The following is a 144,179-nucleotide window of genomic DNA, read 5'->3' as shown; positions in this document are numbered from 1 at the left end:
ACACAAGTGAAAGAAGAAGGGGCTGGGGGGTGAAATGGGGGACAGCTGAGAACACCAGAGTTTGGTGAAACATATCTGCTCACTCGGGGTGCGGATTCTCAATCGTCCAGCTCCCTCCACGCTTCCACCCATCCGACTTCCCCACCTGCAAGAGCAGCTGCTCCAAGGAGCAATTTATAAAGTTGCAGTTCATATTGTGGTTGCAGTTCTAGGACTGACATGAAATTAAATCAGGATTGAGTGCTGTAGGATACAAAGTTACCTTCCAGGTTGCAGAGCCCTCTACGACTCCTAATAAATCTTAGAAAGGTAGCATTCCACCAGTAACTGCCCAGTTTCCTCCTCAGGAGAGGACACTGAAATGGAAGCAATGAGTTTTCTTTGCTGCCGGATTTCATACTATGGAGATGTACATTGGAGCCACATTCCTAAGCACCCCTTTCCAACTATGGGGTACATGCTTTCTGAGACTGTTAATGAGCCCTTAACTTACTCCTCTGTGTTCTAAATTGCTGGGGCCACATGGTAGGAAATCATCCATGAGAAGATGACTGTATCCACAAAGTTTCTCTGTTTTTTAAGTCTAGAAGGTAAGTCTTTAAAAAAAAAAAAAAAAAAAAGTCTAGGAGCCTAAAACATGCCTTTGCTCAGGTGTCATCCTTTAGCTTCCAAGGACAGCAACTGAAGCTGACCGCCAAGGACTCCTCCGTGCAGCTGAAGCAGGTACCATCAGAGGGTAATGCTGAATTATATCTAGTGCTAACTCAGGTTTTCTACTGTTTTAAAATTTAACCTTCAATTATTAGTCAATCTGCCTTAAATCTTGGGACACAAATGGTCAGTTGAGGCCCACACCAAGCATTTGTCGGCATTGGCACTCAATTTTCCTCAAACCTACCTGAGTGAAGCATTACCGTGGTGCCCTGTGATGATGGTTAATTTTATGTGTCAACTTGGCTAGGTCATGGGACCCAAGGTTCCCAGTTTTTGGTCCAACACCAATTTAGATGTAGCTGTGAAGGTAAGTTTCAGATGAAATTAACATTTAAATCAGTAGCCTTTGGGATGCCTGGGTGGTGCAGTTGCTTAAGCGTCTGCATTCAGCTCAGGTCATGATCCTGGGGTCCTGGCAATGGAGTCCCCTGTCAGTTCCCTGCTCAGCAGGGAGTTTGCTTCTCCTTCTCCCTCTGCCCCTTCCCCTGCTCATGCACTTGCTTGCTCTCAAAAATAAATAAATAAAATCTTTAAAAATAAATCAGGAGCCTTTGAGTAAAGCATATTATCATCTGTAACGGGTATGTACCATCTATAATCCAGTCCGTTGAAGGCCATAAGAACAAAGGTTGGATTCCCCCCCGCCCGAGGAGGGAAGTCTGCCTCAAGAATGCTTGTGGACCCAAGCCACATGGGCTCTTGCCTGGGCATCTGCTGCAGATTTTCCTTGTCTGCGCTCACAATCCTATGTCCCAATTCCTTAAAATACAGCTCTGTCTTTCTCATTGTGTGTGTGTGTGTTTTAACTCTGGAGAACCCTAATGCATCTCTTTTGCAAATGATGAAACAAGAGTTAGAAATTAATTGACCATAGGCCATGCAGGTGGTTAGCGGCAGGGTAGAGGGTGGGCTGCCCTTTCCTGCAAGGCCATCCTCCTTCTAGTCAACCTAGAGAGCCTGTGCCCTCCCTGCCTGCGGCCCGCAGCCACATGAGGGGTACATGAGGAGCTGCTTGTCTTGAGTCCTGTCAGCAGTTTACTGGAAAGCTTTTTGCTGCAGCTTGCTTGAGGGAAAACGATTTGCTTGGGATGAATGTGGCCACCGATGTGCTTATTTCCCTTAATCTAAACAGGGCCTCAGGCACACTTCATTGATCATGGCTCTTAGCTGAGAGGTGGCCTTAAAGCTGGCCGGCAAATATTATGTTTCTCAGGCAGCCCTACGCTGTCAGCCACATTTCCTGATCTACTCTGATTAGATATATAAACAGCTTCAGTAAAACAGAGCCCAAGCTTTGCTGTTAAAAATATAGATAAGACTTCCATAAAGATTCATCAACAGCAGAGACACTGTCAAAGTCAGGCCTGAGCCCTCAGAGCTCACAGCTTTTTTTTTTTTTTTTTTTTTTTGGTGGTGGTGTAAGTAAGGTCAGTGGGCAAATAACCATGATTTATAATCCTGTTTTAATAGTGGTTAGTGCTTTGGTTAAGGGACTCCTTGGGGAGAAGAAAGGGTTAAAATAATTGAGCAGGGTCACAGAGTGTTCTCATATTAAGAACCCAGCAAGGGACTGACATTACCAAAAGTTACTTAGTCATTTTTGTACCTGCTAAGAAGTATCACCCAGCCCCAGCAAAGAACGGGCAAGAAGTGGGCTGCTGTCAGCAAGGGGCAGAAAGCTTATGAAGAAGATCAAGAAGTCCCCCGAAACTCATCTGGGGAAATGCAGCACCTAAAACCAAACATTTTTTTAAATTTTATTTTTATTTATTTATTTGTCAGAGATAGGAGTGAGAGTGAGCACAAGCAGACAGAGTGGCAGGCAGAGGCAGAGGGAGAAGCAGGCTCCCTGCTGAGCAAGGAGCCCGATGTGGGACTCCATCCCAGGACGCTGGGATCATGACCTGAGCCGAAGGCAGCCGCTTAACCCCCTGAGCCACCCAGGCGTCCCTAAAACCAAACATTTTATACCTTCAAACCATCACAACTGTTTCAGATACATTTTGTATGATAATAAAGTACAAGGTAGGAGAAGTTTGTGGAATTTTCTCATAAATGTGTGTTTAATTAGTGTGTGTTACAGTATACCCTTTGAGTGTTGGTCCCAAGGATCAATGAGAGGACCTAAAGGGCGTGTCCAGCTCCAATTTCTTGAAAGGAGAACATATCCCTTTTCTATGTAAATTTTAGTATTTGTTTTTCAGAAAGAAAGGGATTGATATCAGTTGTAAAGAGGAAGAAGTAAGGCAAGAGTAAGAAGAGGTCTCTCCAATATTGCTTGGTGGGAAAATGTAAGAAGTTAACACGTCCATGGTTTTAATGTGTTTTGGTATTTATATATAATTTCTAAAAGGCATTTTGCTCACATAAAGAGCTGATCATTCCCTGCTTTAATGATCACTTACAGTTTTCCTAGGTGAACCAACACAGTTTCTATGCAATACTAAAAATAATTGTTAACATTTATTGAGCATTTACCATATACCCAGTACTGGTTAAGCCCTTTACACAGATTAGCTGAGGAAATCCTGCCAGCAATCAATGGCTTCCTGCTTTTTTTCCCTCTTAATCTCTGCCTATAAAATTACACATGCTAAATTTAAGCCTTTCTTGATATAGGATACTATCCTCCCGGATTCATACCTGGTTTGGGTGAACATGAAATGTCAATATGCCTTTTGTTTTTCCCAAAATGATAGTTTTATTGTCTTGGAATTATTGTAATCAGTCAAAGGTTCCTGTGTCTGGCTATACATCAGAATGGCAGGAGGACCTTCCCAAAAATGATGGTTCCTGGGCCCCACAATTGCCGAATCTTTAAGAGCGGAACTCAGGAATCTGCATTTCCAGCAAGGGAGGTGATATCTTTCTCCCTTTCACCGAAGAGTTAACAGAGTCTCATAACACTTAACAGCCAGAAATTTACATTGGTAGCAAGTAGGTAGATAGTGAAATTGAAATGCAGGTAGTTTTAGGACTGTTTGTGTTTCTATAAGAAACAATGTATTTTCTTTCTACAAAGTACTCCACTGCTTAAAGCTAAAGTGATAATTGGGCTGCCCTGAAGGGTACATTTGAGGCACTTGGGCCACTTCTCTGAAGTTTCTAGAAAACTGAGTACATACAGACTTTCTTTTTTGTTTTGTTTTTAAGATTTTATTTATCTGAGAGAGAAAGTGAGCAGAGTATGAGAGGGTCAGAGGGAGAAGCAGATTCCCAGCCGAGTGGGGAGCTTGGCATGGGACTCGATCCCTGGACTCCGGGATCATGACCTGAGCTGAAGGCAGTTACTTAATGAACTGAGCCACCCAGGAACCCCTGGACTTTCATTCTTTAGATCAAATATCCTTAGGTTTGGTTTATACATGCAAATGGATTTTGATTATTAGATTGCCTGGAAAGAAACTTTCAGGCTGGTGTGGGTCTATGCATGGATGTAAGGATGTCTGGGGCCATCAGCATTTCGGGAGCAGACCTAACCCTGCACCCAGGATCGGAAGCCCAGGCTGTCCCAGTCACTTCCTATCTGCTCAGCTCCGAGCAAACCTTCCGATGTCTTTGGGAGCTCTTCTAGCTCGCTCTTGTCTCTGGCATTTCAGTGAAGGACCATGAAGGACCATACCCAAGCATTCTGTCCTGAGGAGGGCTACTGCTTCCCCGAACAAAGATTCAGAACAGAGGTGCAGGCAGTCATTTGATGCGGTAAATCCTTCATGAGAGATAAAAAAACGAATCTCTGATAAAATCCAGGCATGGAGAGCCTGACTGAGAGAAGGGTCTCATCTTCGGTTCGTACCAATTTGCTTGACATTGGTGTTGGGGAAGGACAGGGTGTGCTTAGCTTTTCATCAGCAAAATGAGCATTCTGTTCTGTATGTTGTTTTAAAAAGTTCCTGCAACAGAGTTTCCGTCATTTTTTAAGGGAGGGAATTTTGTGTCCTAAATATTGCACTCAGGGCTTTTAACAGTAACAGTAAATTATTTCCTTAATTTTTTCTTAATCCCCAAGTATACAGTGCGGACACAAACAGATCTAGCCTTTTACTATTTCAAGCTCTGAAATATTTCTATATCAATCCAGGAGCACTGCAAAGCTTAGTGTGCAGGGTGATTCAGAGCAGGTTACTCCGATTACAGGGCAGTCTCTAGTTGTCATTTCCTGTTTACCCGAGGTAACAGAGCATCTTGCTACCACAGAGTGGAATCAGATGGACCCTGTTTGCACCCGTGAGAGCTGAAGTTACAAGGACCATTTCTGTTTTTTAAACAAGCCGTGTTTACTCTCCAAGGAGCTTAGCCCTGCCCATTTCCTCCTCATGTTTATGTCCCATTGCTCTATTTACATATTTCTTCCAAAACCCTATCATGGCAGTTGCACAATTGTGATTTCCTTCCCCTATAATGGAAACACATATCGCAAAGAATTGTATATAATAATTACACGAATAGGAGCGCCTGGGTGGCTCAGTGGGTTAAAGAAGCCTCTGCCTTCAGCTCAGGTCATGATCTCAGGGTCCTGGGATCGAGCCCCACATCAGGCTCTCTGCTCAGCAGGGAGTTGGCTTCCTCCTCTCTCTCCGCCTGCCTCTCTGCCTACTTGTGATCTCTGTCTGTCATAAATAAATAAAATCTTTTAAAAAATTACATGAATAATATTGAAATATGCTATAAATATACAATATATAATTATATATAATATATACTTATCACTCTAATATAAATTTCCCTCCTGTATTACATGCTTCAGCTGCTACCTGACAACCCTGCCAAACCCATTCTCTTCTGCCGCTCACTTGTCCATTACCGAATAACCTTGGGGGAAAAAATGTGAAGTTGACAACGATTCAAGAAAAAGGACAGTTCTCTGAAGCCCCAACCTTATGAAATGCTATTCATTCCACCATACCTGTTTAGTTAAACTGAAAGAAGTGTCAGTCTTGCCAGCCGAAGTGTGAGCTACCTGACCAGTGAGGCCGAGCCTTGCACGCCCTTGGCGCGGTCACCATCACCAGCGTGGTGAGGGCCACTACCTGCGAGTGCATTCGTGCCCTACTTTGTGCTACAATGTCTTTCGGCATGCAGCTGTGATTGGTGGTTGAGGCCTTTGCCTTTGAAGCAAACACCAAGAAAATGTACTTCTTGGGGGGTTTTGACTAATCTTCCTATTTTCAGATGCAGTGGTGACTAATCTGACCATTTTCAGATATGATGCAGAGTGGAGTTGCAGAAATGCAAAGTAAGGAGCTGGTTTAAGAATTAGCAAAAGTCTCTTAATGAGAAATTGAGCTAGCATCAAGGGACATCCATGTGGGGAGCAAGAACCCATTTTGAGAGTATCTTAAAATTTTATAACTCCATCTGTGAATGAATCCAGGCACAGTGACAGGGGGTAAATAGAGCAAGTCTTCCAGAAACTCTAGAGAACAACCGGTTAAGTGATGGCCCTTCTCAGTTTCTGTTCTGATTGTTTGAACTCTCGTAGGGTATTACAGACTTCATGTTACAGCATCCCGAATATTGCTCCTCTAATCCTGTATTTGGCAACCTCAGGCTATGGACATTAGGGGAATAAGTGTTTGCTCTGGGAACTGGCCTGTATGTTGTAGAACATTTAGCACCATACTCATTAGACACAAACAGCATTTCCTGCACCCCAATTGTGACAACCAAAATGACCCTGTGCCACAATCTTCAAACTGGATGAAAACAACACCCATTTGGCATTTCCATTTCCATTAGGAAATGGACCAGATGTTCAAGAGGAAAATAAAATGCACTAAAGAAGAAAAATACTGGCTTCTGTTCACAGGTGGCCTGAAGGTCATCCCAACTCCACCCTGTTTTGGCTTCCCCTCTTGTAAATGGTCGACTTTCCTGGGTATTATGTTCTTGCTTCTTAGTTTCTTTTAATATCTGTATTCTGTATCTCATAGAGATGAAATACTTTGCTGCCCACTCTCCTCTAGATGTGGTGGGGGACTTGCCTCAAAGATCTGGCTGCACCCAAGCCTTTTTTAAAAGGCACATTAGTAAATGGGACTGTAATCATAGGAAGACAGCAAAGGGGTGGAGAGATCTAGATTGAATATTTAATTAAAAATACTGGGAGAAATGAGCTTGTATAGAGAGAGAAGGGAAAGAATGAAATAATAGAATATACACTAACAGTCTTTCAATTTATTAAATTATAAAGGAAAACTTCTGTGCTAATCGGCCAGACTAGCTAGGGCTAGCAGGTCTGAAGTTAAAATATGGACTATCAGGGCACCTGGGTGGCTCCGTGGGTTGGGCCTCTGCCTTCGGCTTGGGTCATGGTCTCAGGGTCCTGGGATCAAGCCCCGCATAGGGCTCTCTGCTTGGCAGGGAGCCTGCTTCCCCTTCTCTCTCTGCCTGCCTCTCTGCCTACTTGTGATCTCTCCCTCTGTCAAATAAATAAATAAAATCTTAAAAAAATATATGGATTATCTTTCTAAGGCTTAAGTGTATTTAAGTTTAGGGTGTTGATTTGATACTATTATAAATTGCAAAAATGGTTACTGCTATATACTCTTAGCTATATTAGCTACCTTCTCCTATCTCTTCACATAGTTATGATTTCTTTTTTTGTGGTGAGAACATTTAAGTTCTACCCTGTTAGCAGTAGCCAAGTATATGATACATTAGTATTAACTATAATCACCATGCTGCACTTTTGTTTTTTAATTTATTTCCCTTTTGGAAGTCTCCTCTCTCAATCACGCACTTCAGCCCCTGGCTCTCCTCTGCTCTTAAGTAAACTCTTTCCAATAACTGATGACATCAACATGATCATTCTTGTGTCCACATCCTGGGAGAGACGGTGACTTCTGGGACTCTGGCTGTACCATCAGCCAGGGAAGCTAATCTTCTTTGTCCCCCTGCCGTTCCTTGTAAGAGGAACTCAATAACTATCTGTTGAATGAAACACTCAGTCAATCAAGAAAGCTTAATTTGGGGCACCTGGGTGGCTCAGTTGGTTAAGCAACTGCCTTTGGCTCAGGTCATGATCCTGGAGTCCTGGGATCGAGTCCCGCATTGGGCTTCCAGTTCCAGGGGGAGTCTGCTTCACCCTCTGACCTTCTCCCCTCTCATGCTCACTCTCTCTCTTTCAAATAAAATCATTTTTTTAAAAAAAAGCTTAATTTTATTTTTCATTCTAGGAAATTAATTTTTTCTGCACTTATAACCATGGCAACATGAAAGCCTTTTTTAAAGTAATGTCCACCAGTTAATTAGAAGGATTAATGTTGTGCTCATTAAATGATAACTATCACAGTAGTGAATTGTGTTTGCCTTTAGGTACTGGAGAAATAGAATCAGCAGAAGCACTACAGGTAGAAAAAGACCAAAGCAGAATCACGACAGAACTGGCAGAGACTGAATAAAGGAGGGTTCCATTAATATCCAACCCCCATAGAAGAGTGGAGTCACTTCCAAGGGCGCCTGGCGCACATCAGGCACTCAGTAAATGTCAGTATGATATGACATCATCATCATCATCATCCTTGTGGTAACAAGGTAATTTTAAGTAATGTTCAGGTAAGACGTGATAATGTCAAATCATGCATTGATGAAGTTATTTCATTTTTTATTTCTCTGATGACCCGCAGAAGAAGGTGGCCAGGTGGCACCACTGTGTCTCATACACAGATTGCTGTTTAATCTCTGAGCCGACCTCAAGCTCAGAGCTGGAACTGACTAACATTGTTCTGTTATCATTGCACTTTATTTAATGATTACTTTATTACAAACTATCTATTTATGAATGGTGGTGACTATGGTGTCCTTTAAGATATGTGTTTTGGGGGATAAAGCAAGCCAATTTAAAGAAAATGTGAAGTTATTGATAGGAGAGGAGGAATACAGCTCAGTCAAAACCTTTTTTCTTTTTTAAAGATTTTATTTACTTGAGAGAGAGAGCAAACAGAGGGAGAGGGAGTGGAAGAAACAGGCTCCCTGTTGAGCAGAAAACCTGACATGGGACTGACACAGGGCTGTGACCTCCAGGGCGGGGCTTGATCCAGGACCCTGAGATCATGACCTGAGTCAAAGGCAGATGCTTAACCCACTGAGCCACCCAGGTATCCCCAGATCAGGCAAAATCTTGATGGGGGAAGGCTTGTGTCTAAACTCTGGGAGAGGGTTTGGCGGGGGGCATTTACTTGACTTCATCAAACCTCCATAATCCAAATGTTTCTGCCCACGAAGGAGGCTATCTTTAGGTGCCCCGTCTACACTACTTGGCCACTTGATTGGCACAGGTGGCCTAGAAAGTAATCCTTCCTCCTCAGTCTACTAATGGAGAGAAGGAAACAATACTACCCTCAAGTCAGATGCCTTGGGCCCCTGCCCAGTTACCCTCATAGGGGCCAGTAGTTGGAAATACTCACTGGATCCTGGTTAGTAGCAAGGAGGAGCCCTCACAAGAGACATGAACATCCTCCAATGCTGGGCAGGTCAGTGGCTAACAGCAGGGGCTCTGGGGGAAGGACCAGTTTGTGACATTTCCTGATTTCAGTGGTCTCAGTTTTCCCACCTCAGCTCATCCCATTCACGGCCGTGTTTAACAACTGGCTGACAACATCCCTGAATATTGAACAGTTGCCTCTGGGGAGCCAGTACCAGTGGGGTTGAACACACAGGTGTCAGTGATCCCCAGTGTAAGCGTGTGAGCATATAACTACTTATTTCCTCCATGCCAGTCTTTTCCTCTAAACTTCACGCTCCAGGAGAGAAGAAATGACATCTGTCTTATTCGCCATGGGAACTCCCATGCCTAGCACAGTCTTGACACTTAGCAGATGTCCCACAAGTACTTATTGGCTAATACTTACTGGCAGACGATCTGAGGTTATAAGGAGTTTCCGCATGGGTCCAGTCTCTTCAATTGTGCAGTTTTCTTAAGCTCAGTCAAGTTTGAGGGCTTTTTGTTTTGTTTTATTTTGTTTGTATTCTTTTTCTTTGAGCAGCAGACCAGCATGGCTCCACCATTTCAAAGAGCAAGTGTATATTTATGTAAGCCCCAGAGGAACTGGAGCTGGAAGGAAGGAGAGCTGGGCTGCTTCAAGTGCTCCTGCCTCCCGCCACCTGCCCCACCGCCCCAGAGAGCAACCCCAAGCCTGCCACCCCTTCTGCCAGTGGCCTGTGGACCCTGCAGCCTTACAAGTTAACCTCTGGGAATCACAAGAGTCAAGAGAGCCAGTACTGGCCGCCCTGCCCCACCAACCCCTGGGGAGCATTCATGCCTGCCCCACCCAACCTGCGGTGGGAGGTGAGGCCGGCATCTGGCTTGGAAAGGACTGCTGTGTGGGCGTCATGCAGGGACCAGGAGGTGGTGAGAGTGGAGGCGCTGTGGCCAGTGAGGCACTGGCCAAGGTTCCCTGCACGGTGTTCCGGGTCAGCTGCATGGCCACTGGTTGTCCCAGACTACACAGCTTCCCAGACAGAGCCGTGGCTGCCATCCTCCTTTAAATGTAGGATTGGTGACACTCCTTTCCTCCTGAAGGGAGTGGGATTGCTTCAGTGTCTTAAAGGGAGCCTGTGCTTCGTATCCCACCTGTTTGACTGTCCTGCCCCTAACTGATGTTACAGAGCATGCATGGGACTTCTGGCCTGCCTGGCTGGGTTTCAAGGTCATAGAAGCTAGCTGAAAGGAAATGACTGCAGGTGGGACATCACCCCAACCTGGTACCTCAGCTTGGAGAGAACCTACTTCTTCCATTCACAGCCTTTGGCCTGGGAGCTTCAAAAGTAATGAAAAAACTATGCAGGCCAAGATACCTTGGTTCTATTTTTAACTTCATCACTGATGGGCTGTGTGACCTCAGGCAAGCTACGAAACTTCTCTGAACCTTAGTTATTTCATTTGAAAACTTGGACCACCATGATTGTTAAGGTCCCTTTTAGCTCTGATGGTCCAAGATGCAAAAATTCTACATAACTTCTTCCTTTAAGAATGAAGTATGCTTACTGTCTCTAAAGAGTATATGTTAAAAAAAAGAAAAAAAACAACTATGAGGCGCCTTGGTGGCTCCGTCAGTTAAGCGTCTGCCTTGGGCTCAGGTCATGATCTCAGGGTCCTGGGATGGAGCTCCGCTTCACGCTCAGTGGGGAGTCCGTTTTTCCCTCTCTCTACCCCTCCCCACCCCACTCGTGCTCGCTCACTGTCTGTCTCAAATAAATAAAACTTAAAAAAAAAAAAGAAATTTACATTAAGGCACATAAATGTGAAAGATCACCACACTGAAACAAAGAATAGAGAAACTGAATGTAACACAGAACATTGAGACAAAACTATAGCTACCTTTAGGGAAGGGAAAAACTAATGCATTTAATATTTCACTTGGATTATAGCAAATCAGTGAACCAAGGCAGGAGTGATCAGGTGATTTTTATTGTGGTGTTGTTCTATGTCAAGACCCAAGATAGTCTAAATATGCCCATGATGTCATTATTAATGACAACCAATTCCTATTTCCTAATACTATCATTCACTGCCATCTAGTGTTAACCAGATAAATGAAATTTTTTCATGTTGTCTCCCTAAATTCTTTTCCCAGCCAGCCCTCTGTGTTCAGAGTAAAGTAGAGCTTGCAGACCATCTCTTCCGAACATCTAGTCTTGTGCTGTGCTATCTGTGTCCTGAAAAACTGTGTTTCCTGTCTCCCCAGGTGTACCCTGGGACTCGGTCTCCGCTTACTGTTTCTCCTCCCCAGACCTCCGTCACTGTTACCAGCCCTCCTTGCGCGGACTTTTCCTTCAGGTTTCATAACCTCATAGGACTAGATGCATTCGTTGCTGGGAGAGAAAGTTTGTAACAGAAAGAGAAAGTCTGTAACTCATCAGTGAATCAGGGAGATAATCAAGAAAAGGATTTCTCCACTTTTCTAAGTGAGCTTCAACGTTCACTTGAATAAAACTCCAAGAGAAGCCTCTGGACTTTATATTAAACACTTGAGTTCCAAAGGCTCTGAAATAGTTTCTAAAAAGCAACTAAGTTATTCAGGTAAACATTAAGTTGTATAGTAATTACATCCGTGGGCATGTACGGACATGGCCTTTGTTTCAAATGTCTCTAATTCGCGCAAGTGTCTTCAGTTTGTCTCACACGTCTCCAATTGCTGATATAAAATTCCTGTCCTATTTTTGTGAACTTGTTAAAAAACAAAATACTAAACTTAAACTATTTAGAATGGGAATAAAAAGAATATAACTTATTCATATATTCAAATTTAAATCATCTAAATTTTGGAAACACTATCTTTAAGAATTAGAACTCTATCAAGATTCGTTTTAAGCCATTTGCACAATCCTTGACAGCAGTGAAGCCAAAATATAGAAAATTAAAAATCACAATTTATGAGAGAGAAAAATTATTGCTGTTCTTCCTAGATCTTCAGAAGTAAGCTTATCTGAAGCTTGAATTCGCCTCTGCTCTCAGGATATAGGGATATGGGAACAAGTTCAGTGTTTATGGCAGAGTCCTTTCACTATGCCAACAGGTGTGTCGGAGAGGAAAATGTCTGTTCACTCAGTTATTTCACTCTTTTCCTATCGCAGTTTCCTGATAAAGCAGGTTTGTGCTTTCCTGAAGATGGAGGTTTTTCATCCAAACCCTCTTTTATGGCTGCCTCCACACCTGAATGCCTGACGCTAGTCTTCATTCTTCGGATGGATCTGTAAGGCTGCTCTGGCTCCACCTGCCTCTGTCTGGATTTTGAGGCAATCCTCCATTCTGAGGTAAATCCTTCTTGTTACGTCCTAGCCAATTAAAGTCCAGCTATATTAAAATCTGGATTAAACTTAGCTTAATCCAGAGCAGTATTCTTACCATTCAGTTAACAGGAACTATACGCATACCGCGTGCCTACCCGAACTTCTGTCAAAATTTCTCACGCCAATCCCTGACCAGCTGTTTGGGCCATATCTTGGTTCATCTGGAAAGCCCAAGCAAGGAAATCTTCTGGCTGTCCTGTGATAGTGTGTTTCTATCACACAAGAGTATACCAGCCACATCTAAATGTTGACTTATTTTTGTCCCCACTAGAAGATTTTCACTCCAGTGAAGCAGCTGCATCTCAGCCATAGTGTATCCCCATCACTGGCTACTCCTGGAGTGTTACTGAGTAAATGAATGAATGAGGGGGATTTGGCTGACACTAACCTAAGGAATTACATCAGAGCTTTCCACAAAGTACTGGGCTAGAGTGTCTAGAGGTAGGGCCTCTGCAATCATGTGTCTCTACATTCAAATCCCAACTTACCATTTACTACTTGCATGATCTTGGAAATTCTGTAATCTTTTCTATGCCTCCATTTCCTCATCTGTAAAATGGGGAATATAATAGTTACTTTCTTATGAGGTAGTTATGATTTATTTTATGCGTGATCTGCATTATGATGGGCTGAAGCTGGTTTGTGGTGGCTCACGAGGACTGATCGTGTGTATAACTTTTCTGATTCTCCAAATCCTCCCATCCCCCAATCCAGTAACCTCTTATCAGTAGCTTGAAATGAATTGGTCTTGTGAGAGGATATATACCAGGAAATTATCAAACATTACACATCAAGGTCTGACTTGGCTTGGCTATATGCCATAAATTCCCTATAAATGTTAAATCATTACAATTATCCCTCAGTAGGTACTCCAACTCCTTTGTGGTTTTTGAGAAACCATTCTGCTAGTTAAATAAATTCTGAGTTGAAATAACACTGATGGGATTGTCTATAGATCTTAATCCTTAATTCACTTGAACTGATTTTTGGCTCCATGAAAATAGGAAACATTTCTGCTTTTCTCATTGCTCTAACCCCCATACCCAGCACAGACCTAGGACAGAGTAGAAACTCATAAATATTTGCTCGGTGGACAAATAAATGAATGAAATTTTTCTCACCACTCGTATTTTCAGAGGGCTTTGAGATGTATTTCATCTTTTTCTCCAAACTACCCTTGGACATTAGTAGGTCTGTTTTATCCCTATTGAGTAGTTGAGGAAACTGAAACCCAGAGATGTGCCTAATTAGTGATTTATTTTCATTCATCGTATTATGTCCATTAGTCCAGCATTTCTCAAAATGTGTTCCATAGATTGTGAATTCTGGAGGATGATAATAGTTATCATGGGACAGGGGGATCCATGGAAGAGTAAGTTGCTACAAAAATACTAAAGTTAAAAAAAATTGGTTTATTCAATACAGTTCTAGCAGAGACTTTATTAAGTCAATGGACATTGAGAACCTGGGGTGAGGATGGTTCAACACATTATTGGATGTATCTGGCAGTATTTGCGGGAAAGAATCACTAAAACAGTGCTTTTTAGACTGTCGCATGCACGTGAATCACCAGGTAATCTTGTTAAAATGCAGGTTCTGATCATGTGGGTTTAAGGTAGGGTCTGAGAGTCTGTGTTTCTAATGAGCTCCCAGGAGATGCTCCTGCTGCTGGCCCACAGGCCACACTTGGAGGAGGAAGGTGCTAGAACATATGAAGAGTCAAGAAAAAATATTTGGTATTGCAGAGAAAGAGCTAATAACACCACTAAAGCATACCCTACTCACTATAGCGACCAACTGTTTAAACAAGAATGCCGTTGAGCAGGGATGAGGGAAGAGGGGATAAACCCATATGGAGAGCAATTCTGAAGGAAGCAGCAAGCAAGACTAAATTTAGGTAGCTTAAGTGGGCAGGTTTCATTCAGCTAATGTCTGGGGGGTGAATGAATTGGGGGAAGGGGCATAAGGATGGTTAAATAGCCCCTTAAAGGGCATATGGACTAATACAGGTTCATTTTGTCATTAAAACCCAGGTAAGGAGGGAAGAAAGTCAGACCCAGTATTGGTTCATTATCATTTTCTTTATCTATAACCTCAAGTTCTGTGGGTTGTGCATTTTTAAAAACTAATTCATTATTCAAAATGGAGTATTAATGGCAGAAATTGGAGGGGAGAAAATGGACTGAGATGAAAAGTGAGGAGGTAACACTACAAAATGAATCAGATGGCTAAGGGGTTCAGAGACCCTCTTATCTCCAAAGACCCACCTTTCCGCTGAGGCCCTGGTCTTGTCTGGGAACCTGGTTTTGGCACCTGTGTTACTCTAGCAACTGCTAGTCTCTGCTGGCGGCCTTGGCCGGCAGCCTCTTCTCTCCTGGTCCCTTGACAACTGTGTTTTAATAACCTTTGGGGGTCACACAGTTCTTAAATGTAGAGCTAGGGATTAGTCTAATGGAGGTGTGATAAGGTTCTCCCATAATATTTCTACCAGTGATTCATTTCTACCAGTTACGGCTTGACATATTTTGGTAACTTATTTGAAACAAAAAAGGCTAATAACTCATGACTTCCTGATGGATCAAAACCTTTATCAGTGTAAAGCACTATTTTTGCTTAATTTCATAATTCCTCCCTTCAGCTCTTTGTGTTCAATTCATTTGATCACTAATGTTGTTTACATTTTAAGATTTCTCTATCTTTCTGTAACGCCAGTTACATCATTCTCTAGTAATTACATTTCTGGGCTCAAATGGAGACTATTTGCTTTTTGCTGATGTTTGTATTTATTTGTCAGAGTTGATGGGTGTTATTTTATTTGGGTAGTCTTTTTTATGTTTTAGGATTTTTGTGTGTTTTGATTTTTCTGTCTTTTAAAGAAAGCTTTTCGGGTACTGCTTCTTTCATTTTCTTCTACCTTTAGTGCATTCGTAGGTGTTTATTCTGTTTAAAGTATGTTTGTAGTTCCTTAATTTTTAAAAGAAATTGTCAAACCTCTCTTTCTTAAGTTGCAAGGATCAGGTATGAAGCAGTACCTTTACTTGATTTGAATAGAACTCCTTGCTAAGAAAAATGATTAAGCACATTTACCATCCCTCGTTCACCACCCATAATTGTGAAATGCAGTATGATTTTTTTTTATAGTTGTCAGAACCATCATTGATCAATACTGAAGGCATAATCTACAGTTACATGGCATTGGCGGTCTTTGAAATGTATACAGTGGAAACTTACAAATGGGTTAGCCACTTCCCCACAAACATCTGTGCCCTGTGCCATAGGCATCCATGCTCTGGTGTGTCTGATCTCCTGGAACATTTGTTGATTAGTGAGAATTCCTAGGTATTTCTGTTCCAAAGTTTGGACTCAGGCAAGGTCAGTTAAAACTAAGCTTCAAATTATCATAAAACAATGATCCAGTGCCCAAGAGGACCTTAGGAAACATTCTTTTTTTTCACGTTTTAGCCCTGTGTTTTATTGCTCTTCTCTTATCTAGTGAATTGGAGCACATGTCAAATGGTGTCCCTCATTATGGTGAAAAATGAAACAAAAGGTGCTTTTCCCCCATTACCTTATATCCTGAAATAGCCAAAATATATACACATGGCACCAGAAGAACAGAGAGTTTGCCTTTTTCTAACTTGTTTTACAAGTGCAGTGCAGACAGGCTAAATCCATCTGGGATTGCTGTGGGTCACAAGTGTCATTAGCAGTGCAGAGTTGAAGCCCCTGTCTAGAGCGGACTCTAGAATATTCACATGGCAAGGTTGTTTGTGCTGCCTCACATCTTCTCCCTTGAAGGTTATGAAGCCACTTAACGATGGAGTGGTTATGTTTTATCAGTGATGCATTCTTTTGTATAATTCAAAAGCATCTGATCCTTCTTACCTTAATACAAATTCTTAAGTCCTACACACAATACTCTGTATTAATACAATAGCCCAGATGTATAGTCCTAATTTTTTATTTACCCCTGTGATTTGTGTCATTTGAAATATATTGTGGAAATCAAAGTTTACGTCTTAAAAGTTATCTTCAGTGGTAACTCTCAATATATTCACTTGTAAATCGTTTTTAGGATGTCATTTTTCAGAACATGAAGATAGATGTGTATATCCTTGGGAACCTAAAGTTTCAGCTAATTACAGTTTTCTGAGATTTTATATATATATATATATATATATGTGTGTGTGTGTGTGTGTGTGTGTGTGTATGTTTGTGTGTAATAGTTTTCTATGATAATGATTTCTTAGAACATTTCTTTAAAAGCAAACATTAACAATAAATGGAAACATTTAAAATATTTACTTTTGGGACGCCTGGGTGGCTCAGTTGGTTGGACGACTGCCTTCGGCTCGGGTCATGATCCCGGAGTCTCGGGCTCCCAGCTCCATGGGGAGTCAGCTTCTCCCTCTGACCTTCTCCTCGCTCATGCTCTCTCTCACTGCCTCTCTCTCAAATAAATAAATAAAATCTTTAAAAAATAAATAAATAAATAAAAATAAAATATTTACTTTTGCAACTGCCACTCTTTTTTTTTTTAAGATTTTATTTATTTATTTGACAGAGAGAGATCACAAGTAGGCAGAGAGGCAGGCAGAGAGAGAGGGAGAAGCAGACTCCCCTTGAGCAGAGATCCCAATGCGGGGCTTGACCCCAGGACCCTGAGACCATGACCTGAGCCAAAGGCAGAGGCAAAACCCACTGAGCCACCCAGGCACCCCTGCAATTGCCATTCTAAATAGTTTAATCAAAACACTCATCCTGACTTTTTCTTTTTCATCCTTTCCAAGCAGGTGAGGACCTAATTCTTAAGAAACATTTTACCCAACGAGCAAAATTGTGCCCGGATTGAAAGACGTACCCCACGTTTCTGCTCCAGTACCTTCTCAAGGTAAACAACCTTAAAAACTAAAAATAGAACAGAGTGACTACTTTAAGCAGCTCAGCACTTTTTTGGCTCTATTTTATTATGTTTTCAAAGTGGGTTATGGTAATTGCATACCAATCTTGGGGAAAACTAAAAGCAGCAGTTTGCTGAATCTCCACGTGCAAAGAACATCAGTAAAGCTAACGTGGTATTGTGTTTTGTTTTGTTTTTAAGATTTTATTTTTCTTAAGTAATCCCTACACCCAGGGTGGGGGCTTGAACTCACAACCCCAAGATCAAGAGGCCCACATTCTACCAACTGAGCCGGGCAGGCGCTCTCAACATGGTATTATCTTAATAACAAGGAAATCGCTGTATTTTGTTGATTCTTATTATAAATTCTAGGACTTAAAATGGCAGTATCAAACACCTCATTTGGAGGTATTCCATAGCATTTAGCTTTTTCTCTCACTGGCTTTTTTTCATAGCTAAAACACACACACACACACACACACACACGCACACCTACTTTAAAAACTTAACATTTTGAAAAATTTGATCTGCCACACAGGTGGCACACTTCACATTATGAAATTAATATAATCCACATTTCAAAGGTTATATCAATTCTGTGGACTGTCATTCACCAATTTATAGAAACTTGGAAAATCCCTGATCTTCGGGCTGGTCGTTGGCTGGCCGTGTCTCTGTGACCAGCTTGGGTGGAATCCATTTCAAGTCAGGCAGTGGCCGCTTGGCTCTCGGAGAGTGGTAGGTCTGTGGAGATTCCGGTGAGGAAAAGCCGCTTGCTTGTCTTGCAAGTGGAGAGGGAATGGCGGAGCTGACCACTAGATGGCAGTGCTCCGACGGCCCCAAAGCTGCAGGGCTCTGCTTGACTGAGGGACAGTTGGGCTTCACATTGCCCAGGCCATTTAAATTTGGGTGAACGCATTTTTTAGTAAGTTTATAATGGGGAAAGGTTTCAAAGTGATACTGAATGGTGGTAATTGCATACATTCTTAAGGGAGTCCAATGTTGAAGTTCTCTGGTACTTTTCTGGTTCCTGTAGAACACCCTGGAGTTGAAAGGCAAAACTGAGTCACCATGGTGTTGGGAAGATGGCTCCTCAGTCCCCTTTTGAAGACTACAATGTGGCTTACTGGTTCCATTCCTTCACGGGACCTATCCCGTGTCTCCAGGGCTGGGGACATCTCCCAGCATCACTGTAAACTTGGGAGGTGTATCTGGTTGTGAAAGATTTTGTGTCTGCCTGAGGTATCTGGAAAGTAGAGATGTCTGTCCTCTCCATCCCCAGATCCTTTGGCTTCTTCAGAATCAGTGCTCTTTACAGTATGTGGTTCTCAATCAACCTGTAGTGTTTTGGCCTTTATTGAGTCACTTTGGAGACAGGAAAACAATTACGTTTGTTAAGCCACTTGATATCCAGCTCCCCCCCCGCCAACCATCCACCACGCACACATCCCTCTTTTTGTGGAAGTCCTTAAGCAGGGACTTAAACCGAGGGTCCTGCTTTGCCTAAAACCATACCTGCAGCAGGTGTTAATGAGAAATTCATGTTGGCTTTCTTTTTAAAGATTTTATTTATTTATTTATTTACTTACTTACTTACTTATTTTTTTATTTGGCAGCGAGAGATCACAAGCAGGCAGAAAGCCAGGCAGAGAGAGAGGGAGAAGCAGGCTCCCTACTGAGCAGGGAGTCCGATGCGGGGCTTGATCCCAGGACCCTGGGACCATGACCTGAGCTGAAAACAGAAGCTTAACCCTCTGAGCCACCCAGGTGCCCCTGAGAAATTCACGTTTTGAGAGCAACTGTCTCTGCGGCTGGCTATGGAAGAGTTGGTTGTTACTCTAACAGGTTCCCAAGCTTCGGTATTGCTTCAAAATTAGATTCTTGGAAGCTGGTTTGGAAGGTGCAAGTGAAACTGTCTTTCAGGTTTTGCTGGTACTACTGAGACCCTTTCTGTCCGTTCACCATAATAACCCTCCTTCTCCCCCCTTTCCTTCTTTTTTCTCCATCAATTTTTAAAAACAACCAAATGGTTGAGGTTACCCCTGATAACTTTCTCGTCTGAGACTGGTCCTCCCTTTTTTCAGATTTGGTTCTAGACAGGGACTAGATCTCCTTTAAGCCGCTAAATACTTCTGATTCACAAGGAAGTAGCGTTTTCTACACCTGCTTATTCTGTGTACTGCTTCTTGGCGGCCTTAGTAACGCAGGCTTCAACAGCTGAAGCCTCTGTGAATCAGCACCACCATCCACCTCTGCCCTTGCAGGTGCCCAGTACATTTTAGCAGAAGAATGGGCAAAACCATATGTAATTGTCACTGTAGAGGTTCCTGAGATCAAAACCCTTCTGCACAAAACTGAGGTCTCTGTCAATGAGATCTTCCATTTGGGCTCAGTATCAATCACACCTCAAGGGGGCGCTAGTTTTACTGTTGACATTACTGGAATGGCAGCTGGGTTGTCTTAAGTCTGAGAAGCTGTAGAAATTTCTGAATGCCTTTCGAGGGTTTGGGGGTGGTTTCTAGTTGGAAATTGCAAGGGGTGGCCTGCAGCTTCCTGTCTTGTCTCCCACTGAAACTGCTCTTCCTTGAAAGCATGTTAGTGGCAAAGATGTTGGTGCTGGAGACGCTACAGTAGAAGGCTCAGTTGTAACAGTGAACTTTAACCCAGCATGAAGCTACACAGTGAACAGAACTGTTACCATCCCTAGAATCAGAGACAGGTCCTCTGTCATTGGGCTTTGACTGCTTTCTTGACACCATTTCCATAATGCTGTCAGGAGATGTTCTAGCTCCTGGTTCCTGCAATTTCCCAGCAACTGTACTTGGGATTGTGCAAGTGTCGTGGCCAACGCGACAAATTAACCAAGCAGGTGTCGTGGCCGGTGCAACAAATTAACCAGGAACATGAGGGTAAGAGGATGGTGAAAAGAACTTAAGAGACAAAGAGATGGGGGCAGGAGGAGCACTGAGGAGGATGTCCAACAGTGCTAAGTTTATTCAAAGCACTAAGGCCATATATATATAGTGATAATAGGAGAAGCAATACACCTGTGTCTAGTTAAACAACCACGAGTTCCTCGTGACACCAAATGGCTGATGCCAGTACAAATACAGCAAACCTGAAAGTAATTTATGGGCTGTACTAGGGCAGCAAGGACCAGCCATGAACTTATGACCCCAACTGAGTTGTTCTCATTTGTTTAGCAAGCCTGTGGGAAGTCACGTAGGCGAGTGCACAACACATAGCACAGACCCTTTCTCAGTGCTATTCAACGTTTCCAGTCCTAAACCTTTTGCTAGGTTATTCGGGCTTTTAAGGAGGCACAAGTCAGGGTCTGGTTTGGTCCTCGTCTCAAGCCTTATTGCGGCCTCCCACAAGCAGGTGCTGCTCTGGAAGTTTCTGTGGCGGTCTTGGCACCTGGGATCCCTGGATTACAGGGTTACTGGCCCCTCTGTCAGACCCTAGGTCTACAGATGCTGCACACACTAAGGAATGTCTAAAGTTAAACATTTCTTAGATGTACTTGATAGGTTTGTAAAAAAACACTCTCTACTGATTATTTCTTTTGGAAGGATTCAGGCCATTTCCAGACTGCCTTTTTAAATCACACTGCCCTTAAAAAACAGCCTTTAAAATTACTCTGTGGACTAAACACATTTGGCAGACAGAGAACCTGGACAGTTCCTATATGTGCTCACATTCATATCTACTCTTCAAATTATGTGTTTTATTTTCACCATCTTTTTATAAATCACCATTATTTGAAGCAGATATTAGACCCACAAAAGGGCTGTCTAGGTGCCTTGTGCCCCTCTATGTTAGTCATAGTAAAAAAACAAACAAACAAACAAACAAACAAAAAAAAACACACACCCAAATATGCCCATTTGAATTTTTACAACTTACAAAATGACACTCATAATCTGGGAAGATAGTGAGGTCTTACATATCAAGCACATGGATGAAATTAGATTTGAAAGATTTGGGGATCCAACTGGGGGGAAAAGTCTGTACAAGGATATGACAGCTGAATTTGTAACATCGTCCTTGTACAGGTCTTATGTTTTTCAGCTTGGATGAAAAGGAAAAAAAAATGCTTTAAATAAATAGTTGTTCTTCCGGAGCTTTACAAATGATTCACTCTTCTGTAGTGGCTAGTATTTTTTGAGTGCCAATACTTAGAATAGTGCCAGTTCACTACTCCAGGCATTTTACTTGCATGAACTCACTGAATCGTCAGCTCAACTCTGTGAGGTATGTACTCTTATTAGCCCCCCTAACTGAGAGGTTAAGTATGTTGTTCAAAGTCACACAGCTAGAAAGTTACTTGACTTGGAGAGACTCAGGCAGCCTGACTTTAGAGGCTGCACACCCAATTTCACTCAGTCTGCCATGCCCCACGTCTCCTAACCTTCAAATCCCCGTACCTGTGAATGTGACATTGCCAATATCCACTCAGTGACCTTTCAGGTATAGTGTCCCCAGGGGGAAAAAAAATTACCTTTTTCCTGATTTTTATTCAAGAGATAGGAAGCCTTCAATGTAAGGTCACAGCATGCACAAGTAGACCTCTGATGTCACATCTCAGCACTGTGACTTTGGACAAGCTACTCTGCCTAAAAGTGTCATGATTTCTTTCATAAAGCAAGGATGATGAATAATAGGACCGACCTCATGTGGTTGTTTTGAGAATCAAGTGAGTTAACAGTGCTTGGAGCAGTACCTGAAACATAGTAAATATTTCATAAGCCACCTTCTTGTTACTGTCTTTTATTTATTTTTTTAAGATTTTATTTATTTGACAGAGAGAGACACAGAGAGAGAGGGAACACAAGCAGGGGGGTGGGAGAGGGAGAAGTAGGCTTCCTGCTGACCAGGAAGCCTGACGCGGGGCTTGATCCCAGGACTCTGGGATCATGACCTGAGGCGAAGGCAGAGGCTTAACGACTGAGCCACCCAGGTGACCCTTGTTACTGTCTTTTTTTTTTTTTTTTTAATTTCTTTTCACCGTAACAGTATTCATTGTTTTTGCACCACACCCAGTGCTCCATGCAATCCGTGCCCTAATACCCACCACCTGGTTCCCCCAACCTCCCACCTCCCACCCCTTCAAAACCCTCAGATTGTTTTTCAGAGTCCACAGTCTCTCATGGTTCACCTCCCCTTCCAATTTCCCTCAACTCCCTTCTCCTCTTCATCTCCCCTTGTCCTCCATGCTATTTGTTATGCTCCACAAATAAGTGAAACCATATGATAATTGACTCTCTCTGCTTGACTTATTTCACTCAGCATAATCTCTTCCAGTCCCATCCATGTTGCTACAAAAGTTGGGTATTCATCCTTTCTGATGGAGGCATAATACTCCATAGTCTTATTACTGTCTTTTAATGTGCTCATATCAAAATGTTGAAAATGGTTTAGAAATACACAGTGGCGATGGCTTATCCTGACCAGCAGAGAGTTGGTGCTCTGTTGATGTTTGGTGATTTGAATCTGGGGCAAAAACAAAAATAAGAAAAAGTGCTGTAATACATATTTTAACTAGTTTTCTCTAAATGTGAGGTTTTTTTGGTGATACACACTCCAAGATTTGTTTGGCTAATGAGACCCAGAAGTACCTGGGAGCACCAGCTTGCATCTGAGGAAATTCCCTGTGTAATCACTAGGATATAATCCCCTTTACCTCAGCTAAGTCAGTTCTCCCAAAAACACTGCAATAGCATTTATTGAGGTAGGCACTTTGCATGCATGATATTTTCCAATCCTACCAACACCATAGCAATTTATACTCAGATTACCATTTTAGAAATGTGGAAACATACCTAGAGTCATTCAGTCAATAGGAATTAGGGTCAGTATTAAGGTTCAGTTGTGTTATTGCAAAGTACAGACGTCATCCACACAAACCATAATCAAAAACCATACTCAACAACCACAGAAGACAGAAGCAGTAGAAAAGACAGAAAAGTGGCATTCGAATGTCTCTTCCACCAGTTAGAGGTGTGTTATTCAACTTTTGTAGGGCAAATGGTCAACAGAATTTGGGACGCTAAACTTCTTTTCTGAGGCAGATTGAACTGGTTTTCACGCAGTATCTTTTAGGCCTGTGATATTTGTTGTTTTCACTGATTTTTATTATTTACTTTTTATGTGTGTTTTCATTGACATCTGTTATGTGCAAGGGCCTGGGCCAGGAGCTACAAAAGATGAAAAAAGGAAACATAAAGAAATAAGGTGTAAGTCTTTGGATCACTTGGGACTGATAATGATAATCTCAAAGATGAACTTGAGATGGACTGACTCTCTTTCCCACTAGATGGACCCTAGTGGAACGAGAGTCATTGGTCAACCAAACATGCACAAGTGGCAGAGGAGAAATGCAGTGTCACCCGTTCTGAGGATGCAGGGAGCATCATCAGTTGGGCCATTAGGGAAGACTTCAAGATGCCGGTTCCACTTATACTGAGCTTGAGAAGAGCTGGAGGAAGGACATCTGGGGTGGAAGAGAGCCTAGTAAGAGGCAGGAAGTGGGAGGCCATGGTGTGTTTGGATGAAATAGTGTTCTGGTTTGGATGAACTGCAGATAAGACTAAATTGGACTCAAGAGTCAAGCTCTGAAGATAAGGTTGCTTATGAAAGAAAAGCAAAATCTTTAAAGCCTTACAGCATGGGTGTGAAGGCCAAGAGCTCTACTTCAGAAAGATTAAGCAATGCAGTAGTACATCTGTTTCAAGTCTAGGACCCTGAGAGAATGATACCATTGATAGGAAACCTGGAGGAACTGGTATGCACTCCCCTATTCGTATTCATGGGTATTCAGTTGGAAGAACTATGGAAATGCAGAGCTAGAATTTGTGGGGAGGGGCAGGAGAGATTGTATCAAGTAGTCAGTTACAAATCTAAGCAAAGTTGTGATATGGCAAGATGGCCAGCAGAGAGATGAGTATGAAAGAGAAAAGGGTAAATGACAGACCTCAGGGGTGTAAATATTAGCTAGTAGGCCATAGAGAGAAGTCGATGGGACGTAGAGGAGGAGCAGTAAGAAAAATAGTGGAAAAAACAGAATTCAGTGTTTGGGGGTAAAAGGAAGGGAGAACTTCAGAAATCTAAGTGATTTATTCAACTGTCATCTCCTTGAGAGCAGGTTGGATAGCCTATTTCCATACCCACCCATAACAGGTACACCATACATAGTACAATATGGCACATATTCTTACATTCTTGCTGTTCAATTAATACTAAATGAATGGTGTCAATGCTCCGCAAAGTTTGAGGAGTGGGAAGACTGTGAGAAGACCATTTGTTTTCATGATTAGGACATCCTGGTGATCCTATACTATGAATTTCAGCCTTTATGTTTTAAGGAAAATAAAGGACAAAGATCTTGTCTGAATCAAAGACTAAGGAACATACAATATTGTCTCTAGGGCATGTATTCTGTTGGACCATAAATGAAAACATGTTTGGTTTCCTCATATTATATATTGTCACTTAGCACTCTGCCTGATTGTGTGAGTGTGTGGCTGAGAATGCATATGACAGCAGGAGATGGAGGCCACCAAGATGTCCATCTGTGGAAAAGAGAGGAGTCCATGCAATGGGGTCGACAAAATTACAATAACATCTGTCAGAACCCTTGTGTTAGATGGACAGAGGGTTCCATAGTTCTATCTCATCAATACATTAAATGGAAAGAAGTAAGGAGAACAAGAACCTTGGCATCATAGCACCTATGTAAATAAAAACACACATGAACCAACACTGGTCAGTGTAATACAAGGGTACACATATAGCCAAAGACATTCAATAGAACGGACATGTCCTGAGAAAGTGAGGGAATAAACATGATAATTAGGGTGAAGAGGAAAATAAAAACAAGGACTTTGAAAAGATCAACAATGATGTATGTGACCGATGCATACTTTGTGGTGCACATCAAAAGAAAAAAAGGGCATATGTGATGGAAGCATTTTTTTCATCATAAGTGTATTCTTTATTCCCCACCCCGTATTTCACCCATCCTCCCACCCACCTCCCCACTGGTTTGTTCTCTATAGTTAAGAGTCTGCTTCTTGGTTTGTCTTTTTCCTTTACTCATTTGTTTCTTAAATTCCACACATGAGTGAGATCATATATTTGTCTTTCTGTGGCTTATTTTGCTTAGCATTATACTTAACACTATCCGTGTTGTTGCAAATGGCAAGATTTCTTTCTTTTTTATGGCTGAATAATAGTCCATTGCAGGTATGTATATGTGTGTGAGTGTGTGTGTGTGTGTGTTTGTATACACATCTTCTTTATCCATTCTATTGATGGACAGACACCTGGGCTTCCTCTACAGTTTGGCTATTATAAATAATGCTGCAATAAACATACGGTGCATATATCTTTTTGAATGAGTGTTTTCGTATTCTTTGGGTAAATACCCAGTTGTGAAATTACTGGATCATATGGTATTTCTATTTTTAATCTTCTGAGGAATCTCCATACTGCTTTTCACAGTGTTTGCACTGATTTACATTCCCACCAGTAGTGCTAAGGGTTCTGTTTTCTCCAAATCCTTGCCAACACTTACTGTTTATTTTGTTTTTGATTTTAGTCATTCTGACAGGTGTAAGGTATAATATCTCATTGCGGTTTTGATTTGCATTTCTCTGATGATTTGTGATGTTGAGCATCTTTGCATGTGTCTGTTGACCATTTGTGTGTCTGTTGACCATTTTTATGTCTGAGAAATATCTGTTCATATCTTCAGACTATTTTTAAACTGGATTATTTCCTTGTTGGGTGTTGAGTTGTATCAGTTCTTTATATATTTTGGACACTAACAATTTATTGGATATGTCGTTTGCAAATATCTTCTCCCATACTGTGGGTTGCCTTTTAGTTTTCTTGTTTCCTTCATTGTGCAGAAACTTCTTTATTTTGATGACGTTCCAACAGTTTATTTTTGCTGTATTTTGCTTGCCTCAGGAGATAGAGCTCAGAAAATGTTGCTATGCCCGATGTCAGAGAAATTACTGCCTGTGCTCTCATCTAGGATTTTTATGGCTTCAGGTCGCACATTTAAATTTTTAATCCATTTTGAGTTTATTTTTGTGTATGATGGAAGAAAGGGGTCCAGTTTTCCCAATACCACTTTTCCCAATATATTCATTTCTCCTGTGTTGAAGATTGTCTAGATGGTTGTGGGTTTGTTTCCGGGTTTTCCATTCTAGCCCACTGATCTATGTGTCTATTTTTGTGACCATAACATACTGCTGTAATTACTGCTGCTTTGAAATATAATTTGAAATCTGGAATTATGATACTTCATTTTGTTTTTCAAGATTGCTTTGACTATCTGAGGTCTTTTGCGGTTCCTTACAAATTTTAGAATTGTATGTTCTAGTTCTATGAAAAATGCTCTTGGTATTTTGATAGGGATTGCAATAATTGCAATAATTGTTCTTCCAACCCATGAGCATTGAGATGTCTTCTTTTTGGTTTTTTTTTTTGTTGTTGTTTTTTTTTGCATCATCTTGAATTTCTTTCATCAATGTTTTATAGTCCTCAGAGTATAGGTCTTTCACCTCTTTCATTAAATTTATTCCTAGAAAATTTGTTTTAGGTGCAGTTGTAAATGAGATTGTTTTCTTAATTTCATTTTCTGTTGCTTCATTATTAATGTATAGGAATGCAACAGATTTCTGTACACTGATGTTGTACCATGCGACTTCACTGAACTCATTTATCAGTTCTAGTAATTTTTTTGTAGGTCCTTAGGGTTTTCTATATATAGCATCATATAATCTGCAAATAAAGTTATATTTCTTCCATACCAACTTGGATGCCTTTTATTTCTCTATGTAGTCTAATTGCTGTGGCTAGGACTTCCAGTACCACATTGAATACAAGTGGTAAAAGTGGATATCTTTGTTTTCTTCCTGATCCTTGGGGGAAAAGCTCTCAGTTTTTTACCATGGACTTGGATGTTGGCTGTGGATTTTTCATATAAGGCCTTTATTATGCTGAGGTATATTCCCTCTAGAGCTACGTTGCAGAGGGTTTTTATTATGAATGGATGTTGTACTTGGTGAAGTGCTTTCTTGGCACCTACTGAAATGATCATACGGCTTTTATTCTTTTCTCTTACTGATGTGACTTATCATGCTGATGGTTTGACAAATATTGGACCACCCTTGCATCCTGGCAATGGATTCCACTTGACTGTGGTGTATGATTTTTTAAAATGTATTATTAGATTCAGTTTGCTAATATTTTGCTGAGGACCTAGGTCATTAGAAATATTGGCTTGTAGTTCTCTTTTTTTGTAGTGTCTTTCTGTAGTTCCATGTGTGATGGAAGCATTTTTACAAATCTCAAAAAACTAAGTGTAGTAAAAAGCTGACACAATAATCAGTGGGGTGACTATATAGATTTTACATTTATTATGATTATTAGCAAACCAAAAATATAGAAACAGCACATACTATCTATATCTATAGTAAAATTCATGCATATAATGTCTATTAATTTGGATCTCAACTCAAAGTGACATCAGGTGTGTTAGGAGCAGCAAGAGGGTGTAGTAGTTTATTATAGTTGGAACAGAGTACACAGTGTTCCACCCACAGGTTCTTACAACACACACACAAAAAGCATACCCAATGGTATAACCTAATATAATACTTTATTGTCCAATACATTACATATTACATAATTATCAAGCAGGAATCCAGTATTGACATTTGTATTCTAGCTTAAGAGTTACATTTACTAGTCCTTATCATTAAAATGTGTGTTCTAACAAGTCAGTTTTCTACCCAAATAATGAGAAGTGAAGAACAACTTGAACTCATTAGCAAGGATATTCTCTATACATACTAACTGGCATAAAATATGAATAGTGAGAAGGTTTATTTTACAAAGAATACAGGAACCATCCTTTCATATGTAGTGAAATCAGGGTCCTAGTTCTGCTTTTTCCTCACTTTTGTTAACCTGGAAATTGGGCCCAACAGGATCATGCAAACTTCCCCAGACAGGAAGCCCCACTGCAGCCTATGGCAAAGGGCTGTGGGTCTTTGTCTTTACAGCTTTCAACACAGAATTCCACTTGCTATTCCTTTGTTCTAACCATTCTTTTTTAAACCTATCTTGAAAAGAACTATGGTTATCTTCATCCTCTGTCTCAGAGATGATTTCCATCTTCTGAATGATGAGTTTGATAAGCTCATGCTGTTTTTCCAGAAGAGAAGTGAGATCCTTCAGCCTAAAAGGATATACATGTCTCATGAATTTACTGTCAATGATCCTTTCAGTCCTTGAGTGTAGAGAAGCCTAGGTTACGAGAGGTGTTCTATATCCAATGGGCTGTGTCAGGTCATAGCTTTGTGGTAGTCCTAACCCTTCTAAGCAATACACATTTTTTAAGGTTAGGTGTTCTTCTTAAGGTTGTGCTGTTAGTTCTTGGCCAGTTTATTTTTGTTCCCATTTTAAAGACTAAAATGCTGTTGCACAGAAAGAATAAGAAGCTTACCCAAGGTCATAGTTAGTAAGCAGTTGAATAGGGCTTTAAACTCCGGTGAATAAACGCTAATGCCCTAATGCTTAGCCACTGTACACTATATAGCTTCTCTAGGAATCCTCAAAATCTTTCAAAACTTTGATGTATGAAAATGGGAATGCAGTTTAAGAGACTGACTGGAAAACTGTTGAACTGCAGCAAATAAATTGTTGGGTCTCAAAAATTTCTCATGATTCTCAAAATACTATGACATCAGTCAACTAAAGTATGACTTAATATATGAGATAAACACAAATATACAATATAACCTTACACTATACATCATTATTTAAAAGTTTTAAGTTTCTCAAATACAGATATAAAGAAAAACACGTACCGATACTTTTGCTTCAATATTTCTATTTCTAGAAATGTATCAACATTTGGAATTTCCTGTCTTGTTTCTTTGGTGTGAAAAAGAAAATGAAATATATGCTGTGGGATAAACGATGAATAGTTAGTCAGGTTGAACTCAATCCAGGAACTATTTCTTGAACGTGTGCCATGATTCAGCTACTGCATCAGGTATGCTAGCATGGCAAATAACTAAGACATGGCTATGGTCCTTAAGGAGCGCACAGTTTGTTAAGAGAAACTGGGAGAGATTATGCTGAGTGAAATAAGTCAAGCAGAGAGAGTCAATTATCATATGGTTTCACTTATTTGTGGAGCTTAAGAAATAACATGGAGGACATGGGGAGATGCGGGGGGAGAAGGGAGTTGGGGGAAATTGGAAGGGGAGACAAACCATGAGAGACTATGGACTCTGAAAAACAATCTGAAAGTTTTGGAGGGGCAGGAGTGGGAGGCTGGGTGAGCCTGGTGGTGGGTATTATGGAGGGCACGTATTGCATGGAGCAATGGGTGTGGTGCATAAACAATTCTGGTACACTGAAAAGAAACTTAAAAATAAAATAATGAGAAACAGGCATATAAAAAGCTATAAAACAAATCATGCATATTATAATAAAGTACAAGCTGTATAGATAGAAGGAGAAAATTAGAGTGGAAGACTGCTTATGAAAAAGTATAACCAAGTCATCTTATATTTTCTTATGAAAAATGCTCATCATAAGTGGTGGTATTCCATACAAGATTAATTGTTCTCTAAAACCACACTATTATCCAACACAACTGAATTTCCCATAAGGATGTTTCTGAAATGCTATTTTAATATATATTTTTAACATTTAGTGTCTTTTAAACCATTGATAGACTGGAATAGGTCAAGGGCAGAAATGAAATGACCAGAAATGAAGCCATTCTAGGAGTCCCAGCAAGACAAGAGGACAGTGCACACAGGTCATCTGGGAAGCCTAATAAACCAAACATGGGAGTTACTGGGTGTGAGGGGTCAGCAGGGGGGAAAAGAAACATCAAGGATGACATCTTGCACAAGCAAGTGAATGGTGTTGACATGAATTGAAAGAAACTTTGGAGAGAAAAGAGGTTTTTTCATTCTTTCCCTGCAGGGGGAATAAACATGGGAGAAGTGAAAATGGTGAGTTTCTTTCACATGAGTTTGTTCTGAATATGCAGAATTGAGGTACCTTGAGACATACCAGTAAAAAGTCACGGGAGACAGCTGGACATAGGAGCCTGGAACTCAAGAGAGTTTTGGGCTAGGGAATCAATTGCTGAGAGCCTTCTGTGCTTTAGGAGTAGTCACAACCATGGATATGAATGCAATTAAACAGGGAAATCATGTAGATAGAATAAAGCCTAGGCCAATATTCAAATTGACTTTATCATTTCATGACCACACAACAGAAAAGTAATAAGCAAAGAACTGAGAAAAAAATATTCATAGAGGAGGAAGCCCAGGCATGGCCAGGATTAGCATCTAGTACTTCTGATTCTTAATACAGTCCTTTTCCATTATAATGCAGTGGCTTGCTTAGTCTTGGACACTTAGTATATTGTCTCTAATGTACAATCCCCATGCACGTGCGTGTGTGTATATATCTGAGCATAGGCACCTATGTGCTCTATATTTGCACATAGACCTATTCTTTGTGCGTATTATGTAAGTGGCATGTGACTAAGAAAAACGAAGCGTGCACTGTAGGAAAGATACAGGGCACAGCCAATCACCCACCCAAGCATCTGCCCTCACAGGGATGTGGTACACATTTAACACAGATGTTGTGAACGAGCCAGTAGGACAAATGCCTCCCTCCCACTGCCCTTCACTTTCTCACTGTGGGTTAATCAGGCACTTAATTTTTTTTTTTTAAATCACAATTACTTCTTTTCCTAAGGGTACCCTTAAGGATAACACCATGAATGAATGTCAAACAGTATCATGTTACTTATGCTGACATTTTTCACATGTACTCACCAATAACCCTGAACATCTGGGTCTGTTGGGATACACAACGATGGATTTCTGGTCTACTCTGCGTAGGAACCAGAGGGGCAGCTTCTTCTCTAAGCTGGTATGAAGTTCCACCTAAAGTGCAGTTTGGATTGATTGAGAGGAATCATTAATAAGCATCTGGAATTTTCACACCACAGGAAAGCAACCATTAGCACAGTGAACTGAAAACTGACTCCGGTGCCCTGCTTATCGCACAAGCAGCCGGGCTGGCCAGGTTCGCCGCCTCTCCGCTCATGCACTGACAAGATGGGGGCCGCAGTCTGCAGCTGAGGCAAACTGCTTAAAGAAGGAATTCAATGGAAGTGAGCAGATGTTCACTCTTCAGGGACGGTGACGGACACCACCCACAGAAGAAGACAACTTGGCCCGTCCTCTGGGGCGTCGTCCAAAATGCACGCCTGCGACAGGGGAGGAACTCGTGCTTAGACGGAGGACTGCGACTGGAGCCAGAGGAAGGAATACAGCTGGTGCATCGAAGACTAGTACTCCGCTGACTTTTCACGCTGTGCTATCGGGTGCAAAATGGTTTATCCGTGACCCATCTTGAGTCTAATTTCTATTTTCAGAGATACAATCATTTGTGTCATTTAATGGGTTTACCTTGAGTTGACATTTTACTTTTTGTTTGCCAAATTTATCTTCTACTCATTTTTTGTAGTCCTTTGTGTCTGTTTAGATATGTTTATTGTAATTACCATGTAGGTGAGAGTTTGCTCTCTAAGCTAAGACCACTGGCTTTTTTATATATGGGCATTTCAGTGGCTCACATCCACACATGGTGAGATGCTAAGAACTTCCCTGGCCACCTGTTTAAAACACTGGCCCCTCTCCCACATAACACACTCTATCTTGCTTCCCATTTTTATAGCACTTACCACCACTTAACATGCTCTATATTGGTTCTAGTTTCAAGAACAGCTATGTTTTCTTGTATTTTATTCACAACACCAATTAAAAATTTTCTTTGGGTTTCTATAATAAATAGTTTCCAAGGTTCCTTTTTCCCTTGGGTCTTAAGAGCAATATTCCTTTCCTCTTACAATATACATTTTTTCAGAGGTCACATGTTATCATTCACTTACTTGATTGAAAAAGATTTATTCGAGTCTAGGGCCTGCCAACAGACAAAGCACGTGATGTGTCTTAACCCTGTGCGTTTTCGACATAGGACCTGCCAGATTTCCTTCCTTAAATATGGTCCTAGGGAGGATGGCAAGCAGAGCTTCAAGTCCAACCTTGGTGGGTCTGGTGGCACCCACAGAGGATGGCTCCTGTGGGCTCAGGACTGATCTGCACCTCCTCCACCTGGTGGCTTTCCCACGCTGGAGGTTGAGTGAGTTCCAAGGCTCTCCCTCTGTGATGTGCCTGTCCGTGTGCAGTGTTGACAGCTGCCAGCCTGTACTGGAAACGGGATACTAATGTGGAAAACTACAGAGCTCCAAGCTCCTCACAATACAACTCCTGTCTTTGAGTAACTGTTCCATCTCCCAGCATGCACTGCCCCAGGGGCCTCTCTGTCCCCACTTAGGTCTGAGAGGACTCTGTGAAAAGACCAAATGAAAAGCCCTCCGTGAGAGGGCTGCTGCCGTCCCCTTACACTCTGGTTCTGATGTGGCCTCACACTCAGGTTGTACCTGACAGAGTTGGTACATGGATTATAGAAATTTGTTTAAAAAAACAACTTAGGGGAAATATGAGGTACTGCTGGCATGCCTGCGAGGAGGTTTCTGCATCTCTTTTCCTTTTCTTCCCTACTTCCCTCAAGTCCCACACCCCATCTTTGTTACAGTAGGAACTGGTCAGTTAGCTCTTGCTTTAATCTTTCTCCACTAAATCGAGATAATAACTAATCATCTTAAACACCACTTTCATTTGGTTCTCATTCTTTGGAAGAGCTAATGGCGTCCCATGCACTAACGAAATAACTTGAAGCACTTCCATCATTTACTGCCCTTTCTTTCAAAGCTAAGGTTTTCTGAGGTCCCTGGCTGGCTTGGTCAGTAGAGCAAGACTCTAGATCTCAGGACTGTGAGTTAAAACCCCAGGTTGGTGGTGAGATATTACTCAAAAATAAAATCTTAAAAAAAAAAAAAAGCTGAGGTTTTCTTTTGCTATTTTTAAATAAAGCCCTCTATAATCTTGAACAGCCTTAGTGCCCTCTAAGGAGTCATCCTTCTAGGCCAGGTGGCCCTTCACCCTCCTTAGCCACTTCTCATTCTGCCTTCAGCCCTTTGCTCCTGCTGGATCCTGCCCTTCTGGACCGGCCTCACTGCTCTTCTGAATCCCATCTTTCAAGGTCTGGCTCACATGCCAACTCTTCCATGTAGCATTTCCTTAACTGTGTTTGCATTCATTTTCTGGACCTAACACTTTAATCAGTTAACTTATATATTTTTGTTCTTTAAATGTGCCAAGCCCTCTGTATAACGTACAGCTTAGTCACAGAACAGAGACTCTAAGGACAGTTCTAAGTTGACTTCGACGTTTTACACTCTGAATGTTCTGTTGATGTGCTCTCTAATTAGACTTCTTTTACGTATTAAAGTTAGCAAATAACTGGATGACTTTGTGCTGGGGTTCTGTGTTCACTCATGCTAAATTGTACTGTGCTCCACACGTGTCATGTACTAGAACACTGTTCAGAAATAAACATGTGCTAATGGATAGCTGAGTGAGTGACACAGAAGAAAGCAGTGTGACAAAGAAAAGTAAAGAGAATAAAGTTAAATCTTACCATGAATTTGTCTTTCTCTTGAACTGGCCTAAGTTTCTGAATGTGTATGTTCAACTGGTCATCAGATATTTTTGAAGCATCAAATATTCCCATTCAAATTTGAAATTTAAAGACAAGGCAAATAAGAGCATAAAAATAGTTTTGCATTGTGTAACAGGAGACCACCTCACAGGATTCAGCGCCAAGGACCTACCCAGAGGCCTCTGACTTGAGCAGATTTTACATCGAATTATTTAGAAAGATGTCAGGGATGTGACAAAGGAACAAAATCTCATGGATGCAGTGAACTTCACTTCAATATAACGTGTGATGTGGGAACCTTGCAAGACTGTGGCCAGAATACCAGGATCCTTGGAACAGTGGGGCTGTGACAAGACAGAACACTTGACACCTGTCACATCCTTATTTAGCAGCTAGCTACCTGGTTGGCCACATGCTGACATTAAAAGAGGCCCAGATAATTTCTCAGTTTCTCTGCTGAACTTTTTCTGAAAAATTTTTCCTCATTCCTGAGTCTTTGACTACAGCAGGTACTACAAAGAATGGGCCCAACAAGCACTATATAGTGTGGTATTTCTCAGCACTAACAAAATACCTGTTTTAAATAACTGTTCGCAGAAATCAGCTATGCTCATACATGAATAATTAAGATGGTGTTAATTTCAAGATGTTTTAAATAAATGCAGTACCTACCTGCATAGCAATCCTCTTCAACAACGCGTGCTTCTGGACCTCTGCAATGTCGCCAACAGCCAAACCAATCTACAGTACAACACAGCACTGAGTCATCACCAGTTTAGTGACACCTAAAAATGCACTAAGATCTCTCTGGCTGGGGGAGTGAGCATGTAACTGCCTAGTAGTGGCCCCAACACACAGGGCTAACACCTCTTGTAGCACACTGAAAAGCCTATACAGCTTGGTCACAATGGTAGCCACATGGATTCAGTGATTTTAAGTGTTATCATAAAACACTAGGACACCCATCTGAAATTCATTTTGATTTAAAATAAAAATTTGTTATTTTTGGAGAGGACGGGGTGCTAGAATATCAAATGCCACTGGGGTAACCATGCAACACGGTTGCAAACTCCAGGAGTTGGGCCTCTCTAAGGTAAACAAGTGTGACTTGACAAATGGAAAAGTTAAATAGCAAACCGAGGTGATGCAGAATATATATCTTACATAGGTTTGGCAGGAAGAGGTACACTTCAAGGGTGGGTGTGGCTCTGGTAACAAACCAAAACAACAGGAACTCCATCTAGAAATCCGTGGCTTCATAGAATTAGGTGAGGGGAACGTGTCAGCTTAGTTGTACTCAATCCCAATTAAATCCACTTACTTACATGAGCTGATATGTATCTGTTAGACAATCAGTACCCACCTATGCTGAACCAGCCTCCTGGATGCTGATGTTCTCAGAAAGTCAAGTAAACTGCATAAGGGAAGGGCTCGGTCTGTCCAGGTCACTACTGTATGCCCAGTGCTTAGAACCACAGCGGGGACAGAGCAGGAACACAAGACAGCTACTGAGTGAATGAGCAGCGAGAGTATACTCCAGAGCGCGCAGACTAGCACTGGAACCACGTGTAGTCAGCAAGTGGGCTTTATTTGGCAGGATAATGTTTTTTATTTTTAATTTGGAAGCCTTTCAGTGGGCATTCTCTCTAGTTTATAGCAGCCTCCATCAAAAACCAGCTGTCTCATACCAGCGGCTTCACACACTGAAGATACTTGCCTAGGATCTGAAGACATCTGATCTTGTGAGTCAGAGAGTAGATAAATTACTATTTAATTGTAGCTAACGTTTATTTAATGCTTATCATGTGCCAAGCACCATTTCAAGTGCTTTGTATTAGCTCATTTTCTCTGCATAAGCTAGAAAGTAGGTTTTATGATATTTTTCTGATTTGTGTCCCCAAAACTATGAAAACGCAAGGAAGGGGCATCTGATTCAGACCAGGGTGATGGCAGGGAGGTGTTGCTTAAGAAGATCTATCTAGGAGAGATGATGCTTGAGCTGAGTGTTGAGAGCTTAGAAAGAGTTAACCCAAAGTTGGGGGCCTTCCAGGAAAAGGAGCAGCTTGAACAGAGCCCAGGAAGCCCACAGAAAAGTCTGGTACACTCAGTGAACATTCACGGTACATGTCTTGGTAAATCCTGCCAACAGCGGGGAGCTGGGTGAGATCTGGGTAAGAATCAGATCATGAGGACCCTTGTGTGTCATGCTGATGGATTTAGACTGAATTGAAGAGTCCTAGGGATTAAAAAAGATAAAAAATGATGAAAAAAGCAATTTCAGCTTTTCCTTAAAACATCTCTGTGATGACAACTGGCAGGAAGGATTAGGCAGAGAAGTGAGACAAGAGAGCCTCTTTGGGCTACTGCAACTTTATGGAGGAGGAACCAAAAAGGTGTAAGCCAACTGAAAGTAGGCATTAGAGGCAAGTATTTACTGGGAGAAATGAGGGAAGGGCAGAGCTGAATCTAGAGTATCTTCCAATGATCTGAGTCAGATAACCAGGAAGGTTCTACTGAGAGGAACAGAAGAGCTTAAAGGAAAGAAAGCATTGACAGTCTTGGCTCTGTTGGGTTTGATTTTCTTCTGGGATGTGCAGGTAGAGATGGCACCCATGTGTACTACTGCTAGGCCAAATCCTCTTCTAGATGATTATCTTCTAAAACATAAGTGATTCCAAGGGAAGAACGTGGGCTTTATGTCATTCTTTATTATTCTTAGTGCTATCCTTTATTTTTCTAGGTCATCAACATAAAACACCGGAGTTGCATCAAGTAAGTGAATCAAAATATTAAGTAGTTGATATTTTCTTTTCTTCCCGGAAACACTGTATAGCACAGTCTCTGGTGTATAGTCAGACTCAGTAAGTGTACTGAATGTATGCATAAATGGATAAGGAAAAAAATGCCCTGCAACGTCAGCTTAGGCATTTCATGGACCTGGGATGTACCTCTGCCTGCATTGGCTAAGACACTCATGACTGGAGCAGGTTCTCTGTGAAGGGCACGTTTGTGTCTGCTGAGGACGTTCAGCCTGTAACTGGTTTAGAGAGGACACCTGGATGCCACAGATGCCCTCAGGCCTGAGAGGCTCTTTCCCACAGAATCTCTGGTCAATGAGAAATTTAAAGGCAGAGACGAGGTTTTAATCCTTCATTCCACCAAGACCTCTGCCGATGCTCTGACCTCCCACCCAAACCCAGAGCAGCACAAACAACATTCATCTTTATTTCCTTATTCTGCTTTGTAGTTCCTCATAGCATTTTTTCATCCCCATGACATTATGTCACATATTTATTTATTTACTATTTAACTTCATGACTAGATTATAATGTAAGGCCTGGGTATTGGTCTATTCACCACGGTTTCCCAGCACCTGGATCAGTGTCTAGATTCTTCATAGGTATCTGCCACGTGAATGCATCTTGGCTGGCATCCTCTGGGCGTCATGCTGTGCCTGGTACACCCAGGCACTAAATGAATGTTGAATGAACAGATTTTATAATAGTCCCTTTTTCCTTTCATGAAGGGAGTTGAAGGAGGCAAAGAATAATGATCATTGCTAAATGCCCCCACTTGATCAACAAACAGGAAATATAAGGAAAAATTACTTACAAGTAAATTCATGAGCACAATTGGAACAAACATGGTAAAGGCAATAATCTGTACAAAGGACAGAACTGGATATGCCAATTCGTTTCTCAAAAACGGTTCTAGGAAGGCATCACGGTAATTAATATCTCCTAGCATCATGCTGAAGGTCTGGATTATAGAAAGCAATGGAGAGCTGAAAGCATCCTGAGAAAAGATGGTAAAAGTGAAATGCAAAATGCATATAAGGAAAAAACACTTCCCGAAGAGTAAAATGATAAAAATCATATTTAGAATATGTTTTTAAGTCACAGGACTATAACTACTGAAAGTGACAAGAACTACTAATAAGCTGACAATAAAGTTATCAAAAAGATCTTTTCTGTATCTATAACAAATCATCATGTATTATATATAAACATTTTTTAAATGTTTTAAATAAATTTTTATTTATTTAAATTTAGATCACAAGTAGGCAGAGAGAGAGGGGGAAGCAGGCTCGCCGTCGAGCAGAGAGCCCGATGCAGGGCTCGATCCCAGGACCCTGAGACCATGACCCGAGCCAAAGGCAGAGGCTTTAAACCACTGAGCCACCCAGGCGCCCCTATATAAACATTTTGACAGTGGGGAAAAAGTCATTGAGTTAGATGACATTTTTTCCTCTGATAAAAATCATTTGAAGGCAATTTTATCAGATAAAAAAAAACTGTTACATTACTATTAAATTTCTAGGCTGTTCAGATTTAAGTATAAATATATATTCATAACATTCGCATCAACAAAATCAACTAAGGTAGCTGTCTCACCTGCAAGCTCAGGAGGACGTAAAAGCTGAGACCAAAAGCCAGAAGAAGGAAGACAAACACGACCGTAGACCTTAACAAAGTTTTCACAATTACCTCCAACATAACAATGAAAATTCCACAATTTTCAAATCTAGAAAAATGTAAAAATTAAAGTATGTATTTACTTTTCTGGTCAAATTGTATTTCACTCAGCGTCAATGTTTATCATGCATTAGTAACTGCATTCCACAGATGAGTAACGGAGACCAGTTACTTTCAAAAAGGAGACATGAGAAATCAGGCATAGTTGTCTCATTTTCAAACTGTCAAAGGGTTTTATTTTTCCTTCTTGCTCGTGTTTATCTTTGTTTTACTACTTGACCACTAGGAATCACTTCAAACAAAGCAGGAGGAAAAAAATCTCCTCAGGATCATAGAAAGTGCTAGCAAAGCCTGATAAAGGGATTCTAGAGCTGAGTTAGAAGATGCATCCAGTGGGGACTCTAAATGAGCTCACACACCTGAAGGGTGCACCCACATGATTTACAGGACCTCCTGACCTCCTGTTTCCTTTCTCTCCTACAAACCAAAATTGCGAAATGTTTTGAGAGATAATGGATGTGTCCTCTGGCCACAAATCTGGACATTTCCTTTGTTAAAGGCAACTTGTTAAAGGGGGAGTCATGAGACTTTAAAGATGAAAGGGACTTTAGAGGCCTCAGAAACTAAGTTCCCGAAGCTGTCCAGGAACTCGCTAAGGTCACTGATAATGGCAAAGCCAAGGGAGTGGCAGCACCCAGACTTGCCTTGAAGCCTCTTGACTTTCAGACTACTGTTCTTCCCACCATACCATGTCCTTTCCAAGGCGCTGGGCTCAGCCCCACAGCATTGTGCTTGTGAACAGTGATGCAGTTGACATAGTAGGAAAAGCATGGTCCCTGGGGTTAGAAAGGTGTAGGCAAAATGTCCACTTACTGGCTGAGATCCTGGGAAAGTTACTTAACTCACACCTTCATTTTCTTCTTTTATATACTGTGAGTAATAACATTTATCCTCTGTTATTGTAAAGATTATATGAAGTAACACTATCTGGAGGTAAGGGAGCTTAGTCCTTTTCCCCCTTCTGTAATTAGTTTTTTTTCTTATATTTTCTTGTATATCACTATTATTCCCCATACCTATCACTTCATTTTGATTGTTTTAATCTAAAGCAAATTCTTACCAAATAATATCAAGTAAAGCCAAGAATAGCTAATACTTTTATTTCCATTTACTCCCCACATTTAACCTAGATTTGTCTAGACCAGTGTTTCTCAACCCCAGGTGATTTTGCCACTCAGAAGAACTGGACAATATCTGCATACTTTTTTGTTGTCACATGGTAGGGGTGTTGCTACTGTTTATCTAGCGGGTAGAGGCCAGAGATGCTGCTAAACATTCTTCAATGCACAGGGCAACCCCCCCCCATCAAAAAATTATCTAGCCACAAATTTCAGTAGTGCCAAGGTTAAAAAATCTTGGTCTACACTCTGAGCTCCAAACCTCCCTCACTTTTTCCTTAATAGTATATAAAATGTATCTTCATAGTCTAAAACAATTGGAAAAGGAATAAGACAATTATAAATCTATGGTATTTCAAATAGTTCTTCCTTTAATATTACAAATACTTAAGGGATATAGAAATCATTCAAGCTGGCTTTACCTCTGAAGATACAATAAGAAGTTCATCCAGTAGAAGTATATAGCAATTGCCCCACATTGCCACTGCACAGAAGCTGGTATATCAACGAATAAGGGGGACACAAAAATGATGCTTGTTGTGTAGATAATCCATTCAACTGCATTGGCGTTATCCAAAATATAGTTCCTTTTCTGGGGTTGAAAAGAATTCAGAATTACCACATGTAGAGTCCAAGACCTGGCATCTTACCCACACATACACGTTGACCAGCAGCAACATTTTTGTGACACTGCAGTTGGGAGAGATTTAGGACCAAGGACCCAGCTCCTGCTACCCTTGACTGAACTCAGAGCCCGGGTATGGACCAGTACTGGAGATGGCCCAGCTTCTTCTGTTGACCTGGCACACTTTGGAAATCTGATACCTAAGGAAATTCAACAAGTTTCTGACTTTCTCTGTAGAGTTCATTCCTTCTTAAGGAAATTCCTTGGGAGCTGCAAGTTGGTTTAGATAATTCTTTTCTCCCTGTGTAAGGACATACGTGTGGATTTCTCAGGATACAAATAAACTGAAGCTGCTTCTAAGGGGGTTTGAGACCTGTGCTAAGACTTAATGACCACGACAAATTGAAGTCATTTCCTACTCTTAAAGATTTCGTTTTTTGGACATCGAATTTCCTGTAGAGGCAATGATTTTACTATCAATAAAAAAATGTGGAGACCAACTCTGTTAGAGAAATCATGTAACTTGATAGTTTACTTTAGACTACAATCTGTAAAAAATGAAAATTATGACAAGATTAAATAATATGCCCACAATAATTAGTTACAATGAAACAATATAGTCTAATTCTCCGAATTGTGACAACTTACTACAACTATAGATAGATATACACACGCACCTACATACACACACATATACACACATATATAAGTTTTTGCAATGCATAGTGTATCAAATGTGAAGCACTGTAACTATCATTAACATTCTTTAATGCAGATATCAGTGCTTATATAAAAGGTAAATTTTCACATAAAATGAGGTATTGTATAAAAGAGATATATCTTATAAAAAGATGCACAAAAAACCCCAAAATGAATGAAAGACTTTAAACCTCCACACTGAGAAATAAAAGATTGATACCATTTATTAGCCAAAGTAAGGACCTGTAGATAATTTACATAATTCTTGAGTCTGATCTGAATTTGGTTCACCCATTTAAAAAAAAGGTATGAAGTAAAAATTATGCTATTAAGAGCTCCAAATTTTATTAAAATTGTAATTTTATCCAATAAAGAAAAGCATTCTTTTTTTTTTTATTTTATTTGACAGAGAGCACAAGCCGGCACAGCAACAAGCAGAGGGAGAGGGAGAAGCAGGCTCCTGCTGAGCAAGGAGCCCAACACGGGGCTCCATCCCAGGGCCCTGGGATCATGACCTGAGCAAAAAGCAGTCGCCCAATCAGCTGAGCCACCCAGGCGCCCCTGAAAAGCATTCTTATTAAGAAAGGAATTCAAAGAAAAACCCAGTTGAAATAGAGTCATGGACCAAGTAAGTTCTTTATAAATTGCTACATTCAAAAGTATCAAATTCAAAATCTATAATGTCAGCAAAATATCTAACTGATATGAGAGAAAATACAGAAAAGGCATTCATAAGTTCATTTGTAGCCAAGCAGACCCATATGGACTAATTAGTGCAACTAGAACATTTTTACTTCAATTTTGTCAAATAGGCACCATTCGATGCAGGAGTCTTATCTAAAATCATGTGATTTCTATGGTTTGAAAAGTTTATGCTTGGTATTTCCAATCTACACATTTGTCAAGATATGCAATTTTATTCTGACATATATTGCTCTAACAATAGTTTAAAAAATAATAGTTTAGCAATTTATGTTGTGTGTATTAAAATATTTGCAACTTTAGAGATATAAAATGTATTGTGTACCTGTTGGAAAATTTGGACCACTTCTTTGCAATATCCAAATATACTTGACAAAAAAACTAAAATCATACAAACTTTTATAAAATATGAATTCTGAAAAGAAAAGTACAAAAGTTATGAAGGATATCAAATAAAACAACACTTAAACATCTTCATAATTTCTACTACTGAATATTTGTTTTTCTTCTGCTTTATTCATACACATTGTTCATATTTGCTTTATTTAAACAAAAAATTACTGATACGAATATAAAGATAACTCATCCTCATTTTGTAATGTCCTTTTTAAGAGAGATTCAAAAATCACCAAACAAATTCTAAAAGAATACAAATCTGTAGACCTATGTAAAAAAATTTTTTATTATGGTAAAATACACATAAACATAAAATTTACCATTTTCAAATTTTATATTTTACAGGGACATTTATATTTCAAAATGTATAATTCTGTGACATTAAGGCAACCACTACCATCCATCAGCATTTAGCTCCATAACGTTTCATCACCTTCAGACACAAACCCTGTATCCACTAAGAACCACTCCCTCTCCCCCAAAATCCCTGACAGCCACACATCTATGTTCTTGTAGACCTATTTTAAAGTTTTATACTTCAGCATTAAAGTTAGCATCTCATAAATGTCAATTCTTTTTAATTTACAAACTTACTTATTGATCTATTTATTTATAGTCCCTCTCATTCTACAAAAGATTTTAGGAGAAACTGCTCATATATTAATTCTGCAATCTACTTTTAATAAAGTCCTGATATTTCAGATATACCATGAGATTAGTATTTCTAAGAAAAAACAACACTTTTCATAATATTTTATTTTAAAAAGTTGAAATATGAAGAACAATCGAAAATACCTTAGTGTCTAATATTTCTGAATGATCACGAGGTTCACTGATGATTCCAGTTGAGTTGAAAGCCATACCTGGCTTTATACTGGTAACAAGAAATGTCATAGGTAGGAGACCAATACAGTAAGATCCTAAGTTCATAACATGGGCTCTAAACCCATAAGCCAGCCTACAAAAATAAAAAAATCATAATTTTAACAAAAATATATAAGATAACCTGTGGAAAAAGTAGTTATAATCCCTCTCAGAAATCTATGTGGTAAATTCAATGAACTTTACAAACAAGGTCTTCAAATTCACCTTTTTTCATTTTTAGAAAAGGAATCTCAATCTCAACTTCCCAGAAAATCCTGAGTTATTTAAAATCTCTCACCAATTAATGGAAAAACAGAGGCTTTAGCTCATATTTTCTGACTTCCACACTGATTGCTCTTCCCAGGTACCCCTCTCACTTCACTGTCCATTAAAATGCAAGGCCCAGGAGTGCTTCTTTATGTCTTCTAAAAGGATTTCCACCCGTGAAATACCTCATTTAATGTCAAAGATAAACATTTTTTATAATTTTTAAATTTTGTTTATAAACATATAATGTATTATTAGCCCCAGGGGTACGGGTCTCTGAATCACCAGGTTTACAGACTTCACAGCACTCACCATAACACATACCCTCCCCAATGTCCATAACCCCACCACTCTCTCCCTACCTCCCTCCCCCCAGCAACCCTCAATTTGTTTTGTAAAATTGAGTCTCTTATGGTTTGTCTCCCTCCCGACACCATCTTGTTTCATTTATTCTTTTCCTACCCCCCAAACACCCCACGTTGCATCTCCACGTCCTCATATCAGGGAGATCATATAATTGTCTTTCTCTGATTGACTTATTTCACTCAGCATAATACCCTCTACTTCCATCCACGTCGTCGCAAATGGCAAGATTTCATTTTTTTGATGGCTGCATAGTATTCCATTGTATATATATATATATATATATATATATATATATATATATATCATATCTTCTTTATCCATTCATCTGTTGATGGACATCTAGGTTCTTTCCATAGTTTGGCTATTGTGAACATTGCTGCTATAAACATTCGGGTGCACGTGCCCCTTCGGATCACTACGTTTGTATCTTTAGGGTAAATATCCAGTAGTGCAATTGCTGGGTCATAGGGTAGCTCTATTTTCAACTTTTTGAGGAACCTCCATGCTGTTTTCCAGAGTGGCTGCACCAGCTTGCATTCCCACCAAAAATGTAGGAGGGTTCCCCTTTCTCTGCATCCTCGCCAGGATCTGTCATTTCCTGACTTAATTTTAGCCATTCTGAGTGGTGTGAGGTGGTATCTCATTGTGGTTTTGATTTGTATTTCCCTGATGCTGAGTGATGTGGAGCACTTTTTCATGTGTCTGTTGGCCATCTGGATGTCTTCCTTGCTGAAATGTCTGTTCATGTCCTCTGCCCATTTCTTGATTGGATTCTTTGTTCTTTGGGTGTTGAGTTTGATAAGCTCTTTATAGATTTTGGGTACTAGCCCTTTATCTGATATATCGTTTGCAAATATCTTCTCCCATTCTGACAGTTGTTTTTTGGTTTTGTTAACTGTTTCCTTTGCTGTACAAAAGCTTTTGATCTTGATGAAGTCCCAATAGTTCATTTTTGCCCTTGCTTCCCTTGCCTTTGGTGATGTTCCTAGGAAGAAGTTGCTGCAGCTGAGGTCAAAGAGGTTGCTGCCTGTGTTCTCAAGAATTCTGATGGATTCCTTTCTCACATTGAGGTCCTTTATCCATTTTGAGTCTATTTTTATGTGGTTAAGGAAATGGTCCAATTTCATTTTTCTGCATGTAACTGTCCAATTTTCCCAACACCAATGGTTGAAGAGGCTGTCTTTTTTCCATTGGGCATTCTTTCCTGCTTTGTCGAAGATTAGTTGACCATAGAGTTGAGGGTCTATTTCTGGGCTCTCAATTCTGTTCCATTGATCTATGTGTCTGTTTTTGTGCCAGTACCATACTGTCTTGATGATGACAGCTTTGTAATAGAGCTTGAAGTCTGGAATTTTGATGCCACCAACTTTGGCTTGCTTTTTCAATATTCCTTTGGCTATTCGAGGTCTTTTCAGGTTCCATATAAATTTTAGGATTATTTGTTCCATTTCTTTGAAAAAATGGACGGTGTTTTGATAGGGATTGCATTAAATGTGTAGATTGTTTTAGGTAGCATAGACATTTTCACAATATTTCTTCTTCCAATCCATGAGCATGGAACATTTTTCCATTTGTGTCTTCCTCAATTTCTTTCATGAGCACTTTATAGTTTTTTGAGTATAGATTCTTTGCCTCTTTGGTTAGGTTTATTCCTAGGTATCTTATGGTTTGGGGTGCACTTGTAAATGGGATTGACTCCTTAATTTCTCCTTCTTCTGTCCTGTTGTTGGTGTAGAGAAATGCAACTGATTTCTGTGCATTGATTTTATATCCTTACACCTTACTGAATTCCTGTATGAGTTCTAGCAGATTTGGAGTGGAGTCTTTTGGGTTTTCCACATATAGTATCACATCATCTGCAAAGAGTGATAGTTTGACTTCTTCTTTGCCGATTTGGATGCCTTTACTTTATTTTTGTTGTCTGATTGCTGAGCCTAGGACTTCTAGTACTATGTTGAACAGCAGTGGTGATAATGGACATCCCTGCCATGTTCCTGACCTTAGTGGAAAAGCTGTTTTTCTCCATTGAGAATGATATTTGCGGTGGGTTTTTCATAGATGCTTTTGATAATATTGTGGTATGTGCCCTCTATCCCTACACATTGAAGAGTTTTGATCAGGAAGGGATGCTGTACTTTGTCAAATGCTTTTTCAGCATCTACTGAGAGTATCATATGGTTCTTGTTCTTCCTTTTATTAATGTATTATATCACATTGATTGATTTGTGGATGTTGAACCAACCTTGCAGCCCTGGAATAAATCCCACTTGGTCATGCTGAATAATCCTTTTAATGTACTGTTGGAGCCTATTGGCTAGTATTTTGGTGAGAATTTTTGCATCTGTGTTCATCAAGGATATTGGTCTATAATTCTTTTTTGATGGGATCCTTGTCTGGTTTTGGGATCAAGGTAATGCTGGCCTTATAAAATGAGTTTGGAAGTTTTCCCTCCATTTCTATTTTTTGGAACAGTTTCAGGAGAATAGGAAATAATTCTTCTTTAAATGTTTGGTAGAATTCCCCTAGGAAGCCATCTGGCTCTGGGCTCTTTTTGTTGGGAGATTTTTGATGACTGCTTTAATCTCCTTACTGGTTATTGGACTGTTCAGGTTTTCTATTTCTTCCTGGTTCAGTTGTGGTAGTTTATATGACTCTAGGAATGCATCCATTTCTTCCAGATTGTCAAATTTGTTGGCGTAGAGTTGCTAATAATATGTTCTTATAATTGTATTTCTTTGGTGTTGGTTGTGATCTCTCCTCTTTCATTCATGATTTTATTAATTTGGGTCCTTTCTCTTTTCTTTTTGATAACTCTGGCCAGGGGTTTATTAATCTTATTAATTCTTTCAAAGAACCAGATCCTAGTTTCATTGATTTGTTCTATTGTTTTGTTTTGTTTTTTATTTTTTGATTTCCATTTAATTGATTTCTGCTCTGATCTTTATTATTTCTCTTCTCCTGCAGGGTTCAGGCTTTCTTTGTTGTTCTTTCTCCAGCTCCTTTAGGTGTAGGGTTAGGTTGTGTATTTGAGACCTTTCTTGTTTCTTGAGGACTGCCTTTGCTGTGTCCCAGATTTTGAACCATTGTGTTTTTATTATCGTTTGTTTCCATAAATTTTTTCAATTCTTCTTTAATTTCCTGGTTGACCCATTCATTCTTTAGAAGGATGCTCTTTAGTCTCCATGTATTTGGGTTCTTTCCAAATTTCCTCTCGTGATTGAGTTCTAGCTTTAGAGCATTGTGGTCTGAAAATATGCAGGGAATGATCCCAATCTTTTGATACTGGTTGAGACCTGATTTATGACCCAGGATGTGATCTATTCTGGAGAATGTTCCATGTGCACTAGAGAAGAATGTGTATTCTGTTGTTTTGGGATGGAATGTTCTGAATATATCTGTTATGTCCATGTGGTCCAGTGTGTCATTTAAGGCCTTTATTTCCTTGTTGATCTTTTGCTTGGATGATCTGTCCATTTCAGTGAGGAGAGTGTTAAAGTCCCTTACTATTTTTGTATTATTGTCAATGTGTTTCTTTTTTTGTTATTAATTGGTTTATATAGTTGGCTGCTCCCATGTTAGGGGCATAGATATTTAAATGGTTAGATCTTCTTGTTGGACAGACCCTTTGAGTATGATATAGTGTCCTTACTCAGCTCTTATAGTATTTGTCATAAAATCTGATTGATCTAAGGATAGCCACCCCAGCTTTCTTTTGATGTCAACTAGCATGGTAAATTGTTTTCCACCCCCTCATTTTAAATCTGGAGGTGTCTTTGGGTCTAAAATGAGTTTCTTGTAGACAGCATATTGATGGGTTTTGGTTTTTTATCCATTCTGATACCCTGAGTCTTTTGCTTGGGGCATTTAGCCCATTTACATTCAGGGTAACTATTGAGAGATATGAATTTAGTGCCATTGTATTGCCTGTAAGGTGACTCTTAATAGATATTGTCTCTGTTCCTTTCTGATCTACTAATTTTAGGGTCTCTATTAGCTTAGAGGACCCCTTTCAATATTTCCTGTAGAGCTAGCTTGGTGTTTGCATATTCTTTCAGTTTTTGTTTGTCCTGGAAGCTTTTTATCTCTTCTTCTATTTTCAATGATAGCCTAGCAGGATATAGTATTCTTGGTTGCATGTTTTTCTCATTTAGTGCTCTGAATATATCATGCCAGCTCTTTCTGGCCTGCCAGGTCTCTGTGGATAAGTCCACTGCCAATTTAATATTTTTACTGTTGTATGTTACAGACTTCTTGTCCCAGGCTGCTTTCAGGATTTTCTCTTTGTTGCAAAGACCTGTAAATTTTACTATTAGATGATGGGGTATGGACCTATTCTTATTGATTTTGAGGGGGATTTTCCACACCTCCTGAATTTTGATGCTTGTTCCCTTTGCCATATTAGGGAAATTCTCTACAATAATTCTCTCCAATATACCTTCTGCTCCCCTTTCTCTTTCTTCTTCTTCTGGAATCCCAATTATTCTAATGTTGTTTCATCTTATGGTATCACTTATCTCTTGAATTCTCCTCTCATGGTCTAGTAGTTGTTTGTCTCTCTTTTGCTCAGCTTCTTTATTCTCTGTCATTTGGTCTTATATATCACTAATTCTTTCTTCTGCCTCATTTATCCTAGCAATAAGAGCCTCCATTTTTTAATTGCACCTCATTAATGGCTTTTTTTATTTCACCTTGGTTAGATTTTAGTTCTTTTATTTCTCCAGAAAGGGCTTTTATTTCTCCGGACAGTTTCTCTAATATCTTCCATGCTTTTTCCGAGCCCAGCTAGCACCTTGAGAATCGTCATTCTGAACTGTAGATCTGTCATATTATCCATGTCTGTATTGATTAGATCCCTAGTCTTCAGTACTGCCTCTTGTTCTTTCTTTTGTGGTAAGTTTTCCTGCCTTGTCATTTTATCCAGATAAGAATATATAAAGGAGAGAATAAAATACTAAAATGGTGGCAAAGACCCTAAGAAAATGTGCTTTAACCAAATCAGAAAAGACCCCAAATTGGGGGCGTAGTGAGGGGGTAAAAAGAAGTTCAGAAAAAAAAATACAAAAAGAAACCAAATAAAGAAAAAGAAAATATATATATATATATATATTAGACTGGTGAATAGAACAGGGTCACCCACTTATTTGGGGGAGTATTTTGGTCTCTTAGAAGAAACTACCTCCTAGAATTTTAAAGAATGAAAAACATATATAAGGGTAAACACAATGAAGGGATGGAATATGACTATAAAGATGAAAAAAAAATTTTTTTTAATTTCTAAAAAAGGAGTTAATAAGTTGGTTGGGAGAATAAAGAATAAAAAAGTGGAGAGAATTTGCTCGGGCTGGAGACTAGAACAAGCCCAGTGTTAGATTTAGGATGCATTTTGATCTATTAGAAGTTGTACCCCAAATTTTTTAGAAGAAAAAAACCCTATGTGTATACAAAAAATAAAGTTAGATACAACGAAGGATAACATATGACTATAATAATGAAGCTTCAAAAAAATTTTTTTATGAAAGGTATTAAGATAAACTAGTTAAAAATGTTAAAAGAGGAAAGCATAAAAGTTAAAAAAAAATTTAGCAGCAGAAAAAAATATTTAAAAAAATTAATTGACTTTGCAAGACTAAAGATTCATGGGGAAAAAGCCATGAATTCCATGCTTTGCTTCCTCCTCCTCTGGAATTCTGCTGCTCTCCTTGGTATTGAAACTACACTCCTTGGTAGGTGAACTTGGTCCTGGCTGGATTTCTTCTTGATCTTCTGCAGGAGGGGTCCGTTGTAGTGATTCTCAAGTGCCTTTGCCCCAGGCGGAGTTGCACCGCCATTACCAGGGGATCCGCTCGGGTTTGCTTCGGGAGCTTTTGTTCCCTAAACGCTTTCCGTAGAGTTCTGGAGGACGGGAATGAAGATGGCGGCCTCCCAGTCTCCGGCCTGGAGGAGCCAAGAGCCCGGGGCCCCACTCCTCAGTGTGCCCTCAGAGAAAAGCGCTCAAGCACTCCCATCTCCCTGGCCTCCGGCTGTGCTTCAAGCTCACCCAGCCTGTGACCAAGCGTCTCTGTCTCTGACATACAGCTCCTCCTGGAGTCTCCAAACCTCGCAGATCCCTGAGATCTTCCAGGGGGGTCTCCCCGGATCTTGTGGGGACCCCACTCACAGAGCAGTGGCCTATGCCATGGATTATAGTTCAAGGTAACCCCAAGCTGAGAGCTAACTCCTAGGCTCTGTCTCTGTAGCCAGCTTCCCCGCTCTAATACCTGCGAGCTCTGCGACACTCAGACACTCCTGATCCTTCTATGACCCCACAGGACCAGAGGCCAGTCTGTTCCCGTGTGGCCTTCACTCCGGGATGACCTCTGGAGCGATGTCCCTCAGTGGAGCAGACTTTTAGAAGTCCTGATTTTGTGCTCCATTGCTCTGCCGCTTGCTGGGAGCCGGCCCCCCCTGCCACAGTCTATCTTCCTGTCGCTTTGGATTCACTTCTCCGTTGGTCCTATCTTTCATAAAGTGATTGATTTTCTGTTTCTAGAATTGTTGGTCTTCTTCTCTTCGATCTCCTGTTGGATTTGTAGGTATTAGGAGTGGTTTGATAAGCTATCTAGCTGATCGATCTCCTGCTACCTGATGTCATCTCAGCCTGCTACTTCTCCGCCAATTTGACTCCTCCCCCAAACAACATTTTTAATACCAAAATTTGCCTTCAACACATTTCTTTTTCAAAGTATAAAGCATTAAGATAATAAAACCTAAACAATTAATAAGAAGATTTTAAACAAACAATGGGGCATTATTAAAAAGAAATACTACTTACTACCCACCATTTCATAAGTAAGTATTCTTTACACACAGGATGGTTGAGAAGTTCTATGCGGTTATGTTGTACCATTACCTGAGAAATAAGGAAAGATCAAACAAAATAAATCCTATTAAACTATTAAGCACAAGTTAAGCTTTTTCTTTGCTTGTTTTATAATTTTATTTTAATATTGTAAAAGTAACACTTTTTTATGAATGTCTGAAAAATCAAAAATTATAGCAAGAATGTATAGTTTGAAAAACAAGCTAGAGAGAACCATTTTGTACATGCGGTTATTTGATTCAGTTTGTCTCTTTCAATTTCTCACTAGTTGAGATAGAATAAGCATTTTAATCTCATACAAAATTACAACTGGAAAGGATATTAAAGATAAAGAAGGAAGCTCTACATCCTTTTTCTTTCCTTGAAAAAACTCAGGCTTATCTTTCTAGAAGAATTTTAAATAGTATAGTACACATAGTCATTAAATTAGCTTGTAGATTATTAAGTTTTCATGAATTATTGGGAACTACTAGTATCTACTTCAAATTTTTTTTCTTAGTTGGGGTGGGGAGGAAGAAGAAGGAAAGAAAGAATCTTAAGCGGGCTCCACGTCCAGTGTGGAGCCTGATGCGGGGTCTGATCTCACAACCCTGAGATCATCACCTGGGCCCAAATCAAGAGCAGACAGCTAACTGATAGAACCACCCAGGTGTCTCCAAATTAATTTTTAATTATTCAAGAAATATATAAAAGAAATGATGTCAGCAAGATGGAACAGGAATCCCAGACCCTCCTACACCCATGGAGAGAAGAGACATCAACTTAATAGCAATACCCGGAAAACTATCTTAGTGAGAAATACCAGTTAAGAGGTTCGGGCACCCTGAGTGAGCCTGTAGCCAAGAAGAACCACAATCAAAGACAGCAGGAAATTCATGGCATTTATCACCACAGTCCCTCTCCCAGCATGGAGCAGTGAGATCAAGAGAAAATTCCCAACTCCTAGATTCTCCCTGAGGAGGAAAGAGAGGTGTGGAATGTTCTAACTTTGTGGGGAACTGTCCAAGGGACAGGTTTCTGTCTTGCCTGAATCTAAGCACTGGCAGGTCCATCTAGACTTTCAGACTTCTGTGCACAGTACTTTCCTATGATGGATCAGCTATCCTTCCAGAAGAACCCATATTGGCTCAGGTATAATAAGGAGAGGTTTGTTGTGGTTTTAAGGCACTATTCAATCTTGCCAAAAGTCCACTAAGTGCAGTGTATTTATTCAAGCAAGCTGGGTTCATATAAATTACTCCTAGTCCGTATCTTATTAAGCATATTACTTTTTAGAACCTACAAAGATTTTATTTTCTCCTATTCTCACTCTGGTGGTGAAAACAATACACTCTGATAGAGGTATTGCCTATTCTTTAAATTACAATTTAAAAACCTCCACATACATACACAAAAATTCTCCTAAGTATAGCTGTTAAGTATAGTTACTTTTAGGTCATTTGGCTATTGAGTCTGAACTATAGTAACAACTGCAAAACATAACATACTCCAGCAGAGCTAAAATTCTTTACATAAAGCCAGTATGAGAGTCAGTTTCCACTGCCAGCCTTTTGGGCATAAAGTCCATGTGACTCTGAATCCTTCCTCCTCCAAATACTCACTAAGCCTTCTAGATAACCACTTAGGTGATGGTTGATACCATGGTCTGTACCAAAGTCATGAAGAAACATTAATTCATTTAAAGTGAATGAAAATTCCCAATTGGTCTAGACCAGGGATGTCCCATAGAACTTACTGTAATGATGGAAATGTCCTATATTTGTGCTGTTCAATAGAAAGCCCCAAGACACATAGTCTACTGAGCACTTGAAATGTGGCTACTGCAAATGAAGAAATGAACTTTTAACTTTATTTAATTTTGATTAGTTTTAAGTAGTCACATGTGGTCAGTAGTTACCTATTAGCACAGATCTAGACCCTAGACCACATTTGGAAATCTACCCCTCAAATAGATTTTCTTTTGCTAATACACAGTGTTAATTTGTTGCCAGTGTTTATAAGCTGGGCTGCCCTTCCCACGTGGCACTAATTTGTTGATGCCAATAGCAGATCTCCTTTTAACCCATCTAGTAAACTGTTTCCTCTATAGTTGAGTTTGAGACCCCTGATTTAGATGCAGTGGATCATACTGGCATGGTGTTTATTGTCCCATCTACTGAAAATATAAAAGTCCTCTTTGGAATAAGAGCTGGTTTGGTCTTAGGTCTCTTGGGCAATTTGGGTCTATACTGTGTATGCTGGGCCTGCTTTCAGATTGGGATCACTCTTCCAGAATGATCTAAGTGGTTCTGAAAGGTCAGAGTTTACCGTGGACCCCAGTGGTTAGCTGACTTGGAAGCTACGACTGTAAGTTATCAACCTTGAATTTTCCCATGGTTTTGCATGGAGGAAACTCTTAAATATATATGTTTATATTTAGGTGGACAGAGGCGGGGAGCAAGTACCAACTGTCAGCCTATATTGTCCGTGGCTTATTGGACTGTAGGTTGGGGCAGGTTTATAATATGACCATTAGGATTAAAGTGATCAAGAATGTGGAACTTTAAGGCAGATCAAATTATAGCTACTATAGAAAATGACTACTTTCTTTCCTAAAAAATAAGGGGTTAGGACACATGAAGGACAGAGATCTAAAACTATTAATGTTAAATTCTTTCCAGGCCCCTTCCTGAAACTATTGTACCAAAACATTATAGAACCCATGCAGAAACTACCTGGATAATGAAGACAGCGGACTTACATTGAGGGTTGTAAGAGGCTCATATGTAACATCCTGTGCAGGTGTTACTTTCTTGGTAAATTCTAATGGACACTGAAGATACGTGAAATTATACTCGATCTGTATAAGATAAAGTTTTGAAAAAATTAACAGTCTAGTTTATACCTCCAAAATAGGTCTTGACAAATCAAATATGCAAGGCTATTATTCTGCTAAAAATTAAGTAGTTCAAATAAAACTGAGTCATTTTGTTTGAAGAAATGTAGATTAAGTTATTTCAAAAAATAAGTATCTTAGAGGCACCTGGGTGGCTTAGTTGGTTAAGCCTCTGCCTTGGACTCAGGTCATGGTCTCAGGGTCCGGAGATCAAGCCCTGAGGCGAGGCTCCCTGCTTGCTCAGCAGGAAGTCCACTACTTCCTTACCCTCTGCCTCTCCCTGCCCCACTCATGTTCTCAAGTTCTCTCTCTCTCTCAAATAAATAAATAAAATCTTTTACACATTAAAAAAAAAAAAATCCTAGAAGCCTGTTACTTAACCTTCTGTAACCCATAGTCATGGAAGAAGATGAATTCTCAAAAGATCACTTAGATCTTTGGAACTTCATTCTTCAGATGGTACTACTGAAGAAAATACAAAGACTAGAAACAACCCTAAATAATGCTGTTAGAAACAATTAAGATATTGGGAGAAAATGGAGGAAAAATTCTCTCACAAGTAGATGATATAATAATATGACAAATGAAGATAATAATTACCAACTTCTGAGATTGTGGAACTCTAGTAACATTTTTAATATTCATTAAAGAATTAGAATAAACTTTAAATTATCATGATAAAATAAACTTACATGGTAGTCTTTGCAAGACTTGTCTCCTGTGGAGGGTATTATGCAACAATCTAAAAGGACCTTTAAGAAAGAAAAAATGGCTAAGAGATTAATTAGTCAGAAGACTTACATAAGAGACAGGATTTGATTCCCCTTCTAAAATTATACCAAAGATATTCCTTTCCCTTCCCTTCATTTCTGATGCCTCAACATACTATAATCCATGTCATCAAGGAACAAAGTTTAAAATGTAAAATGTTTCAACTACCATTGTATGCTTCAGAAACACCATATGATTCAGAAAATGTACCACGTGGTTAAGAATGAAATTACATTTACTAAAATTAGGAGTAAAAAATATTTCATTAGTTTCGCCTAAGATTTGATGCCCTGGGCTTCTAGAGAATATATAAAGGATTCCTTTGCTCAGCATCTTACAGTGATAGTTTATTGTTTCTAATTGTGATCTCACAGCTGAGCACTAGGGTCTTTCTTTGGTCTCGGTGTCATCTTCCATATTGCTCAAGCATGGAGTACTGGGTTGGTTTCTGTACCTCACTTGCTGAGCAACACTGACAACGTATTCATCCAGAGCTGCATGATAGCACAGCAAGGAATAAATGTTATACACAGCAATACCGAAGGCCCTCTAGATGCTTAAGAAAAGGAGAGAATGTTTAAGGGATTATTAGAACCATACCTCTAGGGTGTGTAGGAACAAATATTTTTATGGGGTGTCTATTAACATAAACAATTTCAGTCACCCCCCAATCTGTGTGTTGGCACCTTTCTGGTGCCCCAAATTCATCATCCTGAGGAAAAAAAATACTGCCCAGTTTGCCCTCCTGGAATAGAGTCTGGACACAAAGCCCCAGATGACCCCACCAGTGTGTCCCCTAAAACTCATGGGGCGTCTGGTCAACCCCACTTGCAACTGCTGGGGAGAAACAGGGACCCAGGCCCCACTGGGAGGGCACTGCTGTCCTGGCTGGTCTGAAGCACCAGAGGGGCTTAAAAAAGTTCAATCTCTGTTGGTGACCCAGCAGTGATACTAAGGGTCATAAAAGGCATCATAAAAAAAAAAATAATAATGAAGACAAAGCTAGTCAGTAGTGCTGTGTAAAGCAAAACCAAAGAAGCAGATCTGAGACTGAGAATTTTAAAACCATCAGCACAGACAAAATAAAGATAGACTGAGGTGGGGGGTGTGTGTGTGGATAAATGGGGGAGGGATTATGTAAATTATTCAAATGTGTCACCTGAGGCTAAACTGAAAGACCTTCAAGTTTCCCTATTTAAGGAAAAATTCACAATACTAAAATACAAGGAAATTATAGAAAACTAACTAGAAAATATACAGTAGTATAAAAAAGAAAAAATAATCATAATCTACAATTGTGATAATTCTTAACATTTTAGTATAATTTCTTCAGTTCTATCCTATGTTTTCCACATGTGACTATTTCTTTTTTTTTACTATTATTAATAATGTAGCAGAAAACATTACTGTATATAAATCTGTCTGTACGTATGATTATTCATTAGGACAGATTGCAACAACTGGAATTACTAAGTAAGAAATTCCAAGACCATTTTCAATTCTGAATGTTTATGTTCCCTTTGATGAAATTTAAGCACCTGAAATGATAATTTATGGACTGGACTGGCTCCAGTTTCTTATTAGGTACTGTAAAAAAAAAAAAAATGCATCTGAAGCACTTAGCACATACCAAATGCTTACTGAATAAATAAAAACAGTAAGTGTGAGTAGCTGTAGCGCTAACAACAACAGAAGCAGTATAAAAATAGTAGGATGTAGAATATATGTCAAGCACCATTCTGAATATTTCATATGTTTTAACTCTAATTTTTTAAATCATTTTGCAAGATCAGTATCAGCAACACTTTTTTAGAGGTAAAGAAAGCAGAAAACGGGGGTGCCTGGTGGCTCAGTCAGTTAAGCAACTGCCTTCAGCTCAGGTCAGGATCCAGGGCTCCTGGCTCTGCGTCATTGTGTCACCGGGTGTTCTGATCAATGGGGAGTTGGCTTCTCCCTCTACGTATGCCTCTCAGCCTGCTCCTACTCTGTCTCTGTCTCTCAGATAAATAAATAAAATATTTTAAAAATTAAAAAAAGAAAGAAAGCAAGCAAAAATGAAGTTCAGAAAGGTGAAATGACTTGCCTAAAGCAGCACAGCAAGAGGCAGAGCCAGGACTAAATCCCAGGACCATCAGGCTCTGAACCGGGCCCTACGTCCCATGTGTCTCAATGTCTCATTGCCTCCTCCAGTATTTGAATATATTTTTCCCTATGAATGAAACTCGACATCCTTCCTCTTCTTTTGATTGTTCTATATCTATCCCGATCTTCAACCCTCTACCTTCCCAAGGAGGTCTCCCATCTAGTTCCTTAAACACTCACATCCTCAACAGTTCATGAGTGTTTATCTTGTGGTAGGAGTCCAGTCACATGCTGGGTATATGTTTAATCCAGCAGAGAAGCACACATTTGGAGGTCCTTAGAGACCAGGCAGGTAGTGTAAATGAATAAATAAACTGTACCAGCCTTAAGAGCTCTTTCTGACTGTTTCTGAAATGTTGGCTCTCCCTGAGCTGGCTTCTGTCTTCACAGTTTGGGTAGAGGCAAATACAGAGAAATATCTCTCTACTACTAGGAGAGCAGTTGTACCAGAATGACAACACATGGCAACAAATAGGAGGCATTATTAGACAGAGTATACAAAAGGAAAAGTGTTCGCAATGGGAGCAGTGTTTGCCCTATCTAAAGGAAGCAGCTGCTACTAGCCTAGCAGTTCCTTCCTCACGAGGAGGAGGCCCAGTCACCAGACCTTCTGATTTTTACAGGAAGCCAGATATCTGGATCCTTAAGTAGCCTGGTTTTAAATGTTACCAACTACTATAGCTTTGAGACAGTAACATGCATGCCCCCAGAAAAACCAGCTAGAGACTTTACTCAGCCAGCAACTACCATTAGCGGTCTTTGTTCTAGATTTGGATTATTTGAATTAAAAAAATCTCCTAACTATATTTTCCTAGATTCCACACAACAACTAATAGCATCCTTTAATCTAAGTAGGTCCTTATTAAATAATTGTTGGCTAACTTCCCTGATTGATAGCCTATGGGAAACAACAAACTACTCTAAAAATGAAAATTACTATTATTTACATTGCGATTACAACAATAATCACAATAATAAATCCTTATATTATGTTATATTATATTATATTATATTATATTATATTATATGCTAAGCATCTACCCAGAAGCAGTTCTGTCTAGAGGGCTTACTTTCATGCATTCAGGAAGGTATTCTACCATTTCCATAACTGGACATTTATTGCTTGGAGAATAATGACTAAAAACCTTAAGGCATTCTTCCCATCTGTAAAAAATAACAGTGGTGATAATAATAACACAAACACAAGTCTTAATCTTTCTGTTCAATACAGCAAAGCTACCAGCTGAAATTCAAGATTATAACTTCAGAAGAAACCTAAATTTGTTCCAGTGGAACCAATATGTGAATCAAGATCAATCCGTTAATAGGATCTTTGTCCATTAATGGAAATTAGAAATGTGGACAAATTCCAGGATGGCTGTTATAATCACTGTTCTCGTTCTCTAAATGCCTTCTACAGAAGGTAAGCTTTTATCTTCTTCTCATCCTGAAATCATCCTCGTCATGTTGGGTAGAGAAATTCATAGTCATATAAATACAATAACAACACAGTGGACACATGATAGTTAACATTCAATCCATGTACACATCATGCATTGCATTAAACTACAAAACATGTGTCAAGTACATTAATAAGCACAGATTCTGCCAAGAGATTGCATAGCCTGCTCCTTTCTCCAACACCATCCAGTTGGACAGAATAAGAAGATACTTATGATCACAAGGGGGAAATAAATCCCCAACAGGAAGTAAAGAAGAGACATTTTCCTCTGAGATCTGATCTAGGTCATAAGAGACTACTTTTAAAAAGTACCCAAATTTTCTGTTAACCTTATCAGTAAAATCCATCTAGAATATCTACATAATCAGTAGAAAACTTCCAGTTTCACATTTGCAGTGACTAGGGTTTCAAAGAAGTGATCAGCAGGGGGAACTTGAGATCAAAACACAGGCTTGATCTGTCTTGAATAGGACAAGGTTCATCTCTGTGTCCGTGACTGGGTGATACTGGGCCCTTGAGCATACCTGTGATTATACAAAAAGTTTATGTATGAAAAGTAGAACAAACGACCCTCCAACTTCATCATTAAATCTCCATAAAGTATGGTTTAAAAATCCACAATCACAAAAGATCCTGTGTTAAGGGAAATTCCATAGATGGCCTTGTAACAGCATGGGTATGCCCTGGAGATTATTATTTTAATTTTTATTTTTTTAATTTCTTTTCAGTGTTCCAGAATTCATTGTTTATATACCACATCCAGTGTCCCATGCAAAACGTGCCCTCCATAATACCCACCACCAGGCTCACCCAACCTCTCACCCCCATCCCCTCCAAAACTCTCAGGTTGTTTTTCAGAGTCCATAGTCTCTCATGGTTCGTCTCCCCCACCAATTTCCCCCAACTCTCTTCTCTCCATCTCCCCATGTCCTCCATGTTATTTCTTATGCTCCACAAATAAGTGAAACCAAATGATAATTGCCCTGGAGATTATTTTCACCAACATCCAGTTTCGACATTTCTTTTGGTAAAAGAGTGTTGGGCATATTCATTGAGATCAGGGCAGAGTGTGGTAGACAAAGACAAGACTACACATGCCTGAACCCCATGTTTCTTACGTGGGTGTTATGAAGGTGATCTATGCTCCCAGAATTTACAGATGGAAACCAAAAGCCAGAGAGGTTAAGTAACATGTCTGTTGCTACCCAAAGAGTTAATTAAAAATTTTATGTAAACAATTGCTGTTTAAGGAATGTTAACAGCTGAAACTTATTCTTTTCCTATTTTCCTCTCAGGTTGTGTATCATCCCATGTGCCCAGAGGACACTAAATGACAATGGGATAGGAAGACAGCATACCTTTTGTTCTTGATGGTCGTAAGAACTACCTCCTTCCTCTTATTGTGAATTGCAACATGCAAAAAGGAGGCCTGCTGCTTGTTCAGGACGATGTCAGCATCGTAGCTCAGAAGAAGTGCAACGGCTTTGGCATGGCCTTCCCTTGCAGCAAAGTGAAGCGCAGTGTTCTTTTAGAAAAAATAGAACACAGTTGGGGCGTCTAGGTGGCTCAGTTGTTAAGCCTTCAGTTCAGTTCATGATCCCAGGGTCCTGAGATTGAGTCCTGCATCAGGCTTCCTTCTCCCTCTCCCACTCCCCATGCTTATAATCCCTCTCTCACTCTCTCTGTCAAATAAATAAATAAAATCTTAAAAAAAGAAAAAAATAGAACAAAGAAAATCCAGTAACAATGGCTGGTCACCCTCTGGCTATTTTTCTGCTTTCATTGTTGAGCTGCTTAAAATAAATTATTTAAAAACTTAACTATTTAATACCAAAATACATAAAATTTAAAGCCAGTGTTCAGAATCAGGCTTCGCATAATGAGTTTATAGTTTGAACATTGTGTGTGTGTGTGTGTTGTGTGTGTGTCTATGTGTATGTGGTAGGGAAGGGGTGCTATGTGTGTGTATATATGGAATACTCTCTTTTTGCAGTGGGATGATTCCACAAGGATAAATGACAAATTTTCAGGGTAAGGATACTGGAGTGACGTATACTTCCAAGAGATTTATTATCTTAGAGCAATAATTTCCAGATTTGGGGTTTTCACAGGCTTGTGAAATTAAAAAAAAAAAAAAAAAAAAAAAGATATAGCTAGAAGGTTGCCAGTCTTTAATTTTGCCCCAGAGAGACATTTTAAAAAGCAGTGAAAACTATCATTTCATGAAAGAATGTGTACTTATTTAATACACTCCATAAAAAGAGGGAGAACTTCATAGTAGAATAAAGGATAGTTCTTCAAATCCAATACACTTAGTTTTATGAAGACCTATCCCTGACTTCATTTTCCTTGGTTCACCGGGGAGTAGCGAAAATTTTTTCATCGATCTACATGGGCCTGTGGAGTCTCCGTGAGACTTAAGAGGTGTTCTCAACATGCATCCACCCTGTTGGCATTCTTATTCTTTTCCCCCTGCAGAGTAAGAACCCAAAAAAGAGTATGAATGCAGCAAGGAAAGAAAGAGAGTGGCTAAGAAGGCAGCTTTCTTGTAATTTTGGAAGTTTCTCCTACGCCAAGATATTGGGCAGGTATGAGGAGCACAGTACCTACCCCTTCTTCATCTAGCTGATCTGTGCACTTCAAGTTAGTGTCAAGAATGACCTTCATGGTCTGAGTGTACCCGCCTAAGGAAGCATGATGCAAAGCAGTCCAGCCATTGTGGTCACTGTGAAAGAGTTAAGAAAAAGACTGTGCATTCACTTCACAGGTGAATCGTGGGAAAGGAGGCTACCCATTGGAAAGGTGAGTCAGATAACAACAACAACAAAAAAGCCTGTCTGAGTTCTAGCATCTAAATATTACATATTTCTAACAAATGAGCTAATTTCAAGCTTAATGGTCTTAAATAACCTTTCTAGAATGTGATTCATACACACTTTTTAATTTAGCAGATTAACATATAAAAGTACATAAACATCTGGAGGTGGGTAAAACTAGAGTTAGCATGTCTGTGCTGTACATATTTTTTTCAAGGCTGTAATGTACTTATACACACTATTTTGAATCTTGTTTTATTCTTTCATCAAATATCACATCAAAAATTTTCCATGATGGGGGTGGTTGGTACCTGGCTGGCTCAGTCAGTAGAGCACATGTCTCTTGATTTCGGGGTTGTGAATTCAAGTCCCATGGTGGGTATAGAGATTACTTAAAAATAAAATCTTTAAAAAAATTCCATGATGGTAGTATTAGTCTTCATGGCCACTAGGTATTGCTAATAATCATAATAATAATATCACCTTAAGATGCTTAGCTTAATGCTCCTTATTCTTCTAAGTGTTCAGGTCTGAAGAGAGCATTCCTCTTGTGCTCTCAAAGATGCTTTCTTAATCCCTTTAGAAAATGTTTGTTGTTTCTAACAGAAGTTCAAGATATAAATACAACGAAGGCCTGTCATTTTTCCAAATTAGAGATAGAAAAAAAAAAATGAGATCCTGACATAATTTAATTTCAATGCTGGTGAGCAATTATTTTAAGGTACAAAGTCCACATTGCCATTTCAGTTATTATGATGTCATTAAGCAACAAATCTCTGGCCTGGATCCATTTGGTATCCTCTTTGCATGTCCACTGCCTGGTGGCCCCTTGGAGGTAGGAGGGAACTGAGCAGAGCATTCCTTTTGCAGCTGCAACCCTACTTTGCATGACTGGTGCTCTGATTAAAAAAAATAATAATAAATGTGCTTTTGAACTTAGCCTAATAAGCTCTTTGCCTCCCTGCTGGTAAAATTAGAAAATAGCTCACCAAACCTCTATAAAACTTTTCTTTTTACCAAGATGTCACTTAATTATACTACATTTTTTAATGCTTAATTATTTTATCTTTGCTCTTTTTGTTAGACTTCCTATAAGTATAATGAAATTTAGGAATTCTTCATGTCTGGTGTTGCAACACAAAAGAAGCTTTTCACATTCATCATCTGTTGGAGGCCACGATAAGGCTTGAGATGAGGACCAAACCAGGCCCTGACTTGTGTCTCCCTTTAAGTCCAAATACCTTAATAAAGGGTTACGGACAGGAAAGGCTGAGTAGCACTGAGAAATGGTCTGTGCTATGTGTCCTGCGCTCGCCAACTGTGACTTCCCACACGCACTCCCTGGTTGATTGTATTAGTTGGTCCTTGTTGTTCCTGTACCTCCCATAACCCACTCCCTGGTTGATTATATTAGTTGGTTCTTGTTGTTCCTGTACCTCCCATAACCCACTCCCTGGTTGATTGTAACTTCTTGTATCAATAGTAGCTAATGGCATTAGCCGTGACTACCTGGCATCACAGATTTGTTTGTAGTTAATGTAAACTTGTTATGGGAACTTGCGGTTACTCCTTCCATTGTGGTCTGCCTTATAAATGCTTGTAAGATGCGGAATAAAATTGGCACTGTTGGACATCCTCCTCAGTGTCCCTCCTGCCCCCATCTCTTTGTCTCTTAATTTCTTTTCACCATCCTCTTACCCTCACGTTTTCCTGGTCGATTTGTTGTGCCGGCCGCGACAATCATCCATCAGACTGAATGAAAAAGTCTGAATCTGTATAGGGTGTGTGTGCACATGTATCTGCATAAAGGGATGGTAGCATGATGAAGTCAAATATCAAGAACTGTATTTCAAAGGTTCTGAGAACTACTTTCCACAAAGCCACTTATTCTGTGACCTCGAATGAAGTCTTCAACTTTATAAATTATGACATCTTTGTCTGTCAGTCAGAAATAATACTGATGTGCCTTCCTGGGTGGCTCAGTGGGTTAAAGCCTCTGCCTTCGGCTCAGGTCATGATCCCGGGGTCCTGGGATCGAGCCCCACATCGGGCTCTCTGCTCAGTGGGGAGCCTGCTTCCTCCTCTCTCTTTCTCTCTGCCTGCCTCTCTGCCTACCTGTGATCTGTCTGTCAAATAAATAAATAAAAATCTTAAAAAAAAATACTGATGTGCCTTTCAATATTTGAGAAGTCATGTATGTTTTGAGGATTAAGTAAGATGGATAAAAGTACTTAGTGAGAAAGTTAGCTATCATAATTAAAAATAACATAGAAAAACAGCCAGAATAGGGCCAATTAAAAAGAATATATAAATATTTTGATGACATATCCTTACCTGAGAAATAATGCACCTTTTTTCAGAAGAAGTTGAACTACTTTATCATGCCCATTTTTTGCAGCTAGGTGCAGAGGTGTCATTCCATGAAGGTCACCTTCATTCAAAAGCCTCGTGTCACTCATGTCTTGCAGAAGCCTCTGACAGGTGTTGATTCGCCCATAACTTGAAAAAATTAGGTTTCATGTTTTCAAAGCAAATATTAAACAGAGAGAAAACATGCTCATATATTGTATAAACTGACCCTTACCTGGCTGCAAAATGTAAGGGTGATTTCTTATCTTTACTTTTGGAATGAATAGACACATTAAAGTCAAGTAGGTTATTTACAGAGACAGGAATCCCATGTCTACACGCATAATGTAGAGGGGTACACCCGTCATCATCTTCATCCATTACCAGTTGTTTAATATGCTGCATCTATGGAAAAAAACAAATATTCTAAATATAGTTTTGTTTTCATGCTAATATACTATTTTTCAAATTATTCTGTAGGACAGTATTTCCCAATAAGGATCAATATGTGTACCTTGAGGACAAAAATATAATAACTTAAAGGTACTAGAGTAAAATAAATATGGATAATGGTATATGCTCTGCTTCCCTAAAATGTATATTACTGTATTAAGGGCTCTGAAAAATCCTAAGGATAAGAAATGTACTTAACTGGTCAACTGAGTGTTTTCTAAATGTGTTTGCTAAAGGCCACCCCTTTCAGCCCTCCTTTTACATTCTTCCCCCAAATAACACTTAAGAGCTTAATGTTAATGTGTTCTGTTAGGCAAAAGGGATGAGATACTGAAACTAGATTTACTTTATTTTTATATGACTATGAAATAAAAAGTGAATACCAAATGAGCACTTCATCCAATCAATAAATTATTATTTTTGTTTAAAATGTTCAAATAAAAGTATTTTTATTCTTTGTTAAAGACTTTGACAATATGAAAATCTACTTATTACAAAAATATGATGAACTTCAGATATACCTCATAGTCACTCAGTATGTGCTGGTGAATATAAATATGGAAATAACATTTCAATCTGTCAAATCAAATACATATAAATTTTTCTTAACTGATGATGAAATACTGCTAATTGACTCATGCACCTGGCTTTTCCACTGATAAGCAATTCATAATGGTTAAAAGAATGATGGAAAGCTGACTCATTATAGATGGGGATATATGGGAACCGTTTGTAACTTGGAAAATTCAATACCAATGAAATGTATTATCATAATCATCATATGTTCAAATATGGCATCTTTATTTTAAAATAATTTTTAAATTCCAGAGTCAGACTTCATAATAATAAAAATCATAATAAGGAAAATTATTGTATTCTCCATCGAACCCAACTCAGTTATGGAAATTCATTTATACATATATTACCTGCATAAACTCAGGTTGCAGATTTTTTAATCCATGAGGCTGCTGTACCGTCAAATGCAAAAAATTACGTCCAAGATGATCTTTTATGTCTACACGGGCACCTAAAAAAACACAATATAAATATAATATCTACTTATTTATTTAAAGCATGACCTATGGTAGATTTTCAATTTAAGAAAATAAAAGCTTTTTTTACTTAAAACTTTGTCAAACATTAACTTACAGGAAACTTTACTTAGACAACAAAACTGGATTTAAAATTGGTTTACCCTGGTGTTTGTGTGTGTGAGTGTGTGTGTGCAGGGGCAACAGAGACTAGATGATTTGTTATGTCAATTAATATACGATAGCTTAGCTTTTAAAGCATAAAATATAAAGATGGAGAGATTAGATATCAAGAAAAAAGGACAGTAGCTCTCCTCTCTGTAATCTTCACATCGGGTTCGTACCTACAATGAGGACAGTCATAGCACCCACACCACAGGATTAATAATTGAGAGAATATAGTTAAAATGTTCATGAGTGTGCCTGTGATAAAATTCTCACTTTATAAATGTTGTCTATTGTTATTCCGAAATTATCTTTTTAAATATCACACCTTTACTGGACTGAAAATTCTTCCAGACAGGGAAAGTATTCTATTTATCTTCGTATTCACAGCACCTGGCCCAAAGCATGGTGCACAATAAATGACCAATAAATGTTTAATATTAAATTGAGTAGTAGTTCTAAAAGCTTGGCTTGGCCCCTCATGGTACCTTTAGAGAGTAGCAAATTTACAATATTCCAAGATGCAGAGGCAGTTGCTAATATAAGTGGAGAGCGTCCTTCTGAATCGGTGCTATTAATATCTGCTCCCTAAAATAAAACAAGTTATTCAACAAAGAGTTTATGAGCTTACACTGCAATCAGTAAGTGACGTTAATTCATTAAAATAGAGTAACCATTCTAGGGTTAGCACTCAAGTACATGACTAACTACAGAACTACTTAGAATTTCCCTCTAATTCTTATGTTGTAACATCAGAAATCAAGACATTCTTTTACCGTTTTAACAACAAAAATTATCCTCACATGTTAACCTTTTGATTGACATCTGGCAACAGATCAATGTTACTGTATGTAACATCAATGTTAATGTTAGTAAAAATGTTACTAAATCATAAAAATAAAATCCTCTGACCTATAGCAACAGTTTAGTTCTCAATGTTAAGAAAATACTTTTAAATATCCATGATACAAAAATCTTCCAAATTTATTGCATATGTGATTTTTAAAACATTCATAAGAAGTTGTTCACTTTAAAAAAAATCCATTTCATCTGAAATAGATGAACTGAAACAACTGAACTGAACTGAACTAATTCAGATCCTACAGTGAAATTTTAGCCAAATATTTGAGAAAATTTATATTTAAAAGTCACAGATATTTTAAATGACTAAGTCAGTATTTACCATGATGTGTTAATTATAATACTTTACATGACCAGAAACAGGGCTTAAAAAAGTTCATGGAAAGAATTCTATCTTTTGGACAGGATAATAAAAATAACTTAAACTCCAGCTGTGGATAGTTCCCGTTTGGTGGGGGTACCCAGCAAGTACAGACGAATGATAGCACCAGCAGCCCCTTTGAAAATCTCATGTTGGGGGCACCTGGGTGGCCCAGTGGGTTAAAGCCTCTTCCTTCAGCTCAGGTCATGATCCTAGGGTCCTGGGATCGAGGTCCGCATCGGGCTCTCTGCTCAGTGGGGAGCCTGCGTCCTCCTCTCTCTTTGCCTGCCTCTCTGCCTACTTGTGATCTCTCTCTCTGTCAAATAAATAAATAAAATAAAATAAAATAAAAAGAAAATCTCATGTTGGTTAAGTGAGGTTGCCAGGTGACATGGCTGCATTTGTAGGAAACCATGCATGACAAAACTACGGCATATAATTAATCTTTCCAGGATTCCTCTATGTAAATATCACAATTTCAATAGTAGCTATTCACAACAAATCCACAACAAACACTACAAATAGAAGTACACTTTTGCTGATACAGTGGGCCTTAAATAAATACATCATATATTAATTTGTGTAAACAACTTGTTAAAATTTAACTCAAAAGCCAACTGAGTAAGTACCCTTCTCAGAATGAAAAAGACTGTGTGCTTTCACTTTTAACAGACTTTAGACAGTATTTTTAATTTCTCAGTTTTTCCTTGTTTGAAAGATGGCACCGAGGCACCTGGGGTAGAAGCTTACAGTGAATGGTGGAGGCGATTCGTGCTACCTATCCTGCTTCCACCTGGAAGTTAGTTGTGCATGGAAGAGTCATCAGAGTTGCGAAGCCTAACCCTCTTCTAGGACTGGTTCACAGAACTGTCCTTGCCATGTACTCACCAACCCCCAACACTAAAAACATGGATCTAGGTATCAAAAGTACACTTTGGTACTTCTGACCAACTACATGGCAATGACATCTGGCCAGGAATGTATTCATACACAATATAGCCTATTTGTAAATCTGTCAGTCATCTTTTTGTAAACTTTTTTGCTGAGAAGCAACAAATTAAAGTTTGGCTTATGTGAACATTTGTATTATTTAATTATATGACTGTTCAACTGGAAATAGTAATAAAATAAAAAACTGTCCATGGAATAGTTACCACTGAAATTAAGTAGCCTGCCAGTTCATGGTGATCAAATAGTGAGGCTCTGCAAAGAGAGTGACACGCATATTAAGGGACTACTGATATAGAAAATAAAGCTACTATACTGCACTTAAAAGGTCAATTAAAATGATCATTCAACAACATAATGAACTGCTAGGCAATCAATAACCTTCCAAAATGTATAACTGACTGTGATGAGGATAATATTTTCAAAGTCAAAGAACAGAGAAAGTTCAAATACATCACAAGATTTCCCTCCTCATCTTTTAGTAAAATGATTTTCTCCTTGTAAAATCACCATGAAGATGTGAAGTGAATAGTAACAGCTGTCCTAAAGAGCTGAAAACAAAAGACAGAGGAACTGATTGTTATCACCATGATCATGGGGAATAAAAACAGTTGCATGCAAGGTGCACCTAAAATTCACTGGCAGTGTTCAAAATGCCCTCTTTGCCAAAAGTTAAAAGGCAGCATTACTTTCCTAAGGTTTTATGAAGCCAAAAACAAATTGTGGGGAACACTGAAGTCACTTTGGTATTATTATCTCACAACCAGTCATAAGGATAATATTAATAAAGCAAGTAAAAACTTTCAATCTACATTACAGCATCTCTGTAATAAATATTAATACTAATGACTGAAGATTTTGTTTCCTATTGCAAATCTTCTTTCTTTGTTCCTATTTAAGAGGCTCAGCTATTTAGCCTCTGTATATAAATTTTAGAACTGGCTTGTCAATTTTCACCCCAAATTCACAAGAGGTTGTATTATATTTAAATTACATTAAGTATGTTTAGCAACTGTAGGAAATGAATAACAACATTAAGGCCCCATTTGACTTGTTCTTTTATCTCCCCAGTCTAGAATTTTGCTACTCAAAGTGTGGACTGCAGACCAGCACTAGCACCTGTCCATTAAAAATGCAGATTCTCAGTAGATCTTAACATTGAGGCTGGGAGAGGTTAATGACTTGCCAAATATTACACAGCCAGGTAGGGCTGGCACCCTATTCCCCTTCCTCCAAAGTTCACTGTTTCAGTCAAAACAATGAACTGGGGTCTTTGCACTATGGTAACTAAAAGAATTCTAGCCCAAAGAGCAAACTTCACTTTGAAGCTCAACATAAACTCCAAATGTCACTGGCTATTAAAAGCACATTCCAGGGGCGCCTGGGTGGCTCAGTGGGTTAAGCCGCTGCCTTCGGCTCAGGTCATGATCTCAGGGTCCTGGGATCGAGTCCCGCATCAGGCTCTCTGCTCAGCAGGGAGCCTGCTTCCCTCTCTCTCTCTGCCTGCCTCTCTGTCTGCTTGTGATCTCTCTCTGTCAAATCAATAAATAAAAATCTTTAAAAAAAAAAAAAAAAGCACATTCCAGGATTATAGATCAGTATTAGGTTAATCAGAATTGGACTGAATGGATGCAAGAAATCTACAGCCAATCCAAGTTGAGTATGTCCAGCTAGAGTAGTCACCAGGTTGAGGACACTTACAGGTCAGGTGAATGATTTATTTTTCTAAAATAATTCCTTCTTATGCATACTTGTACATTAAAGCTGTGATCCAAATGGACACATTTTGTTTACATCCTGGTCACCGGGTTTCTAAATTGGCTTAAACCTGGAAATAGTTTATAGCATTTTAAAAAGTTCCCGAGACCATCCCAAAGAAGCTGGGAGTTTATAAACTACTGCCCTGATACTGATACACGGGTGTTTGAGAATCTCCAGTCTGAAGGTTAGTCAATTGTTTTTGTTCTGATTTAATAGCCATTTTCATATCACCAACCTTTTATTCACAAATGCCAGTTTGTGTGTGTGTGTGAGAGAGAGAGAGAGGGAAGGCTCATCTCAGCTACTTCTTTCACTCACACAGGAAGTATTTACTCCTTGTTTTCCCTTCTCAGTCCATACTGCCTGCTTTCTGCCTTTGCATCTAGCAAGCCTACAGTTTCAGATGCTTTTTTTCTCTGATGTGTATTTCTGTTAAACTCTCATCTTATTTGGAGCTTGGCCACCATCTCCTAAAAACTGTTTTGAAAATATTTATAATTATGACAGTGAGTGGAAAGGGTTGCGAACAGTGGAACATCCAGCTGTATCTGCTCCATTATCTCCACTAAAAATAAGGAAAAGACACACATAAGGAATTGAAGCAAATAAGAAAAGGCTTAGAAAAGCATATATGTTGATATCCAGAGCATATAAAAGATTAATCTTGAGCCTATATCCACTGGCCCAAGAAACAATCCAGAACATGCCACTGGAGACTTTATTCTTAGAAAATCTATTTAACACTCTAATTCCAGAGGAACATAGAGATTCCATTTGAAACATAGGATCTTTATCTCTGTTCTTTTCTTTTAAACTATAGAATTTCCACTACTATGAGTGCTAACTTTCTCTTGGAGGGTACACTTTAACACATGCAGACTAAAAATGATAGGCAGGAAACTTGCCTGTGAAGGAGTGTCTCATGATTTCCATCCACTGCGTTGACGATATCGCTGCTACCGGAATAAGAGGATAGCATCAGCTTAACAATCTCAGTGGCTCCCTGGGTGGCAGCAAAATGAAGGGGTGTGCACTTCCCGTTCTGCAAAGAGTTTTAATATCAGAACCAATATTTAAGTCCAAATTTAAGGATATAACCTAAATTCAGCTGTGAGTTTTTTCCTTCCTAGATCAACAAAATCAAGCATTAATATAAGATTCAGAGTGAACAATTCTGCTTCCTTGAAATCTGAGGGCTTTTGACAGCTCTGACAGTACCTCTACTATCATTATCAGTATCATTATCCGCCCATATTTGTGTTTGAAAGTGTTGTGGGTAGCTCTCAGAATTCTTTGGCTAGGTTGAAATGTGATATTCTCTTGTTCTGCTTCTACCTGAACAGCAAAAAATGATGCCTGCTGCAACCTAAGTTAACTGTAAAAGAGCAATAAAGCATTTTGGAGACTAATTTATGACAACCCTAAATAAAAGCAGCATGTAGAACATGAACAATTACTTCCATCAGTTCCAACTGTGCACCGTTCTCCAAGCACATTTTAATCATCTCCAAGTCACCACTTTGAACAGCCATGTGCAGGGGGCTAGATTTCCCATTATTCACAAAGTTAATGTGAGACTGTCTACTGTATCCATGTTCTTCACCTTCAGAGGAAAACAGAATTCAAGAGAACAAACATTATAAATACAAGGAATTTCTTTTTTAAAAAGGATATTTAGACTTATATAAAAGCCTCTATGTAAACTCTATTAAATATTTTTTCAAATTAATAGCATCGAGTACAACAGGCTTCTTTATAGTACATAATGTATGAAAACTTCTACTCACCAAACTTTAATATTATTTCCATGCATTTTTTGGCACCTGAGAACGCAGCCTGGTGAATAGGGAAACATCCCCATTTATTTGATTTACATGGCTTAGCTCCTTTATTTAACTGGAAGAAAAGAAAGGAGAAAAAAAAAAGTCAACTGATCCAAGCAAAACCCCAAATCACAAGGATAAACAAGAATTAATTGCCACTCTTAGGTCATTTCATTATTCTTTGCCTAGGTAACACTATATAGAAAGGGTTCATAGGATAGGAAATCTAGGGAAGAAGGTAATTGTGGAAGAAGGCTAGGATTATGAACTAGAGACACTTTGTATTTTCCAAAGATGAAGTAACAATGTAGACACAAAAATATCAATCTTGATACTCCAACTAAAGTCAACACATTTTTCAATGAAATTAATGAAGTGTTTTAAAACATTACCATGACCTCTCCTATATCTATGTTCAATACATAAGTAAAGTGATATTTCCCAAATTCCTTTCCTCTCATTTATATAAAATTAATAAATGGTAAGACCAGCACTCTTGTTAAACTATGAAAATCAGGTATTTTCATTAATGGAAATTCTCTACCAAAAGAATGAAACTCAGGTATTTTCATTAGTAGAAATTCTCTACTAAGAGAATGTTACCTTGATCTCTGAGTCCATTATTTTCAACTATCATTTTTTATATAAGCAGGAAGCTGTGAAGAAGCAAATATTACCTACACTCTCACTTCTGAGGAACAGTGTTGGTTTACATTTTAGGAAACAACTGTTTTTGTCTTATTTCTTTTCAAAAGTAATTTTGTGTACACTGTGTGATCATTTTGTTCAAAAAATTCCACATTCTTTAAAAATATGATTTTTTTAAGTACATATTGCATTTTTGGATACACAAAACTTTATACAATAAATCCCTATTACTGAACTTCTGCTTTTTTTCAAGTTTTCTCCCTCTGATATATGTACCACTAGCATTAATATCAATAATAGGTTTAATTATCTACTTGGAATGTATTCCAAGAATTGAAATTGGTGAATCAAAAAGTATTCACACCCACAGTGAATGAAATTCTTTGATTCATCCAAATTACTCTAACCCTGAATATCAAATCAACAAGTCTGTTTCATCCAATTTAAGAGATTTTAAAAAAATCTCATTATTTCAATAGGTTTTTCTGTATTAGAGAAACTAATTAAACTTCATGTGTTCCTTGCCAATTTTCTGTAGACTTTTCCTTACAGATTTGTAAGAATACCTTAAAGATAAATTTTTATCCATTTAAAGATAAAGAAATGGATATAATCATATGCTTAGTCTGTTCACATCAACTGATGTGCTATAATCAGATACTAAACTATTTGTACATTCCCTGGATAAAGCCGATGTAGTACTGTGTGTTACTCTTTTAATGATTAAAATCAATTTTGCTAGTATTTTTAAGATTTTTACATCTATATGTTTATATGTAAAATTGGTCTAAATTTTTCTTTTGAGGAAAACTGGCAAATTTTAGAATTGTTACATTTGCTTCTTAATATTAATCTGGATATTTTCATTCTTTTCTTGTGCTATAAAATAGTTACCTGAAATGAAAACCTTTTCCTTACAAGTTTGAAAGAACTTATAAAATCTATAAAAGCTTGTAAAATTAGCTGACTACAGAGCTTAATAATGCATTTTTAATATTTTTTATAGTTCTCTATATAAATTAGAATTAACTTTTGGTTAATTACTAAATTTCAATTACTTTCAACTATTTACACATTTAAAAATGAATTTCCAGTTTTTTAGAATAGGATTATTCATATTGATCTTTTGTCATCTTAATATTTCCTATCGTACCCAGATAAAGTCCTTCATGATTTGCAATTCATCTTTTTCTTTTTTATTTAGACTTGCCCCATACCAGCTCTATTGTATCATCTTTTTCAAAGAAACAAATCAACTTGTCAAATAATTCCAAAAATCATTAATATTTGTTTTCAAATGTGCTGTTCCTTTATTACAATTTTGTTTTATTTGAGGCTCTCTTTCTAAATTCTTAGTTTAAGTGTTAATTCATTTACTTTTTGTCCTCTTTTTGGTCCAATCATGACCGTTTATAGGAATATGTATTTTTTCTCCAAAACATGTAATTAAGTTGTTAGAACCTATTTGTAAATTTAAATATTCAGGAAGATGTTCTAAAATTATTTTTATTTTCTTACTCTCTGGGATAGTGAAGAGGAAAAAAATCAAGCGGCAAAAATATATACCCTCATCTGAATAGCATAAAAGTCCTTAAGCGATAGTTGAAAGAAAGCTTTTTCTGGAATTCTAATACCACACTCAGAAGGGACACTATGTAGGGTAGGAGTCAGTCATTTCAGATGGGCATCTCCAGAGTTTCAGTGGACCACCCCAGGAAATCCCACCAGACAGAGGACTGGCCCTACTTTTAGGGCTGTGGCCAAGGACCTCAGTCATTATGTCAGATGGGGCTCCCTTTCTGAGAATCCATGGCAGCAACTTCTAGTCCTAGGAACATGAAAGTCCATGTCTCTTGGCTTTTATTTCATGAGCCCAACAGGAAGTTTGCAGTTGACTATGTTTATCTCTCCTCAGACTATTCAGAAGCTCAGAGTCAAAACTATGGTCCACGTTTACTAACATCCAATCTACTATACTTTGTATTTTGCAGTCTAGCCTGACCAGCAGCTTCATCTTCATTTTTGCTGTCTATACTGTCTTGTCACTTGGTTCTCCTCACATTTTCTCCAATGTTTTCTTGTGAATCTTCTGTAAACAATCTCAGATTGATTTAAGGAGTGTGCACAAATACAGAAACACACAGAACTATTTTTCCTGACATTTTCTGCATTTTATATTTTGCTGAGAAGATCTTCTATAAATAACAACAAATCTGCTATAAATAACAACAATTCGTGTTACCCTAATGAAAGGAAAGAAAATGGGGGAAAATGGTAAAAACACAAACCAAGATTTGCAGTGCTTCACTGTTGTCTTTGGAACATGCAATTATCACAGCTGTGTTTCCATTTTCTCCTTCCAAATTAATATCTGTACTGCTGTGCTCAGTCAAGACCTACACAAGAGGGGGATAGCGGTCAAACAGTTAGCTTTCAAGTTGCCAATGAGAATATTTGCCTTCCATTAGATTATAAACTCCTGGATGTTAGGGACCATGTCTTTACTCATCTTTTTTTCATCCATCTCCCATGGAATCAGGCATAAACATCTACTTAGTAGGTACTATATACATTTCTCAAAAAGATTAAATAATGGTGATTTGGGGGCACCTGGGTGGCTCAGTTGGTTAAGCAATCAACTCTTGATTTTGGTTCAGGTCATGATCTCAGGGTCATGAGATCAAGCGCTGTGTCAAGCTTCACAGTGGGCATAGAGCCTACTTAAGATTCTCTCTCTCCCAGGACACCTGGGTGGCTCAGTGGGTTAAAGCCTCTGCCTTTGGCTCATGGGATGGAGCCCTGCATCGGGCTGTCTGCTCAGCAGGGAGTCTGCTTCCTCCTCTCTCTCTCTGCCTGCCTCTCTGCCTACTTGTGTTCTCTATCAAATAAATAAATAAAATCTTAAAAAAAAAGATTCTCTCTCTCCCTCTGCCCTTCCCCACCCTTCATGTGCCCATGCATGTTCTCTCTCAAGGAAGAAGGGAAGGGAGAGGGGGAGGTTTCTGTATCACATCAATTAAGGCAATATGGAGTTATGAAACAAGAAGAAATACAGATACTAATAAACAGCTCACTTAATACTTCTCACTTGTATTAAATGAACTATGTTAATTAACAAATTAACAGCTTCAAGAAAATAAATTTGTGGAGCCATTCAGAATGTGTGAGTGTGGAGGAAGAAGGGAGGGGGAGAAGGGAGAGACAAAGAAGGAAGGTAGGAAAGGAGAGAGGGAGAAGGGGTGGATGGGGAAGGGCTGCTTTCTCCCCTCCAGTCATTTTTCTTGTACCTCTATTCTAAGTATTCTGGGAAATGTCAGTTAAAAACTCCATTCTCTTCAGCAGAGAAAAGAGAGTTCATGGAACACTGATATGGCTTAACTCAATTAATTCAGACTTAGTCCAGAATAGAAACTTTTTCTGTGATGTAATAACTTCCTGTTCCTGATAAAATGGTTAAGCAGCTTTTCTGATGGAATTTAACTGAAGAACTGTTCCCTTGTAGAGAACACAATGCAGTCTCTCCTGTCAAGCAGTGACACAAGCAGTTAAGGTACTGCAGTTACGAGATCTCGCTGGGACCAGCATCAGCTAGCTGACACCCCAGAACTGATAACAAGCAACCAGCAGAGGTCTGCAGGGACCCAGGACCAATTCAATCCTTTCAGAAAGGAGAGGATTTGGGCAGCAAACTGTCAGACTCTTCAGATGTGACCCCTCTGTGTCTGACCGATTAAAACAAGCAGCTGCCTCAGAAGGCTCTGATTGATCTGAAGCAGTGAGGGCAGAGAGCAGACCCTGACCAGACCTATCTCCACTGGGCACTGTAAGGACCTATTTAGAAACTGTCTCTGTTCCCCTTCCCCCAGGGGATTTACTTGAAGACAAGTCCCGGAAACCAGCTTCAGGTAACAAAGCCCAGATACAAAGGTGGGTCAGGCCAGGTGGAGACATCCAATCAGTGGGGGGATGCATACTGTCTCCCTGGTTACCAAGGAGTATGGGCCCCGCCCTTTGGGCACCAATCCCAATCAAGGTGTAATAGGCTGGTTCAAATGTCTACTAGGGTAAATTGTAACTCAATTGGTCACCTAGCATCACTGTGGAGTTTCCTGTGTGTGTTACAATCTCACTGGCCAGGTGGCCAGGCCTGATAGCATGGCCTTTGCCCTTAAAAGCTAGTCTGTGAAACAGAGAAAGGTCGCCCTTTCTTGTAAGAGGTACGGCCCAGAACGTTCGGTTAGATTCTTGATGCTTGGCGCGAAATAAAGCTTTGCTTGACCTTCGCTTTATATCAGTCTCGTTCCTTTAATCATGGACCCATTATTGGGACATAACAGGCACCCACAGACTGACTTCGCGTTTGGTTCCTTCATGTCCTGCGCCCTCTGTTATCTTGTTTGTTGTGTGGCTTGTCTTCTGTCCTGCTGTGTGTGCCGTGTAAGAAGCCAAGTTTAATCACATGGCGAACTGTCATGGAGTTTGGGATCCTGAACCTGTTTTATAATTGTGATTAACTTGGCTTTATGACTGACTAAAGCTGACATTGTGAAAAGACACAACTCCTGTATGTGCCATCATAGCATGCCCATGACATCCCCTCACCTGGTGGCTTCCTGCTGATTATAGGACAAGAATCTATAGATCTGGGGCACCTGGGTGGCTCAGTCATTACGTGTCTGCCTTTAGCTCAGGTCATGGTCCCAGGGTCCTGAGATCAAGCCCCATATTGGGCTCCCTGTTCAGTGGGAAGCCTGCTTCTCCCTCTCCCACTCCCGCTCTGCTTGTGTTCTTTCTCTTGCTGTCTCTCTCTCTGTCAAATAAATAAATAAAATCTTTAAATTAAAAAAAAGAATCTAACCAGTCTTTATTTTATATCAAATCTAATAATTAGCTCCTATAAATGTGTCCCCCAAGAGAGAATCTTTGAATTGGCCTAGTAGAGGCCTTTTCTCTTAGAGCAAAACTATGATAAAACTATAATATGTACTTAAAATTAAATACCTTAAGAATTTATTAAACAAGCTATTTCCTAAAAACCTTGACTTAAGAAAAGAAAAACTGCACAGAGCCCCTTGTTAATAGAATATGCCCTGATAGGGGAAACAAACTATGAGAGACTGTGGACTCTGAGAAACAAATTGAGGGTTTTGGAGGGGAGGGGGGTGGGGGGGTTGGGTGAGCCTGGTGGTGAGGATTATGGAGGGAACATATTGCATGGAACACTGGGTGTGGTGCATAAACAATGAATGCTGGAACACTGAAAAGAAATAAAATGGAAAAAAAAAAAAGGCCCAGATAGGTAAGCAAATGAATTAGGCTTACTAATTAGCTCTGGTCATAAAACAAAATTAAATGGAGATTTTAGTATGTAAGAACACATAGGAGATTATCGATGGATAAAAGAAAGTGAGAGCACAAGTTCATTCTGAACGTCAGGCACTTTCACATTCTGTTCTCAGCAAACTCTGCATTCCTACTGAGTCTGTAAGATATTTTTCTCTCTTTGCCCTCTTAGAATCAGAGATCACAGAGTTACAGCACTTATGAGGGTGTTTTTGCTTACTACCATAAGCACAATTTTTCCTAAAGCTGTGTAACATTGTATGTGGCAGAGATCCCAGAGAGTAACTGAACTGTGCCCACTTCAGATTCACACATAAGCAGGAAAGCCTGGAAGTTTGTAGGTGTGGCCTCCAGAGGTCCCTTTGATAGAAATCCAGGAAGCCTCACCGGAGGGTCAAAACACTGGATGCTGAAGGGGTAAGCCCTAAGTAGTAAAGCTTAGAGGTTATTGAGAAATGAGCCCACCCACTAACCTCTAGGCCACTGTGTCCCAGGAAACAACTGAGCCCACCCACTAACCTCTAGGCCCCTGTGTCCCAGGAAACACAGCTGATAGCTGCACAAGAACTTGAGGAGACATTGAAGTTTTTTACTTTACAAGCATATAAGCAGGGGTAGAAGGTTTGGGGGAGGCTGGCTGTTAGGGTACGGAGTCGACCACCCCTCACTTAGACAGAGAACACTCTCGATCATGCAAGTCACACAGCGAGATTTATTTCTAGCTAGCTGGGGTCCAAGTATCCGCCTGGCACAGCGGGTTTCAACAAGGACCCCGAGCACTCAAAGCCAAGGGTTTATATAGCATTTTCAAGGCACTTTTTCATAGCTACGTACATATCTTGTGGCCCACTTTGACAGTTTAACTTTGTTTAACCTTTTGCCACGCCGGTGTCACCCTGGAGCCATCCTGGTGGTTAAGTGAGATTTAGGTTTAGAAGAAATTTAATTTTATTTACATTTCCTTCTGCCTCAGCCTCCTTCAGTTTTATGGTGGGGAGGGCGACCTTAGGCCTCGAGGAACTGAGCCACTTGTCTCTGGAAATTGGGCCATTGAAGAGATAGCCTTTTTGTTGTAAATCACCAGGACATTTGCAAACCAAGGGAGACTCCTGTCTTGCAGGATTGTGATCTCTGCAAGTTAACTCTTTGTCTTTCCCTGTAGCGCCACCACCTAACCGCCCTGGTGGTATATGATTATCTCAAGTCTCCTACGAAGTATTGCAGTGTTGGCCTGTTAGGGACACTCAGTAAAATGGCTTCCCGGCCTTCAGGATGGCCATTCTTATGCTAACCCACTCTTACAGTGCAAGGTGCCAGCTTTTGCTTTGCCAAGATGGCTGTACTTATGTCAGGGCTAGACTGGAGGTGGGTACAGCCTTGTTTTTCTTGGCCTCCACACCTGGAGCTGGTTTCCTGGACTTGTTTTTAAGTCCCCTGAGGGAAGAGGATCAGGGACAGTTTAAGGGTTAAACAACAAAGTTATTGTTTAACCTCAATGGAAGCCTCTGGCTAAAATAAAAATATAAAATAGGTCCTTACACTGGCCAAACAGACAGTGGAGAAGCATTCCACATTCAGCAAAGGCTGGTGGGGTACAGGCTGGACCCATGGGTGTAACTGGGAGAGGCAGCCCTAAAGGAGCTTACAAGCACACAGAAAAATACCCCCAAATTCCTCCTCCTCCCACTTACATCATCTCTAGTCAAGTAGAGGGTTTGGAAATATTTTTAGATGAAGTTATGGCTGGTAAGATCAAGCAAAGGAGAGAAAACTAATTTCAGTTCTTTTATAATCCTGCTTTTTTCTTTTTTTTTTTTTTTCTTGTTCTGGTGTCACCAGGAAATTCTTTATTATACCCAATCCCCCCCTCCCCTTTCTAGTTTATAAATCAGCTAAGGGCTTATTTCTAAACTTTCTTTTCTATTTCTATGTGGTATCTCTCTATATTTGCCAGTCTTAAGGTTTCTGATTCCTAACAAAAGATAGCCCTTCCACTGTTACCTGCCTTTGAATTCCTAAATCACACTTTCAGAGTCAGGGTTAATTAAGACAATGGGTGTTTGTTTCCGAAGAGAGCCTTCAGAGGAAACACAAGAGTTCCTTGAGGAAATATGTGGCTTCTTTAGGTAGAGAGAGGTCCCCACAGTCACTAGGGGGTCCAGTGCAGAAGGCATAGAATAAAGCATCTGGCTCACAAACAATGCAGACATTTAAAAACAAATAGCCCCCTGCCAAAGGCCTTTATAGTAACCTCATCAAAGGGCTGTCCTGAACCATCTTCCTAGGGCCTGAAACTTAAACTCATTCCTTCTCCTTCAGGCAAAAAAGCCCATTTACTCATTCATTCATGTACTTATTCAAGAGCCATCCTGATGAGGACTGGAGACATTTAGATTAGCCGCACACAGTCCCTTCTTCAAGGTTAACCAGACAGAGCCAGAGAAACCACATGAACTTTTTTTAAGTTTTTTGATTTTAATATTTTTTCCTTTTTTTAATAATGTTCAGTTATCCAGCATATAGTGCAACATCAGTTTTTGATGTAGTGTTCAACGATTCATTAGTTGCAGATAACACCCAGTGCTCATCACAACACACACCCTCCTTAATTCCCACCAGCTGGCTACCCCATCCCACCCCTCCCCTCTAAAACCCTCAATTTGTTTCCCGGAACACACGAACTTTGATTACAATACCATGTGCCAAGCATTGTGATAGAGCTATATACACGTTACAGCGGGAAAACAGAAAGCAGGCTCCTCTCATACCCTATATGCCCAGCTTCAAGGAACCAAGGACTCAGGGAGTGGAGAGGAAGGTGTCTGGGTTACAGGGAGCATGGAGCTCAAGAACACCCCTGGGATTTTTGGGGTGATTTATACACAAAGTAGGTTTTGGGATGGTGGGATGGACCTGATATTTATGTAGAAACTTAATCCCCAATGTGATAGTATTGGGAGGTGGGGCCTTCAAAAGGTGATTAAGAATGACAGTTGTGCCCTTATAAAAGAAACCCCGTAAGCCCTTCTGCTTTATAAGGATGTAAGGACCTATTTTATATTTTTATTTTAGCCAGAGGCTTCCATTGAGGTTAAACAATAACTTTGTTGTTTAACCCTTAAACTGTCTCTGCTCTCCTTCCCCCAGGAGATTCACTTAAAAACAAGTCTCGGAAACCAGCTCCAGGTAACAAAGCCCAGATACAAGGGTGGGTCAGGCCAGGTGGAGACATCCGATCAGTAGGGGGTTGCATACTGTCTCCCTAGCTACCAAGGAATATGCCCCCCCCCACCCTTTGGGAGCCTTTTTGGTGCCAATCCTAATCAAGGTGTAATAGGCTGGTTCAAATGTCTACTAGGGTAAATTGTAACTCAGTTGGTCACTGTGGAGTTTCCTGTGTGTGTTACAATCTCATTGGCCACCTGTGCGTGGCCAGGCCTGACCGCATGGCCTTTGCCCTTAAGAGCTAGTCTGTGAAACAGAGAAGGGTCGCCCTCTCTTGTAAGAGGTGCGTCCCCGAACGTTCCGTTAGATCCTTGATGCTTGGCGTGAAATAAAGCTTTGCTTGACCTTCGCTTTGTATCAGTCTCGGTTCTTTAATCACGGACCCATTATTGGGGCATGACAAAGGACACAGTGAGACAACAGCCATCTGTGAAAGACAAGCCTTAAGCAGCCCCCACAGACACCAAACTGGCTACTGCCTTGATCTTGGACTTCCCAGCCTCCAGAACTGTGAAAAAGAAATGTTTCTGCTTAGGCCCACAGTCCATGGTATTTTGTTACAGCAACTAGAACTAATTAAGATCGGTGGCTTAGCCTAATATCCAAGTCATTATTTGCAACATAATTACCTCAGAAAAACTTATTATAAGTTCCAAATTGCCTCTCTTAGAAAGGAATATGCAAAACATGATCCCTTTGAAAACTTCATTGCTCTTTAAGTCAGTAACTACATGTGTCTTCTGGTATGTCTGTGAGACTCTGTGATGCAATTTAAAAGTCTTGGGCTAAACCTTACCCTTTGGTATTTCCCAGCATTTCCTTTATTTGACAAAATTCACTCACTCTGAGGTCTTGGAAAAAGTAAGAAATCCCCCAAAAGTGTCATTATGTCTTCTGCCAAGTCATGCCATCCACTAAGGCATGTTGTCTGCTGTAACAAAAATGGTCGCAATTATGTTTTCTGTCTTCCTGAGGCATTCATCACGGTCTTCCTCTTTATCATTTAATCAGTCAGGTAAAAAATAGCAAAGCATTAACTCACAAAGATGAGAACAAATTCCTAATTTTTGCTTTCAATCAGTTATATAACATTAGGCAAATAATTTCATTCTCTCTGTGCCTCAGTTCCCTCAGCTCTGATATAGGGATAATAATAGTCTTGGTACACAGTTGTTTCTTTAAATTCCTAATTTTTGCTTTCAATCAGTTATGTAACATTAGGCAAATTATTTCATTCTCTCTGTGCCTCAGTTCCCTCAGCTCTGATATAGGGATAATAATAGTCTTGGTACACAGTTCTGTTTCTTTGAATGAGGATTAAAAAGTTGAAATATATAAAACTTTTTTTTTTAAATGCTGATACAGAGGCACCTGGGTCGCTCAGTGGGTTTGTAAGGGCCTGCTTAGCCAGAGCTAGCCATTTTGTTGTTTATGCAGTAAACTTAGATTGACCCTGCCCTCCCAGAGGAACTTACTTAGAAACAAGTCTGGGAAACCAGAAAAATATGACTGACCAGCCCCTGATAACAGAGCCCATATACCAGGATATGTCAGGTCAGGCGAAGGTAACAGAGCCCAGAATACAAGGATGAGGCAAGCCACGTGGAGACATCCAATCAGGAAAGCACCTCCCTAACCACCTAAGAATGTGGGCCCTGCCTTTTGGGTCCCAATTCTGACCAGAGTGATAGGCTAGTTCAAATAACTACTATAGGGTGAATTGTAATTCAATTGGCCACCTATGTGTGGCCAGGCTCACCCACATGGCCTTTGCTCTATAAAAGTTAGTCTGTGAGGCTGGGAGGGGTCGCCTCTTTACAAGAGACGGCCCTGGCTGGTCAGTTTGATTCTCGATGCTTGGCGCGAAATAAAGCTTCGCTTGACCTTAGCTTTGTATCAGTCTCGCTCCTTTGACCATGGACCCAACAGGTTAAGCCTCTGCCTTTGGCTCGGGTCATGATCTCGGGGTTCTGGGATCGAGCCCCGCATCAGGCTCTCCACCTAGCAGGGAGCCTGCTTCTGCCCCTCTCTGCCTGCCTCTCTGCCTACTTGTGATCTCTCTCTGTCAAATAAATAAATAAAATCTTTAAAAAAAAATGCTGATACATAAGAACCCTTTGATAAAGACAAGATCATCATCAATTGGTCAAAAGCAACACCAATGTTCTCATCACCGTATTGCCTTCATCCTGGTTGGCTATGTTGACCACTCTGGCTCAGGCAGAGACCGCCAGACTGGGGTCCTGGCTCATGCTATGATGGGGTGTGGGCAGCAGCCTTACCTTCATCACCTCGTTGTGCAAGCTCTGCACAGCTATGTGAAGGGGCGCCATCATGCTGCTGTTCCGGAGGTTTGGGTTAGCTCCTTTGCTAAGAAGAAACTTCACACTTTCAACCTGGTTTTCTTCTGCAGCCCAGTGCAGAGGGGTATTTCCATAATCATCCATGACGTTCAGCACTAGAAAAAAACACCGAAATAACAGATTTTGCTTGGACTATATTCAACACCTATTGCATGCATGTTGACTTCAAAGCCAAGTGTTGCTGACACAGGCTTTACCTTCTTTATAAAAACAATACAATATAGCTTCAGTTCTCAGGAAATATCTGACGGACACCAGCAGGGATATGCTGAAGTACAGCACCAGCACCGTCAAATGAGTTAGATGTCCGTCTATAGCATCCTCAAGAAACAGATTCTCCTGTTGCTATATGTTTTTATCTTAAGTATGAACTTGAGGATAGTTATAAAATATTGAGTTTATATAAAACTAGTAACTATATGTCAGAAACACAACGAAGTTCCATACAACCATTACCACATTCAACCCTCCAACACCCCACAAGGGACCATGGCCATTTTTTTCAGAAAGATAAAGAAAGATGAGGCCAGAGGTTCAAAATCTTGCCAATGTTACACAACCAGTATGGAGTTCTGTAAACTGCCTTACTCTTTGAACCTCAATGTTATTATAGTCAAATTTGGTATGAAGGAGTTGGGGAGAGGGAGGAAAGATGAAGTTTAAAAAATATATATACTTCACAATGTTTCAGAGGGGATAATATCAAATCATGTCTTCAAAGATCTTAGTAGAATGGCCCATAGCAATGATTCAAAAAAATGTTAATGAGAAAAAAGACACACCACTAATAAACCATAAAGCTAGAACTAGAGCTTGTGCCGCTAATGCCACATGTGGTTTCCGCTTATTTCTACAATGCAACATATTATACTACTTACCTTGTAAGTAGTATAAGATAAGAGTATGACCTTTTATACAGCAGTATCTTATATCGATTCTAAAATAGACATGTCTGCTTTATCAGCCTTTTTAATTAGTGGCAGGATATTATTATGTCTGAAGAGATGGGAAAGGATTCAATCATGAAAATGATTTGGGACCATGTGCAACCACACTGCAGCCACAATGCCCATGTTTCTCCTTTTAAAAATTTATCTTTCCCCTCTTCCTTCATTCATCCAATACCTCATTCTCAGCAACACACCCACACACACACACACGCACATACTCCTACTCTCTCATACTCACACACATCTTTGGACCAATCTGTCTGATCAAATCACTCCTTTCACGATTTTCATTCAGCACCAAACTTAAACAGGGGCCTACAATGATAAATTCCCATTCACTAACTAACTAATGAATTTCACTTTTATCTCTATCAGTTTTCAGAAACCATTTTTATAAAGGTCATTGAGACCCTTTTGCACAAGGGTTATTGTGATCTTCTTCCTACTTTAGTTCTTGGGTACAGTTACTCTTTTTTTTTTTTTTTTAAAGATTTTATTTATTTATTTGACAGACAGAGATCACAAGTAGGCAGAGAGGCAGGCAGAGAGAGAGGAAGGGAAGCCGGCTCCCTGCTGAGCAGAGAGCCCGATGTGGGGCTCGATCCCAGGACTCTGAGACCATGACCTGAGCTGAAGGCAGAGGCTTAACCCACTGAGCCACCCAGGCGCCCCTACAGTTACTCTTATTACACATCTATCTGGGAACTCTTCCCTGGGCTTTTGTACCGTCCATCTCTCATCCACCACCCTTTTCACGATTCTCTTGCTAGTTTTTCCTCTGCCATCTGATCCTTATGTTGGTACTCTACCCTTAAGCTACCTTTGCTGTCAATTTCATGGTCTCCTAAAGGATTTCCATGCACTTCCATAGCCTCTGATACTTTCTATGAACAATGGCCCTGTGGGGGCAGCTCCCTTCCTTCTAGACTTCTAGTCTACTGGATATTTCCAATAGTAGATGTCCTCTGGACCTTTCAGACTTAGTATGACCAAACCAAATTCATTATTCTTCACACCTCACTCTCACTTTTCTTCTGTTCTTTTTATATGCCTTCTTTTCTGGATAGCTTTACTATTAGCCTAATCTCCTAAATTAGGAAACTCAAAGTTGGTTCAACTGCTTGCTACTTACTCCTCACACTCAATCTCTTATCAAGCCTTGTCCATTCTACATGCAAAATAGCTCTTGATTCTCTCCCTCTCTCCCTATTGCAATCTCAAAACCCTCATGGACTCTCATCTTCTCTTTGCTACTAAAATAGCTTTTCATTTGGGCTTCCTCCTCCAATCCATCTTCTACAATATTGATGGAATCATCTTAAGTAATAAAGGTCTTATCACAGTATCTCATGGCTTAAATCTGTAGCATCTCCCTTCCTTATGTGATTATAGTTGAGTTTATCAAACAAGGTTGTGTGTGCATGAGGCTGGATAGGAGAGGAGGTTCCGTCTTCTTAGAGCCTTGATTTTATTCAATGATATGCAATTTAAGTGCAGAATGACCTCAATTAAAATAGTAAAGAACACATCAAATGTGTATAAAGAAAATCTCTGCATGTTGTGCAATGTCCCAGATCCCTGCACCACCCTTTGCAGTATTTCAGTGGAAACTAGCTCGAAGGGAAAACCACACTCCCGAGTGAGATATTCAGGCCCTTTATAATCTGGAACTCATCTGCCCTTCAAAATTACTTCATACCACTCTTCCCAATGAATCTAATGGGATGATGGACTTATACAGCACTCATTGTAACTTCCCATGACCTTCAAAAGAGGAGTCATTGATGATCATCTCCATCAGCTCCACATGACCTTCTGCTGCAGCATGGTGCAAAGGGGATGCATTCATATCATCATATTTTCTTAATTTCTTTCGTTTCTTCAGAAGGTTTTTAAGTCTACATGTACTTCCTTCAAAAACCACCTGGAAGTATATAAAAAATTGTTACCTCCAACAAGCATACATAAAACTTATTAATACAAGTTAATTTTTTAAGGGAGGAGGGGCAGAGAGAGAAGGAGGGAGAGAATCTGCTGAAGGTGGAGCCCATGCAGGGCTCAATCTCACAATCCTGAGATCAGGACATGAGCCAAAATCAAGAGTCAGAGGCTTAAACCACTGAGCTGCCCAGGCACCTCACTACAAGCTGTTTGTTAAAAGGTTACTATCACCCAAAATTATTCATCATGCCCATGATAAGGTAAATATTTTTTTGAAGAACACAAAATGAGTACAGATATATAGAAGGTACAAGTAAATGCTTGAACATTAATAAGTGCATTAAATAAATGATCAGCTTTTCTGATCATAAACTTGTATATGCTGTAGAAATAAAGGCCTTGAGAAAACTTTTACTGAAGTAATTATAAGGGATGTTATCTAAAAAATAGCAAGTATAGTGAAAATATAGAGAAAAATTTTTAAGAATTTCTTTGAGAAAGAGAGAATGAACAGGGGGTGAGGGGCAGAGGGAGAGAGAGAAACAGACCCTCCGCTGATCAGGGAGCCTATGTGGGACTTGATCCCAGGACCCTGTGATCATGACCTGAGCCAAAGGCAGGAGTTTAGCCAACTGAGCCACCCAGGTGCCCAGAAACATAAAGAAATTTTTTCAGATGAAAATGTATTTATATCAGAGCATGTGGGATTTTGGTTAAATAAAAAGATTTTCATGATACAAAGATTAAGTCTAGGAATCTAATTATTGTCCCATCTTTGACCTTCTTGCTGACAGTCAATTCCCATCCAATGTTTCCTCAAGTAGCAGAGCTAGATTTATACCAAAACAGTGTTATGTAACTTACTTGGTTAGTAGTCTAGATGGCTATCCACTCACGCCCTAGGATTACATTATTCCTCCTCTTTTGATTAGTGGGATCCTGCACCAGGCCAAGTCAGCCCAACCTCATTGTTCTCTGCACATTGGAAATCCTAGCTATATTGTGGACTTAGGTAGGGCTACACACAAGGACATGGAGAAGTTACACAATTTGCCCAAAGGGACTCAGTAAATGGCAAAGTCACAACTTGAACAGGAGATGCATGGAATATGTATTTCGGCTGATTGGTCAATGATGGAAAAACCAACATACAAGAGAAACTGAAGCTGAGATAAAAACCATCATCATAGAATGAGCTGTATGACAGCCAATATCATTCTCAATGAGGAAAAAGTGAGAGCTTTTCTGCTAAGATCAGGAACACGGCAGGAATGCCCACTTTCACCACTGCTATTCAACATAGTACTAGAAGTCCTAGCCTCAGCAATCAGACAACAAAAAGAAATAAAAGACATCCAAATTGTCAAAGAAGTCTAACTCTCACTCTTTGCAGATGATATGTTACTTCACGTGGAAAACCCAAAAGACTCCACTCCAAATCTGCTAGAACTCATACAGGAAATTCAGTAAGGTGTCAGGATATAAAATCAATGCTCAGAAATCAGTTGCATTTCTATACACCAACAACAAGACAGAATAAAGAGAAATTAAGGAGTCAATCCCATTTACAATTGCACCCAAAACCATAAGATACCTAGGAATAAACCTAACCAAAGACACAAAGAATCTGTACTCAAAAAACTATAAAGTACTCATGAAAGAAATTGAGGAAGACACAAAGAAATGGAAAAATGTTCCATGCTCATGGATTTGAAGAACAAATATTGTGAAAATGTCTATGCTACCTGAAACAATCTACACATTTAATGCAATCCCTGTCAAAATCCCATCCATTTTTTTCAAAGAAATGGAACAAATAACCCTAAAATTTATATGGAACCAGAAAAGACCCCAAATAGCCAGAGGAATGTTAAAAATAAAAAAACCAAAGTTGGCGGCATCTCAATTCCAGACTTCAAGTTCTATTACAAAGCTGTCATCATCAAGACAGTATGGTACTGGCACAAAAACAGACACACAAATCAATGGAACAGTATAGGGAGCCCAGAATATACCCTCAATTCTATGGTCAACTAATCTTTGACAAAGCAGGAAAGAATGTCCAATGGAAAAAAGACAGTCTCTTCAACAAATGGTGTTGGGAAAATTGGACAGCCACATGCAGAAGAATGAAATTGGACCATTTCCTTATACCACACAGGGAAATAGACTCAAAATGGATGAAAGACCTCAGTGTGAGAAAGGAATCCATCAAAATCCTTGAGGAGAACACAGGCAGCAACCTCTTCGACCTCAGCCACAGCAACTTCTTCCTGGAACATCGCCAAAGGCAAGGGAAGCAAGGCCAAAAATGAACTACTAGGATTTCATCAAGATCAAAAGCTTTTGCACAGCAAAGGAAACAGTCAACAAAACCAAAAGACAACTGACAGAATGGGAGAAGATATTTGCAAACAACATAGCAGATAAAGGGCAATATCCAAATCTATAAAGAACTTATCAAACTCAACACCCAAAGAACAAATAATCCAGTCAAGAAATGGGGTGAAGACATGAACAGACATTTCTTCAAAGACAACCAAACGGCCAAAAGACACATGAAAAAGTGCTCCACATCACTCGGCATCAGGGAAATACAAATCAAAACCACAGTGAGATACCACCTCACACCAGTGAGAATGGCTAAAGTTAACTTACAAGTAAGGAAATGACAGATGCGGGGGAGGCTGCGGAGAAAGGGGAACCCTCCTACACCGCTAGTGGGAATGCAAGCTGGTACAACCACTCTGGAAAACAGCATGGAGGTTCCTCAAAAAGTTGAAAATAGAGCTACCCTATGACCCAGCAATCGTACTACTGGGTATTTACCCTGAAGATGCAAGTGTAGTGATCCGAAGGGACACATGCATGCCAACATTTAGAAGCAATGTCCACAATAGCCAAACTATTGAAAGAGCCTAAATGTCCATCAACAGATGAATGCATAAAGAAGATGTGAGATATATATATATATATATATATATATATATATATCTCCATCAAAAAAAAACCCTCAAAATCTTCCCATTTGCCATGTTGATGGAACTTGAGGTTATTATGCTAAGCGAAATAAGTCAATCAGAGAAAGACAACTATCATATGATCTCATTGATATGAGGAATTTGAGAAATAAGACAGAGGATCATAGGGGAAGGGAGGGAAAAATGAAAAAAGATGAAAACAGAGAGGGAAACAAACCATAAGAGACTCTTAATCTCAGGAAACAAACTGAGGGTTGCTGGAGGGGAGGGGGATGGGAGGGATGGGGTGGCTGGGATATGGACATCGGGGAGGGTATGTGCTATGGTGAGCACTGTGAAATGTGTAAGACTGGTGTTTCACAGACCTGTACCCCTGAAACAAATAATACCGTATATGTTAATTTAAAAAAAAGATATTTGGCTAATAGTTTAAAAAAAAGAAAAAAGAACGAGGTGTGTGATAGACTGAAATATTTTGAACCATAAGAACAGATCTTGGAGAGCAAGTTCAGTAAGTTTTTGGCACAGTTGGCTGTTGTCACTGGCCTGTGAAAGTGTAACTCCAAACACATGCTCATTTCCACTGATGTCAGGGGAAAAGTGAGAGCTTTTTTTGAATACCTTATTTTTCTCTAATACTCCTTTTTCTTCTTCTTGCTTTTTATATTCTTTATTATGACTGGACTAAGGATAATTTATCATAAATGACACTGTATCTCTTCCTTGTGAAATTTTGTGGTGACAATGTTGATATTCCGCTTTTGACTCATTCTCACAAGATATGAAAAATGCCCAAGCAGAACTTTTTCTAGAAAATCTCATGGCCTAAACAGAATAAACTTACTAAAAATTAAGTAAATCTTTCAAAATAATTTCATTTGATGTTATTAATGTTACCATAGCAAACAAAATTTTATAAAAACCTTAATGTGATGAACTTGCTTCTATTACCTTGCCTTGCATTATTTAAATTTTCATGAATACTTTAGATCAAAAGTATGTTGTTTTTTCAAAAATTAAGTAACGTATCCTTTTACAATATCTGTATTAACTGACAGTCTAGTTCCATATTCTAGTTCCCTACTTGAAAATTCTTACTATCTGTTTTATACAAAAAATTAAGAATTTTCAAATTTGGGGCACCTGGGTGGCTCAGTCAATTAAGCATCTGCCTTTGGCTCAGGTCATGATTCCAGGTTCCAGGGATCGAGTCCCACATTGGACGCCTTGCTCACCCAACTCTAGTGCTCTCTCGCACCTTCTCAAATGAATAAAATATTTAAAAAGGAAAAAAAAAGGAATTTTCAAAATAATTAAATATAATCATGCTTATTAATTACACTTCAACTGACTGACAAGAGTGTTAGTCTAAGTTGCTTCTAGAATTCCTTATATTTGAAAGTGTTTAGGTATTAACAAATACGAACAACATGCCTTATTCTATTGCTAACATTTTTATAGTGTTTAGATATGATGGTATCACTGATAACACACCAGTCAGAAGACACCAGAAATGGCACTGAATTAGGTATTTTGATATTTGATTGCCAAAGCCAAAGCCAAATTGCAGAGTGTGGGCCAAAACTGAGGCTGCAGCCAAACTCTGACATGTCCCTGAACTGCACACAAGTGCTCTACTCCAGAAGCCAGCCTCTTCTAGCACCATGCTGTGCCGTGTCCATGTTGTGCTTAGCTCAAACTATACTAGTCTGTCCACCTGAATGAAGTGTGCCCTGTTCTCTTTCCTTTCCAATCCACCTTCCAAATGCCCTCCTAAATTCTCCATCTTCCTTGAGGCTTTTGGGAGAGCTACAAGATGCCATTCTCTAGCCTAGCCTTTCTTTCTGTCTCTCATGACTGCACAGTGAGACAGGCCACAGAAGGTATGGTGACATTTTAGCACTGACAGTTACTAGAATGCATGCCATGGATTCCCATGTCTTAAGTGTTTTCTCCACTTTAATTTCTAATATGGTAACTATTTGTAGCTTTAACCCCATAAACAAGCATTCTTTGGAATCATCAATTTTAAGTTTAAAGGTGTTCTAAGACACAAAAAAAAGTTTGAGAAACATTCTCTAGTTCATTCCTCAGACTGTCTATGCTGAATGTGCACTACACATTTGGATACTTATTTTGTATGATAGTTTATATACGTAAATAGGTTTTCCAGAAAGAGAAAGTGAAGGAAGGAGAGAAATAAGGCAGATCCAGAGCTCTGTTTACAGAGCAGCAGGTGGGGTCATATGGACCCGTATACACCTCAGAATTTCCCCAGACTTCCTTTTTAAAAATCAATGGGAAAAATTAATGGAACCTCATTCCAATGCTATACTAATATATAGGCTAAAATTATTTCTCAATGTTCCTCCCAGCTTTGCAAATATGTGACCAAATAATAATCTGACTTTTTTCTGAAGGTATTTCTTATCAAATATTTCATCAAATGAAATGAAAACAAAACATTTTACATGACAGTAGCTTTTCATAGAAACCACCATAAAATAACTACTTCCTGAAAATGCAGCAACATCCTCCAAACAAATAATCCAGATACTTGCTTTAATTCTACCTTTGGCTGTGACTGGTCATGTTTGACACACATTGAGATAAAATTGTTAAACTATTTAATGTTTTTTTAATATAGTTAATAAACATGGAGCATATTAGGATTTACTCAACAACTCAAAGGATTCATTCAACAAATGCAGGTTGAAATAAATAAAACGAAATCCCTTAAAAGTTTCAACTTTGGGTGCCTGGGTGGCTCAGTGGGTTAAGCCGCTGCCTTCGGCTCAGGTCATGATCTCAGGGTCCTGGGATCAAGTCCCAGATCCGGCTCTCTGCTCAGTGGGGAGCCTGTTTCCCTCTCTCTGCCTGCCTCTCTGCCTACTTGTGATCTCTCTCTCTGTCAAATAAATAAATAAAATCTTTAAAAAAAAAAAAGTTTCAACTTTGTTTTTGCTCTGTTATCACAGAATAGTATCGAAGAAATCATTTTTCTCTGACCGTCTTTTAAATACACATGTATCGCTTTTCAACTACAAAACTCTATGTAACAACCCATAATGTTGGTGAATGAATGACAGAACAATGAGCATGCAACAAATTCTAAACTTAAACAGATTCAGTAATAAAATTAAAAATGAGATTCTTTCAGAAATACGCTGTTTCTCAATGTCTCACTCTACCAAAGTGTCTAATTACATTTGGAAGTATTTTAGCACTTGGATTTGATGTTCTCCCAGTAATAAAGGGATTGCACTGCCCACGCTGCAGGGCCAGAGAGAACAGTCTACAGGTCTGATCAGTGATGTGCTGTCAACACAAACCCAATTACATACTCTAGAGGACAAATAACTAGGCTCAGATGCTCATAAGGTACTGCTAAATTCGACATGACAAAAGAGCATCTAAGTACTTTATATAAGCTCATCAGATGTGCTAAACAGTCTGGATTTAATACATCGTATATTAAGTCGGGTTTTGAAGAGACTTCTTAAAGTTCTGAAAGTAATCTGGGAATGTCATTTAGACAGTATTATTTTATATTCACTCAATATAGTTTTACTGTTTTGTTTTGTTTTTTGTCACAGGGTTACTTCAGATTCTTTTGGATTCCAAACTACATGACTAGATACAGAACATAATCACTTTTAAACAAACTAATTCTAAGCACTTTAAAACAGAGGTATCAAATGCATTTGTTCTAGGTTGCTTTAATGAAATACAAGCAGTAATGGGGTAAAAAAGAGGGAAGCAGGTAAAAGATTTTGACAAATGAAGGGTCAAATGCTTAGAGTGTCATAGAAAAAGGTAAAGGCCTCAATCAGATGTCCACATTTCTCTGCCCATATTTCTCATCTTGTAAGGTTTCTTCCATCCTTTGATTTTTTTAGTATTCCTGAGATGGTGTGGAGATGCTGGAGAAAATACTATACACCACATCTTTTTAATCAGAAAATCTTTAGAGTCAGAACTCTCTACAGTATTATAGGTACCGATTTGTAATTAGTCTCACCGCTGACATTCCTACAGAATGATCTGGAATTACTTTAGGTAATAAAATACATAAACCCTTCAAACTACAAGCTCTACTGTAGCTTCTAAAAGCCTTAAATCATATAAATGGCTCTACTTGACTTAGGCAATAAAACTACATGAAGACAAACACAAATATGAAGTTTGAGACGCTGTGCTGCAGAAATCCTTTGGCAAGTATCTCTTGAAAACAAAACCACGTTGGTAAGTGAAGTATTTCTGAGATTTGTGAAATGTACAATTTTCTTCCAGTCTGTAATATTAATTCCAAAAACACTATGCTAGCGTTGGAACTCATGACCTCAATCCTTTGGATTAAGCCAAAAGACCCTAGTTAATATGTTTATATTAAGGAGGGGGGGGGGGAGTCAGTGTTTGATCTGGATGTGCAAATAGGGGAAGGCTGGTTTGTCAGTTTATGTGATTTAGTACACGGCGCTTGACTCAGTAACAATCTGTGCAACCTATTTAGAGGTCAATCTGGTGATTTCTATCAAAATTAAAGCTGCACATACCTCTTGGTTCTGCTAAGACTTTGACATGCATGCATATTCACTAATATACTAACAGAATCAGCTGTATCCACACTCACTACACAAGGACATGTGTGATAGCAAAACACAACAAAAACAAACACAACCTGAGAGTCCACTCATGCTGAACTAGTGAAGTAAATCATGATACATTCATATAAGGGAATACTATAAAGCTGCAAAAACACAGTGACGTACATCTCCAGGTGAATTTTAAAGTACTCTAGAATATAATTTCTAAGTCACTTGTGTGTATTTTTCCAAACTACCCCTCCCCCACACTCTGGAAAATACTGGAGGCACTGATAACACGGTTCCAATTCAGGAAATGGATTTGAGGTAGGGGGTGGGGTCGGAAAGACTTGTAATTTTAATGTTAAAAAAAAAAAAAAAAAAGACCCTTCCTCCTGCTGACAACGTGCGGAAAGCCAGGGGCGGGTTTGTTGAGCCCTCGACAGTCTCAGTCCCCCGACCCGGCCATCTGCAGCTGGTGCTGCCTCTCCGGACGGACACCAGGGTGTACCGGGAACCGTGCAAGCGACACAGCCCATCCTAGCCCTGAGCGCCTCGAGAAGACCACCCATCCCACGTCAAGAGGCTTCTTCTTCCACAGTCCTTCCTGACGCCCCCACTCCCCGGAGGAGCCCGCCAGTCCCGCCATTCCCCGTACTTTGGGGTAAGTCTCCCCAGACTGTAGGTGCCCGCGCCGGGGTAAGGGCAGGTTGAGCAAAGCGGCAGGCAAACTGGACACAGCAGACGCTCCTGGGGCCCCTCGCAAACGCGGCCCCTCGCCCCCCGCCCCCATTCTCAGAAGGTTTCCAGTGCTCGGCGTCCTCCTGTCGCGGGGTTGCCGGCTGGGAAACCCCGAACGCAGGAGCGCAGAGTTAAGCACTGCCGCTCCCGCCCGGCTCCGGACCCGTCCCACCCGCCCATCGCCCGGGGTACCTTAAGCGAGTCCTTGGAGTCGTCCATGTCGTTCTCCACACCCTGGTAGACTGCGCCCTGGGGTTCCTCCTGCTTCCCAGGGCTCAGCATCTTCCTCAGGCTGCGGCTCATCGACCGCACCCCGGCGCCACCTGCGCCAGCTGCTCCCCACGTGCGCGGGCACCGGCGGCGAGAGAGCGCGGAGAGCTGTCGGCGCCTCGCCCTCCCCCAGGCCGAGAGAACTTCTGGAAGGGCTTTCGCGTCCCTGGCTGCTTGCAGCGCAGGAAAAAAGAGGGGCACGGGGAGGAGGCAGGGACACAGACCTCGTGGCCGCGCCGAGACTGTCCTGCGCTCGCCACTTCGCGCTCAGAGCACGCGCCACTTGCCTGTTCCGGCTGCGCACACTTAAGAGTCAAGGTGTCAGGTCTGGGTGGATCCAAGGAACCTGGAATCTTTTATAATAAAAACAGTAAGAACCGCCCACTCGCTGCACCGGGGCGCGGGGGTGGGGGTGGAGGATGGCGGGGGATGGAAGTGGAGAATGAGAGGATAACCGAGTCATTTGGGAAGATTTTTCTCTTTTAGGATTTCCTCACCCCCTCCCCCAACGCATCTGAGTTTGGGTGCCCATTTCGTTTTAGACTCTTTGAGTCGGAAATAAGATTTTTATGAACACTTCTCTTTCCAGAAGAATAGGGAGAGAGATTAAACCCTAGTAACGTTATCGGGTCCCTTTGAAACTCAGCTCCCATTTCCTGTGGATAGCAATACTAATCTCGAGATCTGGTGTTTCAGAATGGCTAAAAAAAAAAAAAAAAGACTGTTAGGGTGAAGGTAAACCACATTGACTGCTCTCGGCTTGTATACCCTCTACTTTGTTTGTGAAAGGCTTATCTTCACGGGCCTGCCTTGCATCTATTAATCGACAGCATGTGTGTAAATTGTGGAGAGGAAGGTGTTTTCCTCTCCGTTGACCAGGCTGCTTTTCTCTGTTCATGCACTGGAGCCTTTGAAACTGTAGCAGTTATGTTTAGGCTACAAGATTAGAAAGGAAAAAAACTTCTTTCAAAAAGTGACTAAACTTCACACAGGCCAAAACTTTATCAGCTTCTTGTTTGGACAATCTGTGAGCTCCTTCAAGGCCCTGGGTTGTCCTAATCACATGGCAATCTCCAGTATGTGTCACAAGACCCTCATGGCTCCAGGACCTGTCGTAGATCCTGTGCTAAATAAACAGAGGTTTGCGGACTTCTTGACCTAGGGGCTACGCTGGGCTGAACGTAAGGGCAGGTAATGTGGCATGATGATATTTGGGGACTATGGAAGCTCCCCCCACCCAAGGCTATCAATAGATTTTGCAGGTTGCCATCTGTTCCACCTATGGAATAGAATTCCTTAGAATTCCCTAGAAGGATAACATTAAGGTTATCCCTGTTTACCAGTTGATGGGCATTTGGATTATTTCTAATTTTAGTTTATCAAAAGTAATGCTGCTATGAAATTTTTCATACAAGTCTTTCCATGGACACCTGTCTTCATTTCTCTTGGTTACATACCTAGTAGCGAACTGTTTGATTATATGATAAGTATGTGCTTGGCTTTGTTGAAACTGCTGAACCATTTTCCAAAGTGTCTGGGTCATTTTACATGCCCACCAGCACTGTATGAGGCTTCCAAGTTTCTCCGTATTCTCACAAAACTTGGTGTCAGCAATCTTTTTGATTATAATCACTCTGTTGTGTATATAGTTGTATCTCATTTTGGTTTTAATTGGCATTTCCCTAATGGCTAATGATATTGTCCACGTTTTTCATTTATTAGCCATTCATATGTCTTAACAAAATGCTTATTAAATTATTTTGCTTTTTTTAAGTCGAGTTGTCTTCTTAATATTAGGTTGTAGGAGTTCTTTATTCTGGATACAGGTCTTGTATCAGATAAATGTTTCACAAATATTTTTGCAGAGTCCAGCATCTCTTTTTATTTTCTTAATGGTGTCTTTTGTTGTTTGTTTGTTTTTAAGATTTTATTTATTCATTTGACACAGAGAGAGAACACAAGCAGGAGGAGTGGAAGAGGGAGAAGCAGGCTTCCTGCTGAGCAAGGAGCCCCACGATCCTAGGACCCTGGGATCATGACCTGAGCTGAAGGCAGATGCTTAATGATTGAGCCGCCCACATGCCCCTTAATGGTATCTTTTGAAAGGTAAAACTTTTAATTTTGAAAAATGTCTAATTTATTATTTTTATGGATTGTGCTTTGAGTGTTGTATATAGCAATTTTTGCTTATGTTCACATTAAAAAGGCTTATTATTCTTTTAGATTCATTTTGAGTTAATTTTTATATAGGGTATCAGGTAGAGGTATAAGTTCATTTTTATTGCATGTGGATATTCAGTTGTTACCATTTGTTAAATAGAGCTGTGCTTTCTTCATAGAATTGCCTTGGGACCATAGTCAAAAATCAAATGACCATAAATATATGGGTTTGTTCCTAGACTTCATACTCTATTCCATTGATTGATAAATCTGTGCCTAAGTAAGTCAATACCACAGTCTTGATTTTATACTTGATGGCAAATTTTGAAAACAGTTAAGTATAAATCCTCCAAACTTGTTCTTCTTTTTCCAAATTGGTTTGGCTCTTCTAAGTTCTTTGCACTATAGATTTTAGAATCAGTTTGTCAATTTCCATGGAAAAGCTTGCTGGGATTTGATGAATTGGCATTTAGTCTATAGATCAATTTGGCAGATGTGCCATCTTAACAATATCAAGTCTCCTAATCCAGAAATGTGGCATTTCCTCCATCATATAGATACTTCTTGATTTCTAAGCAGTGTTTTACAATTTTCCGTGGACAGGCCATACACTTTGTTGTTGTTGTTAAATGTTTTCCTAAGAATTTTATTAGTTTTAAGATATTTTGAACAGAATTATTTTCTTAATTTCACTTTCCGACTATCTGTTTTAAAGTATAAAAATAAAATTTGAATTTTTCTATTTCTTGTATATTCTACAACCTTGTTAATCTTGCTCATTAACTTTAATAGTTTTTTTTTCCCCCTGGATTTCTTATAAACTAATAAGATTGTGTCTTTCGCTATAAGGACAGTTTGCTTCTTTCTTTCCCAACTCTACATCTTTAACTTTTTTTCCCCTCCATAATGCACTGGTTAGAAGCTCCAGGACATTGTTGTTACGTCTGTTGAACAGACATCCAGAGAGCTGACATCTTGCCTCTTTCTCAGTCTTTTGGAGTATGATGTTAATATTAGAATTTTCATAATTGCCTATTATCATGTTGAGGGACATAACTTCCATGATGACTTTATTAAAAGTTTTTAATCATGAGGAGGCATTAATTTTATCTGATGCTTTCTCTACAACTATTGAGGTGATTGTGTGCTTTTTCTCATTTATTCTATTATTTTATATTAATTGATTTTCTAATATTAAGTTAGCCTTTTATATGTTGCTGAATTCAATTTGTTAATATTAAGGATTTTGGTGTTTATATTCATGAAGAATATTGGTCTGTGGCTTTTCTTTTGTGTAATGTCTCTGTATGGCTTTGCTGTCAGTGTAATAGTGGTCTCACTGATAGAGCTGAGAAATGTCCCCTTCTATTTCCTGAAGTAGAACATATAATATTGGTATTATTTCTTTCTAAAATTTCTGATAGAAGTCAGCAGTGCAGCCTGGTGAATTGGGTTGTCTGGGTTTTTTGTTTTCTTTCTGGAAATATTTTTAATTACCAATTTCCTTTTCTTTTATAGGTCTTTTCTGAATTTATAATTTGCTTGAGTAAATTTTGGTAATTTGTATCTTTCAAGAAATATATCTGTTCATCTAAGTCATCTATTTTTGGTATGAGTTTATTCATAAAATTCCCTTATAATCCTTTTAATTCTTATAGGATCTGCAGTATGCCGGCTCTTTCATTCCTGATTTTGATAATTTGTGTCATCTCTCTTTTTTAGCTTATTAGTTATTATAAACTATTGCTTATCAAATTTCTTGATCTTTGCAAAGATCCAGTTTTTAATGTTATTGGTTTTTCTCTAAAATCTACTTTAGGTTTCATTGGTTTTTTTTCTTCTTTGATTTTTCTTTCTTTCTAATTACTTTGGGTTTGATTTGTTCTTCTTTCTCTACTTCCTTGATATGTAACCTTAGGTTATTGATTTTAGATCTTTCATCCTTCTAGTGTAAGCGTTTAAAGCTATAAGATACTTTCTAAACATTGTGTTAGTGACATCCCATAACTCTGATTTGCTGTTGTTTTCATTTATGGCTTCTTTTTTTATTCACAAGTGTTTTTTAGAAGTGTAATGTTTAATTTCTATATATGTGGGGTTTCCCCAAATTTCTTTCAGTTGTTGAATTCTAATCCAGTCTGGTTATGTTCAGGGAACATACTTTGTATGATTTTAGTCTGTCTACATTCAAATGTAGACTTGTTGAAACATGTTTTTATGGCTGGCATGTGGTCTATCCTGAAAATTGTTACTTGAAAGTGTATTATGCTGTGGTTTGGTCAAGTTTCTCGATATGTTATTAGGTCCAGTTGGTTAATAGTGCTGTTCAAGCCTTCTGTATTCTTAGTAACTTTCTGTCTATTCTTCTATCAACTACTGAGCGAGGAGTGTTAACTTTTCAGTTATAACTGTTAAATTGTCTAGTCTCTTCATTCTGTTCAAGATTTACTTCATTTTGGGGATTCTCTGTTCTTAGATGTATGCATATTTGTAATTGTTGGTTTTCTATTGCATTTGTCTTTATCATTATGAGATTTTTTTTGTCTTTAGTAATATTTCCAGTTAAAGTCAATTTTGTCTGAGATAGCTATTCCACATATCCTATATTTATTGTTTCTTTGGTAAATCTTTTCCCATCGTTTTACTTTTAACCTATTTGCATTTTTAAAGTGTGTTTCCTGTAAATAGCATAGAGTTAGATGTTGCTATTTTATCCAGCTTGATAGTCTCTGCTTTTTAATTAATGTTTAGTCATTGACATTTAATGTAATTGTTGCTATGATACTTCTATTTTGATATTTGTTTTCTATGTCTTATATCATTTTCTGCCATCTGTTCTTTCTTTACTGCCTTCTTTTGTGTCCAACAATTTTTTTAGAAAGTAATTCTCGTTTATTTGTAAGTTTTTAAAAATTTATTTTCTTAACATTATGCACTCTAAAATACAGTGTTGTATTTACCATATCCACTACTCATTTCTTCCTGTAGATCTGAGTTACTTTCTGGTGTCCTCTCTTTTCAATCTGGAGGACTTTCTTTGGAATTTTTTGTAAGGCAGTTCTGCTTGAAAAATATGTTAAGGCATACTTCTGCTGGATGGAGAACTTCTGCTTAACAGGGTTTTTTTTGTTTTTTTGTTTTTGTTTTTGTTTTGTTTTGTTTTGTTTTTTGTTTTTTGAGCAACTCAAATGTTATTCTGTCCTCCATTGTTTCTGATGAGAAGTCATCAAAATATATCATATTGTTGTTACTTAAATGACTTAAGATTTTTGCTGACCTCAAAAGTTAATGATTGTTGGGGCTCCTGGGTGGCTCAGTGGGTTAAGCCTTTGCCTTCAGCTCAGGTCATGATCCCAGGGTCCTGGGACTGAGCCCCACATTGTGCTTCCTGCTCAGCAGGGAGCCTGCTTCTCCCTCTCCCTCTGTTTGCTGCTCCCCCTACTTGCACTCTCTCTCTGTCCAAAAAAATAAATAAATAAAATCCTAAAAAAAAAAAAAAAAAGAAAGAAATTTCTCCACTTCTTTGAAGTTTCACCTACAGCAGCACCTGACTGAAATCATTCAAGTTTACATCTATGGGTGTGACCACTGAATTTTCTACCAGCTCTACAAAATTTCATGATGTACTGCTGGCTCTAATTGGCTTATAAATTCAATATCTTAATTGCCACAGCCAGAATAAGAGTGATCTGATTGTTCAGGTCTGAGTTACATGCTCTTTGTCAATGTCATACTTGATGTCAACTTTTTCTGAATTGCATGGACTGAGAATGGAGGAACTAGCATTCTTCACTGGCAGAAGAAGGAGGAATTGACGCTAAGCGCCTGTTTCCAGCTGGTTGTGTAGATGTTTATATACCTTCTCTCTGTTTGATTTTTCTGGTTACATATTAACATTTCCTGATCCATCTTTCCTTGCATCTTAAGCTTCCTGTCACTCGTTTATACATAAGAATGCATACCCATACGTATACATGAGTGTGTGTGTGTGTGTGTGTGTGTGTATGCATATATGTGTAACTTATTTTTCTTTTTACACTGTGTCATGGGAAAATTCTTCAACTTGATCTTCCAATTCACTGTTTTGCTCTCCAGTTATTGTCATTCAAGTATTTTTTTTAATTTCATGAAGAAATTTTTATTTCAAAATTTCTGCTTGAGTGTCCTTAAATGTAGTATATTCTCACATGGTTATTTTAAAGTCCTGATCTCCTTTCCTCTTTACAGTAGTGGTCATTTCCTTCAAATGCTCAGTAATTGCTGTTAGTTCATTTCTGTGTTTGGTATCTGTGTTTGGTATGCACTTGCCTTTACTGTTCAAGCTCAGTCTCTGGGGATCGTGTGGGAGAGGCCAGATAGGCTGTTGGGAGACCATGCAGTGTGCATCAGCTTCCCTTCTGAGTTCAGCAGTTCCTGTCTTCTCTGGAACATTGCTCTGCTTCCAGGCCCCCATTGCCCACACTCCACTTTAGGCTATGGGCAAACACCATTGCTGTCTACAGCAATTGATACTGTAGATACACCATTGATACTGCTTACTACAAATTAGAGAGGAGAGAGGTATTGACTAGCCTTACTCTGACCATTTCTCATCCGTTAACAACTGTTCTGAGGAATGATTAAAGCCTACCTCTTTTATCCTTTGGCTCCTGGCTCCCTGTCATTTTTCCCAACACAGTATACTTTTGCTTATGCTTGTGTTTTCCTTTATTTATATCTCTGTAGATGTGATCCTGCTCACCTTCCATCTTTCCAGAATTCTTTAACATTTCTAGATGGTAGGTGGCATTGCTTGCTTTTTTGTTTTCCTACCTTTGTTTGTATTTACTCTTTATTAAAATTTTTTGACATTTCATAGGTTTTCAGATGGAAAGGCAAATAAATATGTGTACTCAGACACGTAACTATCACATTAACTATCTTAATTTAATTGCTTTTTCTTATTTTTTATGTAACTTTCAAAAATTCTACCTTCTTCCTGCCAAATTATATGGAAAGGAGAAATTTTTCATATAGCATGTCTTGAGCATTGAAATTACATGAGAAAAGGATTGGGTCAGGGAGGAAGGGAGGAAACTATGTTCATGAGATTCTCCTATTCACAGGGTGTGTCATTAGTCTTGTGACTGTTGAGTCTCACATGGAAAATTCTGCTTCATCTTGATAAATAGTGAGATAAATTACACATACACACACACACACGCTACTGTGGGCACTTACGAAATGCTCTTTTCTGCCAGGGAGTCAGAGCAACTCAGTGTACTTTGTTACAGAGAAACCTGAAGGAAATTCTGCTCTGTTTCCTACCCAGAGGACTAATTGCTGTACATAGATTATCCAAACCAGCACCATTCCCAGGACCCTTAGCAACCATAGTCTAGAGAAATTATTAGAACAATTAATAAAAATGCAAATCTGATAAGATTATTTAAAATTTGAGATATTTAGAAAGCTAATTAAGTTGGCCTTCTTTCTAGACAAGGAAAACCTTGCTAAAAGTTAATTATGTCATACCAAATAATATTTTGAAATTTAGAATAAAGCTAGGTATAATAAATTGATTTGTATTCTTATAAACTTTTATTACATAACTTAATCAGATGATAGAATAAGTCTTTATGTTGTGAATTTTTATTCTGTTTAATCTAAAGTGATAGGCAAAATTTTATGATGGGATTAATCTTGACGTTGTAAATTTTTATCTCTAACTATTTAACCAGAAGCAACAGACAAAATTTAAAATGTTGCCATGATATCTGCCAGTGAATGAGAGATAATGGCAGATTTCTCATAATAGTAGAATTCCTTTATAGGATTTGAAAGTATAATTGAAACTTCCTACTGATTATAAAAGGCATGTAGGGTACAACTTTATTTGATATACACTAAACTAATTTATACATAGATCATTTTAGACTGGGGCAGTGAGAATACAAAAGAAAGCTCTTTTGTCTTTTTCACCTCTGTTATTTACCTATATGGAACACTTTTGGTCCAAGGATATTTTTAAATTATTTAAATTTTAAAACATTTTAAAGTATTTAAAATATGAAAACACTTTATCAAATTTGTCCTAAGTAGCTCATACTAATAATGTCTGTAGTTCAAAATTTGTCTTTAGTATTTAGAGATACTGTTTACTGTTTCAAGGATATATTAACTTATCTCAGTCTGTGAAGAGAAAAACTTTTTAGGATCCCAATTCTTAAGCTTCGTAGTGAATTCTGGACAATAGCTTAAACAATTTGAATTGAATTAGTTGTAAAATAAAGTTTTTATTTTATCCAATGCATTATGGTAAGGAGGTCAGGTTAAAACTAAATAATGTCAAATGTAAAATGAGAGCCTGCATTCCTTTCAGTTGAAACCCAAAATGGCATTTCAGGTATATAATTAGTATTAAAATTATACTAATTTCTTATATGAGAAAACTTTTCTAACATATAAATCTATGCATTATCCTTTAAAAATATGAAAGTTACTGAGGCGCCTGGGTGGCTCAGTGGGTTAAAGTCTCTGCCTTCAGCTCAGGTCATGATCCCAGAGTCCTGGGATCGAGCCCCACATGGGGCTCTCTGCTCAGTGGGGATCCTGCTTCCTCATCTCTCTGCCTGCCTCTCTGCCTACTTGTGATCTCTGTCTGTCAAATAAATAAATAAAATCTTTAAAAAAAATGAAAGTTACAAGGTAATAAAAATTATGCTTACCTTCATTCATAAAAATTGACATCCTGTTTCTGATGTTACACAAGTATAAATGTCCAAGTAGAGAACTGTTCTTTTCCTGACAGAGTCAATATGTTACATCTACTTTTATAGTTCCATATGATTATACAAGGAGTGGTTCATTCTAAGAGTCAATATTATGCCTTTTTATTAGACTATCTTACATAAAAGATGGGTAAACACTAAGATTGTATAATGCCAGCTTTAAAATTTGATTATTGGCAACTGAAAAAAAAAATCACCTAATGTAATTATTGCTTGCAGGTTTATCTCACCTGCCATGACCCCTTTATAATGCAGTACCAAAAATCAAAATAATTAACAATGGTAGGCTTAGGAGAATTATCTGGCTTTTTTGGAGAACTAATTATCATCTTCCTACTGAATAAAAGATTACTAAGAAAAGTAAATAAAGGACCATAGCATTATCATTTGTTAAAATCTGCTATATATTAGTATATTGGGGATAAAACTGGCCTATCCAAGGAGAATTATCTAAAATAAAATATGATAGATGCCTCATGCCAAAAACATATATCTGTGTCTATCATGGATATGATTTAAAGAAAAATGTATTGCCAGAGTGGTTAACTATCAAGTTACCTTATGAAGGCTGTAGTATTTAAAAATTAACTTAACTTTGCCCATCAACTATGACAACTTGATTAAAGATCTGGGGATGCCTGGGTGGCTCAGTCAGTTAAGCATCTGTCTTTGTCCCCATTCATGATCCCAGTGTCCTGGACTTGAGTCCCTCATCGGGCTCCTTGCTCGGTGGGTAACCTGTTTCTCCCTCTGCCTGCCATTCCCCCTGCTTGTGCTTGCTCGCTCTCTCTCTCTTTCTGACAAATAAATAAATAAAATCTTAAAAAAAAAAAAAAAGATGTCCCATCTGATGTATTCTCTGTTTTCTTTCCCTAAAACATTTTTAATTCACTCATTTAATTATTATTTAGAAACACTGATTGAGTAGTCACTATAATAGGTAGTGTATTGGGATCTCCCAGAGAGCTGCCAGCTTGATTAGACAAGAAAGTAGACGTTTTTGCTAGAGTGTACAGAGTGTATTAGCATAAACTAATTGTAATAAAAGTTGGTACTTTAATCATACGGAGTCCAAAATAAGTATTCCTAATCAGCCAGAAAAGTTTGTTCAAGTGATAGTTCAGAAACCAAAGATATGCCCATATAATGACTCTGCCATCTTCCTCTCAGGGCTTCCCATGTTGCCTTGTTTATTTGTATCCAGCCATGAATGACAAAAAAGCATGGAGAAGCTCCAGGGGCATCATTTTGGGCTAGGTCCTTGGTGGTGACATGACCGTAATAACAGCAAAGGAGGCTGGGAAAGGTGGTGCTGAGGAGGAAGAGGGGGAGTGTGTTTCTTGATAGTCCCTTCCGCGCGTGCTCTGGGACTGCAGCTTGTGTGGGAGGTTGTTCAAAGATGACTCTGTGAAGGAGGAAAACCCCATCTGATTTGATGAGTAGGAGCTAAACTGGAGTGGGGAAGGAAGAGGTATGTGAGCAATGTCATCGTGTAGAAGGAAGAGGCATGTGCAAATCAAAGGAGTGAGAGAAGATGGTAAAATTAAGGCATTTCAAGAACATGGGTTCCTGTGAAAGAATAGGAGGAAAACAGAGCATGAAGGGACATGGATGGGTTTTGTAATATGGTTGTCCACTTTGCAGGGTATAAAACTCCATTTTTAGTATGTCTCTCTAACAATATTGTGGGAATGAAGTAAGTAGGATAAGAGTAGAGTCACTAAAATCAATAAGGAAGGCATAGTGGCCATAAAGTTGAGAAGGAAGAAGTCCAGTCCTGAATCATGACAATGGAAACAAAGAGGGGCAGGATTTATTAGATGTCTAGGACATAGACATTACAGACATCAGAGGACAATCTGAAGGTGAGATGAGTGAAAGTAGAATGTAGAATGGCTGCAGGGTTTCTGGTTTCCTTGAGATGGAGAGGAGAGGAAGGAAAAAGTGAGAGGTATTCAGAGAAGAGGGAGAAAAAAATCCTGCCATCCAGAAGGCCATGAGATGAGAGATTTCAAAATGTTAGAAATATTTAATATTGTAAAACCTTCAGTTGGTTAAAAAAATGAGAACCAAAAAGTAGTTTTTCAGTGTGGAAACTAGAGTCTCACTGGTGATCTTGCTAACAGCAGTATGAGCATTTAAATTTATTGGTTAATACTAAGCACTTAAATAGTATTGGAAATAATATCACATTTGTTACGATTAATAATAGTACAACTTAGTTTAGTGTTTAAGTGATTCATTTATAGATAGGAAGGGGCTATGATTATCACAATGATATTGGACAAATTTTAAAATTAATGATTATGTTTTGAATATAAAAAAGATGATTTCTATACAGAATTACTGGAGTTCCAATGCTGGCATGTCTCCATATGGAAGACTTTCATCTCTGCCTAAATTGTTGGGAAATTTGATGATGATAATGCATATGATTATTATTACTAAAACATCATGCTGAGTATTGTAATTTACAATAATGTTTTTTAAAGTTTGGTATAAAAATGATATAAGATCATGCTATTAGCAAGAATGATGACTTCTGGAATTTATGACAACAAAATTTCAAGGTATGAAGAATCAAAAATTATTTTTTTCAAATCCTTATACCCAATGATATGCTTTAGTTATTATTATAAAAGATAAACATTTTAATAACAGACATTTCAATGTAATTCCAGATCTCTGAAGGATAAAAAATAGCCTGTAAAAATTAGCAAAACTGTTAGAATGGAAAATCTCTCAAAACTGAAAATGTAGGGGCACCTGGGTAGCTCAGGGGGTAAAGCCTCTGCCTTCGGCTCAGGTCATGATCTCAGGGTCCTGGGATCGAGCCCCGTATTGGTCTCTCTGCTCTGCAGAGAACCTGCTTCCCCCCCTCTCTCTCTGCCTGCCTCTCTATCTACTTGTGATCTCTCTCTCTCTGTCAAATAAATAAATAAAATCTTTAAAAATAAAACCTGAAAATGCAATACTGCATTATCTGGAATAAAAAAATCTCAAAGAAATAAAAGTGACATGAAAATTGGCCTATAGGGGCGCCTGGGTGGCTCAGTGGGTTAAGCCTCTGCCTTCAGCTCGGGTTGTGATCTTAGGGTCCTGGGATCGAGCCCCGCATTGGGCTCTCTGCTCAGCAGGGAGCCTGCTTCCTCCTCTCTCTCTCTGCCTGCCTCTCTGCCTACTTGTGATCTCTGTCAAATAAATAAACAAAATTAAAAAAAAAAAAAAGAAAATTGGCCTATAAAATACATTTGTTTATATAATCACATACTCTTAAAAACTGAAATGGAGCAACTTTTTCTCTATATATTCTATGAGAAGCTCAAAAACTTAAGTGGTGAATGACCTGCATTTATTTAAAAAAAACCAAATAAATAAAAACTACCTTTTACATTTGGTTATGTTTAGTTTTATTTTTCTCACTCTCCAGGGATGAATAAATGCAATAATTCCATAGTAGAATGTAAAACAGCTATGGACTAATATAGAGGACCACTAGAAATGTTGGTCTGTCATCCCAGTAGGAAGTCAGCAAACCCATGCCCAAAGTACCATCTACTCACAGAAGATTCTGCAAATGGTCTGCTAAACCAGTCTTTTCCAGGCCAAGAGACACAAGTTTGTGCAATGACGTGGAATTTGAAGTAAAAGGACCAATGTTTGAGTCCCAACTTGCCATCTGGTAATTTCATGACCTTAGGTTGGTCTTGTAATTTCTCTGATTTTCTCATCTCTTATGTACAAAATGGAAATAGTACAACAAGCCTCCCTGGGGTTGTTACAAGCAAATTAGTGCATGAGAAAATGTTGATTAAACTGTAAAGTGTAGCATAATCATCTGGGTTTTATGAGCACCATTACAAAATGCTTATTTATTATGCTGATGATCAGTGATAGGAGAATACATTAGGAACACAATATAAGACACAGCATTTATGAAACTTTCAGGTGGAAAAACATTTACTCTTGGACTTTTCTAAAGTCAAAGGTGCTTTACTGAGGTTCTTGGGAATAAGATGAGCCTTTGGGGCAATGACTATAGAGTAAGTTTTTAATTGAACCATTGTAATAAAAGAGAAATAATGCTTTCTGCTTCTTTATTCCAAAGTCACCAAGACACTTACAGTAATTACTAGACACTGTTTACTAAATTGATAGTAACATTTATTAATGAACACAGTGAGCCAGGTTTATACTTATTATCTCATTTAAGTGCTTCACATTTATTACCTCAATGAATTCTCATGACAACTTACGAAGTAGGTCTTTTATTTTGTCCATTTTACAAATAAGGCAAGTAGGGCATGGAATGGAATGGTGGAGTGACTTTCCTAAGTCAGTGTATGTGGCTTTTAAGAACTGCCATGGATAGGGATTCTGTAGCATCGTTGGTTGTCAGTTCTAACATTTAATGATCTCTATGCATCAGCAAGTCTCAAATACTCCCTCTACTGCTCTACAAATTTAAGTTATTTTTATCTGTAAACACCGAGACCCAATAGTCTGATTCATCCGGACTGTGCTCAATAAGTATTTCCAGGCAGATTGCCTGCCCAAGAGGAAATCCTTCCAGGTATAAATTTCCTGTGTTGTGTTTAAAGAAAAAGAAACAAATTACCATTGCTTACTTCCTCAGTAAGATACAAAATTAATACAGATTAGGATCTACATTGGACCAATCATCTGTCACCCTCATCAGGAGATTCCAAGCACAGATCCAAGGAAGATAACTAATCTTTAATAAAGGCCAAATGGAGAGCCAGGGTGAGGATTGTGAGCCTCATTCTTTAAAAATTGCTTCCCTACTAATGAGAACATCAAGAGAAATAACAGTTTTGTTTTATATCTAACAACATTTAAAATAAAATCTCAGTGTATAAATTGAGATAGAGTATTATAATACATTGTCAAACATTAATCTACCATTTTAAATAATACATTTATTAACATTTACTGAAGACACTCTGGACTAGATGCTGGACATAAGAAAGAAAGGAAAGGGAAAGGGAAAGGAAGAGATGAGACATGGTTTCTGGCCTGAAGGCCTTCTCCTGGGAGCAAAAGCCCATAGGTGTGTTTGCAAGAGTCAAGAAGTGGTGGCAAAGGCATTTCAGGGAGAAGAAACAGCATGGACAAAGCTTGCGGGACTGGAAGTCTCCTGTAAGTTTTTCAGTGTTCTCAGAACATAAAATTAATAGGTGGGGGGCTGCATCAGAAGGTGGAAATAAGATTGCTAAGGGCTTTCTTATGCTATAGACTGTATGAAACACCAAAGGAAAAAAAAAAAGTGAGACAACATTCAGTTTGCTTTTTAGAAAAATCAGTCTGGGGGTGCCTGGGTGGCTCAGTGGGTTAAGCCTCTGCCTTCGGCTCAGGTCATGATCCCAGGGTCCTGGGATCAAGCCCCACAGCTCTCTGCTCAGCGGGGAGCCAGCTCCCCCCACCCCTCCTGCCTGCATCTCTGCCTACTTGTGATCTCTGTCTGTCAAATAAATAAATAAATAAAATCTTTAAAAAAAAAAAAAAAAAAGAAAGATAAGAAAAATCAGTCTGGTGCTGTCTGAAGAATAGGTTGAAGGCACAAAACCTAAAGACGGGGACAAGCTAAGAGGTCCTACCAGGCAGATAATAATAAGAGTCTGGTTGGGGAGCAGTAAAAATTCAAATAGAGATCCTAGTGGATAAGATTGATGGGAGAAAGAAACAGCAAAAATTCTAAGCAGTTGAACGTGGGTAGAGGAAAGGGGATTTTTTTTTTTTTCGGGGGTTACTCAGAATTTTTTTTTTTTTTGGGTGTTGAGTGGTATCACTCGTCGGAAGATCAAGGGAGACGTCTGAACTCGAGGACAACTGAGATCATCAGAGTAAAAAAATTAACCAAAATGAATAGAGAGCTGGGGCGCCTGGGTGGCTCAGTGGGTTAAAGCCTCTGCCTTTGGCTCAGGTCATGATCTCAGGGTCTGGGATCGAGCCCCGCATCAGGCTCTCTGCTCAGCAGGGAGCCTGCTTCCCCGCTCTCTCTGCTTGCCTCTCTGCCTACTTGTGATTTCTGTCAAATAAATAAATAAAATCTTTAAAAAAAAATGAATAGAGAACAAAGATTATAAGCCAGACCAGTATCATAAATGAGTGAGGATTGGTGGAGGATATAAAAGTACTATGAAAGTAACATAAATGAGAGTGGCAAATGTGGGTAGCTACATCCTGTCTAAAGTCCTGCAACTCAAAAATGTGGTTCATGGACTGTCAACATTGATGTTACCTGAAATCTTGTTAGAAATGCAGAATCCCAGGCCCAACCCCAGAGCTACTATAGTCAGATACTCATTTTAACAAGATTCCCAAATGATACTCAGGCACACGAAAGCCTGGGAAGCACTGATTTAAAAGGTCAAATTGGGTTTTTTTTGTTTTTTGTTTTTTGTTTCTGTCTAAATAATTGGTTTGATGTGAAAATATGGGCCTGGTATTGTCAAGTCTGATTTTTCAAGAGGTGATTTCCCAATTTTAGGAGACAACAGCTGTGTGGTCAAGGTCCTAAATGGAAGCAGAATTATCCCAGATGGTTCAAATGTAGAGAAATAAAAGGCCGCCTTACAGAGGTGGGTTAGGATGGAGAGAACCAACAATGGCTGGTGAGCCTTCCACTAGTTAGCAAGAATGCTCTGGAAAGCTGATAGGCTACTAAGGCAGAAGGAGAAGAAAGAAGAACTAGGGCTTCCAGAGCCCACTGGGACCCAGAGTGCTAGAGGAGGACCTGCTGGCAGGAACAAGGCCACTGCCAGAGAGATAGCATTGAAAGAGGGAGGAAGCAGAAAAGAACAACTTGACTTCTCTCTCCTGCTGTCCTTCAGTGTTCTGCTGGGGTCCTTTGTCCACATCCATCCCCAAACGTTAAAGGAGCTGACAAGAATCACCTCCCAGGGCAACTGAGCAGGATGAAAACAGGTGGGGAAAGAAGAAAGACTATGCAAGTGAAACCAAAAACTTTTGGGGCCATATCTAGAATAAAGAGAGAGGAGAGCCAAGACTAATGTCCTGGGGAATGCCACCTGCACCCCATCATGTGGGTGTGATGCATTGCCTCTGTAAGTGGTTCCACGGGGTTAGAGGACAGAATGTGGTACAAAGGCATAGCTTGGGCTCAGGAGGAGCCCCTAAAACCATCCAAGAATCTCCACAAGAAGGAGATCATCCTCTGTCTTTTCTTATCATCCTCCTGTTGCTTCCCAGTGCTGTCTTCCTTCCGCTTTTTCCTCGTGCACTCTGCACTTCCAGAGTAATATTTTTTTTCTCTTGAGTGAGCATCCTTTAATAAGGATTCTTCTCCCATTCAGGGAAATAATCTGATGCAATTTCATCCATCTGTTCAAACAGTGAAAATCTGTTCTCCTCATAGAGCATGTTCCCACAAGATGCTGGTCCAGTTGGCCAACCAGAGATACAGAGGGTGTACTGCACGCCACAGACTTTGATGCCGTTTGAACAGCTAATTTTCCTTCTGCACAGATGTTCATCTTCTGTTACATCATATGTTTATATTGCCAAACGTTGCCTGACTTTCTGTAAAGTTGCCACATCATAGCTTTGCAGTGCGGTTGCCTATCCACAAGGGTGTTTAGGCATATGAAAAATTTTAAAACATCAGGAAAACTGTCTTAACAAGTGAAATAAATATTTTGGAAGAAGATAAACTCAGATGTGTTTGTTCTGGAATAGTAACCACTATATAATCTCCATCTTCATTTGCTGATTTTTCCTCCAGTGGACTTTGTGTTATCTTTTGGGGTTCTTGGATACATTTCCCAGTGTTCTTTTATTTTGACTTAATGGAAATAACTTGGTTATCTGGTGTAACAAGGTGAAATATCAGAGGTTCCTATGCTTGTGATAATTTTTGCGTGGTGGTGATGAACTTGCATTCATCTACTAGCATTTCTTTCTACTGGCTCTTTGTGGTGTTATTGTAGGATTGAAAGTATCTGTTCAAATATTATCTTTGTTCCAATTTACTCATTTAGCTAGAGCAAGTTTGCCTTCCAGTGTGACCTGACTTATGAGCCTATCGTTAAAATATATATAGCTATTGTGTATATACAATATTAAGAAGTAAATTATTTTATTTCTTGCTTTTGATATTGATTTCTAATGACCTATATTTGGCATATAAAGCCTGCATTTGGCATCTCATAAGAGAATGAGATGTTGGAAAACTCAGGTGAAGACTTTTGTTCACAGAGGTGTATGGCAAACAGCCCAGAATGGATGTTGTTCCTTGCCTACTTGATGTCCATTGTACTTTTTTCTTTGAAAATACTGAGAGTTTTGCTCAATGAGTTTCAGGGACTAAGCCGTAATGGTTCTAAACTGATTATGGTAATCCCTCCTGAACTTGAGACATAAGAAGGTTGGCTAGGGAGCAGTGGCCATTTGAGAATAATTTTTCTCCTTGATTAAAGGAGAGAACCATAGGATGAAAAGCCCTTTTCTTCCTACTTACCTCCCTTCAGCTTTGGACATTGTCATGTGAGGATTTAATGTTTGCATGAGGCAAACTACCTGAGTGAAAGATGGCACATAATGGTGACACAGGAAAAACGAACAGATTCTACATCTGCAGCACAATCATGGAGCTACAGAACCAATCCTGGAAACCCATTTCTTTGTACTTTTTATTAATAAAACAATAAAGACTTTCTTTTACTTGTATTTAAAAACATTCCTTCAAATGCATATAATTATACAAAGCTTCTCCCAATTTCTTACTGAAATGCCAATGGTGACACAGAAAAATTATTAGTAACTAATTCTGAGAACAAAACAGCAACAACAAAAAGTCTTTATCATTACTCTTTTCCCTTTATTAAATGTGGTACAAATTTGGGAGATGTCTCCTGGGTGCTTGAAGAAGAAGAAACCAATCAAAACCAAGCAGAGATTAGCCCCCCAAATTTTGGCTTTATTTTTTATTGTGGGAAGGAGGACTTATTACCCATATTTTCTTTTTTTTATTTTAAAGATTTTATTTATTTATTTAACGGCATAAGTAGGCAGAGAGGCAGAGGGAGAGAAGCAGCTCCTCACCGAGCAGAGAGCCCCATGCTGGGCTCAATTCCAGGACTCTGGGATCATGACCTAAGCCAAAAGCAGATGCTTAACCAACTGAGCTACCCAGGCACCCCATTATCTGTATTTTCAAGAACAAAATAAACTAGGGGCACCTGGGTGGCTCAGTTGGTTAAGGGTCTGCCTTTGGCTCAGGTCATGATCCTGGGATCCCAGGATCCTGGGATGGAGCCCCCACATCAGCCTCCCTGCTCAGTGGGAAGTCTGTTTCTCTCTCTGAGCTCCCTCCCCACTTGTGTTCTCTCTCTCAAACAAATAAATAAAATATTTTTTTAAAAAAAGGAACAAAATAAACTAGCAGGAGTTTTCTCCATGTTCTATTGCTAGTTCTATGTTCTATTGCTGAAGCCAATTACAGCGAGGGAAAAATCAGTATTGATAGCTTTGCCAGTGTACTCCTCTGCTTTTTTACCATAAAAGTTTATTAATTGAAAAATTAATTTTTCAATTAATTGAAAAATTACTAGGAAAGCACCATTGTATTTCAAGGGCTGAGTCAGTGGTGACTCAGGCTCCCAACATCAAGGTATGTTGAGTAAAATTAGGTCAAGATAATATAAATTCCTTCTACCATCATAAAAGTGTATCATTGCTTTTAACATCCTGTACTCAAGAAGCATTGGATTTCCTTTGTATAAATATCCAAACCACAGTGATAAACATGGCAGTGTATTACTGCGTCACTTGAATCCACAAAGCTATAATTTGCTACAGAAAACTAAATTTCCATTTTCTGCCACTTGAATTCTTATGAACCTTCTTACAATTTTACATTCAAATGTTAATTTTTAAAAAGCAGTTGTGTCGAATATATTCATATGCATCATTCCTAAAATAGAATGTATAAAAAACATTAAGAAACATTAGGAAAACTAGGAAACTCTAGCATAGAGATCCATAGGAAACAGGGACATTTTAAACATAGAGTTTGAATATGTGTGTGTGTGTGTGTGTGTGTGTGTGTGTGTGTGTGTAATGTTCAGGGAATATTGCACAGATTGAACCTGTGTAACTGGCACCTAGGTAGAGAAACAAAATATTACCAGGACCTCAGACAACCCCACTTGTGCCCCTTTTAGTAATAATTCTACTTTAACCACCATAATTCTACTTTAACCATCATTATCTTTGTCCGATTATGTAATTTATGTAAATTAAACACTCTTTCATAGCTTGGTTTCTCACTCAATATTAGATTGAGATATTTTGAAATTGTTTCATCGGCTGTAAATCATTCATTTTCATTGTTGCATACATTCCAGTGTGTCAATATATCACTATTTACTGATCCATTCTATTTGGCATTTAAAATGTTCAGAATTTTGCTGTTAAAAATAGTGCCACAGTGAAAATTCTCTTTCATGTCCTTTGGCAAATGTATGTTCCTGGTTTTTTTATTGAGTGTATATGTAGAATTATTGGGTCATAGGGTATGAGTCTGTTGGGTTGTCATAGATGCCCGTTTTCCAAAGCAGTTATACCAATTTCTACTCATACTTGTGTTGGGTAAGTGACCCAGCTTATCCACATCTTTGCCAACACCAAGTATTTTCCATCTTTTTCATTTTTTATCTCTGGCAGGAGTATTGTATCACGTGGTTTAAATGTGCAATTCCCTGATAATAATGAAACTGAACATTTTATTATAGGTTTGCTAGCTATTTGAATATCCACTTTTGTGATATATATGTTGAAGTATTTTTTCAATATCTTTGGGACACATGTGTTTTTCTTACTGATTGGTAAGAGTTCTTAATATACTCTAGAAAAAAGTCCTCTTTAAGGTGTATGTAAGAAGGTATCTCCTCCCACTCTGTGAACTGGTCTTAGACTCTTTCAGTGGTGTCTTCTGGTATACAGAAGTCTTGATTTTAATTAACATAGTCAACTTTCCCAACTTTTCCTTTTATCTTTCAGTGCTTTTTTGTGTATTATTTTTTTAATTAACATATAATATATTGTTTGTTTCAAGGGTACAGGTCTGTGGTTCATCAGTCTTACACAATTCACAGCACTAACCATAGCACATACCCTCCCCAATGTCCACTCTATCCCTTACACCTCCCTCCCCTCAAGCAATCCTCAGTTTGTTTCCTTAGACCAAGAGTCTCTTAAGGTTTGTCTTCCTCTTTGGTTTTGTCTTGTTTCATTTTTCTCTCCCTTCCTCTATGATCCTCTGCCTTGTTTCTCAAATTCCTCAAATTAGGGAGATCATATTATAATTGTCTTTCTCTGATTATTTTGCTTAGCATAATACTCTCTAGTTCCATCCACGTTGTTGTGAATGGCAATAGTCTGGTTTCTCATCAGTTCATATAAATCTTTTGCCTCTTTGTGTATTATTTTAAACAATCTGCCTACTCCAAGTCATAAAATGGTATCTTAAATTTCTTTCCAAAAGCTTTGATATTTTGTCTGTCACATAGAGGTCTACAATTTATATAGAATTGATCTCCAATTTATATAGAATTGATTTTTGTATGTGGTATGAGGTGGGAGTCAAAGTACACTTGTCTCTCATATGAACATCTTATTAATCCAGCACCACTATTAAAAAGCTGTTTTTGTCTGTTGTACTTCTAGGTCATTTTGTCATGATGTAGGTATCTAGATACATGTAGGTTTATTTCTGGCATGTTTATTTAGTCCTTCTGTTCACTTTGTCTACTTTTGTACTACTGAAACACTGTCTCGGTCTGCCTGATGATTAGTTCCTATCCTCTAGCTTCTTAGGAGGCTATAAAAGTCACCCCATTGAAACAAAAGATATTTTGATCTCCCAGGAAATTCCAGAGGACTTAAAAGCCTAGGTCAGGAATCAGGACAAAGACCAAATATCAGAATAAAAGATGTTCTTATCATCCCTATCACTCAGGAATTTTTTTTTAAAGATTTTATTTATTTGACAGACAGAGATCACAAGTAGGCAGAGAGAGAGAGAGAGAGAGAGGAGGAAGCAGGCTCCCCACTAAGCAGAGAGCCCAATGTGGGGCTCGATCCCAGGACCCTGGGATCATGACCCAAGAGGAAGGCAGAGGCTTTAACCCACTGAGCCACCCAGGCACCCCTATCACTCAGGAATTTATAAGAATTTTGGGAGCTCTATGTTAGAGACCAGGGACAGAAACCCAAATATATATTTCACATTATGCTACACATCCATTTAAACTTAAAATAACTATTTCATACCAAAGCTTGTATCATAACGAATTTCAACTGGGTTAAGTACTTTTTAGCTTTAAATTTTACTTACAATTTACTATTTTGTAGAAGGTTAAGTCCATAAGGCTTTTAAGCTTTAATAATAGAGATTGATTATCATGACTTCTTTCCCACAGAGAATTCTGGCAATCAGTGTTTTAGTAAGAAGGAATCTAAGAAACAGACTCTTTTTTTTTTTTAATATTTTATTTATTTATTCGACAGAGAGAGATCACAAGTAGACAGAGAGGCAGGCAGAGAGACAGAGAGAGGGAAGCAGGCTCCCTGCTGAGCAGAGAGCCCGATGCGGGACTCGATCCCAGGACCCCGAGATCATGACCTGAGCTGAAGGCAGAGGCTTAACCCACTGAGCCGCCCAGGCACCCCTAAGAAACAGACTCTTAACTATAGAGAACAAATTGATGATTGCCGGAGGTGAGGTGGAGGGGGGAGGGGTGGAAGGGTTAAATAGGTGATGGGCATTCGGGAGGGCACTTGTGATGAGCACCAGGGGTTGTATGGAACTGATGATCACTAAATTTTACACCTGAAACTCCTTATTACTGACAGCAATTACGGTTGCTGTCCCAGATTCCTACATTATTACTACTCAACAAGGTTGAGGTTTTTTTCAGCACTTTTCTGAATAAGAAACCCCAATTTGCTGTGAGAAGCTTAATAATGTTAAAATTGTGCTCTCATAGAACACTTTTCATCTTCCAGATGCTTAATGCTGCCCGTCAGGGTACTCAGAGATGAAGACGATGAGGCTTTTAAAACCCATTAGCTTTCCAAGAGCATTCCCCCTTCTTCCTTGGATTCAGATCATTTTCACACTGTGTTCTTCAGGGAGTGGCACCAGTAACAAGGGAATCGGTAAATAAGTTCCTGAAATTAAGCCCATTAGGAAGATTATTTTCTAAGACCTTCTTGATCTTAGGTGAACTTTACAGAAATCTCAGTTTAAGATTTTTTTCAGTTACAATTCTATTGAATTTTAGAGAGGCGCCTCATCTAGACATGCAGTCACACAATGGGTTCTATTTGGGAGTATTGAATATAAAAGGATTTTTTTTTTTTTGGCAGAAGTTAAAACTATCTTTTTAGGACATGGAATTTAAGAATATCATGATGATAGAAATAGGTGTATGCTTTAAAGATTAAAGATCTTTACAAAACCTGAATTAAATATTTTGTGATTTCCATTGTCTTTTATATTCATATATTATGCTACTCTTGTGTAGAGGCCATATTGTCATGATTATTAGCTGTGGGATGATGTATTATATATGAAACAGACCAGGAAGGTGTTCTATTGTCCTTGGAAAATTCACCCCACTAACTTCTACTGTGGTGAGTTTAACACACATAGAGAATTTTAAGATTCTATTTGAAAGATGTTATTTTTTTAATATTAGTTAATGTAATCAAAGGTTAAAATAAAAAACTTTATGAGAGGGTTCCTTGTCCATCTTATAATGCCAAGACTTCCCTTCCTTTTTCACCTAGAGTTTTCCTGCCTTTTTCGTGCATTCTGTTTCTGTACCATAGCACTAAGAGCACTAATGTATGAGTTGGACCATACAGGCATCTATGTATGAGATGGTCTCATACAGACCATCTGTGTGATTTGGTAGGCTATGTAATTGCTTTAAGTCTAGATCTCTCCAGCAGGGGGTTTCACATGATCATGCTCACCTTATAGTTTCATTGAGTATAACATGGCAGAATATTTAAAACATGTATTAATAGGTAGCTACTCTCATTACATTCAGTGCCTAAAATGTACTTATTTTAAAATGTTTATAGATTTGAATTGCATGTATTCTTTTGGAGCGTTCAATTCTAAGCCAACCCATATTATTTTGTTACTATATAGCTAAAACTGTTTCTAAAATATTTTGTTTCTACAAGTAACCACTAAGTTACAAATTAGTTACAAGTTGTAGCCATAATATACAGATCAATACAAATTATATCCCAAATGTTTATTCAGTACATTCATACAAAAAATGAAATACAAATTGTGGTTAAATTTCTAAGATAGGCCATATAAAACTCTATCACCATAAAATAGCCAAAACTGTATTAATTTATCTAAATGGACCAGATCCCTTAATCTCAGAGCCCTGGGTTACTCTGAAGACAAGTCCCTCTGAGGCTTAGCTGTACCCCGCTGCCTGCTGAGCCCTCATGGCTTTACTATCCTTCTTGAGCCTGTAAGTTCAGTAAAGGGCTACAGAGAAATTGTGAGAAGAGAACAAAGAAAAAAGAACATTTTGATGAAACACCAAAGGGAAGAAATTTGGAGATCTTTGAGAAAGGGTCTGAACAAAGGCAACATTAAGGATTATATTGTACACCCATGTTCATGTTCACAGCAGCATTATTCATAATAGCCAAAAGGTGGACGCAATCTAGGTTCCGTGGACAGATGAATGCATAAATGAAGTGTGGCATGTGCATGCAATGAAATGTTATTCCACTTTAAAAAGCAGAAGAATCCTGACACATGCTATAACAGGGATGAACCTTGAAGACATTATGCAAAATGAAATATTCCAATCACAAAAAGTTAGAAGCCAAAATGAACAAATAGAAACAAATAAATGCGGTATAGAGATAAGATAGAGGTGAGAAAGGATTTTAAAAAGAAGAAAACTAAGATAAATATCATAAAAGAAGGGAAGATATCATGTCCGTGAAGCATGAATATTCAGAGAAAAATTCCTGGGATAATATGTAATAGATCATTTCAGAAATTTAAAAAATTCAATAGAAAGTTTAGAAAATAAGATGAAGAAAATCTTATAGGAAGTAGGCCATCAGAGAAACAGGTGAAAAATAGCAAGAAAATATGATAACTAGAGCACATTCAGATATTTGGACTTTTAGAAAAAGGAAAAAGAGAAAATTGAACTAGAGTTGGGGGACAGGGAGGAAAATAGTTACGGAAATAGTTGAAGAAAATTTCTAAGAACAGAGAGTTTGGAGTTTGTTGATAGAAGGACCCACTAAGTGCTCTGCACAGTATATAAAAGTGGGGCAAAACTGCAGAAAAAATAACAGCTTTCAAAGAGAAAATAAAAAGAGTTTTATAAAAAAGAAAAAAGATTTTGAAGGATGAGAAGAAACTTAACAGCCACACTGGAAGACTGGAGATAATTGGTGTTTTCAAATTTTTTTAAAAAGTTAACCTCCAAACTGAAATTTTAAACCCTAATTAAGTGTTCAGGTGGAATAAATAGCAAGCTGAACATGTTATCTCCTATGCTTTCTAAAAGAAGCTAAAAGAGGGGCTCCTGGGTGGCTCAGTGGGTTAAGCCTCTGCCTTCGGCTCAGGTCATGATCTCAGGGTCCTGGGATCAAGCCCTACATCGGGATCTCTGCTTGGCAGGGAACTTGCCCCCCCCGCCCCGCTGCCTCTCTACCTACTTATGATTTCTCTCTCTCTCTCTCTCTCTGTCAAATAAATAAATAAAATCTTAAAAAAAATTTTTTTTTAATTAAAAGAAGCTACAAGAGAATGCGCCACATCATACCAAGGGAGTAGAGAGAAAAAGGAGATGTGGAATCCAGGAAAGGAGATTGATGACAGGAGGGGAAGGGAGGGGAGAGTAGTCACCAGGAGGATGGTGAGAAGAGAGCTTGACATGACCCTGAGCCAGAGGACTAAGATAAAGCCATTCCAGACTGAAGCAAGTCTGAAAGCTCTGAGAGAGACAAGCTCAGTAAAACAAAATTTCTAGAATATCTAAAACATTTGGACATGCTGAGAGGTGTATATAACTGAAGGAGAGTTGGAAGTTAAATAAATAATAAATATATAGAAGAGTTAGCATATAAATGTGCACAATTAATTTCAGTTAAAATAAAACATACAGGAAAGGAGAACAAATCACTGTATCCTTTTAAAATGCATCTTTCAAGAGCATTTACAGTGATATTACGGTAGAATTATGACAAACTAAAGTTTTAGGAAGTGTGTGTGGTATTGTGAAAAACTGAAAAAGAGCTTGTGCCTCATTTTCCATTTTCAACAGTCAGTAAAGGATGAAAAGTGAAAAATCAAGACATGCACAATCCTGAAGCATATTATGTAGAGATACGGAGATAAATAACAAAATTATTAATTAGATTTTAAAAATTAGGTTAAAAAAATAATTAGATAAAAAGTGGAAAATTATTGCCTTTGTGGGGTTGAAAGTGGTGGTGGCCTGTGCAGTTTTTTGTTAAGTGTTATAGAACTATTTGATTGTTTAAAACATGTACAACTTTCATGAAATAAAAATAGTTTTTAAAATATTAGAATATTTATGGTACAGTTGATCTCTGCCAACATGATAGTTCTCTTCCAGTAATTACAGTGATTCTTACTTTCCATTTTAGAAGAAAAACATGTTCACCAATTCTAATGGATATTGCCATTCAGTTGACTTATAAGTACTCTGTCCCTCCTCACAGCAAATTTTCTTTACATGACAAGACAGGAAATAGTAAATGCGAGTAATTCAAAATATGAGTAATGTAACAATCTATATGTAACAGTGGTAATATGGCAGTGCCAACTGAAATTTCCTGAAAAAATTAAACATCTAAGAACATACATTACAGATCATGTCTTGACAAATTTAAAAAAATCAATCAACACTTCTAATACTGTTTAACTTCTGTGCCAGATGTTTCCATTACACAGGAAGGGAGAGGAGGAAGAAAGAACTAACAGCTGAGCCTTGTGAAGAGTGACACATTTAATGCCTCTGTAAATTGATGTTTACAAATATGGAGAGTTTAGAGCTGGGAGGAGTAAGGTACTACCTAGTATAAAGCCCTCATAGAAGAATTTTTAAAAACTAAAGCTATTAGTTGACCAGTGGTTTGATGAAAGACTAATTTTAAAATACAGCATGTACATTTTCCCCAGGCGGTGTGTCAAATCACCATACAGAGATACAATTTACACAGATACAATTTATGTATAAAATGATAGGCAAGCTTTCATTTGGCTTCTAGCCTCCCAAGACTCAATTATAGGAAGGGGAAGAATCCATAGGGAGAAAGGAAGAAATGGATCTTAAGCCTGTTTCATGCATTGAGAGAAAAGAATAGTGGTAGAATAGGGAAGCAGATTTCCCCCAACAACTATAGGTTCTCAGAGGGTCTGGTTATTTTTACCTGGCCAGGAGAAGGACAGAATTCTAATAGAGGTTCCCGGCAGGGGCAGTGACAGCATGAGCTGGCCATGTGTCCTGTTGCCTCCTGCCATTGTGGTGAGTGGCTCACCTTTCTCTAGACAGAAAGTGGCCTTTCTGTAGACCTGCCAGGCCACTGCCTTGCCTCCTACTGGCAGTGCCAGGCCTCCAAGGGTAGGACCAGGTTTTAGGGAAGGGTACCCAACAATAACAAAAGGAGACCAGACAATTAAGGTCTGGAACAATCCATGTAAAAATAACACAAATTCTTTAAAACAGCATGTGCGAAATCAATCACAACACATAATTTAAACATACATCAGTGCCCAAAAGTCACAGTGCTCCACTTTGAAGTTTCGTCCATTAACTGTATCTTAAGCTTATAGTTCTTAGAATCAGTTTGTGGCCAAAGAATCTTTTCTTACAAAGTGGTTTTGGCTTGAAAGGGTCTATGACCACAAATGGTTCTATCCCACCAAAGAAGATATATGGACGGCATATAAGCACATGAAAAGCTCTTCAACATCATTAGTCATTAGTCAAAGGCTAAGTAAATCCACAGTAATACGCCACTACATCCGTGAGAACTGATAAAATTTTTAAAGGCTGAAACTTTCATATATTCTTGATTTGGGAACTATCTGATGCTTTGACATCTTGGACAAATCTCAAAATAATGCTAGAAGCCAGACGATAAAGGGTACCTATATGGTTCCATTTATATAATACTCTATTAAGCACAAACTAATCTATATTAATAGGAGACGGATTAATGGTTGCCTGTGAACAAGGGTGGGGCAGGGTGGAGTGAGAAGGAGTAATTATTACAAAGGCACATGAGGACACTTTTGTGGAAGATATTAATTATCTTTAATGAGGTGACAGTTTTACACAGATGTTAATAATGTTTATGGTTTTAATCAAATGTGAGGTTTATGTCAATTTAAAACTTGACAAAACTATAGAGATGTGTTATACCATAATTATGAGAAATCAAGTTTATCTTCAATATTAATTTTTTTAAATACATGTCCCGATTTACTGGTCCATGAAATTCCAAAATTAAAGAATCATTGTTTTGACCTTAAATAAAAAATAAATGACCTAGAATGGAAATATTTTAAATCTTTAAGCTCAGCTCAAATTCCATAAATTTCACCCACAGCTTCCTTCTCTCACCACCTCACCTATACCCCAGGCATAAAGAACCTCAGCAGCTTTTTCCCTGCTGTGGTTCACACAACTGTGTGGCTTCTATTCTGTCCTCTACCTAGAGTGTCTCTATGCCTGCTTTCATGTCCGGCCACCCCCAATCATCATTCAAGATAAGGTTGATCATCCTCCAGAAGTATTCTTTTACGAAGCTACCTCCACCCATCCCCCACTGCCCTCTGAGCCTGTTCAGAATAGATAAAGAATCTTTTTCCACAGAATCATGTCTACCTCTGTTATCACACTTTATTCAATGATTGTAACATCCTTGAGGGCAAGAAATAATCTTTCTCTGGAAAGCACAGAAGTGTTTTGTTCAACTTTCACAAGTGTGTTAAAAATTTGATATTAAAATTCAGACATTCACCTGAGCCCACATTCCTGCTTGGAATGACCCAGAGCCAAAGGCAGCTTTAGAGAATCTCCATTCACTACAGTTGTCTCTTCTCCCTATTGCTCTCAACACTTACTGTCACTTGCCACATTGCTTTAACTTGCTCACTACCTCTCCCCAGTGTATGATTTCCTGGCTACTATGAGCATTTGACTTTGAATCCATGCTAATTGAGAATGTTTCTGGAAAGAATTAAGACATGTATAGATTAAAGAACAGCAAGAGAAGGCTTTTCAAAAGAGGAGAGAACATATGCTTTTTAAAAAATATTAGTTTTGGGGGGCGCCTGGGTGGCTCAGTGGTTAAGTGTCTGCCTTCCCCTTGGGTCATGATCCCAGGGTCCTGGGATTGAGCTCCGCATCTGGCTCCCTGCTCTTCGGGAAGCCTGCTTCTCCCTCCCCTACTCCCCCTGCTTGTGTTCCCTCTCTTGCTGTGTCTCTCTCTGTCAAATAATAAAATCTTTTAAAAAATAAAATAAAATATTCATTTTGGGTATATGACTTATTGATTTGAAAATTCTGTGCATTACTCAGTGCTCACCATGGTAAATGTAGTCACCATCTGTCACCATAGAACATTGTTACAGTATTATTGATTATATTCTTCATGCTGTATTTTAATACCTGTAACTCATTTATTTTGTAACTAGAAGTTTGTACCTCCTAATCCCCTTTAACTGCTTCACCCATCCCCCCAGCTCCCATCTGGCAACCTCCTGTTTGTTTTCTGTACTTAAGTCTGTTGGGGATTTTTTGGTTTGTTCATTTGTTTTAGATTACACATATAAGTGAAATCATAGGGTATTTGTCTTTCTCTGACTTATTTCACTTAGCATCATACCCTCTAGATCAATCCATGTTGTCACAAATGGCAAGAGTTCGTTCATTTTAGGGCTGAGTAACACTCCATTGTGTGTGTGTGTGTGTATATATATATATATATATATGTATATATATATATACATATATATATATATATATATACCATATCTTTATCCATTCATCTATCAATGGACACAGGTTGCTTCCATATCTTGGCTATTATAAATAATGCTGCAGTAAACATAGAGGTGTGTATATATATTGGAATTAGTGTTTTTGTTTTCTTTGGGTAAATACCCAGTAGTGAAATTACTGGACCATAAGGCATTTCTTTTTTTTTTTTTAAAGATTTTATTTATTTATTTGACAGACGGAGATCACAAGTAGGCAGAGAAGCAGGCAGAGAGAGAGGAGGAAGCAGGCTCCCCGCTGAGCAGAGAGCCTGATGTGGGGCTCGATCCCAGGACCCTGGGATCATGACCCGAGCCGAAGGCAGAGGCTTTAACCCACTGAGCCACCCAGGAGTCCCCCATATGGCATTTCTATTTTTAATTTTTGGAGGAACTTCCGTACTGTTTTCCACAGTGGTTGCACCAATGTACACTCCCACCAATAGTGGATGAGGGTTCCTTTTTCTCCACAGCCTCTTCAACATTTGTTATTTCTTATCTTTCTTACGCTAGCCATTCTGACGAGTTGAGATGATATCTCATTCTGGTTTTCGTTTGCATTTCTCTGATGGTTGGTGATGTTGAGCATCTTTTCATATGTCTATTGGCCATCTGGATGTCATCTTTGGAAAGTGTCTATTCACATTTTCTGCCCACTTTTTAATTGGATTGTTTGGGGGTCTTTTGGTGTTCAGTTGTATATACACCTTTTATAGGAAGAGAGTGGATTGGGGCAGATTTTTAAGATTCTAGTTATTATGTGCCAAGTTGGAGTTACTCATTTTCATGGTTTCAGATGTCTCCAAATGGTTCTCTACCTTTCTCTAAAGCCAGAGTGGTCACTGTGTTCATATGAGCCACTCCATGTCCATTTCAAATATGCTTCATAGATATATACTAAACTAGCCTGATCCTGTTAAAGAAATGCAGAATTATAAGTACAGGAGTCACAAGTCACGATTTCAATATATAGAAAGCTAATTCTAGATCCATCTAAATAAGAGGCTCACGATAATTTGAAAACATTCTATGGTAACCCATTTATAACAAAATACTGGATTCTAATGAAAGGATTCAGATTAAATAATGTTCTTTCCATCAGAAGCTTAATAATGTTTGCTCACTGATTCTGTGATTGCTATTTGGCATTTCTTCCCATTCCATCAATAAAGCAAATTGTTTCCCGGAGTTTCACTGGTGTATAAGTCAGGAAACTACTTCTGATTGTGGTTAAATGATGCTGTTTAAAAAGCCTCTCTTCAGAGGGTCATCCTGGAGCAGAGATTAAGTCCCTTTTTATCCAGTAAGTTCCAATTAGCCTATGCGGGAAGCTTTTATTACCTATGTGCTTCTAGAATGCAGAAGAGGGGATGTGGGGATTCAAAGCATTTCATAAAACATCTTCCATAAAGTCACTGAAAAAAAAAGAAGCAAATATGTAGAAAAAATGTATTGAATATTTCAAGATAAAATTATCCCTAACTACGTATTTTTTCACACGAAGGTAAGTAGTACACACCTTAGAGGTTAGGAGAAAGTTGCCCTTTAAAATGGAAGAGGTATAATCAGGGAGATTCAAATTAAAACCACATTGAGATACCACCTTACACCAGTTAGAACGGCCAAAATTAGCAAGACAGGAAACAACATGTGTTGGAGAGGATGTGGAGAAAGGGGAACCCTCTTACACTGTTGGTAGATAAGTTGGTGCAGCCTCTTTGGAGAACAGTGTGGAGATTCCTCAAGAAATTAAAAATAGAACTTCCCTATGACCCTGCAATTGCACTACTGGGTATTTACCCCAAAGATACAGATGTAGTGAAAAGAAGGGCCATCTGTACCCCAATGTTTATAGCAGCAATGGCCACAGTCGCCAAACTGTGGAAAGAACCAAGATGCCCTTCAACGGACGAATGGATAAGGAAGATGTGGTCCATATACACTATGGAGTATTATGCCTCCATCAGAAAGGATGAATACCCAACTTTTGTAGCAACATGGATGGGACTGGAAGAGATTATGCTGAGTGAAATAAGTCAAGCAGAGAGAGTCAATTATCATATGGTTTCACTTATTTGTGGAGCATAACAAATAGCATGGAGGACAAGGGGAGTTAGAGAGGAGAAGGCAGTTGGGGGAAATTGGAAGAGGAGGTGAACCATGAGAGACTATGGACTGTGAAAAACAATCAGAGGGGTTTGAAGCAGCGGGGGGGTAGGAGGTTGGGGGATCCAGGTGGTGGGTATTGGAGAGGGCACGGATTGCATGGAGCACTGGGTGTGGTACAAAAACCACGAATACTGTTATGTTGAAAATAAATTTAAAAAATGATTTAAAAAAATGGAAGAGGTATATGTAAAATGATTTATTATAATCATACAATAATAAATTATCTATGACTTTATTGGTAATTATGTTTCTAGGTGACAGGGCTTCACTTGGCAAATGTCCAGGAAGTAGGGACCCTTAGAGAATGTACCTCTTCATAAGGAGGAGGGAAATGCTGTAATTAGGCATTTTTAGACCTTGGAAGCATAAAAACCTATCATAAATTCAAAGAAGTCCTGTGATTTAGCTCTATAATCCACAGTATTTTTTTCTGTCCAGGGTATTATTAATAAAAAGCTGCAAAAATGACCTCTATATTCTTGTTAATGTTCAGCTTAATAGTTAATTATTAATTAATTATTAATATAATAGTTAATTAATTAATTAACAATTAATTAATTGTCCCCAAGTGCCTCAGCTTGAGCCCTGTACACAGTAGTTGCACAAAAGATAGTTTAATTTCCTGGATGTGACCTGTGGCACACCCAACAGGAGTGTTGTTGAAGCACCACTCGGTGAGAGGCACTATTTAATTGGTCTGGCCCCTTGGTCAGCAGAATCTGAAGCACAGTTACCTCTAACAGGTTTAGAATGCACAGCAACAGGGAGAGGAAGCGAAGAAGGACTCCCGCCTCTATGTGGGACAAGATTGGCGGACAGTTTTCCATGTGGTTAACTGAATTATGGAGGGAGATTAGGTAGATGGATAGACATATAAAATGTAGAAATAAAACAACTAGAATTAATCCAAACCTATTCCTCTTCTTGTTTTTGCTTCTTCCATCTGCTATATGAATGTGATTATTACTAATTCTATACAGAGGTATTCTGGTAATTAGTGTTTAGCACTTACTAAGGAACTGGTTAAGTGAGTGAAGTCATTTGCTAGGGCTGCCACAGACAGGGTGGCTTAAACGACAAACATTGATTGCCTCACAGTTGTAGAGGCTAGACATCCATGATCAAGCTGTCGGCAGGGTTGGCTCCCTCCCAAGGCTGTGAGGGAGAATCTGGCCCATGCCTCATTCCTGGGTCCTGGTGGTTTGCTGGCAGTCTTTGGTGTTCCTTGTTTGATAGCTGCCTCACCCCCATCTCTGCCTACCTCATCATAAGGCATTCTGTGTGCTCCCTCTGGCTCCAAATTTCCCCTTTTTATCAGGACACCAGTCACTGAATTAGGGGCCCCCTCTACTCCAGTGTGACCTCACCTTAACCAATTGTAACTGCAATGAGCCTATTTCCAAATAAGGCCACATTCTGAGGTCCTGGAGGTCAGGATGTCAACATACAAGTTTGGGGGAAGGATGGTGGGCACACAGTTCAGCCCATAACCAAGAGATACTTCAATGTGTCTATTCACCTTTGCTATGTTTCCCGGATCCCATCCACCCCTGTCTGTTTGTCATAAACTCTTCTTGTCTTGTGTGGAAACACCCTGGGGCTGTTGCTGCTTTGTATCACAGGCTGTTGCAAATGGTAATTCTAAGGTCATATTTTTTTAAAATTATTTTTTAATTTATTTTCAACATAACAGTATTCATTGTTTTTGTACCACACCCAGTGCTCCATGCAATCCGTGTCCTCTCTAATACCCACCACCTAGACCCCCCAACCACCCACCCCCCACCTCTTCAAACCCTTCAGATTGTTTTTCAGAGTCCATAGTCTCTCATTGTGCACTTCCCCTTCCAATTTCCCCCAACTGCCTTCTCCTAACTCCCCATGTCCTCCATGCTATTTGTTATGCTCCACAAATAAGTGAAACCATATGATAATTGACTCTCTCTGCTTGACTTATTTCACTCAGCATAATCTCTTCCAGTCCCATCCATGTTGCTACAAAAGTTGGGTATTCATCCTTTCTGATGGAGGCATAATACTCCATAGTGTATATGGACCACATCTTCCTTATCCATTCGTCCGTTGAAGGGCATCTTGGTTCTTTCCACAGTTTGGCGACTGTGGCCATTGCTGCTATAAACATTGGGGTACAGATGGCCCTTCTTTTCACTACATCTGTATCTTTGGGGTAAATACCCAGTAGTGCAATTGCAGGGTCATAGGGAAGTTCTATTTTTAATTTCTTGAGGAATCTCCACACTGTTCTCCAAAGAGGCTGCACCAACTTGCATTCCCACCAACAGTGTAAGAGGGTTCCCCTTTCTCCACATCCTCTCCAACACATGTTGTTTCCTGTCTTGCTAATTTTGGCCGTTCTAACTGGTGTAAGGTGGTATCTCAATGTGGTTTTAATTTGAATCTCCCTGATGGCTAGTGATGATGAACATTTTTTCATGTGTCTGATAGCCATTTGTATGTCTTCATTGGAGAAGTGTCTGTTCATATCTTCTGCCCATTTTTTGATATGATTATCTGTTTTGTATGTGTTGAGTTTGAGGAGTTCTTTATAGATCCTGGATATCAAACTTTTGTCTGTACTGTCATTTGCAAATATCTTCTCCCATTCTGTGGGTTGCCTCTTTGTTTTCTTGACTGTTTCCTTTGCTGTGCAGAAACTTTTGATTTTGATGAAGTCCCAAAAGTTTATTTTGGCTTTTGTTTCCTTTGATATATACAGAATATTCCACCCTAAAACAACAGAATACTCATTCTTCTCAAGTGCACATGGAACCTTCTCAAGAATAGACCACATACTGGGTCACAAATCAGGACTCAACCGATACCAAAAGACTGAGATTATTCCCTGCATATTCTCAGATCACAATGCTTTGAAAATGGAGCTCAATCACGAGGAAAATTTCAGAAAGAACTCAAACACCTGGAAGCTAAAGACTACCTTGCTTAAGAATGCTTGGATCAACCAGGAGATCAAAGAAGAACTGAAACAATTCATGGAAACCAATGAGAATGAAGACACTTTGGTCCAAAACCTGTGGGATACAGCAAAGGCAGTCCTAAGGGGGAAATACATAGCCATCCAAGCCTCCCTCAAAAAAATTGAAAAATCCAGAACACAGCAGCTGTCTCTACACCTTAAAGAACTGGAGAATCAACAACAAATCAAACCAACTCCACACATAAGAAGGGTAATAATCAAGATTAGAGCTGAGATCAATGAGGTAGAAACCAGAGATACAGTAGAACGTATCAGTGAAACTAGAAGCTGGTTTTTTGAAAGAATAAGATCGATAAACCATTGGCCACACTAATCCAAAAGAAAAGAGAGAAAGCCCAAATTAATAAAATTATGAATGAAAAGGGAGAGATCACAATAACACCAAGGAAGTAGAAACAATCATCAGAAGTTATTATCAACAGTTATATGCCAATAAGCTAAGCAACCTAGATGAAATGGATGCATTCCTGGAAAACTATAAACTCCCAAAATTGAACCAGGAAGAAATCGACAACCTAAATAGACCGATATCTAGTAACGAGATTGAAGCAGTGATCAAAAACCTCCCAAAACACAAGAGCCCAGGACTTGACAGATTCCCTGGGGAATTCTACCAAACTTTCAAAGAAGAAATAACACCTATTCTCCTGAAGCTGTTTCAAAAAATTGAAGCAGAAGGAAAACTTCCAGACTCTTTTTATGAAGCCAGCATTACCCTGATCCCCAAACCAGGCAAAGACCCTACCAAAAAGGAGAATTTCAGACCAATATCACTGATGAATATGGATGCTAAGATTCTCAACAAAATCCTAGCAAACAGGATCCAACAGCACATTAAAAAGATTATCCACCATGACCAGGTGGGATTCATTCCTGGGCTACAAGGATGGTTCAACATTTGCAAATCAATCAATGTGATAGAACAAATCAATAAAAGAAGAGAGAAGAACCACATGGTCCTCTCAGTTGATGCAGAAAAAGCATTTGACAAAATCCAGCATCCATTCCTGATTAAAACACTTCAAAGTATAGGGATAGAGGGAACATTCCTGAACTTCATCAAATCTATCTATGAAAAACCCACAGCAAATATCATCCTCAATGGGAAAAAGCTTGCAGCCTTCCCGTTGAGATCAGGAACACGACAAGGATGCCCACTGTCACCACTCTTGTTCAACATAGTATTAGAAGTCCTAGCAACAGCAATCAGACAACAAAGAGAAATAAAAGTTATCCAAATTGGCAATGAAGAAGTCAAACTCTCTCTCTTCACAGATGACGTGATTCTTTATATGGAAAACCCAAAAGACTCCACCCCCAAACTACTAGAACTCATACAGCAATTCAGTAACGTGGCAGGATACAAAGTCAATGTACAGAAATCAGTGGCTTTCTTATACACTAACAATGAAAATATAGAAGGGGAAATTAGAGAATCAATTCCATTTACTATAGCACCAAGAACCATAAGATACCTGGGAATAAACCTAACCAAAGAGGTAAAGGATCTGTACTCCAGGAACTACAGAACACTCATGAAAGAAATTGAAGAAGACACAAAAAGATGGAAGACCATTCCATGCTATTGGATCGGAAGAATAAACATTGTTAAAATGTCTATACTGCCTAGAGCAATCTACACTTTTAATGCCATTCCGATCAAAATTCCACCGGTATTCTTCAAAGAGCTGTAGCAAATAATCCAAAAATTTGTATGGAACCAGAAGAGACCCCGAATTGCTAAGGAAATGTTGAAAAACAACAATAAAACTGGGGGCATCACGTTACCTGATTTCAAGCTTTACTACAAAGCTGTGATCACCAAGATAGCATGGTACTGGCATAAAAACAGACACATAGACCAGTGGAACAGAATAGAGAGCCCAGATATGGACCCTCAACTCTATGGTCAGTTAATCTTCGACAAAACAGGAAAAAATATACAGTGGAAAAAAGACAGTCTCTTCAATAAATGGTGCTGGGAAAACTGGGCAGCTATATGTAGAAGAATGAAACTCGACCATTCTCTTACACCGTACACAAAGATAAACTCGAAATGGATAAAAGACCTCAACGTGAGACAGGAATCCATCAGAATCCTAGAGGAGAACATAGTAATCTCTTCGATATCAGCCACAGCAACTTCTTTCAAGATAAGGTCAGATTTTTAAGAGCAATCTTCTCTGCCTTCGAGAAAAGGAGGGTCCACCACCAGTTATGTATTGGTGGAGATGGCTTCTCTGGGTGGTTGGGCCATGCTAGAGCCCTGCTTCCCATCTGCTTCAACTCTGCTGCCTAATGTCATGGCGGGTAGTGGCACTACAAGGACAGTAGCTGCCAGATGGAGCTAAAAGGGCTCCTTTACTGCCCAGAAACACAGTTGGACAGGCGTCCTGCACATGATCATGGATGTACCTCTGTGGGTTTTATTATTTAACAACTTCACCCCCACAACCATATGGTCTGAGTGGATGTTCTTTGGTGAACTACGGGCTTAAAGTTTCTCATTCACTCTTCAGGGTATCATACTTGCAGCTTGTCATTATGACTACAAGGAGAAAGAGAAATTGAGAGATTTTACAAAACGGGGTGAAAGTATGTCACTGGCTTCCCCTTTATCTATGCAACCTGTAACCCTGTCACAATTAAAAATAAAATTTCTCATATTTTACATTCTTCTCCAAAGGTTAGACTAGCTAGATATAATGGAAGTTTATTTTACATTAGTCATTTAGCTGATAATAAATGGCATTTATTAAGCTCACACTGGGCAAGTTAATAATTAAATAGAATTTCAGTTATCTAGAATCCTTGGGTGATAAATCAATGTAAAGAACAGAATTTCTGGATGACTGAACATTACAACTTTCAGCCATCAACCTTAATAAATCAGTAAATAAATCACCTTTGGATATTACTGATTTTTTTCCAGACTAAAGTCTATGTTTTGTTACTTACCTTAAAAGCTATTTACATTTAACTTTTGTTGAGAATATGTTCATCAGTATGAAACAAAATATTATTCTGAACTTTAGTATAGCTATTGCCATAGAATCGGTTGAAAAATCCTACTATTTGTCACTACACTAAATAACCCAAATATTTCTCTTTTGAAATCTCCTATTGCATTCTGATTTTTTCTTCCTTTCTTTAGATGTGTGTGGTCTTTATATAATAGCCATAGTAACCCTCTTATTTTGTACCTGCTTATATTAATCCTTTCTGTCAAAGTTTCTAATCCACTATGGAAACCAGGTACTCAAACTTGTTAGATTTTTTTTTTAAATTATGTTATGATAGTCACCATACAGTACATTATTAGTTTTTAGTGCAGTGTTCCATGATTCATTGCATCTAAACCCCGTTCCATGCAAAATGTGCCCTCCTTAATACCCATCACCAGGCTAACCCATCCCTCCACCCCCTTTCCCTCTAAAACCCTCAGTTTGTTTCTCGGAGTCCACAGTCTCTGTTGGTTTGTCTCCCCCTCAAACTTGTTACATTTCTAAGCAAGGTAAGAAATAGGTTCAGATTTGGCCTCATGTGAGAAATATTCATGAGCATTAGTGTTTGGATACTATGACACTTATTTGGGTAAGAAACTTACTTGGGTAAGACACTTGGGTTTCTTAAATTCTCTCAGTACTTTTTCTTATCTTATTTTGTGTCTGTTAGTGGTGTACCCAGAAATTTGAGATTTCCAGATACCTGATTCCTGGTTGGGTGAGGCATTGTTCTATGAGTCAGTAACAACAAGCATACTTCCACGTACATGCTCTCTCTTCTGAATCCTGTTTTATATCAGGCTTTTATATTAAGTCTTCACTTTCAGAGTTCACAATCCCGTCGAACTACACAAGGCACCCAAATGAAAAAGAACATTTACAAAGAAGTAGATACTGAAAGATCTTAATAAACATTTATGGGATATTAAATGGATTAATACATGGGTAAAGTCAACCTGGAAAGAAGCATCTGTACATATGAGACTGATGAGAAGGCGAGATGAGAGGACTGTCCAATGGGTAGGGAATCAGATGAAATTATGGAAAGAACTCTTGGAAGTGGGTGAGAAGGAGTGAAAGCAGAGGGCCTGAGACTGTATGCTAAGAAAAGCACTCCGGTAATGGCTGGGAAGCGTGAGGGAAGGACCCACATGTGAGGAAGAATGACACTATTAACTTCCTCTCAATTAATAATGTGTGCATTGGGTACTCCATTCTCCTGGGTGGTGTATCAAATGTGTTATTCTCCAAATGCAACAGAGTTGCAATTGTACTTTTGTCTCCTCCTCAACATGTTTAGTGGGGTTCCAGTTAATTTTAGTGCAAAAGATACAAATTAAGCAGTGCCCTAATGCTCCCTGTGCACTCGCTGTGGCTTCATCTGTACTCCCTACCCTCCACCCCCACTTCTGTGGACTCTAGTTCCTTTGGAGGTTCTGCTGTGGTCAGACCTGTGGGAGTCCAGCCTAACACTCCTCACAGTGTCATTACTAAGGATAACAATACTTCTGCATCCTGGGTGCTCACGTACAACATTCTAATAGAATTGGCACTCAGTACCCACATGGAAGAAGCAGACATATTTGGTCTGGGTATATTGCGTTACCAGTATTCAATCAGTTTTGACCTACAAAACCTTTCGTAAAGTTCAACCTAATATTTTTACCCCTACTTCCCATGAAAAAAAACACCATGTCCCACTCTCCTTGCCATGTGGCATGTGATTACCTAGACCCACTCATCCAAGAAAGGGTTTGTGGGATGGTGCTGGTACGCAATCCAGCGTTTTTTCCAACTTTATGCCAATTTCATCAGATTTTATTTACTTTTACAAAAGGCCTGCTTGTTCTTTCTCGGTGGAGGTAGTTTTCTTTCTGCCTTCAGCAATTTTCCAGTGTTGTAGCAGTCCATGTGTTAAGGCTCGTAAAATTAAGGGAGCCATTGGAGGCACCATCACATTTCTTCAGCTGTGTGCTGAAGAAATCCTCTGCAAATGTTTCCTTGAGGATGCATTTCAACGTGTGTTGAAAACTTCTTTATTACTTTAGGCATCAAACAGGACCTGTTACTTAATGGAGATTTATAAATGGGATTAACAAAATCCATATTGCATCCAGTGCTACATCCATTTCCTTTAAAGCCAAGATTGGTTCTTTTAGATGTGGAAAAGCAGAAATATGTTACTCTTAGGTATCATCCAAGGAAAGAGTTCTCAGAAAGTATTCCAAATTGTAGAATTTTGAACTGAAAATGAGATTTAAAGCCATCTAATCTAACCTTCAGATTTTTTAGAATATAAAACAGATGAGACACTTAAGGAACTTGTCCACTGTGTATCTCTATTTGGGAGAAGAACTGGGATTGTAATTCAGATTTCTTCAATCCCAGTCAAATTTACTGTCATGCCTACTGAGTGAGAGACTTGAGTCATGAAAAAGCCAGAATGATTACCATTTAGAGTGCTTAGTGATCACAGGGCCACTGAACTAGACACAGGCCCGAACACACATACAGAAATGTCATCCTCCTTTGTTCTTTGTCCATTTTTAGGATTTCATGGGGTTTGACATTTGCTGGGAACTTTGTTTGCTACAAACTGAAGCTGATATTTTAATTAGTCTCCTGAAATGTCAAGTAACCAAAGTTGGCTTGTAGTGTTTTGTTGGAGATGTGGCTGTATTAAGTATGAAACTGGACACTGAAATTTGGTGGCTCAGATGTGATTCGTGTGGAAGCGTGAATATGGTGTTTCTAGATGAATGAAGCAAATGGCACCCTCTTGTCAGGAATACTGTTCGGTCACCCAAGCTAAGGGCTATAATGTGTACTTTGACTTAACATAATGGGATAGCATCTGGAAGAAAAATTTTTAATATTCCTTTTTTGCCACTTTAGAGACTCAGAGCTTTCTAGAGTTGCCTACATTTTGAGTGCATGCTAGCTTAGTCCCAGGATATCTACTGAGCTCAGAGTTGATCTGATCCAAACTAGAATATGAAGCTTTAAGGCCCCCTGGGAGTAGGAAGAACTTGGAGATTTCATTCATATCAACGTTCAGGATCCTTCTCTTTCAATTCAATTTAAATTCCTTGGGTGGTTAGTTAGAAATGATTTTTCTAGGATTGAATAGAATCCAAGTTTAGCCCTATGGAAACCTGGACTGGCTCAGGTTCAAGGGTTTGATCTTAATCTGACATACACAGTTGAAGTACATAGTGGTCAAGGAAAAAAAGAAAGAGAGAGAGAGAGAAAGAGATAGGAAAGAAAGAAAGAAAAAGGAAAAGAAAGAAAGAAAGGGTAGGGAGGAAGGAAGGAAGGAGAAAAAAAGAAAGAAAGAAATGGGGGAGGGATTTATTTCTAGGTACAAAGGAAAAAGTTGCCATACTTATGCAGATCTGGTTGCTTTTTCATTACTGAAATATAATCTGTTCTTTCAGTTTCTCTTCACTGTGGAATTAAAATATGAATGGAGAAATTGATACAGATATCATGTGAGTAAAAGTACCTTTTTCCTATGAAGAGTTTGACTTACAACTCAAAACCATTACATAGCTATATGCTGTTGAATATAGGTAAGAGTAAGAATTTAATATAAAAGAACTTGACAGTTTAAAACCTTCCCAGCTCCAATCAGCTTGGTTGCTACCCTGCCATTATTCCTTCACAAGTTGCTTGATTGGCATGACGGATTTGGCTAGTTATCTTCCAGATATATCCTCCCCTTCTTGCTTTATAAGAATAAAGCCCCAATATAAACTGAGCACAGATAAAAGACACATTTCCTGGGCACCTGGGTGGCTCAGTCGGTTAAGTGTCTGCTTTCAGCTCATGTCATGATCCCAGATTCCTGGAATTGAGCCCCACATCAGGCTCCCTGCTCAATGGGGATTCTGCTTCAGGGAGTCTGCTTCTCCCTCTCCCTCTACCCCTCACCTCTGCTCATACACTCTCTCTCTCTTTCTCTCTCAAATAAATAAATAAGTAAAATCTTAAAAAAAAACAAAAAAAAGACATTTCTTGCCTCCCTGGTAGCAAGGGACAGCCATGTTGCAAAATTTTGACAAAGGAATTAATTACACGAGTGTTGTGTGTGGTTTGAGGAGATTTCTTTAATAATGAAGGGCATCGTCTCCTTCACTTATTTCTTTTTTTTTTTTTTCCTTTTGCACTGAGTGTGGATTTTATATGATGGCTAGAACATCTGAATTTCTTTTTCATGAGAAATTAGCTTCCTTGTTGCTTAAGCCATTGTTTTTGTTTTTTATTCATATGAATTAGGTGTAATCTTAAACCACACAGTCATCTGATCATTAATAATGATCTCTTTCCTCTGGGGCTCCACTCCGTGGGGGCCAGTCTGATACAATTCCACTGCACCCTTTCCACACAGTCTTTCCTGTTAACCAGGTTTTTATTGGACACTAGTAATGTCTGTCCTTCTCCAGAGTGCAGTCTTGGAAGCTGAGTCCCTTATGACCAGCTGAGAATGTCCTGGTTAGGGCTACTCATGAAATCCTAAACAACCTCTTGCCCATTTCAGTGGCATCTATATCATTTTAACTCCAAGGTAAAGTCAACATAAGCATTTCTCCAATGCTCAGCACTTAACCTTAATAGCCATTCACCCTCCCCACCACGTAGCAATGGTTCCCTGGCTCTGGGCAGCAAGGTGTTACCAAATTTGCAAGGCCTGGATTGTGGACCCCTCAAGGGTCATGCCCAAGTTGTATTTACTTCTCTGTACTCAATACTTAATATGATGTTGGACATAATATAATTGAATCAACCGGTAGTTGAATGGTCTATTTTATTTTTAGAAAATTGTACCTCCCCCAAATTTTAGCAGACGAGCCCAAATGTTCCTTTCCATTCCTCTTTCAATGTGGCCCCAGGCCCCTCTCTCCTACCTTTTCTTGATTTCAACATTTTTTTTACCTTGTCTACTCTTTGGTATCACCTGGTGATTTAAAAACACTCATGCTTGGGTCTTCCACCTGGATATATTTTTTTTTTTATTAATCTGGGATGTGACTCTTTAAAAACAACCCAAGTGATCCTGTTGTGCAGTCAGAGTTGAGAACTAATGCTGTTTTCACATTGACAGAGCACCATCAGCTCTACTTCCAGTAAATCTCCCTCAGCATCGGCATCCTTGAATTCCATCTGTTTTTCGTTTTTTTTTATTGAGGTTTAATTCACATACAATCTTATATTGGTTTCATGTGTACAACATAGTGATTCAACACTTGCATACATTGTGAAATGATCCCACAATAACTCTAGTTACCATCTGTCATCATACAAAGTTAATACAATATTATTGACTGCATTCCACACACAGTACATTACAGTGCATCCCCATGACTTATTTATTGTATAACTGAAGTTTGTACTTCTTAATCCCTTCACCCATTTTAAGGAAGGATAGTCAAAAGAAAGGCGGGCAGGGACAAGGGCCCCCACCCTAAGAGGAAACAACCCTTAAAAGGATTTTACAGCACCCTAAAAGGAGCCCTCTGCCCTTTCTCACATGAACAACTATCCAATGGGTAGATGAAAACGTGGACAAAAACCTGGTTGGGTGGCAGGCACAGAGAGGGTTAATCAGATTAAAACATTCCACCAACAAGCCCATAAAACTCTCTAGACTTAGAAATGCCAGTGGCAACCCGCTAGGGTCCCCTCCCTCTTTGGGAGCTTTGTGCTGTGGCTCAATAAACTGCCTTGCTGCCCACCACTGTTCATCTGGTCTGTGTCTTCATTCTTTACAGTGGCGTGAACAAGAACCATGGGCACCAAAGGAAAAAAAAAAAAAATCCTGCAACATTTTCAACCTCCCACCCACCCAAGCAGCCCATCTCCCCTCTGGCAACCATCAATGAGTCTAGGTTTTGTTTGGTTGGTTTTTTGGGTTTCACATATAAGCAAAATTATGCAATATTTGTCATTCTCGGTCTTATTTCATTTAGCATAATACTTACAAGGTTCATCCATGTTGTTGCAAATGGCAAGATCTCATTCTTTTTTATGGCTGAGTAGTATTTCATGGTGTATATATACCCATCTTCTTAACCATTCATCAATCGTGGACATTTAGGTTGCTTTTATATCTCAGCTATTGTAAATAATGCTGCAGTGGACATGGGGGTGCATGTATGTTTTTGTATTAATGTTATTGTTTTCTTTGGGTAGCTACTCAGTAGTGGAATTGCTGGATCCTGGTAGCTCTACTAATAATTGTTTTGAGTGCTGCATACTGTTTCCCATAGTGCTGCACCAGTTCACATTCTTACCTGCTATACAAGGATTCCTTTTTCTCCTCATCCCTGCCAACACTTATGTTATTTCTTGTCTCTGATAGAAGCCATTCTACCAGGTATGGTTTACATTTGCATTTCCCTAATGATTAGTGACATTGAGCATCTTTTCACGAGCTTGTTGGCCATCTGTATGTTTTCTTTGGAAAAATGTCTATTCAGGTCCTTGGCCCATTTTTTAATGGGATTGTATTTTTCATCATCAAGTTCTATGAGTTCTTTATGTATTTTTAGGATATTAACCCCTTGTCATATATATGATTTGCAAATACCCTCTCCCATTCAGTAGGTTGCCTTTTTGTTTTGCTGTTGATTTCCTTTTCTGTGCAGAAGCTTTTTGTTTGAATTAGTCCCATTTGTTTATTTTTGCTCTTATTTCCCTTGCCTTTGGATTCAGATCAAAAAACAAACAAACAAATAAACAAAAAACCATTGCTGAAGCCAATGCCAAGGAGCTTACTATCTATGTTTTCTTTTTTTTTTTTTTAAGGTTTTATTTATTTATTTGAGAGAGAATGAGTGAGAGAGAGCATGAGAGAGGAGAAGGTCAGAGGGAGAAGCAGACTCCCCAAGGTGCTAGGAGCCTGATGTGGGACTCGATCCTGGAAGTCCGGGATCATGACCTGAGCCGAAGGCAGTTGCTCAACCAACTGAGCCACCCAGGCGCCCCTATCTATGTTTTCTTCTGGGCGTTTCATGGTTTCAGGTCTTACATTCAACTCTTTAATGTTTTGAATTTATTTTTGTATATATGGTAAGATAACAGTTCACTTTCATTCTTTTGCATATAGCTGTCCAGTTTTCCCAACACCATTTACTGAAGATACTCTCCTTTCACCATTGTATATTTTTGCCTTCTTTGTTGCAAATTAGTCATGGATGCATGGGTTTATTTCTGTTTTGTTCCAGTGATCTCTGGGTCTATTTTTATGTCACTATCATACTATTTTATTACTATAGCTTTTTGGTATAGTTTGAAATCAGGGAGCATGATACCTCTGGCTTCATTCTCTTTCTCAAGATTGTTTTGGCTATTTGGAGTCTTTTGTGATTCCATACAAATTTTGGAATTATTTTTTCTAGTTTTTTGAAAAATATCATTGGAATTTTGATAAAGATTACATTGAATCTGTAGATTGCTTTGGGTAGTATAGACATTTTAACAATATTAATTCTTCTAATCCAGGAACACAAAACATCTTTCCATTCATTTGTGTCTTTTTCAATGTCTTTTATCAGTGTTTTATAGTTTCCAGCATACAGGTCTTTTACCTCCTTGGTTAAATATATTCGTAGGTATTTTATTCTTTTTGATGTGAAAAAAAATTGGATTGTTTTCTTGATTTCTCCTTCTGATAGTTATTAGTGTATAGAAATGCAACAGATTTTGCATATTAGCCTTCTATCCTGCAAATTTACTGAATTCATTTATTAGTTCCAAATTTTTTGGTGGAGTCTTTAGGGTCTTTACTGACAGTTTTACTTCTTCCTTCCCAATTTGGATGTCTTTTATTTCTTTTTCTTGCCTAATTGCTGTAGCCAAGAATTCCAATACTATGTTCCTTTCATTTCTATTTGCATGGAGTATCTTTTTTCATTTATCCATGTTCAGTCTATGTGTGTGATTACTTCTGAAGTTACTCTCTTGTAGGCAGTGTATATATGTGTCTTTTTAAATCCATTCAGCCACTCTATGATTTTTGATGAAAGAATGTAGTCCATTTATATTTAAAGTGATTATTGACAGATAATAGGACCTAATAGGTCCTAATAGGACCTAAGACCTGTAGGACTTCCCACAGACCCTTCTCCCCATCGATTTTTCATCTCTATAAACTTCATGCAAAATTGCGAGGAGCTCTTCATTCTTACCTGGAAGCGGGCCTAAGGCAAGCTGCCTTTGTGTACATTAGTGATGACAACAGCAGCAAGGGACTCACCCCCTTTATTCCAGTTGTCCGGTATACTGCTTCCAAATGTCTGTTTCCCATGCATTAGAAGATGTAAGGGTTTTATTAGGCCACAGAAAACAAGGAGTCCTTTTTCCAGATGTCCTTTCCTAGAGTGAAAGTCTATCCATTTATCTCACATTTGGACTGTTCTTATCCTATCTCCACCCCACACCATATTCATGCCTTTGAAATTATGTTATACGTAAGCTTTCTGTAAATTGTATTTTCAATTGGCCATTTTCAAGATTTAAGTGGATTTCCCCTTAGCATATAGATATTTAGATTGTGCTTCTGGCCAGATGTCGTAAAGAGACATTGTTAGTTAAGGTTGGTCATAACTTAAGTCTATTTCACTTGGCTAGATCGGAGAGGACATGCTCATCAACTGCCGCACTGCTGCCACCTGCTGGATGCCTTTAGAATAGTGTTTTTCAGCGCTCTCCCTCTTCAGTTTCTTGAGCAACAAGACGGACTATTTGGCGTCACACACATACACAAACTCACAAAAACACAGTCATTTATACTTCCCTGTTAAGCAAGCAGCCACATCTGTGGGCAGTGCACCTTGTGGCCTCAAGCTGGGGTCAGCCAAACTGGCCAGCATCCTCCCCTTGGCCAGCATCTCCTGAGTAAACCTGGTATGATTATTAAAAGCAGTATCAATACCATATTAAATGGGCTATTTAGTGAATTCCTACCTTCATCTTCTAAATCATTACTGTGATAGACATTAATTACATTTTCATGGTTTATTGTTATTACTGTTTTCTTCTCAGTAGAAGCTAACATACTACTCTCTAATAAGAAGAATAATTTATACAGAAACACAAATTTGAAGGGACATTTTTACTTTCCTAGTGAAACATTTTTACTTTCCTAGTAAAATCCTAGTGAAACAAGATTTTGGGATCCTCTGATCTCTCACTTTGAACACTGAACAATTTAAACAGTTTAGATCATCAGTTTGGATTAGAAATGGTAAAAGGTTATTTTCTAACAGCACAAAATCCCTTACACACAAAAAGCATCTACTGTTTTATGTCACTTGGCAGATTTGGGGAAAACAAATACAAACTTCCAAGTTTAGATTTAGTTCTATTTTCCTAATCATCCAGATGGTGGCAGCAACTCCAAATTTTATTGAATATGAACCCACGGGGAAAAGAATTCACTTCTGCTTATTTCCTAGTGCTAATTACTACTTTGCTGTAGTTAGCACCATACAGTATCAATCTTCAACGACTTCTAATTCTAATACAATGTTGTATTATATTTCAAATATAGGACTTTGTAGTTACTGTGACCACACCTGTAATCTTCCTACAGATAAAACAGTATTTTGCTTAGCACATGGCTCCTTCCTTGTGCAGTAACACATATTAGTTATTTTCTAGATTAGTAGTGCCCAACAGAATTGGACTGTGTCCAATAGAATTAGTCTGCCATGATGGCAATATCGTATCTGTGATGTCCAATACAGTAACTACTAGCCACATGTAGCTATTGAGCACTTGAAATATGCTGGTGTCACTAGTCTAGTAGTAGATGTACTAGTGCTAAGGAGGAACCAAATTTTTAATTTTATTTCTTTTGAATTAAATATATGTAAGCTGTGTGTGGTAGGAGTTACCATACAGAGGATACAGTGCTAGATGGATGGTACAGATGACTTGGCCAACAGATCAAAAATTTCTCCCAATATCAAACTTGCTAATGTTACTTTGTAGGTTAAAGCTTGCTCGACTAATTTAAGGGCACTTAGAGAAGGCTGTCTTAGAACTAAACTTTTAATGGGAGTTTATAGTCTGGTTCTGATCAAACTCTATCAGATTCTCTCTAGTCCCTTTGGTTTTTTTCTCAAGCTCACTCCCCTGCTACTGCCTCCAACACATGCCTTCCTACTTCTCCTTTTTACTGATGGATGTGTGTGTGTGTGTGTGTGTGTGTGTGTGTGTGTGTGTCTTTTCTGGGCCTCTCGTTCATTTGCTGCTTCTGGCCATAGACCTCTGCATTCTCCCTTAGTCATCCCATTGACTTCATGGTTTTAGTTCCTATCTCTCCACTGTCGACTTTCTAATCTGTAAAGGCAACTCTGACCTTGGCTGTGCCCTTCAGCATGTATCCAGCTTCCTTGTGGATATCTCTAGTAGGGAGCTCTAACATAAAATACCCAAAATTAAACTTAGGTTCCTCCAAGTCTGCTCCTTGTGTAGACAACCAACCAGTTACCAAGCTCCACTACCTCACTGCTCTTCCCTTACCCCCTCCTGTGTAATGCACAACCACATTCTATTATTTTGAGCTCCGAGAGGTCTCAAATCTCTCCATCCCTATGGTTACTGCTTATTCAGGCTTTCATCATCTCTCTTCCACTGCAAAAGCCTTCTCCATGGTTTCCTTATTTTGTTTTGTCGGCCTTAAATCCTTCTTCCACATGGCCATGTCTTCCTAAACACATCTTCTCCACACCCTCCAGCGGCTCCCACATTACCTAAAGATCAAGTCCAAACCTCTTTGTATGTCTTGCAGTGCTCTCCAAGGCCTACTCCGCATAACGATTGAAGCATGACGCCCACCCCTCTGTTCTCATGTCTGCCCTGTCCTGCTGTCAGCTTCTTGCAACTTTTTAGACATACCTCTGGGATTCCCGTCTCTTATTTCAGACCTCTAAGGTTTTATGCATTCTGCTCCCTCCACTGGAAACATCTTCCCACCCACCCCGCCACTACCCCCATTTCCTGGCTGATTTCTCCTTATTCTGGCGAAACTCAAGTAACATTTCCTCTAGGAAGCCTTCATTCAGTTCCCAGGCTAGACCAGTCACTCTGCTCAGGTTGTTTGCATATCTTTATTATTGCAGGTACAATGGTTTTCTCACTCAGCTTCTTGAAGATAAGGATTTTATCTTATTCAGTGATCTCACCCAGCAGATGCTCAAAATTTTTACCAAAGTTTCGAATGAAAGTCATGAACTATTTGTAAGAACCGGGTCTCCCATTGTTGTAATTGTGTAGAGAAATGGATGATGAGTTTAAGCAAAGAAAGTTATGCAGCTGCTCTAGATAAGCTTTTCCTATATCTAAACTGTTCAACCTCTCTACACTAACTTCTCAGTCATATGATTGATTTCTTTTTTTACATTCCTGATTAATTTTATTTATTAAGCAATATGGTTTGTTTTCATTTTTGTTTTTGTCTTATTAGCATATAATGTATTATTTGCCCCAGGGGTACAGGTCTGTGAATCATCAGTCTTACACAATCACAGAGCTCACCATAGCACTTACCCTCCCCAATGTCCATCACCCAGCCACCCTATCCTTCCCCTCCCATCCCCCAGAAACCCTCAGTTTTTTTCCTGAGATTAAAAGTCTCTCATGGTTTGTCTTCCTCCCTGGTCCCATCTTGTTTCATTTTTTTCCCTCCCTTCCTCCCCAACAACCCCCCTCCCTGCCTCAAATTCCTCGTATCAGAGAGATCATATGATAACTGTCTTTGTCCTGTTGACTTATTTTGCTTAGTATAATACCCTCTAGTTCCATCCACATCGTTGCAAATGGCAAGATTTGGGGGGTTTTTTATGGCTGTGTAGTATTCCGTTTTATATATAAACCACATTTTCTTTATCCATTCAATGTGATTGTTTTCTTTACAAAATCACCCCACGTGACCTGCAGCTCATCTCAAATGCCTCCTATGAAAATGAACATTCAGTGTCAGTTCTACCAAACAGTGCTGGTGATGGAGGATCCAAGACACTCCCTAAAGGAAATGAACTTGCAAGCTTTGCCCTTCTAAATGTTGTTCAAAGCCTGGTTATGAAGACTTAACCTTGGTCTTACCTGCACATTGCCAGATTTGTAATTACAGTAGATAGATTACTCATGACTCGGGACTGAGCTCAGCACATGGGTCATGGTGCTAGCTCAGAGTCTGGAAGCTTCCAGTCCTCCCTCCACTCTTCACCCTGTGCCCTCAGTGCCAAACAGCCCATGCACACCCCAGACCCACGTTCTGTGCACAGAATTCCATAAAACACTCTCATAATTCACAGATCATCCCCACCATCAAGAATGGTGAATGTCTCTTCTAGAGGAGAAGTCAAAACAGTTAAAATTTTGTTAACCCTAGGGCATTACATTTAAGTGATCTAAGTGCTTATTTCAATTCCTTAAAACAAATTTCAAAGTTTCAGATTTTAGGCTCACACTACAACTGTGAGCTAGTACTTTGCTTATTGATGTCCTTATGTGGCTATCTTTACACCCATCAGTTTGGGAGAAGTTTGGGGGAAAGTGTTGACATTTTGAAATTTACTGCAGAGTAAGACACACACACACACACACACACACGCAAAAAATAGTTAGAGGTTGTTTTGATTCAGTTAATTGTCAAAAAATTTACAATCAAATAAATTTCCAAACTATTTTCTTTGCTATTAAAAAAAAAGTAGGCTGCTTAAAAATTGTATTTGAAAGCTTTTTTGTTTTCTTATTACTCACACTACAGAGCTTTTATCATAGTTCTACAAATTTGGAGTGCCACAAAGCAGAACTCTAATGAAATCATTCCTTTTCAATGTAGTATATATTTAAGACAAACTGGTTACGGTCAGTGAATTAGCAACACTTAATTTCTTATTTTGAAACTTGATGACCAAGAAGAACAAGTTACTTAGCATAAGTATTCACCGAAGTTCCTCTTTTTTAGGAGAGGAAAATTAGCTTGGTTTCATATACCTTTGCTACAGCTGGAAAACAAAGCTATAAAAGAGAAAGGCAGACAGCACAAACAATCCCTTAATTATTGTTCCTTTTCCAAAATAGAAATCTTACCATTTGACCTACTTCTCCCACTCATTGAAACTGGATCCATTGAGAACTTCTTCTTTTTTTTAATCTGCAAGTTTCTGTGCAGTTTCTTCCCCTCCTCCTCCTCCTTCTCCTCTTCTTCTCCTCTCCTCCTCCTCCTCCTCCTCCTCCTCCTCCTCCTCCTCCTCCTCCTTCTTCTTCTTCTTCTTCTATTTATTTATTACAGTAATCCCTACCCCCAGTGCGGGGCTTAAACTCACAACCCTGAGATCAAGAGCTGTGTGTTCTACTGTCTGAGCCAGCCAGGTGTCAGTTTTGTAGACCAAACTGTGCTATAATTTTTGACTCAAAAACTTTACATTTCTTAAAGTATGAGGTATGGGTATTAGGTACCCAGGCTTGAGGTATGTTCCTCACTCATCCCCTCGGGGAGTGGTTCTCCAACAGTAGGGTACATCAGAATGCCCTGGAAAGCT

General features: G+C 39.0%; 1 protein-coding gene across 1 annotated transcript; it reads right to left on the bottom strand.

Annotated features, from left to right (window-relative positions):
- Nucleotides 1-27,830: 27,830 nt before the first annotated feature.
- Nucleotides 27,831-93,420, bottom strand: TRPA1 (transient receptor potential cation channel subfamily A member 1). Its single transcript, XM_032869254.1, has 27 exons — nucleotides 93,310-93,420; nucleotides 84,633-84,792; nucleotides 81,838-82,013; nucleotides 73,276-73,383; nucleotides 70,304-70,412; nucleotides 69,974-70,119; nucleotides 69,422-69,558; nucleotides 66,962-67,010; nucleotides 65,074-65,173; nucleotides 64,316-64,416; nucleotides 63,172-63,341; nucleotides 62,922-63,086; nucleotides 60,382-60,496; nucleotides 59,130-59,296; nucleotides 57,380-57,473; nucleotides 54,089-54,148; nucleotides 53,262-53,360; nucleotides 50,481-50,551; nucleotides 42,961-43,123; nucleotides 42,095-42,184; nucleotides 40,166-40,335; nucleotides 38,485-38,614; nucleotides 37,703-37,885; nucleotides 34,763-34,831; nucleotides 31,297-31,407; nucleotides 29,293-29,390; nucleotides 27,831-28,661 (listed from the first exon to the last, which is right to left on the bottom strand). Exons 1-27 carry the CDS (start codon nucleotides 93,418-93,420, stop codon nucleotides 28,451-28,453), a joined length of 3,363 nt encoding a protein of 1,120 aa, XP_032725145.1. The 3' UTR covers nucleotides 27,831-28,450.
- Between the last annotated feature and the right edge of the window lie 50,759 nt (nucleotides 93,421-144,179).

This window comes from Lontra canadensis, unplaced genomic scaffold (genome assembly GCF_010015895.1).
Source record: "Lontra canadensis isolate GAN:19392208 unplaced genomic scaffold, GSC_riverotter_1.0 scaffold37, whole genome shotgun sequence".
Taxonomy (NCBI): Eukaryota; Metazoa; Chordata; class Mammalia; order Carnivora; family Mustelidae; genus Lontra; species Lontra canadensis.
The sequence above is the reverse complement of the archived record's forward strand: the minus strand, read 5'-3'. Positions and strand labels throughout refer to the sequence as shown.

What these genes read in the sequence shown, in the direction of transcription:
- TRPA1 (XM_032869254.1), bottom strand. Translation starts at nt 93,420, where the DNA reads ATGAGCCGCAGCCTGAGGAAGATGCTGAGCCCTGGGAAGCAGGAGGAA. An exon ending in AAAGGTGCATTATTTCTCAG is followed by an intron (nt 60,497 to 62,921) that starts GTAAGGATATGT and finishes ACTCTTTCACAG; the next exon opens with TGACCACAATGGCTGGACTG. An exon ending in TGGTCCAAATTTTCCAACAG is followed by an intron (nt 40,336 to 42,094) that starts GTACACAATACA and finishes TTTCAACCCCAG; the next exon opens with AAAAGGAACTATATTTTGGA.